Here is a 103,563-nt window from a genome sequence, read left to right as displayed (position 1 = left end):
AGCCTCCCACGCAAACGTTCTTTGAGCTCTACCAGCGCCTCGGCGTGGGAGACGCGCGTTAGGCTGCTAACAAACAAACATTCCATCAGCGTGTCTAAACCGTTTAAGGGTGTTTTTAGTGTGTAGACTACATACAGCTTCCATTTCATCTCTGAATGACTATTGAAGGTGCTTTCATTATCGAAGCTTTGTTTTGACGCATTAATTTTAAAACCTCTCAACACTTAATGATCGAAAATTCTTTACAGTCAAGAGTATCAGTCATCGCTTGATTTTGTAATCAATTGTTTTGAGTCAGTGAAGTAACTGTACCCTACAAATGCTCTCGTTCAAACATCTGCGATCATACCCTAAGACAAAAACAAAAAAACCGCCTCAACGCATGTTACGAAAGGTGCCAATGAATGCCCAGATACACATCTCACTATTTCCCAGTCTTCTTCCGGAGAAAAAGAGAGCAGAGCAACGTATGCTCAAAAATGTCATGCAATTCGCAGACTGCAAACAATTTGAATTTTCTGGCAGTTGCTTCTTCACAAGTGGCCCAAGCTTAGTATATGATTACGCTGTTATTGATTGATCGTGATTAGGTAATTACGTAACGATTTTTAACCGTTGAAAAATGTGTATGAGAATGCACGAAAATTGTCCTAGATACAAGAATTGAGACAAAATGGTTTTTATTAATAACTTATGTTGGCTTGTGTCATTTTAATATATCTGTGTTTATTACTTCCTGACTGGTCCAGTTTAAAGCCATGTTTTTAAAGAAAAGAGCAAACTGCCAAACATTCCTCTTAAATGGTATGACTTTGTAATTAGTAAATGAATGACAACCCACTCTTCGGCTTTTCTTTGTTTATATAGGCAAACCAGAAATAGCCTGCGTTGAAGCCGGACGTGTCATAAAATCCTCGATATAGATCACTATGCCGGCGGTTTAGACTGTCTGAGACGCAGGCTAACCAGAAATGGAACCGAGTGAAATGGTATGAAACCCCTGATCAACCACAAACATTCTCGTCGACTGAAAATATACTTATTTTCAAGGAGAAAGGAAATTATTTTTGAATACCGGAAAAAACGAAAAAAAACACGAACGACTTACTTTAATTTTAAGATGAAAACACTTTTCAGATGACAGCTTTCCACAAAGAGTGTTACGATAGCTTTCTGTTACAGTATGTTTTCCTTCGAACAGTTCGTGATCAATCCAAGTTTGTTGGGAACGTTTGCTTCCTTCGCCATTTTTTTTAAAGGATTATAATATAACCTTTCTGATTTTCAGCTACCTTAGCTTATAAAAATATTGTTTGGACGCTGTTCCTAACTGGATAACCTCGCTTGGAATATAATACTAGAATTCATCGGATGCCATAATGAGCGTTGACGATCATGTCGCTAAACAGATCAATCTATTTTGTTTTTATCGACCTGATTTTCAGCTTGGAAAAATTTTGTTTTGACGCCGTCTCATTCGAAATGATAACTGGATATCCTCGCTTGGAATATATAACACTGGAATTGATGTCATAATGAGCGTTGACGACCGCGTCGCTAAAGAGGTCAAGCCATTTTCAAAATTTTTCAATCTATTTACAATTTACACCATTTTTCACTGCTTTTGGTAAATTGTCTTCTAGTTTCTCTCCTGGTATATAGAATCTCTTCCCCACAGAGGCTTCCTACGTGCAGGCATGGGAAGAAGGAAAAGAAAGCGTGAGGTGCCCCCCCCCCCCCCCCCACCTCCTCCTCCTGGCTTCGCACCCTTCTACGGTACCTCTGAGAAAGAGAGACGTATAAAGGAATAAAGGCTAGTTTAACGACAGGTTGAATTGAATGCGCCATTTACGTATTATGCACCATCTTAATTTTGGGAAATTCCGTCTGCCATGACATTTATCAGTCAATTCTGTTATTTGTCTTATATGTATAGCGAAGCCCTATGATGAGAGACAACGATCGGAATTCCAAAATTTGCCGTTTGTCATCGATCATGACAAAACTTCACGTTTTCGTTAAGAAGGTCATATACATGAAGTGTTAGTAGTCACTGAGCAAAAGCGATAATTTGGAAAACAAATATTGAACACGTTTCTAACGCCCTGACTAACCGCCTTGGCCTTATTCTCTCTGGTGGGTTAGCCAATAAAAAGCTTGGCGGGAATTTGAGCTAAGTGATTTTAACAATGCACTTGATACTTCAGGAGCCCTTAGTAAAAAAGATCGTTTGATACAACTTTCCATGTCCAAAGTTGAGATTTGTTTCGTAAGAAAAGATGATGTTTAGCCAGGGTTTGTATGGTTTTCGCATAACGTACACGCTCGCTGAATTTTTTATAGAAACAAAAATACCGGAGGAATGTAGATTCGATGAATTTCTGTTAAACCTGTAAAACGTGAAACTATGTTTTGCAGTTATTTTTGTCATCCAGGCAGCAACACTCGGAAATTCAGTTATGCCCCCAATTTGTTGTCACTTGTGCAGGTGAAAGGTTATATGTTCTGGAGATCTTTGGAATCATCGGATATGGATATGGCCGGAGACCAAATTAAAAAATGTTGAAAACGTTTTATTTTGCCAAGTGCCCGTCAGGTTTTTACGCCCTTAAGTCACTTAAGTTCCAAAACATCAGCCTACTTTTAATCCCATGATGGCAAGTCCGCACTTTTAGCGCATCAATAATAGTGACAAATGCAACAGACCGGTAAAGTTACAAGGACGCCAAAGTCTCGACTTAGCCGCTGAAAACAGACCAAATAACGTTTGTTGATTACAAAACGTTTTAGTCGCATCGGAGTAGCACTGATAACGTGAGCTCGAAAAATGTATACCAAAGAAAAAAACGCTAAATTTGGAAGGAAATGGATAAGCTATCCAAACATTACCGACCCTCTTCCATGCGATTAAAATGTTATGAATGTAAGGCGTTGAGATTTATCGCATTACCAATTATCCTCCTTTAGCTCAGAACGTGCCTATATTTTAAGAATTGTGCGTGTTGTTTGTATCGTGATCTTACCAAGGATTCTCTTTTCCATTCCTAGTGCCTTCCTCAACCAAGAGACTAGTAGGCCATGGTCTTTTTGCTTCAATGTTACGTCTAATGATTGACAGTTATGACGCTATGACGTCCAGACGGTAGCCGACGGTACAAACTGACATGATTTTAACATGTTCGCTTTGGTATTTTTGTTTCCTCTTTTGGCATTAAGAGCAATTCACTAGCTCATTCATTCAGTCATTCATTCATTCATTCATTCATTTATTCATTCATTCATTTAGTTATTCACTCACTGAGTCGTTCATCCGTTTATTCATTCATTCGTTTGTTTGTTTGTTCAATCTTCATTCATACATCATCGAAGTCATCATAAATGGGAATAAGCTAGTAGAGTGGTCGACATCGTGTGTCGATAGGGCGGAATTGTTTTGTTACTCTTGTACATCAGAAAGTTCGTGTCCCTGGACTTACCAGCCTCCTGCGCAGGGTGAATAAACGGCCCTAACGTTCTTCGGCAAACTGTTCGGAAATTATCTTCGGCTATCTTAGAAAGACTTCGGGCAAACTTCGACCGCCTTTAAGATAATACCCACGCTGCCCTGCCGATCAGCATCGAGTTATTTCAGTTCATGTATATTATTAGTGCATCATGGTACATATTAATCAGTTTCAATCTAGGGCTTACAAAATTGCAGTTGCCCGCCGACGTTCTTACAGTCCTTTAGGCCGAGTACTTAATTGATTACTAAGGCAGCAGGCAGTCTAGTGCTTTTGGTCTACCAACTGCCTACGGAAATTTTCGACTTAGATAATGTTGAAAAATCCGACTTTCGAAATGTTGGAGTGATGGTCGGCAACCTTTGGGTAATTGCTCGACATACACTGCTTGCAATTGCATTCGATCGTTTCTCTTAACCTGACGACGAAAGTTTATCACCGTGAACGTAAACCTAGATCGAAAGGTGACCATGATGGACGAGAACGGGATCGTCCAAATCCTAACTCGTCTTATGATAAACCCTCGCCTGATTTATAACTGAGAACCCTTGACTCATGAGTGAAAAACAACATATAGGCATTCCGGATAGTTGACAAAATCCTTCTTCTCTAACCGACTGTACTCGGATACCAAGACCTCAGATGACCGAACAGTACAAGTGATTAAGCAGTTGTGAAATTAAAGCCTGAAAAAAAATGCAGGCCTGAACGGGATTCGAACCCATGACCTCTGCGATACCGGTGCAGTGCTCTACCAACTGACAAGTGGCAAGTGAGAACTTTTCAAAGAATACGGATAAAACTCACTGTAAGTACTTATTCGATCTGTGTATTGAAAGTTGCTCACAGGTTTCTTCAAGTCAAAAGTTAAACTGGTTTGTGAGTGAAGGGTACAAAATCATCATCAGAGGGGTAGAGGTTGAATCAATTTGTTATTTATTAGTAGGTATCAAGATATAAGAAAAGTGTAAGAAACCAACTGCTGCGCTACTGCCCAAGCTTGCCCACGATTTGCAGCTTCTTAACGTGACCTGTTTGCAGAAGTATTTACTGGTGGCTGGTGACAGAATAAAGCAGTTTCTTTCCCTAAACGCTTTAATGAGTTATTACCATTTCAGTTACCAGTTGAGGCTACATTATTGGCCGGGAGACCCAAAGAATGCGTTATTTGCTTGATGAAGCACGGTTAACAAATAAAGCGACTGTATAACCTGCCAGAACACCGTCAATTTTGGCCTAAGTGCTTTTTAATTACAAGTGCTCGCGGAAAATAATTTTTTAAGAGCCATCATAAAATTTGAAAATTTAAGGTGGTTCTAACCACCCATTGGTGGATTCGTTGTAATCAGTATTGTAATTTTTTCTTTAGCAAGATTGAGTACAAATAAAGAAAGATTGAAGATTAAATTCAAACCACCATTTTCATGGGTTCCGGTCCTCTAATTGAAATGCAAATTAAGAGTGGTAACCATATTGCCGAAAAATGGTAAGACGCCATGGTTACTATCTCTGGCTTTAGCGCCTCTCATTGAATTTGCTTTCTACTACCATGTACTTGCTTTGAATTTAAAGTCATACCGTCAGCAACCTCCAGCCGTACGGTATTTGAATCAATACGACGATTCCTCAACAAATAAGGCAGAGCAGCCAGCCAACAACCCTCAGTTATCTTGATTACAAGTAGCTAATGTCATCGCCCCCAACCTCCCTACCCACTGAAAAGGAGGCCATTTGGATTGCTGTCTGTACTGACAAATGCATCTTTCAGTTTTTAACCTATATCTTAAGTAGCGACTGCTCAAGGCCGATCACGTTTTCCTCACATAGGACTTCTCAACACCCTGGTTTACAGAAAAAGTGGTGAGAGTGCAGGTTGCAAGGGACGGTCGAGAGTGGATTAATGCAAACTGCAGCTAAACTTTGACCAGCTCGGTTGTTCCTTGTTTATTATGTCTCCACTGAAAATACTTCTTCTCTTGCTAGTGAAGGCGACGTGGATGGCGAGAGAGGCAAACGGTGGTAGGCAGTCAAAGATTCCTTGAACTAAACGGCTTAAACAAGAGAAGATCAATTTAAGTTTCATTTGGAAATGTGCTAAGCAGTGACTTTTTATTCTATTTGTCGAGCAAAACGGCAATTAGTAAAATGACATCGTGCATAAAGACCCTCTTTGGGTGTGGACAAAACGTGGGGTAGGCCATGGCCTAGGCCATGGTGTAGGCCGTGGCCTACCCTGCGGCCTACCCTATGGCCTACCGGTGGTCAGATTTTTAAAACATAAACAAAACAACAGTTAGAGTCGAATGAGTAAGGTGGCACAAAATTATATCCCTCGTGGTTTCTTGTATCCCTCTAATAGGGCTATACGAAAAGTCACTAACACCAACACTAACAGTCACTAACGCTGTTCATTACATGTTTACACTAGCACTCCACAATATGTTGCAAACTGACAACCGGTATGGATCGTGGAGCAGCCATTTTGGACATTCTCAGCGACCACGTAATACCGGCCCTTTCCCGGGGGTGGGGAATCCCATATATAAATGACAGGGATGCTTGCCATACCTTTTATGGGTTAAAACGCAGTTTTGGTACCTCTTAGGGGTTCTTTCTAAAATTTCCGACCAGCAACCCCGTCTTTTTTATGAGAGTCCCACCCGGGCCCTTCCCTCCCTCCTAACCTGCCGTTATGGTTGATTGCTTGGCTGGGGAAGCTAGATGTCGAAGACAGCGAGAAATAGGATGTTTCAAGGCTGAGTGCTGTAAGGTTTGCATTGTTTCGTTCCCTCTGATGTTGAGAGTCATGTTAGTGGCTTTTTAGTATGCCCCTATTAGAGAGATATAATTTTATGCCAGCTAACTCGTTCGACTCTCACTGATGTTTTGTTAATGTTTTTAAAAATCTGACCACCTGTAGGCCATAGGGTAAACCACAGGGTAGGCCATGGCCTACCCCACACGAAACATTTCCCAGCCAGAACCAGTAAAGACCAGTGTATGTCATATCCTGACCTACCGAGCAGTATGATATCAACTTGATATACATCAAGAGATTCTCTCTTTTATACATGTATACCTACTCTTCGAAATGCAAGATGATAGGAATGTAAGATTACACCACACAGCAGAAGAACGATTATAAACTTAAGGAATACTGTAGTTTGAACGACCAATCGTATTGCGGCGTCTTATGTACGTAATCAAAGTGTACTTTGAAACTTCAAACCAATCTGTTTGTGAACTTTTCTCTAAAAATGCAACTTCTAGGTCATCTCCCTTTCCCAATCAATTTAATATCATTGGGTTTAAATCTGATACTGGAAGAAACACTTTACAGTAAAGAGGCACTGTGATCTGGAATTTTTCAAATAGATTAGTTAAAGTACCTGAAAATTTTTACTCTTATAAGCAGATACTAAAGAAACACGTCAAGGACATTGCTGGGTTTTCTTTCAGCAAGGAAGCGACTTTGATCACTGCAAAAAAAGATGATATTATATATTTTTGATCTGTCTAATTTCTGGCAATATTGTCTTAATTAGGTTCTAGTGAATCAAATATGTATATATGATTATTAATTTTCCTCTGTACATAGTTTTTATTATTTTGTTAATATCTTTCGTATAAGTAGTGTTTTTGAAAAACATTTCAGAATAAAAACTAGCGGTAAAAAACGACGTTTTGATCTCTCTGAGATCATTTTCAAGTTGAATAAAAAGGAATGAAATATACATATATATAAGTACAAATTACGGCGTGAGAATGTCAAACGATAAATTATGTAAATACAAGCGCTAAAATGTAAGTGTTAAAATAATAAAATACTATAAAAAAAACCTATATAAATAACTTTGCACGGATTGAATCTGACTGTTTGTTCAAGGTTGGCTCAAGGTTGTTAAAGCGCCAAAGTAAATTCGACTGCTTGATCTACGAAATACTCTTTATAAAGGGGCTTAAGCTAACCTTGAACAAACAGTCAGATTCAATCCGTGCAAAGTTATTTATATAGGTTTTTTTTATAGTATTTTATTATTTTAACACATTTTAGCGCTTGTATTTACATAATTTATCGTTTGACATTCTCACGCCCTAATTTGTACTTATATGTGTATATTTCATTCCGTTTTTTCTTCAACTTGAATATGATCTCAGAGAGACCGAAACGTCGTTTTTTACCGCTAGTTTTCATTCTGAAATATCTTTCGTGTTTGTAAAATTTTATATTTTGTGTATAGTAGGTCCACATCAGCCCTTCGGCTGCCAAATCCCCTCTACAACCTACTTATCAAATAAAGTTTACTTATTACTTACTTACTTACTACATCAGGAGAATTAACGCCGTCGCCTCAGACTTCTTCCAAACGATGAAAGCTGCTAAAGTTTCTAGTCAATTAAACAGAGATTTTAATACTGAGCCACTTGGCATGAATTGACTCTTTTGCTAGAAGTCATTGCTCAGAATAAAACGTATCGACGTAAATAGCTGAACGTTTTTATAATATCTTAATTGTCATCTTCTAGGCTTCTATTGGATTGATCCCAATGATGGTATTCCAGATGATGCAATAAGAGTCCAATGTGATCATTTCACGCAGTCGTCATGTCTGTATCCCCAAAACAAAAGTCAGGTACTAAGATGTTATGTTGTTGTAGATTTTACTGCCATAACTGAATCTTTAAAAAGCAAATCTTTGAAAAATCTCTTATCTCAAATCTTTTCTTATTTGTCTCTTCCACGTATCTTTATTTCCAGCCCTTCAGAACAGAAAGAAAAAAGTGTTATACAGGTCAAGATGGAGATCAATGGTTGGGGAAAGATTTAAACATTTTAAAAACGTAAGGAAAAGAACTACACACACACGTAGGGAATAAAGGAAAAAAGACTCGACTCTACGCGATAGACAAACTCCAACATAGACCACCATAGACCAGGTTCAGTTTAAAGGCGTACTGCTATATTCTTTGATTTCCTGCTGTTTTATAGATTGAATATGTCACTGAACCAAGTCAATTAGAATTTCTCCGTTTGCTGGGTGACCGCACCTGCCAGAGAATCAAGTGCAACTGCAAGAACTCAGTGGCCTGTGGCGATGAAGACAGCGGATTTTCTAAGTCGCTTAAGATCAAAGCTGATAATGGAGTTGAAACGCACGCTGGGTCTTCAAACAAATTGAACCCAAGCTCATTTTAGATGACTGTTCGGGGAGTAAAAGTTTGTTTTCTGCTTCTAAGGTGACGAGGCTACGTACAGAAAAAAACAAAATTTCTTGACTGGCTAATGGGTGACTAGGTCGCAATTAACAACCTAAATATACAAGGAGCGTACTTCCGCAAGTAGCTATGATACGCTATTCCAGACAGGAGTAAGCCAAAGAAAAGATCATCCGCGCCCCAAGATATCATCGTTCCATTCTAGTTTGACACATAAGTTGTAATTGCGCTAGCCGGTGTAGCCAAGTATGAGTTGCAATTGAAGGTGTCTTTCGCAGGTGGATGGAAAATGGCACCACACTGTCTTAGAAGTGGACACGCCTAAGCCTTATCGCCTTCCCATCCTTGACATAGCAGCGTATGACATCGGAGACAGCGGCGAGGAGTTTGGAATAGAAATTGAACGTTTGTGCTTCACTGAACAAAGAACGTTTGCTTGAGACAGACACCGTTTCTTTTCCCTAGTGCTTCAACTGTCCTCGAAAATAAGATATAGTGCCGCCGTTAAAATGGGAAGTCCTGCTCGGGTTATTTTAGGAAAGACTATATAATAGAAAATATGGTTATTAAAGTATTGTGAAAACTGTAAATGTGTTTTAACAGAACATACCCCCGCCCAGTTTCCCCCTTCGCATGTTCTCTACATCTCATGTCATGTTAAACAGTTTTCTTCCATTATGATAATGATAACGATAACGATAATGATAATAATCGTATCTACAACAAAATTCTCGATCTTGATTGGTTCTACGCGCGCCTATTTGTCACGTAATCGGTAGGCGATCACGTGGGTGTCTAATTACTGATATCCAATAACAACATTTTGCACACCTGTAACTGGATACCTACGAAATTCGCACATCAAATTGTGCGTGCTTTAATGGTTTTGATCGTAATTTCAAATCGACAACGCGCTTCGCGCTCTTCCAATTTTGCAATTACTCCCGAGATTACTCTCTGAATTGTACTCCACCTATAGGTCCAGTTACTAAAGCTAATACTAATGGTAATAGAGCTGTTTTCAATTGAGTGTCATAGAACCAAAACCAAACCAATTACTTACCAATTAGACTCCTCAGCCAATCTCAAACCGTAGTAAAACCAAAACCAAAACCAAAGTAATTGTTTAATTACTTTCGACACTCAATTGAAAACCGCTCTAATAATACTAATGATAATGATGATGTTAATAACAATAAAAATCCACTGTACTGGAAATCTACAAATTGATACAAATTGTTGGATAAATTGCTTAAATAAACTGAAAAAGGAATCAAGTGTCTTTTAAATCAGCTATTTGGGAATAAAGTAAAGGCAGAACTGCCTTTTTTGGTTCGTGCGTCATCATTTGACTACTAAATTGTTTTGTGGCTCAACAGTCTGGAATACAGGTCGCATTGCCCTCCACAGAGCTGCCTGTTCCTCCATGCTGGGTTCAACTCTGGTTTCCATGGCAGGAAGCGGTTAGGGGTATCTACACTGTCCTAGATGGGATGGTACTCTGCCATAAAGTTACATCCCCCCCCCCTCCACCCCGAGTCCCCTCCCTTCCAAGTCTTCAGCATTTTTGTCAGGTTGCTCAAATTTGCAAGAACTAAAAAGCGTTGTGTAAGCAAGGTGCTTCCCCCAAGAACCCAAGACAATGCAGCCGGCCAACAATCAATCAGGCTGTTTGACTAGTCGAACTAAGTTAGCGTCATACATAAACCAACGTGTCTATCAAGCTTAACCCATGTAAGTGACACATGAGTAGACTATTCCAAGACACCATCTGCCCCTTTATTATACATACAAGTAAATATGATAAATTGTTTCATTGAAATCAACAGCAAGGAAACCTAATGAACTATCGGAAATTACACCTTAATCAACGGGCTGATCCAGAAAAGGTCCCAATAAACTTTGACTTGGAAATGCAACAGATCACTTTGTTACATCTCTTATATAAATCTGTTGCATCTGAACATCTGTAACAGTGGAAATGCTTAAATTCTCCCATATAGGACCTCCCTACAATCAGCCTCTCAATTCTAAGAATTACAATGTGTAGTTCCAGAAAATATCGATACTCCCCCTCCTCCCCCCTCCTCCCCCCTCCTCCCCCCTCCTCCCCCCTCCTCCCCCCTCCTCCCCCCTCCTCCCCCCTCCTCCCCCCGCCTCCCACAGAAGGGATTGGTATTTCCTGGGGGTGGGAGGTTCTGTAAGACCAAAGTCTCAATATACGCATGAAACTTAAGTGGAATTTCCAGAGGGTTGGGTGGTCTTAGAAAAAAAATCCCTTCCAAGGGAGAGGTATGGATATTTTCGGGAACTACACATTTATTTTGATAAAAGTGCAGTGGAACTCTCAAACCCTTGATTTTTGGAACCTCCCAGTAACTCAAACAAAAGGTCATTTCCCTCAGTCAAGCACTATAATTTTATCCCGATTTCTTGAACTACCCGATTTTTAGACCAGTTTTCGTTTTCCATTGGAGGTTCCAGAAATTGAGATTTCATTGTCCATCTGCATGACATGGTTCATGAACTTGGAAGGTTAAATTATGATTGTAAGAGCAAATATTGATACAATGATAGCTTTAAAAAGAACCTTTGAATGTTAAATGGCTGGCTCAATGCAGGAATGTTTCTCAAATTACATCACTGGTACATCTACAACAGAGATGGTAATGGCAATGCTAACGGTACAAGTAAAGCAACTTATCTACAGTAAAATCTAGCCTACTGCAATTATACCATACACATTCATGCTTACTTCAACTAATACGTTGATTGCTTTAAAATAAGTGCTATTTAACTTGTTAGCATAATCAGTGCAATTGAATATTCTTCCTTCATGCTTAAAAGTAAATATACATGTATGGACATGAACATCATGCACTAGTGTAGAGTAAGGCCATCTTTATCAGCCATCTACACATTTTAAGTGGCAGGTTTAGAAAGGATCAAAAGGAAGGCATCCCATTTCATGTTTAAACTAGTTGAAAAATGCCCTTTTCCTTACAATGTACTTTTTTGCACCTGTTACAGTTCAACTACTTCAGCCAAGGCTACCTGAGAAAATTATGCACAGATTTATTCATTGAAATTACCTTGATGATTTTATTAACAGTAGACTTCTGGCAAATTAGCCAGCTGAATCACACTACTGTACAAAAACAAGAAATTTGTCAACCATTTTTATAAAATATTCTTTAAATCACTCAGACACTACTGGTCCAGGTGTAGATCTACAACAAATGGCAACAAGTGCCAAAAGTCCAAGCTTCCAGAGGGCTCCCCAAGAAAATGTTTTGGATTTTAACACCCTTAAGTCCCCTCTTAAAAAATCAAAACAAAAAAATCAAACTGATTTCTGTAAAATGGTTGAAACTGGTATGGATCCACAACTGGGTCAATTCACAAAGCATTTCTTTGGTGGCCTTGGTTGGAGTAGACACACTGTAAAATTGTGTCTGCCTGCCTCACTTGTGAGATTCAACTCAAAATATCCCATATAAATGTACTGATCATGTGTGTAGAGTAAGCATAGAGAGAAATTGTTGTTAAAATGCTCAATTTTGAATTTTTGCACAGTGCAAGCAGAAACCGCTTAAAGATACTACAGGGATTCTGTATATCTGTGTCGTCAGTGTAGTTTCATTTCCCTGGTCAAATCTAATCAAGCAGGAGAAGAATTAAACTACCAGTACAATGTAGTGCAGAGATGTCTGTAAGTCCAGACTGCAAAACATGCTACCATACAACAACTCCTGCAAGGTCAAAGATCAAAGTCAAGACCACTGTACATTGCCTGGCAGAGGCTGTCCAGGCATTACCACAGTAATACCAGGTGTCATGCTTGTGGTTGCAACAACACCTGTAGTGACGGGCACGGCAGCCACAGACACACCAGGCGGCAGCATTCCTGGTAGGAGAACCTTGTCTTTAGCCCCTAGACTCAACAAGGCATTGATGGTAGGGTCTGATGATACAGCAGCGCTAACAAGTGCTTGCGAATAACCAGGTATCATTTGACCTCCTTCTGCTTGCTGGTGGACTTGTTGCACAACCTCAGTCTGCCAAACAAACAACATTGTGATGAATACATTTGTAACTAATAATTAAGGGACTACATGTATGTCAAGAATATTTTAGGTCATTTTTTCCAATCTACATGTACCATGTAATGAACCCAAAATTAACAAGAATGGTTCTTACTGAAGAACATAAAGGATTACATCAACAGACTTGAAAAACATTCATTTGGTAATTTTTTCAAGATACAATGTCAGTGACAAAGCTGACACCTACATGTATATTATTTCACATGGCACAACTTTATTGAAATGCTAAATGTACATGTACATTGTATACTAGTACAATACTTGTATATGGTGTACATGTACATGTATGTAGCCAACCATTTAAACACTATAATGTTATTGACCAAAAAAAAAAAGCATCATTTCTAACCTGCAAGTGTTGAGGCATAAATGCTGTGTAAAGTGCTCTCACTGATGATTCCTCTTCAGGGTTTAGTGCTTCCTGGCGTTGAGGCAGGTTAACTGTGACATTAGTTGATGTTGTGGGAATTCCTTCATTAGAAAAATGCAATGGAACAAACTATTTCAGTAAATTTCTTATCCAGTTATACAAGCAGATCCATTCACTTATACTAAGGTTTGGTTCAAAGAATGATAAAAACACATTTTTTTGTGTCATACAGGCAATATATTAACTTGTTTGTATGGTATGGTGTCTTTGTAGCTCTTTGATTACTGATAAATTATGTACATGTACAGGCAACAAGATACATTTTCATGTTAGTCAACATCATTTGGATCATGGGGACCAGAGAGCAGGCAGGAGTCTTGAATACAGTGATCACAGACCCCCTCCTATGTGCAGAACTACAGACATTGCTACAGTTGTTGCATGTACCTGAGGCTGGGGGTAATATCTGAGTCACTACAGCTTCAGGAACCTGCATTGTTCTGGACTGCTCAACAGTGGTGACCTGTGACTCCCCCTCCACATGCACACTTTCAGTGGGAAGACCTGGTCAAGAAAAACAAATTTAAATTCATTAATAAATTATGTTACTAGTAACTATGCAATTTTTCATTTCATTTCGTTTCAAGCACTGTTTCGTTGTCTGAACTGTGCTCAACAATTTGATTACCGCGCGTCGGTCGTAGTCGGAAGTCACTGGGAGGAGCTGCCGAACATTTGATTGTTGATAGCGAAAAACGCATTTGGCGCTCGAGCTCTGAATTTTAGAGTCCACATGTTATTGAAAGGTGCAGTAACATTTTCAGCAGGAGGGCAACTGCAATCCCCGACAAAAGTAGTTGGGACACTTGAGCTGGACCACACGCACCAGTCTCCTGTATCCTCCCTAATCAATCAATGTTGGAAAATGTCTTGTTTTTTATTTATATATATTAATTTATTTTTTTAGCAAAAAGGGAGAAAAATCACCTGATTATCAACATTGTAAATGGGGATGGGGGGAACTTGCTTGGTGTCCCAACTTTTTTGTTCGGGATTGTGGTTTTCACAAGGAGGCAAAACTTTCTGAACTGAACTTCTTTATAAGAAAACCTTTCTTTCCTCTGGATTGTCAAACCAGGCAAGCAAAATCATCCTCACAGCTGATCAATTTGCATGGTACCCAGCCCTTAAGGAAACCCCTGGTTCATGTACCTGATTAGCTACATGTACCTGAAGCTTCATCTATACCAACCTTCCTCAGAGCGGTCATCTGGTGTGAGTTCACCTTGTAATGACACATTTCCCACCATGTCCACATCATCATCATGTACACCGGTGCTCTGTGAGCCTGAGTCTTTTGTTTGTTTGTTTGTGTAATATCTTTCAGATCTACGCTGCTTCTTCTTCAGCTCTTTGTGCTCAAGCTGAAGGGACACTTGTTGACTCTGCAGTTTGCTGAGGTCGGTTTGTAGCTCATTAATCTGACACACAACAAATCACAATGTCTCTAATTACTATTTTTCTGCTCTGGACACAGTCCAGATTCATTGGTTAAAGAAACAGACCAGATTTTTATATATATTATTAGATTTTTAAAAATCTGTGTAATTGAAGAGGATGAAGACCAACTCTTGACTGTTCAGGCTTTAAAACAACAACATTTCGGCTATTCAGCCTTCTTCAGGTTAAAATAAGCTTAACAGTAAAAAAAAGTTTGAAAAATAAAGTGACAATAATGGCTTCAACATACAAAATTGTTTGTTGTCCTGCTCCATTTTTAGAAATACCAGTTTTTATATCAACTTCCTCAGTGAGAAAAAATTTAATATGCCAAAGTGAATTTTTTACTAATTGATGACTCTTTAACGAAGACACCCTACCTCTGCTGTTGCGCTTAAAGCTCGTGCTTCATCTAGTTTTTGCATTATCTGCTCTTGTAATTCCTTGTTGTTTTGTAGCAGGCCGTCAATCTCATTTAGACGTTCTTCTCGTTTGAGTTTGTTTGCTTGAGACACCTGATTCTTCTTGGCCACTGTAAAAACAGCAATTACATGTACATGTTAACCAACAGAATATGCATGTACATATAGAAATTGTGGTTCCAGAAAATATCCATACATGTACTCCACAATGGAGGGAATTGGAAATTCTGGAGAGGTGGGGGTTAAAGACCAAGACCCAGAAATTGCCCGAGGGCAGGGCAGTGGACGATTGCTTTAGTTTCCAGATATCCTTCGATTCAATATGGATTCAAGTACTGATGTAGTGGCTGTGCAAAAATCATTCCTTACAAAAAAGGGTTTTGGTGTCTAAAAATAGGAAATTCCAGGGAGTTGGGGGTTTCATTTGAAATGACCTCCATGGTGATATCAAAGAAGATTCCCTACACCATGGCTCCTTTGCTAGTCCTCCTTCACTCACAACTTAAGGTTTCGTCTCTGGTTCTCTCTCATAACAATTTCTGTTTTAGCATAGTCAAATTGACATGACTTGGGCAGATTATAATTTCCTAACTGGCATCTCCTGCATTTATTTTGAAAATGCCAGGGAAGATGTAAAACCAGAGATAATCAGATAACTGTTTTAGAAGCCATAATCAGAAAATGGATGTGGAAATGATGTAAATTATCTTGTATTCTGGTGTGAAATAATGTCAGGGTTTAAAGAACTGGGCAGCAAACTCCAATGTAGAAAATTTCTAAGGATAGTTCCACGGGGGTCCCTCACTTCCTGCACACCTGTCCCCATCCAAGTTTTTGAAGCGTTTGTGCAATTACATTTTCCTAGCACTTTTTGTAAATTACAGTACTTGTCTGACCAACTAATGGAAAATAAAGGGACCACTGCTTGCAGGCCGGTTTGTCTTTGTTTACACACCCACTGCATGGGCAAGAACTGATAAATTAATAAGCTTAATATTAAGCTTTAAGCCCAGATTTAAAAATGTCTAAGCTCCACTTTTGTTAAATCACTTTTTAAACCCACCAAAATTAATCAGCTTAGGAGTTCGACTTTTTGTCAACCAAAAGAAACAGAGTAAGTTGATTCAAACATAAGTAAGCTAAACCTAAATTTCGAGAAACTGGTAGGTCACTATCTAAGTGTCATATTTCAAACAGGGCTCCAAATAATAATTAGCTTACAAATGTACACAGTAAATTTGAGGAAGGCAAACCAAATTTCACATCACTCATACAACACTCACCGTCCAGTTCCTCGTCTGATTCGGAGACAAACTTGGACCTGGAATGCCCATGGACAAACGTAAACCCACTGTCTCGCACAACTCGCCTTGCCATGGTAAACAACTCGTCTCGCCGAACAAGAAGGGTTGGATCGCGAAGGCAAAGCTGAGCCGCGGCTTCGTTGATCATTTGTTCGTGCGAATTGAGCGTGTTCGTCTTACGTTTTTTGATGTCTCGGCCATAAATTCGCGAGTGATCACGGATCAGCTGCTGACGTTCGGGATCGAGTTTTTCCCAGTCGATTATAACTTCCATTGGAGGTAGTTTCAGTTCCACGACGCGTTTCTCCGGGCCTCCTTGAGAACAGCCGGAGCTACTTCGTCTTTTACGGCCTGAACTTGTCGCTGGCGTTGAAGTGCTTGGCGGTGGAGTTCGGTTAACTTGAGGAGACGAAGTCCACTTATCCATCCAAGACCCTGGAGCAACTCGCTCGGGAGAATGCCCTCGCTTGCTCTTCCATTCCACCAAAGCTTTCTGCAGCCGCCTTGTGTGTAGAGGCTTCGTCGACATGCCGACCAAGGCGATGATTTCTTTGAATTCATCTTCGCTCGCATCACAGAACTGCTGTACGTCGTCGCCTCCTTGTTCGAGGAAACTTGGGTAGTAGTCTAACAGGTTAGCAGCTCTGAGCACAGAGTGAAGCTCTGCCTCTCTCTCCTTCTGTCCTGGAGTTGCCATTTTCGTCGCTACTTTCCCCACCCTACAAAGCGTGAAAACGGCAGTATGGCGGCGAAGCTCGAAGCAAGCAGGGCTGTGGGCTCCCCAGAAAAATCAACTTGCTGTCTTTTGATTGGCTCGGCGTTTGATATTTTGTCCACCCTACCCGCGTGAAAAAGTTCTCATTGGACGGTACAAGGGGTGATTGACAACTGGCAGGGTGTGGGATAAAAATAACATTTCCCTTGTGTCCCCATGTTTTATAAATTTGTTTATATCTCTTCGATTCTCTGCCTGTCCGTGAGTAACACGAATTTTCGACTTTTCCTCGTGTTCTTAGGCTCTCTGAGCGTCGAATTAGACACAACGCGTAGAATATTTGCTTTACCGATCGACCATCATCAGATCTAGCCAAATGGTCTGATTTTCAAGTGGTAAAATCCCTCCAAAACAAAAACCCACAGCTTCTTATTAATATTCCGGTGACAGACATCAATTACCACCACCCAGTCAGAAAATATTGCCGGAGTTGTGAATTGCAAATGACTTACTTATTAGCATTCTTCGCGTGTCTTAGGTCGTCTTAGGCCATCAATCTGTACTTTTGCGGCTGAAAACGACACAACCTGCGCTGGTATGGCTACGCAATCGTCAGACAATCTCACAAGATTTGCCCTCAGCGGACTTTCCAACATTTGCGGAGGGGCAGGTGAGATGTCTCTATTTCGTGATTATTTCCGGGCCACATGTGTTATGATTTTGAAATCAACAATGAAGGCATGAAGCTCCTGTTTACTGGCATGAAAGCGATCTTAAAATTCAGGAAATTGTGAGTAAATGTGTTGATTTAATGAAAGGTACGTTAGATGATCATCTAAACGTTTGCGCGTAGCAAAGTCAGACAAGTCAGAGCGAAGTCAGAGAAAACCATTCATATTTGGCGACATTTCAGCACCGAAGGCCGAAGACTTCGGCGGAGTTCCGAGTGGGCGAGGAGAATGGGACGAGCAACTAAAAGGTGACTATTATGCCGGACCGACCGGTCACGTCAGAGGCCAATGGAAATACCCGAGGAAAATGGAACGACATCAAACATTTGACTTCCGACCGAAATTTCCGGAAGCTTTGGCATAATGAAGGCACCCAAAGGCGCGATCCGTGTCAAATCGATCCTTTTGAATTGTTGTGGCTCACCAACGGTTTACGGCTTCGTCACACCCTCTATTACTCAACAGAAATTCGTATTGATATGGAGAAGCGGGGGACAAAAAGTGCGTTAGTTTAGTTCAAATTGAAATGTAATAGGTAGTCTCATATCGAGGTTTTAACAACCTTCTAAGCTACTTCTGTCATCGGTTGTAGACTGAATAACGGTCCATATTTCAGATGAGTTCCTTGGGCGAAACAACGTACTCCACCTCTCGACGTCTCGAGAGAAAATAAAGAATGCCGAAGACAAACATTATTAGGCTCGATTTGCGAGCCACTGTGCGGGTAAGGGAAAAGAACCCGCTCTCCCTAGAGAGGGGCGGAAATCGAGCCCACAGTACTCCTCAAGATAAGGGTACCGTTGCGCCATGTACCACCATGATAGTGGCCTGTGAACAGACCATAGAACTGCTATAGGGGGAGAAAGAAAAAATAAGAACGGAGCTATCCGCGTGTAGTCTATTGCAAAAGGACTAGGACTAGCGGAGCGAGCCGAGAGCGCTCTGGGGAGGAAGGAATGGCACGCTCGCCTCGCTTCAGTGGCCGAATTTTTGTTTCGCGCTCATCAGCTCGCTTCACTCGCCGAATGTTTTACACCCCCGCCGCGCCGGTGCCGGGAGCCTGTTCTCAGGCTGCTGGGAAGGAAGAAGGAAAGCAGAGTCACGGGTAATTCTCTTCTTTCCGTACTCCTCAATATGTCTGGTGGCGCGCAAATTGTACCACCGGGAATTTTGAAACCTTCGCCCTATTTGTGAACTAAATCAGCCTTTGATTAACTAGTTTTTCTAAAACAAAGAGCAATTTCTTTTTCTTTATTTTCAGTTACAAATCCTATTGATGTCATAAAGATTCGCATGCAGCTTGATAATGAACTTGGTTCAAAAATCAGCACTAAGAACATTTTCAAAGACCGTTATTACAAAGGATTTATAAGAGGTGCCATCAGAATCTTCTCAGAGGAAGGCTTCAGAGGCCTTTACAAAGGGTAAGTTGAAAGTGCCAATAATTAGTAAAGTTTAAGGAATTAGAAGACAGTTGAATGAGTTATCAAGCCTCAGTAAAAACCTAATTTAGTGCGCTCGTCTCCGGATTGAGCGGTCTGGGTTCGAGCCCTTGCCGGGGACATTTGTTGTGTTCTTGGGTAAGACGAATTACTCTCATAGTGCCTCTCTCCACCTTGGTGTTTACATGTATATGCGTTTGCACGTTCGCGATTTCTTTTGCGTCACGCAGAACGCACTAAGTAAACGTGGGACTGCTTGTAGTTAGCATCAACTGCATAAGGGAATCTTTCACGCAGTGTACGTTTACACTTGTTTTTTAGTCTTGTCCCTTCAATGATGAGAGAAGGTTCGTACAGTACTATTCGCCTTGGTGCATATGAGCCCATAAAATTTCAACTTGGCGCCACTGACATTGCTCACACTCCGCTGTGGAAAAAGATTGTTGCTGGAGCGACTTCAGGAACTATAGGCAGCGCCATTGCCACACCCACGGACCTGGTCAAGGTTCGTTTTCAAGCCGTGGGCCCTGGTCACGAGTCGGAATATCGACACACTTTTCATGCGTTTTGGACAATTGCCAGAAAGGAAGGTGTAAGAGGACTGTGGACAGGCGTTGGACCTACAGTTCAACGCGCAGCCATCTTAACAGCCGCACAGATTCCATCGTATGATCACACTAAGCACACACTTTTAAATGCTCAGCTGATGGAAGAAGGGCCAGCGCTGCATGGCGTCTCGTCTGTCATAGCTGGGTTTGTGACAGCTTGCAGTACATCACCGTTTGACGTGGTGAAAACGCGCATGATGAACCAGAAAAAAGATGCCAGTGGAAAACCGTTAGTTTACAGAAATACGATACACTGTATAGAAAAAATTGTAAGACATGAAGGAATACTGGGACTTTATAAGGGATTCATACCAAACTGGATGCGAATTGGACCTCACACGATTGTTACATTTTTTGTCTTTGAAAAACTCAGATATTTAGTCGGTATGAAACCAGTATAGAACTGTTTTTTTTATTGTTGTTGGAATTTCGAAACAGTTGATTATTTACTGGCATATATTTTTGTACTCTGTATCAGAAATTTTACTGTTGTGGACTATTTACTTAAACAAAATATGCAGGCATATTTGTTTGTATACTTGTGGACCGGTATTTTTGGCTTTACAAGTTTATTCGGAATTTACTTGGTGATTCTGAAACTTTCAGTAGGCCGTTAATTTATCCCTCGCTGGACAAATCAGTCATCACTATATATATTTTTTGTTGTTGTTTAACTTATTTATAATGATTAAATATACTATATTTAATATACTAAACCTTATAAATGTATTTTGTTCATATAAGGAAGGTGCGATGTTCTACAACTTTTTCATTGTATTTAATTAAGGTGCAAATTTTTTGTTATTCTTGAAAAACAACACAATAAAAACAAATTTTAAATGTTCGGCATTTGCTGTATTCTGTAGTTGTTGTATTTTGGAATCTCTACCAATTTCCTCTCGGCGCACCTTCACGAAATTTGAACTATTAGCGACTCGATCAAGTTATTTGAACTTCGTGCGGAACTTCTTTTGGTAGCTTCAATGAACGATGCTTGTTCCGTGATACTGATGCTAGACCGGTTTATGACAACTTTATTTATAGTCAATGACTGTTGCTTTATTCAATTCCATTTCAAAATCTTTTTCATGTAATCTATCAAACATGAAAGACCGTGTTTGACTACATTTTCCAAACACCAAGGATCAGAGTTTATACGACGCGTAGCGGAGTATTTTTGACGAACTTCGAGATGTTTGGAAATTTGGTCAAACACTGTCTTGAGTGTTTGATATATCTTCTCAATGGAAACTAAAACTAAGGACAAAAGAGTGAAATAAAATCGTAACAATCTATGCTGATTAAGACCAGATATCCAAACACCGTCACGGTCATGATTCCTCTGTTTAAATTTGACGAATCATTAATGAGTTTGAGAAAGTTGTATCAAAAGCGACCCATCTTCAGAAGCAGGTTCATAAACATGATAATGGAGGAAACCACATAGGATACAGGTTTCTTAGTGCAACTTGCTCAGTACTGAATCGGAAACGATGTACAACGTAAACCACTGTTCAAACCATCAAACCCCTAGTTCAGCTAAGTTGATGAGGGTTTTAGATAGCGTGCACGGCACTACGCCGGAGAAATTTGGAAATGCAGCTTTATTTCTACGGTTAGGTGTACCGTCCACACTAATCCATCACTAAAACGGAACTTTTCGAAAACGCTCTTTAAACGGGGGGAATTTGAAAAACGCTGGCTTTTCGTTTTCGTAAGGAGGGAAACATTTTGAAAACGGAGCTTTTCGAAAACGGTGGCGTCACAATAATCACGTGATTTCCCTGACCGAGTTTTTCTCAAACATAAATCCAAAGTGACCGGTGATAGTTGCGTTTTTAAATCCTTCCGGTGTAACGTGGACGGAAAACATTTGAGTGAAAGTGAAACCTCCATTTTCAAATTCCTCCGGCGTAGTGTGGAAGGTTTCTCAGAGTTCCCTCTGCGCGCGAAACAATTTAAACGGTAAACGTACTAAATAGATTTATCCAAGCCTAAAAGCGGAGCTCCTTGGCCGGGTTGTTCAAAGTCTGATTAAGCTAGCCGAGGATAAGGGAGAATTTTGATTTGAGTTTTTTTAACTTTGCTGTGAGGTTTTCCGTTCATATTGTTTGACCTTCTGAGTTTGAATGACCTCAAACTGCACAAAACATAAGCATCAAAACATTTTTATAAAAGAAAAATTTATATTTTGGGCAACTTTTGATCCTGGGTTAGCGTTGAGCGACTTCCGAACCAAATCCAGCCCTGACGAAAAACCAGTACTTGGACAGAAGTTAACTTTGAAAAAATGTGACCTCGTTAAGCCCGCAGTCAGATCACGTGATACTGGTCAGCGGATACCTTGTTTTGACAGGTGTCAATTGGAAATAACATAGATGTCCAATATCAAAGATGAACGCTGTAAACCAAGGGTGCGTACCATTAACAAAAACCATCCGGTTGGAAATTTCAGGCTTAAACATTAAACAATTAAATGCGACGTTGCGGGAGAGGGAATCGCTATAAAGTATATCCACATCAACTAGAGAGACTTAAAAGAGCAGAACAATAGCATCACCCTAAATCACAGCCCATATTTTCTGAAGCTTCCCTAACGGAATGGCGCAAACTATTCGATTTTCCAACTGGAATTTCCGGTTTTCCCATGTAAATGATAAGTACCCCAAGTCTGCATATCTCGGTCAACCCTCTGGTCAACCTATTAGGTAGAGTATGGCCACCATGTTGCGCGACGTCGCCGTCGTCGTCGTGCGCACACGCCCACGAGTAATGCCGCTAGCCATTTTTACCACGAGAAAAGCGATTCACAGGTCCCTATGAGTATAGGACTCCGCTTGGCGGTTCGGGCCGCCAGAGCTCCGATATCAAGCGCGGAAAGCATAATCTTTAGCAATGACGCCCGGGAAAGGTCGCGCATGTCAAATCAGAACGAATTTCGCAGTAGGATTTTGCAGCTACCGTAAAAATAACTTAAAGCTGCATCTTCATGCTGTATGCAGGAATTTAGGCGGATTCGAATCAATATACTCATACAAATCCCAAAAGAGGTTACATTGGAATGGAGTATGTGACTAAGCCTTTATTTAAGCTACGAAAAAGCGAAACAATATTAGTTAACTGTTTGCCCCAAGTGAATACTATTAACTAAGTTCAGAAAATAAGTTAAAACGTATATTACACGTTCACGAATTTTGCTCGATAAACAAAAAAAGAAAAAGAAAAAAGACGAAGCATAGTATAAGAGAGAAACTAGTAAAAGCAAACAGGTCCAATTTCAAGTCCAAACTCCTCTTTTTCATCTCCGATGTCGTAAGCAGCTACATCAAGAACTGGAAGACGATTAGGTTTGGACGTGTCAACTTGGATGATTGTATAGAGCCATGTGCCATTTTTAACCTAAAAATAAACGCAGACAGTAAATAACAAGTAACTGGTGCTGCTGTAAAGGTCGTCATAAAATATGTAAAGACTTTTTATTTGTCGTTGAGTAAGATGTAAATTTTCATGTTTGAAATTTGAAGCAAAACAAAGAATGATCAAAGGAGCTCGGTCACGTTTTTTTAGTTATTTTAGCCAAATACAAAATTAACTTTAAAGTGAAGAAAACCTGAAAATAGTAGTTTACTAAGATAGAAAAACACCAAAGAAATAATAACACATCATAAAGGAACAAGGATGATTAAGGACGGAGAAGTACAAACGACGAACTTGAAAAATTTAGGCTAAACTTTTTAAGATGCACAAACCGTACCGTAGTTCCATTAATGTATGCAACATTATTCCAATTTTTGACCCAGGAAAAAAAGAATACTTGTCACAAAAAAGTGAAGAATAAAGGAAAACTTAGTGACGGAACAGATGGCAAAATAAGTTCTTGAGCTTTTTTTCTACCTGCCACGTTGGGCTTCCCAAAGATTTAACAGAGCTGTAAATTGTTGGGTGTAGCCTGGCCTGTGAGACATCCGAGTTTACGGCTCTTTTTTTAAATTTACCCGTATTTTCGACGGCCTAAGCAACCGGCTTAAATTCGTCTGCTAAGTAAAGGTCATGAAACAACAGGCTAAAACGCGTCTGAAAAGCAAAGGTCATTTCTTCTTACTCGACAATTGTCCGTGAGGACGTTGGGCTTGAACTTGTTTGACGAGCTAGAGTCAATGATCACTCCATTACTGGTCTTGATTCTTATGGACTTGGTGATGTCATTAAGCTGTTCGTCATACCAAGCGACGGAGTCTCTGCAGTGGTAAGTGATGTTCTGACGTGCGCGGTCGCTCAGCAGACGGAGGAACGAGAGCTGACTAGAAAATTTTACGTACTTAATCTGGAAAGAGCGAAATAAGAAACTATTGATTAGTTTTTGCCCTTCGAGAACACTTATTATTAGAACGAATTACGCGGCCTGAGATGGGGTGAGTGTGTACTTTAAGGAGATTTTGCGACTCCTGTAAACTTAATCCCACATTGTTATCTAAATAGGCCAATTCCGATATGCTAAAATTCTAACTTGGCTCCGAGGCTTAGGGGAATAAAACAAAAGAAATCACATCGAGGATGAGGGATGAACAATTAATTTCTTTTTTTTCCTAAGCCTCGGAGCCAAGTTAGAATTTTAATACATCGAAATTGGTCTATTCCGCTCAGAATATCTCAGATTATTTCAGAATAGCATATCGAATGAAATAATATTAAAACAAATGTATTACAGTTCTTTACGTTGAGATGAGGAACAAAGACAAGGGGAACTCTGCGTCTAATAAATTGCGGAAAGTAATCTCTTTTTCGGAGGAGCCAGTGCGCTTATTTTGTGAAGTTTGCAAATGTTGGCGTCTTCACCTTCTGAAACATTCCGAGATCTTCGCCGAACCATTTATAAACGTCTGGTCCTGAATACCACTTCTTCCTTTTGGATGCAAATGGCTGCAAAAACAAAATACAAAGAAAATATTACAAGATGAGGGAAATGCGCTTTCATTTCGTTAAATTGTTCTTTAAATTTTTGCTGAGTTCCACCCTCTCCAACTCTCTTCAAAACGTAGGGGATTGGGAACGAGGGTGAAGCAGGGAAAGATGCCCAGGTCACTCTCATTTCAATCTTTCCGTGGCTTCGTTTCCCTAGACAAGACATCTCCATTGCATCAATAACGTTTGTAAATACCTTATTTTCTTCGCTCGAGGACAAACAAGTGGCGTTGAAGGAGAAATCACAGTAAACTTTGATAGCGTCCTCCGTTATGCCCTCATTTGGATCAACCCAGAATTCACCTGTTGAAAAATTTTTTTGTCTGTCAAATGTTCATGTTGGCATAAATGTAACGCATTTGAAAAGACATGTTATTTCATTGAACCAACTTACGATGAGCCAAAAAACATTCTAGCCTCGTGACCTTTGTAAAAACAATTCATTCAGCTGTACGTTTACATGTAACAATTATTACGATTTGACTCGGGGAAATCAGACTAATTAAATCACTCCATTACATAATACACGGTGCAAAAAACAAACTTAATAAAGACATAAGGTAATTTCTGCACCCTTTTAATTGCACATATCCTAGAACTCCTCCGGTTGAACGGCGAAGGAGGCGAATAAATAAAAGACTACGAGTGGAGTAAATTACTTTGTATATACGGTATATCGCGGACTACGACATTTAACTCACCACTTTGTAGACCAGGGTAGCACATGAGAAGATCCTTACATGTTCTGGCTGGGAATTCTTTGGTCCCATTCGGTTTCTTGACAAGTTCAAGTTTGTAATGAAGCAAAGCTAAAGTGACTTTTACCTGAAGAACAACAAAACAGGAGCAGAGTTCGCAGCATAGTACAGATGTATGAGAAATGATGGGTCTACTTTGAAACAGTGGTGAATTCGAATTTCAGAGCTTTCAATCCCTCTCGAAAACAAGAACATCATGATGAAGAAAGAAAATTAGAGATCCCACTTAAAGCTGCATTCAAAGGAGCTACGCCACGGTTTGCGCATCTTGAAAAGTTTAACCTACATTTTTCAAGATCATCGTTTGTAATCCGTGTTATTATATGGCTGTGTCTCACAAGGACTGGGAACTACCGAATTCACGAATTTGATTGGCTGAAATCGATATTGACCGCGGTCTAGATTTTCCCATCTAGACCGGTATCTAGACCGGTTTCATTTTGCGTTGAAAAAGTAGCAAACTAAAATACAAAAATGTTCACCATTTTCTTTTATTTTCTTCTCAATCATTTATGGAAGTGCCAAAAAGCCTGATGACACAAAAAAAAGTAAAGAGGACGAGCAAATTTTGGCAGGTGTAAGTTAAGCTCATCGCCGTTCGCAAGCAAAATGTCAGCAAACCAGTTACATTAAAAGAATTAAAGTTTTCTTCTTTGCTATATAATAAACATCTTATTAACCGAGCAGGAGGTCTGTACTCACGACCTCGGTCAAGATTCTCCCATACAGACCTCCTGCTCGATTAATAAGAGCTAATTAATAATCTCTTTGGAGTTTTTCTATCTTAGTAAACTACTATTTTCAGATATACATTTCGTCGATAAAAGTAAAGTATAAAACTTTAAGGTAAAAAGCTGTTAAAATTGAGTCTTAACGTTTTCGATCTGTTTGATCATCATCAAGTTTTATATTTTACTACTTTCAGGTCTCCTTCAATTTAAAGGTAATTGTATACGTGGTCAAAAGAACTCAAAGTAACGTGACTGAGCTTCTTTTAGGTGTCGGTCTACAGTAACGGAGTTCATAAGTGGTTGAACGGACTTATACAGTGGACTTATGCAGTGGACAAACTTTTGATGAGTGAGTGCTTGGTATAAATATCCGTTAATAGTTTGGCTATATGCTACAAGAGCATGTGGAATGTACTTACTGGATCTACTACCGGCTTTCCACTCTGTAGAGGAAATTTAAAATGAAAATATAGTAGTTAAAGAAACAATTTTCGCCAGTTACAAAGTGCCTGAGAGACCTCTAAAATCCCTTAAGCTATTTAACGGCGTAAGCTAAGAACGGTTTTTACCTATTTCTAAGAGTCACCCTCGTGAACTAATTTTAAGATTTCTCTTGTTGCCTGACCCAACGTTTTATACTTCATAAGCTCTGGGATCACACAGAAAGGCACTATTTGAGACCATGATACTAAGTCCCGTCTCTAACATAAGATAAGACAGTTTTTCTTCGCGTGGGGAATTCGGCCAGTGGCAATGAACAGCCCCATACAATAAACCGCAAAACAGACATTCAAGGGGTGCCCAGACTCTCAGATGCTTTACACTAAATGATCACCTGATCTTTAGAGCCTCTGTACAGTCGGGCTTTCTCAGTTTGAGGGTCGTAAGAGCTATATCGTCCATTATTCCAGCGCTGGAGAAGAAAAACAGTTGAAACAACAAGTATACAATGTGATAATCGTGAAGCTCTCGTTTTTAATTACATATTCTCATTGTTCAAAATTGTTCCTATTTAAGCCTTTTTCAATCCCCGTCCACTTTCCTAATCCGCGTTTACGCTTTCTTTTGGGCTCATGGTAAATGGCGAGTGCAGTTCTACAAATTGAACTATTATTGTATAGGTTCTCCACCTTGTTGGAGCAATGTTGAAAATTCAAAAATGTTCAAATGTACTGAGTTGTTTATAGAGATCAGCGAGCTTAGCTACACCTAGCTTGTTCACAGGCATGCCACTTAAACTGAAAAAAAAAACAAAATAATCAACTTAACATAATAGGCTTAAAAATCCCAACTGGCGGAAGGCAGACCAGTTGGCCATTTACAAGCATGACCGAGGAGTTGAACTAGGGTCTATCAAGAAACAACTCCAGCTAAGTGGTCCGGGCGGGCCTTGAACCCGCGACCTCTGGGTTTTACCTCCGGCGCCCTAATCACTTGGCCACGCTGCCTCCCCCTCTTCGCATCTTTTGCACTTAGACACAGTAACAATGAGGTTTTTCGGATCCTGACAAGAGGACGTCTCATCCTCTATCATTAATTAGCATATGACGTAGAACACATCCACATTACAACACTAACACAGCATGCACTGGGAATATCTTCCACAAATCTTTTTTACCTGAGTTAAAGCGCCAAGGGCTCCAAGATCTACCTAATGAAAAGAAAATTCACAGTAAGGATATCATATCTAACCTTTAGGTAAAGACGAAATGTGCTTCTACAATACTTTCTTCCCATCGCCACTTTTTCTCCTCGCTTCCCCCCTCCCCTCACCCCCTCCCCCCCACCCCACTTAATCACTACAGTCAAAAAATAAAATACTCACCGGGGGACCCGGAGGTCCAGGCGGCCCAGGGAGACCCTGCAAGGAAAATATTTATAATTGTGAGTAATATAACTAATACCCTGTTATTCATCCATTCATTTTTTTCGCTCGTTCGTTCGTTCGTTCATTCCCGTCCTCCTTCCTTCCTCCCTTTCATCTTTCCATCCTTCTTTAATTTCTTCATCCATCCATCCATCCATCCATGCATCCATCCATCTATGCATGCATGCACCCGTCCGTCCGTACGTCCATTCTTTCGTTCCTTCATTTAATAGGACCAATCATTCATTCATACGTTCTTTCGTTCGTCTTGTAATCGATATACGAAAAAATTAAAGTTCATACCATTCCTCCTTCAGGTCCCTGTAGGCAACAACAACAAAAAACTGCGATTAGACCCAAGGTTAAGGTAGAATTATCACGGAACGGTTTTCTGATGAAGGTCAGTGATCTTCATTACTCACCCTGTGTCCTGGGTCTCCCTGATATTACAAAGAAAAAAATAGAATGAAAAGATCAGAAAGTAGTAGTTTTTGTTTGACCTTTAATTTTAGTAAGTTTTCATGAGGAGGATTTAGAATCGATTGTATTTAAAAACATAGGGCACCCAAGAATCGCGAAAACAAAAATGTCATTCAGTGTTTTGTAGTTGTCATTAAGTTAGACGGATGCAATAAATCTTATGTTTTGACACAACATTTTAACAATAGTTCATTTAATTTTTTGTTGTGCTAGAAGCCACATGAAATTCCGTTGTGAATTCCGCGGACTTCAAAAGGAGATGATCCTAAGATAATCAAAGACCAACAAACTAGTCGTTCATACCCGTTCTCCCGCAAAACCAAGCGGCCCTTCAGTGCCCTGTAATCAAGAGATAATCAAACACAGGTGATAGACTCGCTATACAGATGCGAGAACCTTCGGCGTAAAGAAAAAACTGATTGGTTTTGGTTCACATTAACTTTTAACTGTCGGGAACTGGCCTGATGGTATTGTTATCGTAACGTGCTGTATAGTGTATTTCAGTAGGTTGTTTACTTCGTCTGAGATATGTCCAGTCTTTTTGATAACTTAGTATTATGTGATTGTTGTTTCATCTGAATATGTCTCTGTAGCCAATCTGCTTTTTTTTAACTAAGGTGTGTCTTAGTTTTCTACACTCTTTTGTAGTCAGTTATAGTGACGCCTCGCTTGTGTTTTGAGCAACTCTTACTTAGCTCGAATAAAAATCTAAGTAAAAAGTGAAAATGTGGGCTTACTAGCTCGTTCTCCACATAACAAAAAAAAGAAATACACACTCACTTCTAATCCTTGAGGACCTTCTGTTCCAGGAGATCCTTGCAATCCGTCTGAGCCCTATGAGGTAAAATTCGCACGTGCAATATACACCATTGTAACACATCTAGACAACATCTGTTTGTTTTTTTAAAAATAAAAAGTGTATGTTTAGTCAAGATTTAAATGTCTTTGATCGTTTACAAACCCTTGCTCCAGCCGGCCCTACGTCTCCTCGCTTGCCAACAGCTCCTTCCGGTCCCTTTTGAAAGAAAGCAATAAGTTTACTTTATATTTAACTAAAATCTTACACTTTCTAGTGCTCGTAACTCGAACTAGCTAGTGCCGAATGTCGACTAGTGGTAAGTCTGATGAGACCGCTAATGCAAAGCAATCCCTGGGGTCATGAGGTTTCTCTCATGGCGAAATGTCTCGATGTCTTAGTGGTGCAACCTGCTTAGGTTGCCAATCAAAGTGCTCTTTGTATGTTACCTTTAGGCCTGATTCTCCAGGCGGGCCCTGCTGACCAGGTTCACCGCGGTCGCCCTTTAAAAAAAAGAAAAGATCGAAAAGATAGAATCTTGAAACCAAATTACAGACGAGTGCACTAACCATGAGGTCACTGCGCCTCAGAAGAAATAGGCAGAGTACTCCAAAAATTGTGATAACATTTTGTCGCTATAAGTCGCTATACGAATTACACTGTTGTATTTCGTCCTTACAGGAAAGGAAAACGCGGAACAATAAAGGGTTTCGTAAAAAAGAGGGGAAATATCAGTCCATAACTTCATGTGCACGATGAACAACCATGAACGAGACAGGCGAGTAAGCAACGACTGTGGGCTCAGAAATCTTCAAAGAGTACTTGTTGTACTTGCTGTATAATAGATGCCCAGTAATTTATATTCACCTTTTCTCCAACCACTCCCACTGCTCCTGCTCCTCCCGGCTCACCAGTGTCTCCCTAAATTAAAAACAAAAACGAACGATAGCACTGCTAGCTCTACTGCAGGTTACATTGCATCCCCATGCGAGAATTTAAGAATTAATTAACCTTTGAGATGAGGGAGGTTTACCCGTGGAAATCTCTTGGTTTAACGGGCATACTATGAATAATAATGATCTCAATCAGGCACAGTGCCGTTTTAAGAATTCGACAGTGATTAAATTGACGAACACGAATTTGCAACCTCGTTCCCAGGGTCTCTCATCTTACCGCCCCCTGGAGCGAGCGAAGAGGGGGGCGTTAAGATGAGAGACCCGGGGAAAGAGGTTGACGAATTTGTAGCTTCTAATTTGTCGCTTGAGCAAGCATAATTTAGACACCGGAGGTTTCTGATGGAAGACAGAAGGTTTGCAGGCGGATGGTAGACAGTAGCTCTCGGTGGTTTCTAGACGCACTCCCAGAAAGAGAGAGAGAGAGGAAAAGAGAGAGAGAGAGGGGGGGGGGGGGGGGGGGACGGGGAAATAAGTCTTCCGAGGTAAAGAGAAACTTTGTGAGTAACACGTTATACACACTCACTGTTCCTCCCATTGCTCCCCTTGGTCCACGATCACCAGTCTGACCAGGTTTTCCCTGAAAAATAAAGAAGCCAGACTTTCTTTTAATCGAGTATAATGCAGTTAACACAATAATTATAAACCTGTTGTATTATTTCTCCACACTACAGTTTGTTCTGATGTACTCACGTCTGTACCACTCGGTCCAATGCCTCCTCGCACCCCAGGGTTACCAGGTAAGCCGGGATTGCCTGGGAACCCTGTTTTGCCCTGAACTCCGTGTTGTCCTGCCTCGCCCTGTTAGAGAAACAATTTTTCTGAGGTTTCATCAAGAGGGGTCCAACAACAACTTATTTTACCTTGCAATATCAAGACATTGTCAAGCAGACGACTTTGCAGAGATGAAGAACATAATCAACGTCAAATTCTTACAACACTAAAGGAAATGTCCGGCAAAAAGTTGGGAGAATTAAGCTTTCGACCTTAGCAATGATGGCGGATCGAGCAGTTATATGTGTTTTTCCAATTAGCTGACCTTTTTCCACGGAAAAATATTTCCTTATATATATCTCTGACCATTAGCTCATGTGCTTGATAAGTAAACGACCATTTCATGGAAAACAGCCTACAAAACTATTTTGTATTGCAACCATTTGAGAAGAACAACAACTTTTTATCCCACCTTAAATCCGTCTTTTCCTGGAAATCCAATAGGTCCTGAAGGTCCAGGTCGACCCTAAAAAAGTTCCTTGTTTACGTAATGAAATATATATGACTGGATTTATGAAAAGCGTGTCAATCCCCCGTATGCACTTTGATTTCACGACTCTTAAAGGCGTTAAAATCACTCCAAGCGATGAACAAAATAGAGAGAGATGAGGAACCAAAGAAAGATAAGAAAGTTGGGGAAAAAAAAACATTCCTTTGAATTTTTATATCCTCTACTTTGGAGGCAGTCTCTTGCGAGAAAAACACTTAAGCAGGGTCCGATTTCTTCAACACTGCTTTCATGAATCCAGACATGTATACCTGGTGATAATTAACACCATTGCTTACATGAAGATAAATTTACTTGAATCACAGCTTATATCATGTCGTGGATATGTGAAAGATGTATATGTGAACTGCGGTTGAAACACGAAATGAATAAAATGATCTTAACAGTATGTAAGCATTTAGCAAATGGCTATTTTGGCCTGAAAAAGGATTAAAAGGTAAAAGGGGATTCCAACCTTATGATTGATTGATTGACTGACTGACTGACTGACTGACTGCGTTGACATTAGAGCCTACAAACTGGTAGAGCAACCCACTGGTGTCGTATAGGCCTTGGGTTTGAATCCCATTAAAGCTTAAAATATTTTTCACGCTAAAATGCAATGTACTTTGTCAAAATCAAATCAGTTACAATGTTGTTATCCCTTAAAGCCTAACGCCAAGTAACAGGGTACGTGTATTAATACAAATATTTTTCAGATATTTACTTCGTTTCCTCTGTCACCAGGAGAACCCGCTTGTCCAGGCAAACCAACCACACCCTGAAACGTCAAAAATAAATAATCCACGCGAGTTTAAAATTAACTTATCTATCTGTGACCCAGGCAAATCCAATAAAAACTCATTCGATTCCCTGCAATGCGTATCGTACTGGGAAAAATGACAAAAACAAAAAATACAGACCTCTTTCCCAGTTTCTCCATCTTTACCGCTAGCTCCGGGTGCTCCTATATAACCCTGTTTAGAGTAAAGTGCGACATCATTGGCGGACCTCTCGGTATATGAATATCAATGCATCGCAGGTGCAAGCAAAATGTATCTACCAAAACCGCAATAAAACTTTAAGTACAAATCTCCAGGTTCCTATCTTGCTATATTCTCCTCTCCTCCTACCAAAACACCACTTAAGAGACATTCAACTGGTGTACTACGTAACTGTTGCCACAACAAGGAATAAAGCTAGATTCCACGTGGCAGAGGTCTTAGGAGTGCATGGTCCTCTTTTCTTACCTTGGAGCCTTGTTCCCCGATGATACCCCTACTGCCCATCAATCCAGGAAGACCCTGATAAAGAGCAACATCAATATCATTTAAGGTACGAAAATAATCTGATAATCAAATTAGTAACTGATGTCTCTGAGTAATTACTTCGCCATTTCATGCTCACCAGTTGTCCACTTTGTCCAGTTGACCCAGGAGGTCCCGCGTTACCCCGCTGACCCTGTTCACAAAGGAGAAAGATGCTTCTTCAGTGTGTCCAGACAGGTTACAAAGGATGCTTATAGCGAACCTCATAAGTCACTTTGTGCGCATTGTAAATAACTGTTTCTGAAGCCTAACCTGCAGACCACTATCTCCCGTGCTACCAGGAACACCGTTTGGTCCAGGATAACCCTATCGCGTGACAGAGAGAAGTAACCAGTGAGCATTCCCAAAGCAAACAAGCGTCTTAACTTGTATGATTATTTTCTTACTGGTCTTCCATCTTCTCCTCTACTTCCCGGCAATCCCCGGTCACCACGTGATCCCTGAAAAAGTCAGACCAAAGCAAATCAGGAACAAACAATAACTCAGAAATCTACCACGTAACTAAAACCAACAACTAAACAATAATTTTAGCTCGCCGTCAATCACTCACCGATTCTCCAGGCTTTCCATCTGGCCCCGGTCTCCCAGCGCCACCCAATTCTCCCTAATAAGAAAGATAGAAGTATATTTTAAAGTGAAGGTTGTTCCTGCATGAGAATGCAGAGCCGTTGTAAATCTGTCCTTTGTTTTTAAAGTTCAGGAGCACTGCGAGACCACCATATGTAGGTTGTTACTACTTTAGCATTTAGATTTTATCACTGCCCCAGCATACCGATCAAACCTTTCCCTAATTTTTAAATGTATTTTCTTGAGTTCCCTTGGGAAATTGTTTTTGGTGTTATCTCAGGCAACTGTTTGTATCTTTAACTTTTAGAAAATTCAAAAAGGACTGTAATATACTTAAAGTTATTATGGTACAAGGGTTTTGTCCGTTAAAAACTGAAATTGCTCGATTTCCTATCGGATTTCGTCTTAACCTGTTTGTAAAAGATTAAGTACCAACCGAATCTCCGATTAGTCCTTGAGGCCCCATATCGCCTGGTGCTCCAGTGCCGCCCTGAAAGATGTGCAAAGATAAATTATAACCGGCTATTTAATGATGTTTTTCCTTTTAGAACGGGACGTTTCTAAGGTGCTTTCCATTATGCCAAAAATTTCGGAAAGTCAAATGGAAAGGTCCGTTTCGGTTCCATCCAACTGCAATATTCGGGAGCACCTCTGGAGGTGGTGTCTGGAGATGGTCCAGTTTTATCGTTGGGACCGGTCAGACTGAAATTTGCCGTTCCATTTTGACAAACCGGTTCATTGCCCTTCTTCTCTTCAGTAGATTTCAACTAAGTGGTGGATACGAGAAAGGAAGAGAAAATAATAAGAGCCATTCCTCTCGGTTGGCCCGGTTTGATCGGAAAATGTCGTTCCATTCTCTTTGGTTAGTCCCGCTGGTTTCTGACCGGTCGGTCTGGCATAATGGAAAGCACCTTGGTGAATATTTCTGCAAGTAACCTGTATCGCTTTTAATGAGAGGAAATGTATCTATATATAACTGTGTGTTTTAACATTTGAAGACGAAGAAGAAGGCAATAGAAATTAAGAGACCACTCTCTCGTCTGTCATCAGAGTAAAAGGACATTCGAAAAGTCACTCCTAACTGAAAATGGTTTGTAAATAAGTTTTAACTGCATTTAATGATTGCCGTTAAACCATTACGGCCCTTGCTCTGATTGTTATAAACCAATCAGAACAAGGGAACTGAGTCACATGAGTAAATCACGATTTGACACAGCAAGAAATTTTGCAGACGCCAGCAAACGCGAAACCGAAGAAAACAAATCATAAGAGAATGGTTTTCACTAGAGTAATATAGAATCAATTAAAACAAAAGTAATCACTTTTTGGCCAGTCCCAAAGGACACAGACAATTAAGTGGGTCGATCAAAACTCGAAGCAAATACGTCTGGCTAGGGCGGGCCGTGGGGAAACGTGTCCGAGCAAGTCACGATTGGTTTTGGTTGAGTTTCTGATTGGTTGAGAAAGTGTAACAATCTTTTTTAAACCAATCACAAAGCGGAGAGATACAAGACCAACGCAAACGCGAATTACTCTCGACATTCAAGTGAAATACGTCAAGCTAGAGTTACTGTACCTACCAATGGTCCCCGATCACCTCGCACGCCTTTTATGCCAAGATTTCCTGGAACACCCTGGAATTATATATATTTTATTAGATGTTTTAATGTACAGTATCGCTGCATATATTTACGAGTTGTGCCGTGTTTTCACGAGCCATAAACAACGACTACAAATATACAGCGATGCTACACATGAAAACATCTAACTAACTATGTAATATCACTGTATATTTGTACTCATCTCGCACGTTATCTGAACGATATTCGCTGCAGTTAGATGATATAGTCAGGTCGGCTAAACAATTCGTTTTAGCAACATACAACGTTAAACTGGTATAAATATTAGGTGTGTGAGGAAATATAACACGGTGGTATAGCACGGACCTGAAGTCCTCCTTCACCGGCAGGTCCGACCAATCCTTGTTCTCCTAACGATCCCTGTAACAGATAATAACAGGACTGATAAAGATCAACAAAAAGTTATATTCGCTCTCGTGGTTGAACTATCAGCCCTGGTTATTCGTCATTCTTGAGCTGTTTTCGATTGACTTTTGGAAAAAACCTGAGCTGAGATGCTGCGAGCTCTCGTTGGTCGATAGCTGTGTTTAAAAGACAATATGTAAACACGGTTGTGACGTTTTAGATTCACGCTTATTTTTGAGAAATATTACAAATGCAATAGAGTACTTTTTCCGTCTTTACATAGCCTCATATAAACAGGGCGGGGTGGGGGGGGGGAGGGTTGCGAGAATTCTCAACTGCTTGACATGTTTGCATAACTGTCTCGAATTCTCCGAATCCCGCTCGTGTTTAAGGGAGGCTATGTAACCACAGAACAAGTGCTCTCACTATCGCTTAAATCATTGGTCTGGTTCAATCAAACCCTTAGCAATACGTCCGTTGACTAATCAATGCAAAGACGGTGTAGTTTGCAACCTCTGGTAGATGCTGAACAGAATCGCGAGTTTCCCCTTTCCCTCTTGAATTTCTAATTGCAGAATTGCTGTTTGCGGCAGCATTGATTAACTATGTTACTACTTGAACACAGTTTTAGGCAATCGCTGGAAAAGAATTTTGTTATGGCGTTCTAAGCGGGCGCCAAACATTCTTTCCACTGTACCTTAATTCCCGAATTGCCCAGCGGTCCTCGGCTTCCAACAGGCCCAGAATTTCCCTGAAAAATGAGAACTTAACAAAATGACAAAACGAAATATAATATGAAATAAATACACTCAAAAGTCAGTTTCCTTGAAGCTAATTTTGTTGTTGCTCTTGTTGTTGTTGATTTTCTAGGTTGCTTTTCCTATTGTTGTATTCTGCTCACGCGTGCGTTGTTACTTCCAAGATAAGGCCTGCGCCATTGACTGACCCGACACCTCAAACCGTCAGTTTCAATACCCTCCAACAAGCAAAAACACTGGTATGAGAAGTAAACTATTACTTAGAAATTAAACTGAAAATTTATAGCTGTTCCACTAACCTCCGGTCCTTCAAATCCAATACCGCCCTGAATTCCTCTATCACCTTGAGGGCCCTGAGAAAAAGAAAACATTCACGTTTCGGCTGTTCATAGGGTGGATACTCTATCAACTAGATAAATATTTATTTAGTGGCTAAGTGTTAAGAAAGAAAACCAAAGGGCCATTTACACTTTTACACAGAAAATGTTTGGCACGGCTCGGATAAAAATGATACGCAAACCAAAAAAAGTTCCGCACGGATACACTTTGTCGTCTAAACGAATTTGCCTCATCCGTCCCGAGCCAAAATTTCACCCGTGCTTGGACTACCTAGAGAGGTAGTCCGAGCACGGGTGAAATTGGCACGCGTACCAGAAAACCTTACCCGGCTCTGATAAGTGTGCGGTGTACACGATTTACCGTGCCCAACTCAGTTTCTTGCGATGAGCCTTCATCCATTTGGTGAGTATTGGTAAGGGGTGACAGGCCACACAATCTCCACCGGTGTGAGACATTCTGTATCTTCGCCTTTTTCTATTCTTTTCGAGAGAAGACCATGACAAGGCTGTTTTTCGAATTCTCTTTTCTTCACAAGTATCGAGAAACTTCAAATACTTCTCGTTTGCATGTTTCAATGAAGTAGCGGCATGCGCACTAATGAGGAATCATTAAACAGTAAACAGCGGGTCAGTGATATTTTTTTGAGTTCGCGTTCGTTTTTATCCGAGCCATGCCAACAAATTTTAGTCGTGTAAATGAGCCTAAAGTTATCTAGTGGGTGATCATTGATATGGCGGACAGTTCGAACAACTAGAAGCTAAGTGCGACCCCGGCCGGAAAACGAAAAAAGCCGTCGCTGATAGATAACAAATAGAAAATGAACCAAAAAGCACTCGCTAACAAATAAGCAAAATCAAAATAACAAGTTTTTGTTGATTACTTACCGCATCACCGTTGCCTCCCGGCATTCCTGGAAGACCGACCTCACCAGCCATTCCCTTATAAGGAACACGGGCACAATTAGAATTATCCACCTGATTGGCTCAACACTTCAACGCCTCACAAGACAAGAAAGCTATTTCTTATTGAGATCCTTTTCTTCTGATTTCTTACCTTCTCTCCGCTGTCTCCTTTGGTTCCACGTGACCCGGGCAGGCCGTCGTTTCCCTGCAAATAACAATTTATGTTGTTTAACAAACAATGGAACAGTGGAACCCCGCCTCACGGTCATCCCGTTAACACGGTCACCTCATTATTACGGCTACTTTTTTTGTCCCGGCGAAACGTCCATACATTTTCTTATAAAGACACCCCGTTAATGTGGCCAACCCGTTAATCCCCACCTGTATAATCCTTTATAATTTTACCCCGTTTATACGGCCACTCAAACCAGTTATGGTCATCTTTCCTTTGTTAATATTGTCTGTACTGATCACAGTTTCAATTTTGTTAAATTATATCTGCATTTCAGATCTTTATTAAAACACAGTCGTTTAGAAGTGCAATTGAGATATCATGATCTGTTAAGACGTCACTCAATTTAGACCAGTCGTGAGTGTTAATACGGCCACCCCGGTGATACGGCCAAATTTTCATGGCCCGTTTGTGACCGTATTAACGGAATTTCACTGTATATATGAAAATTTTTTCGCTACCGTGATCTAAACTTTCCTGCATGAGTAAGCCGGAATAGATGACTTACTGGTTTTCCGTTAGATCCTCTCTTGCCGCGGGCCCCGTGGGCTCCCCTGACACCCTAAATAATAAACAACAACAGAGTAAGTCACGTCTTTTAGCCTATGATCTAGCCTCTTACAAACGAGTCGCCCGGCTGGTTTATCCTGGATAAGATAAACTGCGAAGCTGTCGACTGTAGTGTAATACGGTGCTGCTTCCATGCCAGGTCTCACCCAAGTGGGAAAGCCTGGTCCATATTGTTGTAGTTCAACAGAGAAAACTAAATTTTCAGCTTATAGCTGATCATATACTACAAATATTCCACCAAAACCTTTGACCACTTTACGACAGAACCATGTTTGATTTCACAATACCCAGGTTTGTGAATTTAAACTCATTTTTCGATTCTATTTCTCGACTCTTTTAAATTTCGGCACTAAAGTTTACTTACGAACTATCGCAAGTTACTGGAGATCATTTATACGGTCAATTCATCACTTCTAAATATTGACATAAATACATAATATTTTTTTTTGTCAGATCAATTTTAATCATAAAGCAACACTATTTTTATCACTATACAAGTGTATTTTAGAACTATTTGCTACCCTTGAAAGTGGGATGTCCAGGCGTCGTCATAGAAACTCCCAAGAAACTGTCGCTAACTTTACAACAAGCCAACACTCCAAACGAAAAAGGTAACTTTTTACATGGAAATTTGTAGCCACTTTATGGCAGATCTTGAACTGCCACGTGGAATTGTTGGTCACCTTTTACATGTAAGAGAGTCCTGGCTGAAAGCAAACTTTGATTTTTATCTGGTTTGTTAGTAGTCTATAATACATAATGATAACTTTACCGTTTCACCCTTAGAGCCAGCATCTCCTGACGGACCAGACAGACCTAACGAACCCTGGGAAGGAGAGAATGCAAAATAAAAATAACAGTATGCTAGAAAAACTAACTTGGAACCTCGCTGAATAGTCACGTCGCGATAAACTCATGACCACGTACGAGAAGAACACGTATGAGTTTAATGAAAGAGTGTTACAAATACCTCGAATTTCAGTGGCGGATCCGGCTTGCCCTGCCGGTTTTTCTTCCTTCTGCGTTTCTTTTTTTAACCCAAAATAAGGTAGGGGGGAGCGGGCCCCACGGGCCCCTCCCCTCGGTCCGTCACTGAATTTCCTCTGCACGTTCACGTGCACAATATAAGCGTATAAATTCACCCAATATATTAGAGTTCCGTACAAATGTTTACTGTCAGTCCAAAGCTACGAAATATTAATTGTGTCCCCTACGGCTGATCCCCTTTTAGTCCGCAGACACCATGGCTAGAAGGGTTCTCAATTGAACGTCGAAAGTAATCAGGTAATTACTTTAATTTGGTTTTACTACGGTTTGGTTTTGGTCTTACGAACACTCATTTGAATACTGCCCTAGAACCGACAAGTACAAATCAAATTGTGAAAGCAACTAGAAAACAGAGTTTGAGGTTGTTGTTTAAAAGAAGACACCAAAATACACACCAATTCTCTAGATTCAGCCGTTGGTTTGAAAAGAAAAAAATACTTATGGAAAAATACAACGCAACTACCATTCTTGTCAACAATTTTTTTACTCTCTTAGATGCAAGCAGAGTGATAACTGCTTACCACGCGCCCAATAGGACCCTGTAACCCAGGTTCCCCGACCGGGCCAGGAGCTCCCTATTAAAGAGAAAAGAAAATTAACTGAAATCTTACAATGGTTTTAGATTTGATAAGCATTTCTTAAACACAACAGAAGAATTGGGCGTTGATAGTCGGGAAGTTAAAAGAATAGCAGAAACGTAAAATTCATTGCCTTGTATATCCTTACAGTCAACTGCGCTTAGTTGTGCTGCAGAATGCGTTGCAGTTTAGCTGGACTTGATTTGAATTTCATTTGTTTTGAAAGTTTGGATTTCATCTATTAAAGGATGCAGGACCTCAAAATGTCAGGAAATTGAGCCTTATCATGTTTTGCAAAGCCTAAATTGCACCTGCGGAGTCAACGAGAGAAATGCACGTGACAGACAGGAGTGGAGGAACTTTGTAGCCGCTCTTAGAGCCGACGGGCGTACAGGGGAGTGGGCGAGGCAAGGATGTTTTGCAAGCTGTGAAAAAAGTAAACTTGAAACCTGGAACAAAAGAGACAAATGCATGTGATTGCTTTTTCATTACTTACAGCTCTTCCAGGTTTGCCCTGGTCACCGCGTTCACCAGATATCCCAGGTGCACCCTTGATAAAAACAACAGCAAGAAATAAACAAACAAAAGAATCTAAAATGCTTAATTTAAAAAAAAACAGTCCAACGAAACCTTGTGAAGGAAATGAGCAAGAAAAACACAGGCTTTGTGCAACTTACAACTGTTCCACCAACACCTTTGTCACCAAATTTTCCTACGAAACCCTGAAAGAATCAAACGAAAGAAAACTTTCAGTCCACCAAAAATAGTGCTATGATACCTCATATGCGAAAAATACCATTGGTAGTAATTTTATTTTTAAGACTTCCTTACCCGACTTCCCGGGATACCATTGAGGCCGTCGTCTCCTTTAGAACCCTGAAATGAAATTTAAAAAGGTTTCACTAATATATGAACAATTCTTTTATTTCAGCTTTTAGTCTGAGTTCTTGGTTCTGCAGTTTTGGTGCTACACTAAAATGGCGAGCTGCACCATTTCCAATGTTCTTTATTAATGGCTCAACGAAACAAGAGATTAAAACAACACAATATCGAGCGACTCTAAAACAACATATCGCGTTGATGGCTTGCCCGCCCGTTTATTAGCATTGCAGGGAGAGATTCAATGTTGCTCACGCCTGAGAATTAAGTTAAAAATAAAAGGAAAGGAATCGACGCCGTGTTCTATCCATTCTGTTTTGTTTGTATGGTTACCTTTGCCCCAGGAGTTCCATCTTGCCCGGTTGAGCCAGGAGACCCTGATAATCCCTAAATAAGAAGAAGAAATTCGGTTTGTTTGTTTTTACACATGTAAAAAGGTCAGCGGGTAGCGGAAAGACTGATGGAAGTCTTGAAACATTTATTGTGTTAGATGTTAGATGTTGAATGTTTTAAGTGGTCGATGCTCTTAGCTACAACTAGCTGGTTCTCAGGCATGCCACTTAAACTGAAAGAAAAAAAAGAAATCTTTCAAATAAACATGATAAGCTTAAAAATCCCAACTGGCGGGAGGCAGACCAGTTGGCTATTTACAAGCATGACAGAGGAGTTGAAACAAGAAACAACTCCAGTTAAGTGGTCAGAACGGGACTTGAACCCGCGATCTGCGGATTTCAAGTCCGGCACCCTAACCACTCGGCCACGCTGCATCCTCCTGCCTTGTTAGATCTGTTCTACACAGCAGATGAAAGAAAGGAGAAAGGAATAGTACAGCATTTGTATAATGGACGTTATTGTGCCGTATATATTTAGCAGCTCACCACTTCGCCTGGCACCCCCAGTTCACCAGTTTCACCGAGCTCTCCACCTGGCCCCTGCCAAACAACAGAACTAAAGCTAGTTTATTTTCTATGCCTTTATGCAACAAATTACCGTATATAACGTGAACATTTTCTATTTTAACCCATTGTCGATTCGAAATGAAATTGTGGCTTAATCTGAGTGTCCACAGCATTTTAACAAAACCATAATCATATCATGTATATTGCCAAATTGCAATTCCAAATTGCAACGAAAAACGTGATCCCGGAAGTGAGGGGCTAAAATTTCCACTCGTTTGCTCAGGCTTCGTTTACCTGCTGTCCAGGAAGTCCAGGCGCTCCGATTGTTCCAGTGGGCCCAAGACTACCCTAAAAAGAAGCAGGAGAAAACCAAAAAAGCACTCTGTTTACGATACGTACATTATTTTCTCGTCGTAAAACCTCGCCATTCTGTTCAGTCTTCGCTATGTTACCTTCTCATTCCAGTGACCTCTTTTCTTACAACTGTCCTGGGCTATGTTGCCCCAGAACAATGTGTCTAATTGTATATAATGTAAAGCTAGCGACAATTTTGCCGAAATATTTACGATAAGAAACAAGTCAGAACGCACTAAAAATGCAATTAATACCCATAGTACTTGTGATTCGGCCAAACCTGACGCAAAAATGAGGGTAAGTCTAAGAGTAGCAGGAAATTTGGGTGAACTTGAATCGTGGACCAATGACTACTCATATAGATTAAGAAAGCTCGTAAAGACAGGCAGGACAACCAATCAGAACAAAGGTAATTCCATCGTCATTTTATAAAAAATGTTTAATGCTGCTAGACAGACCTTCGGTCCCTCGAGCCCAGCTTCTCCTTGCTCGCCAATCTCACCAGCTTTTCCCTAAAATAAAATCAACATCATTTAACCATTAACATTATCATCATAAAACATCAAATCGCCATTGTCATCGGTATCGTTATCGTCATCGCTATGGCTATCGTCATCCTCGTCCTCATCCTCGTCATCATCATTATCAACAACACCATCGTCATCATCATCCTCGTCGTCGTCGTTATCGTTGTGATCTTCATCGTCATCAGGATCTTCATCATTTTCTCTTTGCCCGGACAATGTGCCGTTGTTGTTTAATCTTCGTAACTCACTAAAGTTGTTGTCAAACGTACCTGTTCTCCTTTAATTCCCATGGGGCCTTGAGTTCCTGGGCCGCCAGGGACACCCTTAAATACAGCAAGTCAATAACAATCATATCTTAGAAAAGTTTCATTTGACTACAGCGAGATTTTAACAGAGTAAATTGTTAACAATTCTTAATATTGCAAAGGCACGAAATAAATTGTTGTTGTTATACCTTTGTCACATTAAAATCATGGATTACTTTTGTGCGCACGTCTTTACATCTTATTTGTTTGTTTGTTTGTTTGTTTGTTCACTTATTTTTGTTTTTGTTTCTGTTTTCTTTTTTTCTATTTATTTAGATGCCAAAACGTGACTGTATAGTCCACGCTAATGTCTTGATGATTGGTGCTGGTGCGGTTTTTTACTTTTATTTCGTCAAATCAACAGCAATTAACACATGTAACAAACCATAAGACACACAACGACACGACGAACCGCAAATCAGGTCTCGAGGCCGATGTCAAGCGAACCGATGAAGCGCAAACCAAGGAACAAGGGCCTTTGTTTGCCTTGTATGTATGTTGCTTAAAAGAGCAAACATTAAAAAAAATTGATGGATTAACAAGCGTCCCACATGTTTTTTAGCAACTACACTACACAGCTATCCTAAGTACACACAGTCCTTGAATCTGCACAAAGAGCAAAGAGTCTACCATACCGAGAACTTCAAAACAAACTTAATAAAGTCTAGAGACCGATATTTACCGGGGGTCCATCTTTACCGGGTTTGCCAGAATCTCCTTCTTCGCCCTGTAAAGAAAAAGGTACATCAAAAAGTGGCCCCCACGAATTATATCATAACAAAAAGGAGATGACAAAATCAAACAGCACGTTCATATAAATAAGGTTTGTAAGACTTACATGTAAACCTGGCGAGCCAGATCTACCTGTCCTTCCAGTCACTCCACGCGCTCCCTATTGGACAAAAAAATATATGAAAAATAAAAACCTTTTGGAACAAAGCTCATTACGTAGAACTCAAACGATAACAGTCTTCCAAACTTATCCTAATGAAAACTTTTGCGGTATTTTTTGGATAGCTTATTTGTATTTGGACTTTCTTTGCAGGCTGGGGATGATTCTTTTAGCATTGACTTTGCATTTTAATTGTTTTACAAACACTGCCCTAGCTGTCTCTCTTGAACTTGGGCTGGATTAAGCGTAAAAGGGAAAATAAATGTTTGTTTATGTCGCTGTCGTCGCTGCTGGCAACTTACTTGTTCTCCAGGAACCCCACGAACTCCGTAATCTCCCGAGTCTCCCTATAAAGATAAAATATCATCTGGTGCTTAAAATGGCAACGTTAATGGCAAAAAAATCGATTCTTTCGTCGTCGTTATGTTTCAAGATCAGAGGTGTACGCATTTAAGGCCCCGTTCACACTACGCCGGAGAAATTTGAAAACGGAGGCTTCACTCTGAAAACGCAGCAAATGTTTTTCGTCCATACCACGCCGGAGGAACTTGAAAACGCAACAATCAGCGGTCGGACCTGGAAATCAAATGGTAACCGTGACTACATCGTTTTCGAAAAGCTCCGTTTTCAAAATAGTTTCCTTCCACACTTAATCGAAAAGCCGGCTTTTTTCAAATTTTCGTTTTCGTGACAGATAAGTGTGGACGGTAGGCCTAGCCGTAGAAATAAAGCTGCGTTTTCAAATTTCTTCGGGATAGTGTGGACGCTGCCTAGGTAGCTTTGACCATAGATTTACCAATAACAAAAGAGTGCGCGCGTGACGAAATCAAGACATCAAAAGATGAGTAGAGATATATCTTTACAATCATCTCATGTCCGTGATGCCAGACCAAGAAATAGCGCACAAATCTAAAGCTAACGTGTTTACTAGTTCAGTTATATGTCTCTAAGTATTTTTCTCTTAGAAATTGCGGTCAAAGTCGTACTCGTTGACGGATCTAGAGGTCTCTACTGTCATATCTATGCTTCGATCTTTGTCTTAAAACATTAAATTAACATTTTTATCATCATTCACTGTGAAAAGAACCTCAATTCTTTGACACTAAACATACCCTTTCACCTTGTCTTCCAGAGTGTCCCTGCGGTCCCTCCATTCCAGGCACGCCCTGGAAGAATAATTTAAACGTCAACAAAACGTCCAGAAAAGAAAATCGGAATCAATGCTCAAGTTAAAATAACATATGAAACACTTGACCGTACATTGGGAAAAAATGAGTCTGAATCAAATATCAACACTGTAAGCGATGCACCATAAATTCCAATAAAATACAAATGAAAATTAACCAAAATTACCAACCTTGATACCTCGTTCTCCAGGAGGTCCCATAGTTCCCTGCGGTCCGGGTTTGCCCTGTAAAGTGGTCGACATCTTTAGCAACTAAAAGCCTCATGAGCACAAAACTAGCATACCCTAAACTGCCGCTTATTAGCATTAGAGTTATCGGAGCACTACTCACTGAACCTCCCCCTCCCCCCCCCCCCCCAACACGCATCCTCCTCCAAAACGCCTCTGTAATCTTCAAACTAACATCATCTTAGATATCTTAGCCTAAAGAAAGTTTGCGATATTAATTGGTTAATCTAGGGCTGCGATAACCGAGATTCAGAATTTTCCGATCACTACTGTACGATCGGGACACCATTTAGAGAGGTTCCTGATCGATGCTGATAGAGTGATGCCGATAGACTAATTTAAGTGGTGTTATGTAGAATGCTACACATGCTGTTATTGAAAAAGCAACATCGAAAAAGGCATCTTAGATATACCCTTAACTGCCGTTTTTAAGCCCTGGGTTGGTACAACCTCGCCAGGAATTTTAGATGGGTTTATAAAAGGAGGGGCTTATATCCGAGGGGGATTATAACCGGAATAAAAAAACTGTTTCGTTAACGAGCTATAGCTGTACATGTTGATCGAAAAAGGCTATTCATTTACTGGTAATTAGGCCTGAAAACATCAGAATAAAACGAATACAAGACAAGGAAAACTAAAGGGGGGCTTACATCCGAGGAGGACTTAAAACCGGATGTATTTTTTGTCTACAGGTAGATGGGTCTAGCCGGGGGGGCTTATAAGCAGCAGTTTACGGTATCTTTGATACTCACCCTGGAACCAACTATTCCCATGATGCCTTGCGCGCCAAGGTCACCAGTCGCTCCCTACAAATGGTACAAGGACACGGAAAGTTGACGTTTGGAAAACTTCATATCCATGCCAGTTAATGATAACAAATAAACCACATTGTTATATAGCTGGAGTTAAGTTTAATCTAACGCGCGTTCTTACTGGTTGATTTATGGTCACGGGGTAATGGCTAAATCTAAACGTCGCCCTGGAGGACAACAATTACGCAATTGTTGGAAATATCCAGATTCAAGAGAAAACAAACCCAACTGTTTCCCAAGAGTAATCAAGTGTATTTTAAATTCGTACCCGCTTTCCTCTTTGTCCCGGCCTGCCACGTCCTCCAGGCATCCCGGTTCTCCCCTAAAATGGTAGCAAAATAGGAAAATAAAAACTTTGCTGATCTCATTGAATTAACTATAAACAGACGATATAGCAAACACTTTATACCGGTTTTCCCTTGTCACCATGTTCTCCTCTCGATCCAGGAATTCCCGGGTTGCCCTAAACAGGAACAAAAACGAGCTGGTAAACAATTTAAATCTGTTAATCATATACAAAATTGATCTCTCTTGTGGCGCAGAGGGGATTGATTTAGTGTCTCTTAGCCAGAAAAAAACAGATTCATTTTATCATCACAGTTTTTGCTTCAGTAAAAGCGTTTGCAGTCTGAAACCATTTTGGGAAATCTGAAAATCAACCCCTTTCGAATTTTGAATGCTGTTTTGAATTCCAGATGAAACCTCTAGCCTGTTTATAACTGAAAACTAAGCCAACCAAGCCACTTTGTTACACCTCCCAACTCAAATATGTTTTCCGGCTGGAAGAGAACGTGTCACGTGTCATGGGTCAAAACTCACTAACTCCCTAGGAAAAACAAAATACTAACTCCCAAGGGAGAAAAAAAAAGCTCTAACTCCCTAGGGAAACAACAACTTTCGACTCGCACGTGATCGTGATCTTGGGGAAACTCACTGTTTCCCGTGGGGCCGGTCATTAAATACCATGCATACGTTATCGCGCCATGTAATACCATTCATGTACGTACCGGGGATCCCTGATATCCTCGGGATCCAACATTACCAGGACGACCCTAAAACAGGTAAAGTAAGTATGGGCCATGAGATAATGTTACCAATAAACTACCGTATTACGCTAACGTCTGGCAAGGTAAAAATCCTAATTTATGGTTAACTTCGTGATAAATTGTATGAGTTCACAATGAGAAAAGTCTACCGAATCCCAGGTCATTTAAGAGTTACTTTGATATAGGGCTAAGCTCGTCATATTTTAAAGTTCAAGTCTGCATATTAGCCATCAGCCCGGCGCTTATCTCGGTTCCTGTAACATGACGCAATTAGGAATATTCCCCCTGGATGGAATGATAGTCCATCGAAGGGTTACTCCCAGCATTAAGTTGACCGGTACCCATTTGTACACCTGGGTGGAGAGAGGCACTGTGAGAGTAAAGTGTCTTGCCCAAGAACACAACACAATGTCCCCAGCCAGGGCTGGAACCCGGACCGTTCGATTCCGGAGTCGAGGGCACTAACCATGAGGCTACCGCTCCTCTACTAAGCTCGTCCTAAACTGTCACGTGATTGTTCCGATTATACATAGGAGCTACACGTCACGGAAATCACATCTGGAGAAAAATTAATCAATTTTCGTTGTTACACAGCTCTATTAGTAAAGTGTCTAGACTTACCGCTTTACCGCCTGACCCTTGTCCGCCAATTTCTCCTGCAGGACCAGTATCACCCTAAACATGGAAATCAGAACGGTCAGACGTCAGTTCTGTGAGTACTTGTATCCGCAAAACACGTGGTTTTAATCTTTTCAATTTTTCAAAAGAACTAAGTTATTTACGGCAATTTATGACCCTGTGAAGAATTTCTAATACTTTACAAACTGTATGCTATACTGCGTTGTTTGAACCTTACATCATTTAACTAATTCTATTCACTCTAATCTGATGTAATTAAGCATAATTGAATTCTCGGTGCATACGATAACGAAACGCAGGAAGATTATCTTACTCACGATGGAACCCTTTCCTCCAGTCGGCCCAGTCTCCCCAGTCTCTCCATCCATTCCCGCCGATCCTTTAGGACCCATGGACCCCATGTCGCCGCTATCGCCTTGGTAACCGATGTATCCAACGTTACCAGACCTCCCGTTTAGTCCTTTCTGTCCTGGTAATCCGGGAGCTCCTGGTGATCCGGGTGGACCGGCTGGGCCCTAATTGGGATAAATATGCAACACTTTAAAAAAAATCATTTCTTTCTGGCCATTCACTGGTGAATCTAGAGGATTGTCTTAAGAGGGCCCTTCAGATATACAACTCTACACTCCCCCTTTCCCAATTTTAAGGACGTCCAAATAATTGATAGTATCTGAAACTGACGACAAAAAAATCATCATATCTCAAAACAATCTTGTTGATTTAGGGACACATGAAGTTAAAAACCAGGCGAGGCTCCCGTCCACACTAACCCGGAGAAATTCGCTAAAACTACATCCTTATGACTTGATTACGGACAGCTTTAAAGACAGTGTGATGACGCTTGTATAGTACACAGGAACATGCCTAGCTTTGATGTCCGCTTTTTTTGGTGTCGGATGGTGAAGATGGTCTACCGATCAAGCTTTCCAGAGTAAAATAAGATCGTACTCCAGAACTGGGCTTATTGCTTGGAAACGAAGTACAACGAAAACCTCAAGATACCTACCAGTGGTTTTACATGCAAATTATGTGCAAACATACCGCGTATCAGTGCACAATTGACAGACGAAATTATTGTAGTGGACATCTGGATGCACACTTGGTTGGCCATAACAGCCCACGTCATCTTCTGTTGTTTCAAAGTGTTAAAACAACAAAAGGAACAAATTTGACTCTTTAATTAACAAAATGTTGTACATCAAACATTTAAGACCACGTTTTTTGAATGTACAAACAGATTCGATCCGCGCTAAAGTCTTCGTCTAACTTAACTTCATTTATGCAAATCTACAGGTCTTGCCTCTTTTGAAGTAGTTCTCGCTTATTTATTCCTTGATAATGGCGCAATGAGGTCGCCGAAACGTCGGAACATTATATCGGTAGTTTTTACTTGCTTATGTATTTCAAAAGTATTATTCACTCTTTTTCTTTTGACAGAGGAAATTCACTTACCTGATTACCTTCCGTTCCCTCGACACCTTTAGACCCTGGAGAACCCTGAAATAAGGAGCACCTTTTGTTTGTTTTGGAGGCCCAAGACTAACAATAGTTTGAATACTGGAAGCCATGGGGGCGGAGGAAGGGGTAGAAAAGATGTGTCGGTTAAACAGTAAAGCGGTATATGGCGTACTCTTTCATATATTTATAAGCTTCCTTTCTTCGTTGGGCAGCTAAGAATTTTCTTTAGCGATAAGAGTTATTTCTCTAGCTCCGAACTCTGTCAAACTGTAAAGCGCTGTTCAACTTTGGAATATTAAAAAATATTGAAAGAAATTTCGAAAGTACAACTTAAATTAAAACGATAGGACTGTATATAGCATAATCATTATTTCCTGAAACCGTGACCTCGGAGACTCACTTTTTGTGCCCTAGACACAGCAAGAAAATTCCAAATGTGGAAAAGACAGAACAGCCTAAAAAGTGTTTGATAATTTTGTTGGTTAACGACCGCTGTTTAGAAGCTAAAAGCAGTGAACCGGGATAATTATTGTGTTTTCCTTACCGGAGTACCAGTGTTTCCCGGTTTCCCAAGGAATCCACGAGGACCACGTTTTCCCTAAGCAATAAGAACGAACAAGATCATCAATTGCCATGCACTTTATATCACGCTAACCATACAAGCCCTAACCAAGTTATCCCAGACTCTCCCTTCTCCCACCTGGGTTCAACCCTTCATAGTGCTGGAAAGAGAGAGTTCAGGGAATGGTAGGTAAAAAAAATATAAAAAGCTTAAGTCTGCATACCAGCCAAGTGGCCCATCAGGCCGGAGCTTATCCCGGTTTCTGTAGCATGAAGCGACTAGGAGTATTTCTACTCCTCCCCTGGATGAGATGCTAGTCCATCGCAGGGTTACCCCCAGCATTACCTTCGCCGGTACCCATTTATAAACCTGGGTGGAGAGAGGCACTATGAGAGTAAAGTGTCTTGCCCAAGAACACAGGACAATGACCCCGCCAAGGGCTTGAACCCCGACCGCTCGATCCGGAAACGAGCGCACTAACCATGAGGTCACCGTGCCTCCCACTTCAAGCAATGGACTATTTATTCATTTGCAAAAAGATGGAAATGAATGGCTTTTCCGCGATACAAGAAGGAAGAAAATCTCTGGGTCCAGCAGGTTAAAGCTAGTACGATTGAGTGCCAATGTTTCCTTGCATCACATCTCAATAAATTATCAGGACAAAAATTTGAAGAAACGTAAAAATAATAAGCTTCGATAGTTAATGGTTTGATCGTAGAACAGAAACGTTACAGATGGCGTCAAAGAATACCGTGTAGCCCTGGTGCCTCATCCGAGCTCACACTCCACACAGGCCGGAATATATAAATTAAAATGCTAATAATAAATGAATAAATATAATAAATAAATAAATAAATAACACAACTTTGAATCATCAAACATTGGGACCACGATCACTAGAAAAAGTAATCAACTGACCGGTTTGCCATCAATTCCTGGTGATCCATCTAATCCTTGCACGCCCTTGAGAACGGAGAAATCTAACGATTAGAACCGCGGGATTTCAATGTATGCTCTTCCTAACGATCGCGCATTTTTTAATATCTTACATCATTCGGTGGGGTAATGCTCTTTTTTCCCATTCCAAGAAACAGCACCCTATTTAGAAGGGAACACGACGTGGCGTATCTCGTTTTTTGGTCTTTCCATGCCGACAAGACAAGAAATGATTAAATAATAACTGATCCCAGGAGCGCTTATAAAAGCAAACAAACAGCCAGTATTATAACATAATTACAGCATTTGCATTGACATCCTTTTTACCAATGATTTGTAGCGAGTCAATTGCAAATCGCTGGCGTCGTACGCCAAAATTGTTAATTTGTTTATTTAGGCATGTTTTCAAAATCGAAAGGTCGAAGTACATGGGTAATAAAAAATCCTTCTAACATTCAACGCTCACCGTTTCTCCTTCCTCGCCCCGGTCTCCCATCGAACCAATTGAACCTCGATAGCCACGAGGTCCTTTTAGGCCTGGACGGCCATCTGCCCCAGAGTCACCAGACGGGCCCTAAGTACAAAGGTCAATCATTTAGCTGTGGGTACTTCTTTTCCCTCGGCAAGATTCCAATGCCTTTTCACTATATTTTGCGCTATGATTAAATTCTCTACAATATGATGGTAAAAAAAACAAAAAAACCTTGAAACTGCCCATTTATTTTAAAGTAACGTTGTCACGAAGATACCACGATGGATGGAAGCCGAGCGAAGAACTTAAAACACCATGCTAGGCTTCCAGTGCACATTGAGTCTTAGTACAGCTATCTCGGTGTCAAGTTTGTTTGTTTTCTTGTTTACTTTTTTCTGTCTGATTTTTATAAAACCGATTCTTTGGAAACACACCTTTTGTCCCTGCTTTCCGTGAGTGCCGGGATTTCCTCGTTTTCCTGGTTCCCCCTAAGAAAGTAGTAAATTGGAATTGAAATGCTAATTTGAATATAAACTACAAAACGTAAGTATAACATAAGCTTGCCATCAATTCACCTCCCAAAGGAAACTGATTTTGACAAAATTAAATTTTAAATTTTGAAAGAAAAAGAAAAGAATTGGAATATTGAAGAATTTTACATCATCAGTGAAAAAAGTTAAAACAGGTACATGTAATGAGAAGAGCCACCTAAAAAGAACCGTAACAATCCTGTTGAAAAAAGTTGTTGACAAACTAGAGGCCAACGACGAAAAGTAATACACAGACATAGACAAAGACATGATATATTTTACTTGGAAAACACAATTGGCTATGGTAACGGTGCGTCCCATAGACTTGATAAGCAGAGTCTACAGGACGCACCAGGTAGTTTATAGGTGCGCCAAGAAAACAAAATAACAAAGTAAAATTCTATGTACAAAGAAATCTTTTTGTGACAAGATTGTTTATTGCATCTCATATACTTACAACCAAACCGCGCCTGCCAGGGTGACCGGGAAGGCCTAGGAAACCAACGTTTCCCTATTAAAAAAATATATATATGAAATAAATAACGACAGGGCATTTTATAAATACCATATCAGAAATGAATCTTACTTTCTCAAACTCTTTGATAATTCATCCAATTTAAACAAAGGAAATCTAGACCATTACGGTGTTCGGATACCGATATGATCTTAATTAGCATAGATTTTTACGATTTTATTCCACCGTTTTCTCCTTAGTTTTAGTTTCAATTGAAAAGATATATCAAACACCCAAAACAGTGTTTGACCACATTTCCAAACACCTCGAAGTTCGTCAAAAATACTCCGCTGCGCGTTGTATTTTCAACTCTCATCTCGATGTTTGGAAATGTGGTCAAACGCGGTCATTCGCGTTTGATATATCACATTTGGACAACACTATGCGTTTGATATACCTATCAACTAGTCTTTTTCTTAATCATTTGAAGCGAGGCGCAATTTTCCCGTCATATTTATGAATTTCAATTAAGAATCAAGCTGTTATAGTGTTTTTTTTTTAAATAGGAAGGTATGTGACTATTCGGGGTTATTCCCTCCCTCCCCTTCTTAAACAGCTGTCTCTTTTTAAGATAACTCCCCCCACCCAACCCCTTTAAAACCTCGGAAGGTGAGTTTAAGCCCCGGGGGTAAGGAAAAGGATTCCCAGTGCTGTAATTTAGTATATAGTCTTCTCTTGTTACTTACACGAGGTCCTCTTTTCCCAACTGCGCCTCTATTGCCAGTGATTCCAGGAAAACCCTGAGAAAAAAAAACCGATAACTTGTTTACACTTACATAACGTAAAGTAAAAATGAGGACAAGTGTACAAGGGAAATTCTGAATGACACTGTTCTAATAGCTCTGATTAAAAATAGTCACTGTAAGGAAGGCACTAGAACGCCTTGGTATATGGTTCGCCGTTTTAAGGGGGTTCTTCTTAACTGGCAATATGCCAGAAGACTTCGTTCTTAACAACAGGATTGCAGTTAAGAAGCAGCAAATCGAATCACGACTTCCGAGAAAGGACAGTAGTTTCTTCTACTCCCTGTTCCTTTTGGCTGTGAGAAAGTGTTGCCTTCGTCGCTAATTATTGGTTACCAAGGTTACTAATTAAGACTTGCCCGTGGTCCTGGCGGTCCGCGCCTCCCGGGAGGTCCTGGGTCACCCTACAACATGAAGCCAAAGTCACATTGATTTAAAAACTTTAAACAAGGCAAGATTTACGTACCAAGCTAGGTTGACTAAAGCTGATCACGTCTATTGCCGAGATTAGGAATGCTTTGTGGCTTGTCCTGAAGGTTTTTTGCCGGGTGCTAAGAAAAGGAACACTGATCAAAGTGTCCCGGGTTGCTTAGCATTTATCGGAAGGAACCGGTTGAGATGAGCGTTTTTCCAAAATCAGGAAACCAACCGAATGAGCTGGCGCTTATCATTTGCGATAGCCTTTATGCGTGATGGCATCAGACAAGCAAATTTCACTACCAAGCCTCGCTTTGAAACTGCAGGTTACAAATTTTATCGTGGACAAATCCCCAAAGGAGCAAAGATGAAAAGAATACCATCATGTGAACAACTCGAAGGTATCTGATGTTTGAGAAAATCCCTCGCAAACGAGGCTTGGTGTGAATTTGAGCGTGTGACGTAATATTACGTTTACCGTTGTGGGTGTTCTCACTACCGTTATGCTTATGACTTAGTGAAAACAAAGCCTTACATTTATACAGTTCAATTCACTAAGTCGCGTTACATAGTTACATATTTTATTGTTGTGAAAATTATTCACCTGTCTGGCTTGCGCCACTCCAGTGGTAATCATCGGGGCAACAACAGGACCCTTTTCACTAGACATAATCTGCACAAAAGAAAGCACAGTGAACCCTGTTAACTAGTATTTTTTACAATTTGTAACATAGGTAAAAAAATTTAAGAATTTTTACTACATAAAAATAGCTATTTTTAAAAAATAAATTTCTTGCTGCAATTGGTTTCATTTTGCTTTAAAAATTTGAAAAACGGATCCTTGCCAAAACTTGGAAACGTTAATTAAGTTCACCAACGCTGTTATCCACTCCCCATAATCTCTCCAATTTAACAGTAGTAGAAAAAAAAATAAGAAAAAAATTGTTTACTACCGATCCACTGAGTGACCAAGTGAGTGAATTATTTCTTCCCCAACTAACTGCTATATATAACCCATTCTAGCTACGCAATCGCATGGTACCTCAGTTTATTATATATCACTGAATAAAGCTATCGCATTGAGTCAAAATAGAGTAAGTTTGAAACAGTAAGCCACGAGTTTAAAGTGTGTTCATTTTATAATCTATCTTGATCCATCGTTAGACATTCTCATTTCCTAATGAGTTCCTGTAATTTGTCCACTACTGTCCTACACAATCAAACCATTACTGCTAAGTGTTCATGTTATCTAGCTATGAATTCTGTCTCTGTTTTCCAGTTTGTTCATATAGCTGTGTAATCCATTTCCAAATCCTCACCATCTTCACTTCCCAAATAGACTGTCCATCAACTCTCTATCTTGTCTTGTGTTCGTCCAGAACAAAGAAAGAAAAACGTTTGTGGACAGACTACTTCATAAGGGGTTCCTGCCAATTTTGAACTTTTCTTTTAATTAATGTCGGGTATTAGTCGTTTAATCTAGAGGTCGATGTTTTTTTAAAAAATTTTGAAACGATGCAAAGAAATCGAAACCATGAAGTGTTTTAGGTAACTGAACATCGTACCAAACAAACCTTACATTAGAAGGTCCCTTCTCCCCTGGGGGTCCGGGTGGGCCTCCAAATCCCCCTCCACCCGGAGGTCCTGGTGGTCCCGGGGCCCCGGGAGGTCCTGGATCGCCGGGTTCTCCCTGTAAACCAAAACGAGAACACGAAGGTATTTTAAAAGACTTGGACGATGATATTAGTAAAGGTGTTGAGGTAAAATGCCACATTCTAAAATGTAAGAACTCTGCAGGAAAATACCTTTCGGTAGCCAATTTACGAGAATTAGAAACTTCCTGTTAATTATTATTATTATTATTATTATCATTATTATTATTATTATTATCATTATTATTATTATTATTGTTATTATTATTATTATTATTTTATGGAGCAGTTATCAAAGCAGCCTTAATAAACAAACGGTTACTTTGATCTAAGTTGAGAATCACGTCCTTCTTACAAGTAGTAAAATTGACAGTCTTTCAATTCATCAAATATTCAAAGAACTTTTCTTTCTCCTTGACCTTAAAGGGATCTAGCGCCTGGTACTGTTCTCTTTTTTGTTTGTTTGTTTGTTTGTTTGTTTGTTTCTTTGTTTCTTTGTTTTGCTTAAGTGTCTGTTTTTATAATTTCTACTTTGCTTCTGTTGTTAATCATGATAGACTCCTTCGTCAGGAAATATCACCTTCTCAATCGCGTTTATTTCTCTTGTTTGCTATGATCGTCCTTCAACTGCCGTTAATTCAAGTCAAAACAATCATGCATTCTGGCGATAAGATACTAAGCTCGGGCACTCGGCTTTACAATGTACTACGAAATGTTATGTTGCAGACTACCCATACAAACGTGTGTGGGCTTCCTGTGGTTATTTAACATTTACCGGTTCTCCTTTTTCTCCTGGATTCCCTCTCGGTCCGGGGGGACCTTCAGAACCCTAAAAACAATTAAGCAAAAAGACTCTGTTACTTTGCGGAAGTTCTAAATAATTATTTGAAAGAAGTACCCTAAATGTTATGATACCATGCGCGCATGCAATGTTTCTGTCTGTTGGCTCCTGTAGACTGTTCACAGCCTCTCTATTTACGCACGCGAAAGAAAAAGCGAGCGGGAAGCACGTCGGGATGGGGGGTGGTGGGGTTTGCGAGCGGTCCCTACCCCCTACCCAGTCAAGTCTTCCGTTTCGCGCTGGCGTTTAGTTCTCTCGCGTTTCTGACCGCGCGTTCGATCATCGAATGAAAATACGAGAAAATAGAGGGATGTGAACAGTCTAGGCGTCTGCAGTGTTCAAATTAAATAACACTAAACAACTTGAAATAAGAGTCGCTATATCCAGAATATTAATTACCGGGGGGCCGGGTTCACCCGGATCACCAGGAGGGCCTACAATCTGAAAAATAAAACGTGAAATAGCGGGTAAATAAATTTTGGGATTATAATTTTTTGTAACTGAACGCAACTTCAGCGTGACAACTTTACCCATCATACACTGTATATCAAATTAAGATAACAGCACAAACCAGTATTCATTACAAAAGTACATAACTTTAGTAAAGGAGTTTATGATATGAAAGGCAACAAATCACATAATGACATTTTTGACATTGTGTGATATTGGATTTATTTACTTCTTGATTCCTTTAAGCATATTGCCTAGGAATCAAGAAACTAGGTGTTCAGTTGTGGTCAACCACAACAGTATCTCCAACGAACAACAATATTTTTTAAGGAACTGAAACTAATTTACCATCTCATTTCACGTACGTCGTTACTCAACCAAGACTAAAAAACTTGTGGACTACAGCAATGTATATTTATATATTTACCTGTTCGTGGTTTTGAAGATTGTCAAATGTTACGTTTTGTTACGTTATTCAACGCGGTGAGGAGCCAATGAACAGTGATTCCAAAACGGACACAAGAAATTAAACGGATTTCACACTTACCGTTGTCATTTTTTCAGCTACGAAGTAAAAACAAAAACATCAATGAGTCAAAAGTTGAAAAAAAAACGTTTAATATCTATAGTAAGAGTATTACAGGAATAAAAGTGTTTTTGATTAGCTGAAGTGAAATGAAAACCAATGAGGTTACGCAAAAACTGCCTTCGAAAGATTAATTTTCAAAGTGCTAGGTACGGAAAACGTAGTATTATATGAACTAGACCTCACCTGTTTTGGGTTTTTAGAAATATGATTGGCTAAAAAGACAGTATATCTATTCAAGATATTAGCAGATAATGCGGGCTTGTTTTTCAATTCAATATAATTCAATATAATATTGCATTATCTTTAAACGAAAGACACGGCAAATTGCAATTGACAAAAAAATACAAGTTAAAATAAAACAGTAAACATGACAGGCGCTACACCAAAAGCTTTTGGAGTTTTTTTTTTTAAAGACGACTCACTCTCCCCACCCTACCTCCTTTACACACTGTATCCGTGAGCGCTCGTAGGAGTGGTTGTAACTCCCCGGAAGAGGTTGCCATGAACACATTATTCTCAGCAGGTGGTGAGACAATCTTAACAAGGGTATCCACATCCGGGTTTTCACCGGTAGTAACAGCAAACAGATCGGTTGACTGGGCTTTTAAATTGACGGCCGCGTCTCCAACAGCGTCTGATGCCGAGAACTTCCCGGATGTTATTAGAACAACTGTCTAAGGAGAGATACCGTTTTAGCAAAGAACCTTTGATATTGTCAAACAAATATCCACTTTATGAAGGAAGAGAAATGATCTTTGTTCCAAATTCTTAATTTCCATACGATTTTGAGCGAACCTAAAGAAACGTTTATCGCGGAGGAGATCCCTAGGTTTCCACTGAAAGCGTCTAACAGCTAGAAGCATTGGTACCTTCCATTCTAGGTTACCTGAAAAGGACTGGTACCCATTTCTACAACTAGGTGCAGAAAGGCACTATGGGAGTCATAATACGAGAAAAATAAATACAAGAAAAATTGCTTTAATAAAGGAAATGGCAATATATCTGTCACCTTATTTGTACCATTCCTAGCTCCATTGCCATCCGCGTAAACCGTATTTAACACCTCCGTAAGCGCACTGCTCGTTGACACAGGACTTTCACTCCGAAAAGCGATTTCATCGATATCGTCAGTGATTGTTCTTGTGTTCAGCACAGGACCACTGTAGGAATTAAAACGCACGTGGACCACAGGACCACTTCCATAGCTCACAACAGCCACGTGAGTGCCTCCTTCACGGATATCGAATGCGGCGACGAATTGCTTCGCGAAATCTTTCGCCTCATTAAACTGTTCTTCACCGATCTGCGCTGAATTCTCCATTACTATTGTCAAGTCAAACTGTTTGTTACAAACTGAAATATAGCAAACAAAAAATGGTCATTTTAGTCTTAGCTTTCGAAAAAAAATCGCAAAACAAAAAACCAGAAGTCAAGGATTACGGTAGGGTGTGAAGGTTTGTCTTAAAAACTGGACCCCTAAATTACAAAGTAACTGACTGGAATCTGCGAAAATTGTACACCTAGTCAAATGTTAACCACTCATTTCTTGCCGAAACAGCAATCAGACAGCGCACATGCAGTTTCTACCAACAGTGTTCCAAAGTGACGCCGCTGTGGAAATAAACATTTGTCTCAAATTATGAGCTCCTCTAGTTTCAAGTCCAAAAATAGCCATTTACAATAATATGAAAGTTTTGTGCCGTGAAAAGATTTACAAACTTTGCAATTAGGATTGTGTTTTTTATTATTTGACCTCTGCGTCACAAAGAGTACGTACAATTACTGAGCAGTAACCATAACGAGAATCAAGGCCTCGACAAAACCTCAGCCACATTCTTAACATTATATTCTCGAGAACAGCAGAAACGCAAGGTGATTACCATTCTGTGGGTCGGTGCAGACTTGAAAACAGCCTGACAGCGGATCCAAACAGCACTTGGACTCCCCGGGACAGTCCCAGTCATAAGTCTCAGCGGCGCCACCTCCGTTTGCAGACAGACCACACAGAGTCGTCTCCTCAGGGTCGGGCTCTGCGGCCCGGCATAACAGTGGGTCCGGTGGCGCATCAACAGGCGGACATTTCCCAGGCTTCTCTAGAAGGAGAGTCAAGAGGTAAAATACATTACTTGCCAAAATTTTCGGACGTTAAAATTTCGGATGCCTTATCTCGGACGTTTAATCTTCTACACTTTTTAGCTCATTTCGGAAAAACTTTGGACAAAATTATCGGACACTTAGAAATATAGCTAGCGTAAATTTACGCCTACAAACATGTTTTAGACTGAAACAACATCTGTGAAAATGATATGTTTTTACTGCACCATCAAGATTTTTGCAGAAAAACCGACGAAATTTTCAGCCAGAGTTCGCTCCATAAAGGAAACTAGCCACTTTGAAACTGTTTATAGGCTTTTAAAATTTAAACTGTACTGTAAATATTTCGGACGCTGCTCGGTAAGAAGATTGGCAGAAGGCGGTGGGCTTTCATCAGAGCAGCTGAAAGTAAAAGTTATTCACCCCGGCCGTCGGAAAAAAGCGGTGAGTTAAGCGTGGTAAAATGAGATAGTTTAACACAACCTTTTCGCTCAGAAGGTGACAACAAATACAAGGAAATGTCTTTAGCCGAGCGCTGGTAAAACATGTTCCAGTTCTCATGCACGTGATGCTGTAGTATGCTTTCGTTCTCTTCATTCTTAAGTCATCTATAATACCTTCGTCGGGGGCCATTATTATTTTTTTTTAACGCCGTACTTCTTTAAGTAGCACCGTTAATGAGGTGCATATAGCCTACATGCTCTGAGCGACCGATCAAAAGGCATTTTATAAAAAATCTGCAAGAAAAAGAAAGGTCAATTCATTTTCGTGAAAGGACTTACCTGAACACATCTTTCGGGACAGATCTTTTAACACCAAGTCGCCTAGTTTACCTGGTTCTTCTGCTTTGTAGATAAAACGTCTATCGCCAGCTAGTTTTTGCATAAACTCCTCAGGGACATCACGATTGGTTCCTATGGCAACAATGGTGACGCCTAAGTCCCGTAGCTGTTTACCAGCGCCCTCGAGAACACTGAAATTGGCCGTCGACTCATCTGAGCTAACAAATAAAAGGTATCGAGGGTGTCCATGTCGCATTCCACCTTGTAAACTAAATATCTCATCTTTGATCGTTTCTAGTGCAATGTCGACCCTACGCTCAGAGTCGACGCGTTTCCCCATGTTATCTATGAGGATTTCCAGCTGGATTTGGTCGCGGTACTTGCGAAAGTCTGTAAGCACGTTGGCACTAGCACCGTATTCTAGTAAAGAAAAGCGAATCTCCGGGCTGGGAAACCGTCGGACAAGTTGCTTAAGGAAACGTTTGGTGTTGTCGAAGTCGCTGGTTGTTAGGGAGTCTGAGTTGTCAACAGCAATGGCAATATCCACTGGAACAAAGCAGTCTGTTGAAAGGAAAAATTTTTTTTTTTTTAAAGGGTCATGCACAGAAAAATCACGAAAGTTGTCACTTCATCATGATATGATCAGGTGCTTAGCAACTTGGAGACGAACTGGGGGTCAGTCCAGTCTCAGAGACCGGTTTCGCCATCAACTGGTTATTGTTCCCAAGATCGATTTAACAAATGCTTTGACATGCACATAGTCTCACTTACGTGAATATTAATACAGAACATTTTTATTTAGATAGCAAAAACCTGACAGATCGGATGGTCAGTTGCTTGATGAGGCATTTAAAAGTTAAAAGTTATTCGACGTTTCGACGCATCGAGCATCATTATCAAGAATGAAAATTCGTTAAATGTCAAAGGTAAGTTTTGAATATCATTTAGACGGCATTCCTGGGTACGTGATCATGCCAAAATGTTAATAGATATAGCTTCGCGCGAACCGTCATCATCATCATCATAACTTATTGGGAAGTAAATGACTTACTACTGATTCGACCGAAACACGTTCGCCCGCCACAGTTGTCTACACAACACAATGGCGTTTGTCCACCATCAAGCATACAATCGGCATCCACGTCACATTCGTTCTCAGAACGTTCTGGACAGCTCAGCGGAGGAGGAGGAAGAAGCGGGCACTTGCCAACTTTACCTACAAGGACCAAAACGTGCTTAACAGTATGCGACCCTAAGGCAGCTTTATAATTCTTATTCTTAGTTAAGTTTGATCTAGTTCAAGGTTTTTTTAATAGTTTCGTGAATTTGCGGTTCCTTACGTCCATCAACTGTTGATGTTCACTTTTTTATCTTCCTTTAAGGCTTGCTTGTTTGCTCGCTTTTTTTAGCTCGTTTCATTGCTTATTTGCTTATACGTTTTGTTTCCTTATCTGTTTGTTTGTTTGTTTTCTTGATTTTCTTTTTTTTTGTTTGTATATTTGTTTGTTTGCGTGCTTGTTTACTTGTTCCCTTCTTTGTTTGTTTGTTTGTTTGTTTGTCTGTTTTGTTTTATTGCTTGTTTGCCTGTTTGTTTGAGTTATGATATATCAGTTCCACAGCAAACATGTTGCTTCTGCTTAACTTTGCGGCAACGGAACGTTTCGTTGAACAAAAGATCTTGCGATCTGTTCTATCATTTCAACAGCGATATTTCTCATTTCTTACAGAAGAAACTAAAAATCATTCAAGCAAAAATAAAGAAGGTAAAATTCGATCCCCTCTCTACTCCTCAAATGGTTTAACTTATGGTTTTTTACCGTTGTCGAAAATTACCACTAAAAAAACTAGTTCACGACAAAAATGAAAAGTATTCTTTACCACACAAATTACCTTTACAAATCACCTCTGCAACGTCTCTACTCTTTGTACTAAGATCATTGGGATTTGGAACGTTGTAAAAGAACTTTGACGGCGGTTGTGTTGAGGCGAGCTCGTAAAGGTTCTGATTAATACTTCCACCAACTCCAACAGTAAGCAGCCTCACTCCCAGGCTCTTCAGTCTGGCTGCGGCAGATAGCACCTTCTGTTGACTGCTTACAGAGCCTTCTGGGACGATAAGTATAAATGCTTTGGGTTTGGACTGCCGTACACCGCCATAGATGCTGAAGGTGAAGCGAAAAGCTTCATCCAATGCAGAAACCACATTAACTTCCCTGCCTTGCTGTGTCAACTTATTTGTGAAGTCTTCCAGAACATCTTTTGAACTCAGCTGATCAATCTTCAGAGTTGTCGATGCAGATCCACTATAAGTGACGAAACCCACGTGTACCTTCATGGGACTCACATCGAATGATTCGATAACCTGGCTCACAAAACTTTTGATGCTCTCAAACTGATTGGGTCGAATGGTCTGCGAAGTTGGAATTCCAAATACGACATCAACAGGTTCAGAGCAAGCTAAAAGAAATTGCATTTTGTTTTAGGTACAGTGGAACCCCGTTAATACGGTCACCAACGGGCCATGAAAATTTGGCCCTATTAACTGACGGGATGGCTGTATTAACGGGGTGGCCGTATTAATGATTAATAATCATGACTGATCAAAACTGAGTAACGTCTTAACAGATATATAACAATTGCACTTCTAAGCAACTTTTCTTTACTGATAAGCATGAGAATGTAGATACAATTAGTAAACAAATTGAAACTTCAATCAGTACATACAATATTAACAACGGAGAAATGAACATAATTGGTTTAAGTGGCCGCATAAACGGGGTAAAATTACAAAGGATTATATAGGTTGGGATTTCAGAATGTGGCCGCCGGTCGAATTAACGGGGTGGCCGCAGTAACGGGGTTTTTCTTAAAAGAAACTGTATGGGCTTTTCGCCGGGACCAAACGAAGTGGCTGTAATAACGAGATAACCGTATTAACAAGGAGACCGTAAGGCGGGCTTCAACTGTAGTCGCAAAGCATCTAACCTCTCTCATTTCAGCGTCACCTTTGTTGTCATAACCACCATGTGAATAAGTCACAGTGATAGTGAAATTAACAAATAATGAATTGGGGTAAAGAGATTGATATTCGAGCTTAAATAAAGTTTATGTATGTATGTATGTATGTATGTATGTATGTATGTATGTATGTATGTATGTATGTATGTATGTATGTATGTATGTATGTATGTATGTATGTATGTATGTATGTATGTATGTATGTATGTATGTATGGCGTAAAGAACTAAAAACTTCGCCGTTGTGGTTCCTTTCTCTGTGACACAGAATTTGGTCATTTCACATTGATGTTAGCAAACGATTACTACGGAAATTCTAGCGCGCACTTGCAGTTAGCAATGTAGTGGACATTGCTAACTAAAGCTTTTGTCTGCAACGTTCTCGTCCCCGCTCTAATAGGGAGTTTAACTGAAAAGCGAGAAGGAGTAAGAAAAGGTTTCGTAAGCAGCGGAAGGCACTTCTTTATCAGGACATAGTTATTAGAGGGAATGATTAAGAAGCCCGGTCAACATCAAAAAAGCAAACAAACAGGCTAAGATTTATGTTGGAAGGTCCTTGACCCAGCACATCTTTTGTTTTATGCTCTTAGACTATAAAAGAATTGCATAATCGCAATGCTTCTTCTGGTTAGTTGTATGAGCACACATGACCACCAGTTGTATTTTGCCAGGTTTTGTGCAGGGTTAAGCCTCCAAAATAGCCAACAAAAACATTGAACAAAGATCTTTGCCACGTTTCAAAACCATTTTCCTCCATTAACTACGGCCAGTAGAACTAGTTGCAAGAGTGATTTCTAGCTCACCTAGGCACTCGCGCGTAGTAAGGTCTCCCACCACATCCAGTATCTGATCGAATACTTCGGCGACGTACAGATTACTTTCGTCGGAAGCTATGTTCAACAGCTGAAATGGGTTAACGTTATTTCCGATTCCAAACGCCAGGACCTCAATGCCTTTGTCGTGTAACAGTCCTGCTGCACGAATTAGATTTTCCTCTGCTTCATTTGGACTGGGCTCTGGAGTTTGAGTACCGTCTGTTAACACCAGGGCCATCTACAACGATCAAAATTTCCATGTTAGTGAAGGAGCAAAAAAAAAAACTGTACAATATTTAGAGGGAAGGCCACATCAGCCTTAGCTGGTCCTCTATCCAGGTCGAATTGGAATTTAGAGATGATGTTTTTTTTTGTGGAGGGAGGAAAACCCGCGTACCCGAAGGAAAACCCTCGGAGCAAGGCAAGAACCAACAACAAACTCCACGCCATTAGGCAAAGGAAAATCACCTCGCCATTAGGCAAAGAAGGCTCTTGTGTTACTCTGGTAGCCTGTGTACTGACAATGTATAGATTACAAGCATTTTCCCTCTTTTCATCAGAACCGCTAGAAGAACTTCCAGTGCTTTATCACTGATAAATCGAGGGTAAAATGCTTAGGACAAGACGATAGAAGGTTCTTGGGGTAACGCAGTCTAGCTAAAACACCCATGGTAAGACCAGTTGCATTTACCGTACCCAAATTCGCCAAAGAATCTGACCATATGCGTTCACTAATTTAACATCACAGGATATAAGCACAGAAAACAAGGCTTTTGATTGGCTAACTGCGAATGTAGAAACGGGAATCCTAGTAATTAGGGACTGACGAAAATATCCCTTGGAAATATGGTTCACCTGTTTGACGCCTGGCCTCATACCAGCTTCCGGGGTGAAAATTTCCTGAAACGCCAAGATTAATGCTTTGTCAATGAATGTTTGCCCTCCAGACTGAATTATTTCCTCCACTTTTCGCTTGACATTCACAGCATTGAGTTGTGCATCAGTAAAGTCGTTAAATCTGAGATACACTTTGGGTTCGCTACTGTACTCAAGCAGGGCGAAGTGGCTTCCACTAGGGGAAACATCAAAGGCGCTGATGGTTCTCTTGACAAATTCTTTGATCCGGCCCCAGTTTGTTCTGGAGATGCTTCCTGAGCCATCCAAAATGAAGGCAAAATCCACGGAAACAGGACAGGAGGCTACGAAGTTGAAACAAAAGCATGGCTTAACCCTTTGAACTGTGCATTGATAGCTTTTTGACCTACGTAAAAATGTTACAGTACAACCTTTCACATTTTCTTTTTCCTGCAAAACTAGAAGCTGCGCTCATTTGCTACTTTTAAATTTTGTCATCGTCAAATAAGAAGACAGTCAGACAACACTTAAATTATAAAATTTCTTGAATGCAGCTCCCGTCAATTACATTTCTAGAATACTTGTTGCGCAAACTTGCACCTATGCTTCAATCCCTATCTTGTTTGTTTGCTTGCTTGTTTTATTTTTGCCATTTCTAAATATATTTACAAAATATTAATCTATAAGGCAAAAGCCCAGGGAAGTTAATAACGCTTATGTAAAAGACTACCTAAAGATACCTATGGCCTATATGCGTGGATTGATGTTATATGAATTGAAGTTTCATACTTTGTGGTTCAGGTTCTATGCACAACAGTTGACAAGCCTCGTCGTCGAAAGGTGAGGGGCAACACTTGCGGCCAGCGGAACATTCCTGGTCTGACAGGCACTCATTGTCTACATCCATTGGACACTCCGCACCGTATTTGTTCACTTTAGGACACACAGTGTTCTCTGTAAAGAAAGAAACGAGGTTCACTAGATAGGTCTGCCGGTTCATTTGTTTGTTTGCTTGTTTGTTTTTTTGTGATTAACAATTAGATTATGAGCTCGAGATTTCTATGAGGTGATAGTTGATCAGGCCGAAAGCCGAATCAGCTATTACCTTGTAGCAATCGAGAGCGAATAATCTAATTGTGTTCATAGAATCCTTACTGATAAATAACGACAAATATGACAAATAACTGTTTACAATTACTTCTCGACGTATTTTTATTTAACTTTGCGCCTTAGAAAGATCGCCCGGATCATTTTTTCAATAATTTCAAGTTTGTTAAAGTCAAGAAACAGTTAATGTCCTTCGTTTAGTCTTCTCAGGAATTTAATTATCCATTTGCATCAAAACGTTCCTTCAAAACTTTGGAGAAACGAAAAAAACGTCGCCATTTCGTGGACAACCTCCAGCCACTGCACACTAATGGCTGATAGTGTACGTTCACTCTGCCAATCAAATTGCAGCATTTGCATTGGTGTTCTAATACATGATTGCAAAGAAGCTTGTTTATTAGATGGGAGATAACGAGAGCGGATTCACGGCAAAGAACCAAAGCAGTGGTGACCATTTGTCAATTTGACACTGTTTATTGTTAATGATTGAGCAGTTGTTTCTGGTTTTAAAAAGCGATGTCGTTATTAAATGTGCACAGTTTACATGTAAGGTTTGATTTCCTTGAAATAACAACGTAAAAATATACCACAACTCAGCAAGGTGCTCGTACACTGGCCATGGGATGAAAACTGAGGGTTTTCTTCTTACAGCCCTCGTTGAAGTGAGGGTCAGCTGGTATGTTCTTCTTGTATGCATAATTTATATTCCTCATAGATGAGGATCATGTTTGAAAATATAATGGTCGCTCCGTGTTAAATAATCCAGTTTTGCTCTTTAATGAGTAGTAAAGAGTGACTTAGAACTGAGGCTAACGAACTTGTAAACCTTCTACCAATTGATTGCTGTGTTTTCATAGTTGTTTGTTAATTTCTGTTTAGCAGTTGGTGGAATCTGTTTTTTCACCAAAAACAGGTGGTAAATCTGTTAAGAAGAGGCATCGAGAACTGGTTCTAAATTTCCCTTTTCCACCCTCACGGTTGGGATATTTGGGGGGGGGGGGGGGGGGAAGTAGGAAAGGATGACAACAACAAAATCACAGTCCATGGAATTAAAAGCTTGAGTCGCGTTCCACGAGTAGTAAATAGTTATGGTTACTTAACAGCTCTCAGCTGTTTAGCCCGTAACGTTACAAGAGGTGAAGATACTCCGTCTGTTTTTCGCGCCCTAGAAAATGAGTCACTCGCGGCTTGACTTTCAGTAGCGTGACATAAGCGTGACGCCGCGTCAAACAAAGCGTATTTTATTTGTTTGGTTTAAAAAAATAGCGTCTCTGGATGTCTCGCATTTGAGAACTTTAGCAGCTTAGAGCACTCATAAATGCGAAAAATTGGTCATCTGTATGAGCAAGTTGTTTATTTAATTTCTGCAACGCAGGAACGAAGACGACAATCGAGCCGTTGTTGTGTTGAGCCTGGTGTACGATCCATTGGAAATAAAACAAGACCGCAGCATGTGCGTAATGCTCCATTACTAAGACGTATGGAAAAAGGATGGTAAACTTCAATGTTGCAAGTGCTGATCGCTGAGTATTTTCCAGTGAAAGGGGAATTTCACACGCTACACATAATCTCTCACAGACGCTTTACTACAACATTACACCCGCAGATTATGAAATAATTATAATTCAAAATGCCAACAGAATTCGTACCTAGGAGCTTAAAGCCTTCGTTGTTGTGTAGAAAACTAAAATGGCCTTATTATGTCTTTTGTATGACCCCAAAATTCACAAATACTCTCGTGAGATTCAAACAGTGACATTATTTTACAGTCGTGAATATTACTACTTACGGGTGTGTAATCCTTCCATAATCAGACCAAAGATAAATACCGAGGTCAAAGCCTTCCAGAGCGTCATGTTGCTAGGATGCTTGGGGAAGGCCAAGCGATATGATCAGGGTATTTCACAAAGCATTCCTCATTCACGGCTGAACTCAAACTGGAACCACAGATTGAGACCGTGAGAGCAGAAGAGCTGTCTTTGTGACGACACATGACACCGTGACTGGCCTTATTCCGACACCTCAGGTAATCGGTTTCAAATTTCCTAATTCGTCTGGTAATGTTTCGGTTTCGTGGGCGCGTGGCGCGATAATCGTGATTGGCACGATGCCGGATGACAGGCGTGCGTGATGACGCGAGTCTTCGCACGCTAAATCACAGAAGAGTGGAACCGAATTTTACCAAATAGAAGATGGCGTTCAATTTTTTTTCTAAGAAAATTGTAATAATGCACGCTTGTGTACGCACGGGACGAACGCGAGTGCACTTAGCAGTTTTTCTACACCTTAATAGTGTATTATTTTCTTAGAAAACATGGGAACGGCATCTTGTATTTAGTTAAGACAGTTTAGACTATAGCATGAAAAATTAAATATATTTACATCTGAGATGGGGTGGTGAATGCTCTGGCATCACCACATCCGGGACGTATCATACGTGATCTATAATTTCCAGCCGTTCATCTATTTAACAATTACATTATGAGATCGAGAATGCTAACGCGTGAATATAACGCGTGAATCACGCGTAGAAATCGAAAGGGAATAGTCTAATTGTTTCGGTATAAATTTTCTTGTCACAGACACTTCGAAGACGCAAAGAAGCGGCCGCAATTTTGTAGCTATTCTGTTAACAACCGCACACTGCTAAGACTACTCATCATCTACTAAACAATTAGATTACGAGGTCGAGATTTCTATCGCGTGATAGTTAACAAGGGCGCAGCCCGAGTCAACCATCACGCATAGAAATCGAGAGCGAATAATGTAATGGTTTTAGTCAGTATAAATTTACTAGTCGTTCAAAACGTTATCTAACTTTTCTTCACAGACACTTCGAAAGCGCCAAGAACCGGCCGTCATTTTGTTAACAAGGGCACACAGCTACGCTACTCACTATCTATCACAGAATAGATAGTGAGTAACGTAGCCATTCAGAGAACGGCATTCGTGATAGAATGCTAGTAGATTTATACCAAAACAGAATAAATAGTGAGTAGCGTAGCCAATGAAAGAACTGCATTCGTGAAAGTACGCTTGCAGATTTATACTAAAAAAATAATGCGTGCTCAGCTCCAATAGCGGGTGTATAGCAGAGTTTATTTTAATTCGCTTTGTTCTTCTTGTGCTTGGGTAAACTACAAGGGACAGGTTTGGTGACAATAAAATGACCTCATTAAATTTCTAAACCTCTCATCCAAAATCGCCATCATGGGCTTTTTCAATTTTCTCCTTCAAAACTGGAAGAAAATCGCCGAAAATAGATTTTGAAAAGTCCATAAGCGATAATTTAAAACTGCTAAAACATTTCGGCCTTCGGCAGCTTAAAAAAATATCATAAGCAGCTAATAAATCTCTATTTTTAGAAAGATAACGATGTTTTTTTTATTGATTTTCTTTTTATAATTCTTAAGGCATGTCGCGATGTGACTGCCAGGGAAGTATACACGATTAACTATAATTCCACACAAAAAGAAGGCGTGAAAAAAAATAACATTACTGAAATTGACGTGATTGTTGATCCCAGTCAATAGTCTCCCGTGAGTGTGAGTTAGTGAGGCAGAATGAAGGATATCAAAACAATCTGTAGAAAAAGATTTGCGGTGAGGTCAATTTAGGAAGAGCAGCTTACAAAATAAGATTGCCATGTCACCTTGACATGCCATAGTGTTTCTCAAAATTTATTTTATAAACAAGTCTCAGTCGAAGTTTGAAATTAGTCGCTGTTATTTTGAATAGTTTTAATCGACAAGTGCGAAATCAGAAAACCATATCGTTTTGAATTATTCTGTGAGGTGACGAGTCAATCGCATGTCCGTCTTGACATGTGAATTATGATGTCAAATAAGTCAGATAACTCTTGCCGCGGTGGGTATTTTTTAATAATCAAGAGTTTTATCTTTCGAGAAACCTGACAAACAGCATCCGCTAAACAGCACCTTCTGCAAAGTATCTCTGGTCTGGATGTTTGTTGTTTTGAAAAGAGTTGTAGCAGATTTAGTTGTTGAGGATGCTTTGCTACAAATTGCTTGTTTTCTGTAGTGCGTTATTGTGGATGGAATCAAGAATTTGGGCTCAAGAAGGTGAGTTTTGGAAAGCATTTCTACCGTGGTTCTCTCATGAGCGACCGTGAGAGTTATACAGATCATACCCTCGAAGGTCAGAAATAGCATTTACTGAAAGAACACATGTGAACTATATTACGGCCAAGAACAGGAAATCGTCTTCAGCTGTGATCTGCCATATAAAATGGTTCGTAGTTTTCGTGCGTGAGTAGTCAGTTTTAGCCTATTTTTGTTTTGCTCATCAAGTCAATTCCTATCAGTATTTATTAGCAATACTGACACGCACTTTTGTTGTTGGAGGAACACGAAAATCACTGACATGCAACTATCACTCACAAGCTAAGAGCGAGTGTTCGCCCAACGTGGTCTAGTTTTCTTTACCTGCAGGGCTAGACAGAAATGCGTGGTCCATTGCTCTTATGAAATAATAATAGGACGTTTTTAACAACAATACACGTCAGTTAACAGTCTTCAGACATATCACACAGTTACTAGCTTAAATTTATATACTTTCGATTAGCTATTTTCAGTGGGATACCTCTAAGAAGCCATTTGGACTATGAGAGAGGGCAAACACTACTGGATGGGAGAAATTTATACTTTCTCCACGTTCTGGTTTTAGGAAATGCTCAGAAATTCGGAAAACAAACAAAGATTGTTTTATACATCAAACGTAGTTTTCATGCTTTGTTAGCTTTTGTTGTCAGGAAAATATAAAGCACCTTTATCTTCTTCGGTTTCTCAGTGGCAAGTCAATGTGAACTTTACTTTTCTCCTGACTCCTCTGGAATGCTAGCAGTAGATAGTTATCGCTTTTAACTTAACTGGAACGAGCGGCCTATGGCCAAAGCTAAAGAAAAGATACAATCTGACTACATGCTGCTAAATGTTGTTGTCTGCGGATCTTCGAAGACCTGGTCGAAGATTAAACGTCTATATAGTGTTTCCATGATTGCTGACATTGTCTTTGCATGATAAGAAAGATACAGTGAGGACATTTACAACGTGCTTCTTGGCGAGGTTAGGAACGCGCATGCTTACCCTATGTTAACAGGCGCATGATGCACTGTGGGAGTCGCGGCCAGTTTTGGTCATCGACGTCATCCTCCCAGTCGTTCTTTTACTTCTTTTGAAAAAAAAACAGTGCTATGCTACGAAACGAACAGATCTACATGAAGCTGGTCTATAGCACATTTTCAGTTGTCTTAGTTATTTCCAAATAACCTCTGAGTGTAACTGATCCCACCCTTCTCAATAGACGGACAAGGAGGTTAAGAATAGAGTATACTAAATTAAAATTCTTATAAAAAACGATTTCGAAAAACATTTAAGCAGAAAAATTAACGTAAGTAAAATAACATGACGTTTCGACAACTTCATGTCATCTTTGTCGAAACTTCATGTTACTTTACTTACGTTAATTTTCCTGCCTAAATTAAAATTGGAATAAAAACTAATAATGACGATCTTTTCTTTGTCTGTTTGTTTTGTTTGTTTGTTTGTTTGTTTGTTTGTTTGTTTGGTAACTCGCCTCCCACGAATGTGTCCCGGGTTCAATTCCCGGACCTGGTGTCATATGTGGGTTGAGTTTGTTGTTGGTTCTCTTCCTTGCTCCGAGGGGTTTTTCTCCGGGTACTCCTGATTTCCCCTCCCCTCAAAAACCAACATTTCCAAATTGCAATTCGATCCGGATTATTGTCAAGCATTTTATCACGAGCCTCTGGCTCGGGTGATTGCGCAAGCACTCCCTGTGTTTGACATTAAATTTCCATTTCCATTTTTTTTTTTTACTTATGTTACTTTCTTACAGAGATTCTCTGTAGCCAGCCCACAGACCTTGGTATTATCCTGGATTCTTCTGATGGCATTGGTAGCAATTGGTTCAAGGTTTGTTCTGCTCAAGGTCACTTACACACAAAACTATTACTTCCTGCTGTACTGAAAGTCATCTAGCTGTAAATGAGAGTAAATCCTAACGTTGTTCTCTTTGAGCAGTTGGTTCTTTTAGTAGCAGTTATTGGTCTTATTAAAGTAAAGTAGCTGGAATAGCCTGGAATAGCTTTACTTATTGCGGACTTGTACAATAAAGGGATTGTTGTTGTTGTTTATTATTATTGTGTTGTTGTCACTCAGGCTCACATGTATAGGCGCATTAGCCTCTTCCCAGTTCTCCGTGGCGCCTCCTGGTCTATGATCAGTTGCATAAACTACACTCTGTTCTTCAGTGTTAATTATTCCAGTCTCTGTCATCCCAGGTAGTGGACTTCGCCAAAGCTCTGGTGGCTTTTTTCAACGTAGGTCCAAAACGTAGTCGTGTCGGCATTATCACGTATGGCACTGAAGCAGAGCTAGCTTTGGACTTCAACACTTTTCAAGGTGATAATCTCTCCTCTGAAGATGTGCAAGGCTTAATTGCAAATCTGGTGCCGCGAGGAGGAGATCGCTTCATAGACAAGGCTTTATCACTGGCAAATGAACAGCTGTTCACTGTGGAGGCGGGGATGAGAGTAAATAATAATGAATCTAACAAGGTGACATGTATTTGCGTTTTGATGTTCTCTGTTTGCAAATATACATAATCGAGCCTCTGAGTCACTCTTTTACCAGTTCGTAATGTCATTATCGTTTTGCAGTGAAATAAAATTAAACAGTACATTTTAGGCTTATTCACAAAAACACGCTGAAATCACTTGAATCAAACCCAAATCAACGTAGCAGAATTTTCTTTACGTCATTGTCGAACATCAGTTAATTTAGTAGCCGAGTTTTCTGCGGCTTGGATCAGTTATATTAGACGCGACTGGAAAGTTACCAACAAAAAATCCCCGGGATGGACTCACATGAAAAAAGAAGGAGTGCTGTTCGTACCATTTAGGGTGTTCAGCCTCAAAAGCTCCACAGCGGGAGCTTAGGGTATTGAGCCGGAAAAAAATCTCACAGGAGAAATATGTTGTTTCAGAATTGGTACTTCTTAGGAGTGAAAAACATTTCAAACCACGCCCACAAAACAGAATCTTGGTACCTCTTAGGGGTTCTTTTCAAAATTTCTCACGAGCATCCCCGTCCTTTTTATTTATATGGGAGCTCTTCCCCGGGCAAAAAGGCTTGGTGATAGTTTCGTTTTTTACTCTGTCCATTACGGCTGTATTCTAACTTGAATGCAGAAGAAATGAAGAGAAGAAATCTTTTTATAATCAGCAAATAATAAATGGTCATTTAATAGTGTCGTACCTTTTCTATATATTTCGGTCGCCTTCACTATGCTGCCAACCAAAATGTGATTAAGTTATTTTCTTTTAATTATATTTCCAGGCTTTAATTCTGTTAACGACTGGAAAACAAACCAAAGACCGAGGCCGTTTCACGCCATTAAGGGAAGCATCCCAGCCTATCAGAGACAAGGGAGTCAAGATCTACGTTGTGGGACTTGGTTCTGATGACGATATTGACGTCAATGAGCTGATACAAATCGCAGGCACGCAAGAGAACGTGGTTACCGCTGATGTCTTTGGAGAACTTGTTGCGCTAGCAGAGGAAGTATCAAAAGTCGTTTGTGGTAAGGAAATACAACTAAACCTGTAACCATTGTGGCTTAGAAGGAGTAGGATCTATAGACTTTAAAAGTCTATAACGCTTTCACCTTTATATAAATACTGGAACAAAATATCGCTCCTACCTTTTGAGACCGCCGTTGTTTTATATTTTATGACAAGTGTCTTGTAAAGGAGCTACGTCACGATTTGCGGATCTTGCAAAGTTTAGCCTAAACTTTTCGAGTTAGTCGTTTGTAATCCACATCAATCTTCTCCGTCCTTAACCATTGTTGTTCCTTTATGGTTTATCAATGTCTCTTTGGTGTTTTTCTATCTTAGTGAACTACTATTTTAAGGTGTCCTTCAGTTTAACTTTGTATGTGGCCAAATACAAAATAACTCAAGGTACCATGACTGAGCTCCTTTAAAATCCAACCTTGTGTTCTGAATACTCAAGAAGCGTCTGCTTGACTTGACTATAAAGAGTGTCTATTTTGAGTATGACGGTATAGTTTTATCATTTAAAAGAATTTTATTCCTCGGTGCTTATTTCAGTTTACTTATTTCTTTCTAACAGGGATCAAGAATTTTGAGGTGAATGAAATAGTCACGACCTGTGTTGTTTATTGTTGTCTAATTTGATCGCGTGAAGTTATGATATGAAAGGCAACATATCAAAGCCAATAACACGCTGCTAATGACATGCGGGTTACTGGCCTTGACAAACACCATTCACGTCCATTTCTCAAAGAGAAATAGACGTGTCTATGGTGGTGGAACGAAAAATCAGGAAATGTTTATTCGTCTATTTGTTTGGTTGTTCGTTAACTGATTTGCCGATTGGCTGATATGTTGGATACTTGCTTGTTTGTTGTTTGTTTAAAAAATGAACGTGAAAGGAGACAGTGACAACTGCCAAGAAGACGAAGTTGAAGAACTGCAGATTTTTTTTTCGGTGAGTAAATTTAATTTCCTTTGGCTGATAACTCAGCGTTTATCGTTCGTTTGTTTGTTTGTTTGTTTGTTTGTTTGTTTGTATGTTTGTTTTTTCCCCTCAACAGCGTGATAGACTGAATACAGGAGTTCTCTTAATATCTTTTTCTTTGAACCTGCTCCCTAGGTTACACTATAAACGATTGCATGTTTTCCAGTGAAATGTTTGACCCCCCAGTTTATCATATCAACTCTGGCTTCAGATACACAAGATGGAAAATTTAGCGTTTTATGGGAATCGAAAAAAAAATGAAAACTTCAGCTTTTCGTTTTCATGTGGATGGAAAACATTTTGAAAACGGAGCTTTTCGAAAACGATGGCGACACGTTAATTATGTGGTATTCCGGACCGAGTCCTCAAACACAAATCCAAAATGGCAGGTGATTGTTGCGTTTTTAAATTTCTCCGGCGTAGTATGGACGGAAAACGTTTGATGGGTTTTCAGAGTGAAACCCCCGTTTTCAAATTTCTCCGGCGTAGTACAGTGTGGACGGGACCTTAATCTTCAAAGAGCGAGGATATTGTGTATCGCTCAACATTGTTCTCCTCAAATATTAAAATAAATTCAATTTTCGATGTCGCATCATCTGCACTGCTCTTGCAAACTGTCCCCGCCACAACATGGAAATAAACCAATATCCGCTATGTGTGCACCAGATGTCAGCACTGTCCCTTCAACGTGCGTCCTATGCGTACACACGAAGGGGTTTCTCCCCGCTTCGCGTTTTCGTAACGCGTCTGCTCCCCCGGTGTGTACCGAGCTAAAAGAAGGAGACTGGCGGAGAGCTAGCCAAATGAGCCAGTTGGGGGGAGGCTAACGAGTGGCTCGGACGGTCTGTCGGAAGGAAACTCCTCTTTTTGGTCTCTTTAGTATTTAATATATTGCGGTATTGATATTTGATAGATATCCATCAAAATCTGACAACAGATGTTTTAATCTGAGCACGTTTCCTTTGTTTTGGCATTAATCTTGCGATTATAAGACAAATTTTTATTGGTCAATTGTAAAGTTTATGACCTGTCCGTCAAATTTGTTATGGCTCGGGATATATGATTGGGCAAGATATCACCATCATCTGTAGAGTGTTGAAGCTTTTGTTCCCTACTTAAGAAAGGAAACATAGCAGAAGTTCTGACCTCCTCTGGAACGAAGACAACATGCGCTTGTTTGCAGTTACAGTGTTTCTGTCGCTTTTAGGCGCATTGGTCTGCTCCGAGAGCGAATTCGAGGATGAATCACGTAAGTAAACGAAGATGACTAGAGCAGTAGTTTGCAAAATGATCTTATCTGTGACCTTGTATACATAAGGATCATGCAAGACTTCTTTGTTACCTTGTATGCACTCGTTCCTATGTTCTGTTTTTCAGTTTAACCATAAATATATCGATTTTGCCTCTATACAATCATAGATTGCTTATGTTAAGCCAGGTTTATGTTTAAAAGTATGTATTTTGCGTTTTTGATAAATACATCGGCTGCGACAAAGCAACAAGTTCCAAGCCTCTTTATTGCCAGCCTGGCCGCCATATCAGTGAGAGATATAAGACGACAGTTTTTTTGTGGCAGAAACTAATCCGGATTATTTTTGGCATGAAAGATGTTCTCAAATGTAGACTTAAGCTTTCCAAATGTATATAGTTTCGTTGCCTGAAGGTATTACTGCGATGGGATTCTAAGATAACGGTTATATTATTAGGAGATTAGGAGGTAACTTGACAGATCCTATTACAAGTGGACAACATGAACGCTTTTCAATTGTAAAAACAGAGTTTGGCAGCCAAATGGCGTAAGATGCGTTAGTTTGTAACATAAAAGAAACAGTGTGAAATATTTGTAACGCTATATCAAGGAGTTTTAGGATAACGTGCATTCCAAGCCACATTTATGCAAGAGTAGATTTATCAAGATCATTTAAATAATTTATCAAGATCATTTCCAAATGAAGGGCTTTGAAAAATGTTATGCTTTACAGCTTTTTTTAGGAGCGTTCCCTCCAACTTGGGTTTTATACATTTCTCAGGAAATGACCCTGTGCATTCCACTGTTCTATTTTTTTTTACTGAGAGAATGATTTTAACCGTGTCATCAATGTGTATGTAGATAAGCGTTATTATTAATAATGTTTTTCACACATTTGATGCGTTGGTACATAGAGAGCAAATTCTCCAAATTCTCCAAAAATCGGACTGTCTGGTTATATTTCAACACAAAATAACTAAGATCTGCGTCTAATCTTGATAGCAAATTTATTTTTAGAAATTTAGTGAACGAGAATAGATGCTATAAGTCAAAAACATTGAACAATACTCGAACCGTATTTTTTGTCTCTAAATGGTCAAAACGCGAATGAAGTTACCTTAATTCAACGCGATTAGATTGCAAATGGCGGTTTGGAAAGATCTCGTCTTGCGAAATTTGTCCAACATTTTTGTGTTTTTCTTTCGTAATCTGCATTAATAGCTATTAATCTTCATCAGTCTTAGGGCCTGATTACATGGCGAATTTCAGCCCGGGCTGAAATTTCAGCTCGGCTAGAGGGGTTGAAATTTTGTTGCGATTACATAACGAATTTCAGCCCGGGCTGAAATATTAGCCCCGGCGCCAAATATAAAATTGTGTCCAGACAATCAAAATGGCACCGAGAACACGAATCGTGAAAATAGGCGCATTGCTTCTCTCGTAGTTTGACCTTTCGTTGGCGCTCAATTTTTAACTTTTTGGGATAGTAACAGCCTACAATGATGATGGAACTGAAACGAAACCTGTCTTTCAGCCAGAAAGACGTACTTTTATAGAAAGAAAATATGTCCTCAAGCTTGCCGAGTTCATGGCTTCCCTGACAGCTTCGTGCTGTTTAACCTTGTCTCGATGTTCTTATATCCCATCTAAGCTTTGAAATTAGAGAGATTCTCTATTTCATCGCCTTTATTTCACTGAGATCGCTTCTACTTCGTAGCGGCAGCCATCTTATTTCCTGCTTTTCAGCCCGGGCTGAAATTCCGTTTCGAATACATGGGATTTTTTCAGACTTTTCAGTCCGTTTGCCCGGGCTGAATCCTTCTTCATGTAATCGCCAATTTGATTTCATGAGAATTTGTTTCAGAAGCCGGGCTGAAATTTCAGCCCGGCTAACCTGGCTGAAATTTCAGCCCGGGCTGAAATTCGCCATGTAATCAGGCCCTTAGCTGAACTTTTATCCTTTTGGTTTAACATTGCCTCTCTGTCGTTTGTCTCCTTAAGGAAACTGTTTTGACTCAATTGACGTAGCGAAAACTTTCTGTAAGTTGGAAAAAATGACTTAGGATTGCATGAATTATATAAAGAATACTGTGGGTTAGTTGACACTTATGGCTTGACCTTTAAGAAGAATTCCGATAGGAAATCGTTTTTAATGGACAAAAACCTTGTACCAGAATAACTTTCACTATATTACAGTCCTTTTTGCATTTTCTAAAAGCTAAAGATATCAGCAGTTGCCTGAGATAACACCAAAAACTATTTCCCATGAGAACTCAAGAAAACTGTAGTTCAGAGAACTTGTGCAATCACAGGTAAAATTACATCATCAGTGTCATGTCACCAGCACGTTCAAGTGTTTCATATGAACTTCAAAATTTGTTTTCGACATTTGGTGTTGCTAGAAATGATTTCTTTTGAGAAAATTGAGTCGAACAGAAGTTTGCAATACAATGTACATAATCTCGGTACGAAGTTTTTCTTCGCTTGTTACTCAAACTTGTGGTGGATTCTTTCTTAACATGTTTAGCCCTTACAGTCGGCTTAAAAATCGATAACTTAAAAGTTTTCTCTGTCTAAACGTCTTGCTTTTCTACCACTATTCAATGTTTCATTGTTTTTTTGTTTTTTTGGGTTTTTTTTTTTATTTTTCATCTAGTGCAAAATACCGGTGAATGTCCTCCAATGACGCGGTATACACGCTGCTCGATACCAGTCACCCATCAGTGCACGGTGGATGTAGACTGCGACAAGAACGAGGAATCTGAGTACAAGTGCTGTTACAATGGTTGCTACATGACATGCCAAGCTGCTATTGAACCAAAATCTGGCAAGCCTCGACACAAAAAGAGAAGTAAAGCTACTTGACGTTTTTGTGGACGAACGGACGAACGAACGAACGAACGAACGAACGAACGAACGAGAGAACAAAAGAAAAGAATAAAGGATGGACGGACGTAAAAACCAACATTTCCAAATTCCAATTCGACCGGCCAAATTCGATCAGGATAGAGTACCCCCATGAAAACCAGCCAAGGCTGATGTGGCTTCCTCTCTAAATATTATAATTTATGCTCCAGCCCTAAGAACAAAAGAGGTGCAGATTACCAAGAAGGAATCAAAATAAAGGTTTTAAAGAGGTGTAGGTCAACTGGATAAAAAAGAACAGACGGAAGTATGGATTTAGCTTTATAAACCCCTTGACACCTTTAAATTCGTATTGATTTAACGTGCTTGTCACTGAAAGATGTCAGAAATTGCCACTCTTACCTGTTTTTTAAAACGTTTGTTTCCCCTCGCTGGCAAAAAAATTGTGTGCTTCTGTAGGTATCATCTTTGTTTTTCTTGGTAATACACTTTCTCTGCTGTAGGACAAATGGTTATACACACCAATCACATCCACCGACTTAAGAGTACTGACATAATAGCACACTACACCATACCAAATTAAAGAAACGCGCGATAGCTTTTTATTTACAGAGGCACACAATAGAGTTAATTCGCAGACTTCATGAACTTGTAACCGAGGTTAGGCGCCGTGGTAGAAGTTTACAGTGTTCCTTCCACATCCAACCTTTTAGAAAGAGAACTGTAGCATCATACAGTATTGAGCACTTAATAGCTGGCCCCACGGGAAACAAAACGCACTGTTTCCCGTGGGGTCAGTCATTCATTCTTCTGTTATACATCCCAACTCAGAAATGGACCAAAAAAATGGAATACACTGCCAAAAAATTATTTCCTTGACGAGGGGTGGCAGACAAATTTGCGGCGGTTTCAAGATGCCCGACCTGATCACGTGAGAGTCGAGAGTTCAAGTTGTTGTTTCACTAGGGAGTTAGTGAGTTCTGTTCGCCCTCGTGAGTCAGTGAGTTTTGAGCCATAATACGTGACATGTTCTCCTCCAATCGGAAAGAGTATTTGAGTTGGGAGATATAACAAACTTATTTATTTCTACGTAGTGTGTGAAAAACCCATGGACCTGGTATTCATGATCGATTCATCAGAGAGTGTTGGCCTTGAGAACTTTAACAAAATAAAAAAGATGGTGGACAAGACTCTGACGCTTTTCACCATCTCCGAGAAGAAAACCCACGTCGGCGTCATCGTGATTGACAGTGTGCCTCACATCGAGCTGAATTTGAACACCCTCACGGGAAACAACTTCACCCAAGATCACGTGATGAAAGTTGTTGATAGTCTCCAGTTCATCAGCGGACAGACACGTATCGATCTCGCTTTGCGCATGGCACGAAAAGAGGTCTTTTCCAAATCGGAGAGGAAGGATGCTGGAAAGGTAAGAATATAAAAACTGATATCTCACCTTTTACGCTCTAGTTAATTTATAGAAAAATATGGTACACAGTTTCGATAATTATTATTTCGAGCTTTTGTAAAAAATAATGGTTCGACTGCGTAACATCAGAGCTAAACAAAAACAACATTTATTTAACTTATTTTCAAATTTCGCGGTAATAAAACAATGATAAGAGAGAATAATTTTAATAATTAATTCATTTGGAACAAATACAGATATCTAGAGTACTGGCAGTTTTCCTAGGCCTGTTCTACAGATATATTTACATCCGTTATCACCCGTTAATCATTCATGGTGTGAACATGTAATTTGAAAGAGAAGTGAGGTCTTAACGGGAAATTCTCATACCGATACTTTGCGTACTGACCGAGCGATGGCGAGGTCAATGCGGCCAGGTTTGAGATTTTCCCGTGAAGACCAAACGTTCGAGGTTAATAAATCGTTTATCATATGGCTTTTTATGTTGCTTTTGCAGGCCCGCAATCGGCCGGTGGGCATTACGCGAGAATAATACCCTAGAATTAGCCAATTAGAGGGTGCGTTATATCAGTTACCAACACAAGCAATGTAATAAATGACAGCTAATTCGCTCTATCTTCTTCTTTAGCTTCTTCTTGCTTTTACCGACGGAGGACAAACGTGGGATCGCACCATGCTCAACCTTCAGAAAGAGGCCCAAAGTCTGATAAAGACTGGGGTCGAGATTTTTCCTGTGGCAGTCTGGTCTGAGATGCTGAATTTGAAGACTCTAGTTGACATAACACACGACTCTCGTAACGTATTCAACACCCAGTTTTTTCCTTATCTTCTGGATCTACTCAAGAAAATGTCAAAACGACCCTGTCCCGGTAAGCTGATTTATAATCTCGCCATTTTAGCTAATCACAAAGATATTTCCTATGGAAAATGATCGTGTATCTTTGCAACTTGAACTGCTTAAATGTCCAATCTCCTGAGAACTGTACCCGAAATCATTAATCTTACTTTGGTAACAAAATGTTTATTCCTTGCAGGTTCTCTGAAAAAGAAGTTGTTGAGGAATATAACCAGGAAGGAATAAACAACACAACTTATGTTGTTTTCAGAACGGTTTTCAACTGAGTGTCGTAAAACCAGATACCAAAGTTATCACTTCAGCCAATCAGAAAGGACGCTAGCAATCCAGTGAACCAGTCAAAACTCAAAGTAATTACATATAGCTGATGCGAAGCGCGGGAAAACGTGTGCGAGCGAGTCTTGACTAGTCTCATTGGATGAAAAAGTGGCGCTAATTTTTTTTAAGCCACTCGTGTGGCGTAGTGATGGAAAACCAATTACTTCTCGACACTCAAATGAAAACTGCTCTATTGTTTTAGAAATAACGAGTTATTGAGAAAAAAATAGACAACAAGCAATCTCTCAATAGTTAACTTTAAGTTAAAAATTGTTCCATTTCCTGGTTACATTTTAAAGCAAGGCTAGTTCCACGTTGTTATTGCTTTTTAGCATTTGAAAATCCTACTTGGTCAAAAAAAATTAAATTTACCGAGTAAATCAAACTTGCTTCTGAGAGATTTTCTTGACAGCTTGAGCGAGTCATACAAAATCCCATACACCAGGATACTAGATTCGAAAATGTCTCCTATCTCGGATTGCTATGGTGCTTCAGTTTATAAATCATATTTTACGACTGAAATCCTGTCGTTTTATTCTGTTAAGAACAAGTTCGGACCTTATGCACTTGAGGACAAACTTATTTGGGAAAGCGTAGTCAAAAACCGTTCTCTACCGGCTGTGCATCCCTGCATAGATTTTATATGGACAGTTCTTCACCCCTGCTCCCTTCTAAATGGACCCTGAGAAAAACAAAGTTCAACTGATGTCATGGACTCGATCTTGACCTGAACAGTTTGAGCTGATTCACAGGTTTGGATTCAGGTGAGATGCTGAGACGAGCATCTCATCCAAGGAAGGCAAAAATACGCTTGGTACATGAACACTGTACTTGTGTTCATGATCTTCAGCGGAAGCAAGAAAACATCTTCATTCTCTGATCAATGCGTGAATTTCTTTATTTGCTTTATATTGTGTACAACTACAAGATGTCATCCGTGCCACATGCATACTTCCCAGTCTAAGAACTGAAACTAACGTATTAAAAGTTCTTCGAGTAAATACATTTAATATTACGGCAGCAGTTCGTCCTGCGTTTGGACACTACCAAATGAAAACCCGATACTGATATCTAGGACGATATAGTTTTGGTTGTATTAGCAACAAGTTTTAAAAGAACACGTTTTTCGCTCTAATTTATCGAACTGTTTTCCGTTTAATTAAATTTGCCAAATCGCAACCTTAACGAACGAGAAGATCGAAGTTTTCATACGAGCTTTCAGCTAAGTGCATGTATGAAGAATGTGAGAAGCGAATTTCTGTTAGTGGCTATATAAATTCGAGAGTTTAATAAAGTTGATGATGATGATGATGATGATGATGATGGCGACGACAATGACGATGACGATGATGATATAATCCCAGACCCTAAGTAGGATAAGAGAAACCGTTTATACTGCTTGAAATGTTACAATTTTGAAAGGCCCACTGTTTGCGATGAATGATTGATGTCGCCTGGTTGTTTCTCCAGCTCCTTAAGCATCCACAACAACTCGTGGTCAACACCGGGCCAGACGTAATAATCACTCGTAGCGATTTCCACCAAGTGCATTAAGCTCATTTCCATGGTAACGCCAATAGTGTGTACCAGGACTCCAGATTTCCTCAGCGACTCGGAAGTGGCTAAAGCGTGTTTGTTTTCGTTGGGACTCATATTTGCGTCACTGATGACAAGAAGAACCTGAGAAAGACAATAATGAAACCTGCTTCAGCCACGAGCTCAAATTGTAAATTTGCCCATATGACTGGAATTGAGAATGCAGTGATATATCAGTAACCTTTCTCAGATGTTGTAATCCCTGTCTGCTTTACAGGAGGCTCTCAAAGAGCAGGTCTACGGACTCAGCTCTCGAAAAGAGACCAATCATGGTCTCTTCCTCTGGAGGTCCGTGGATCGCAGGGGTCCTTTGACCAGCCCCTCTCCCACCCCCTCACCGCTACCCCTTCTTCACTTCCCAGTTCGCATCCACTTGAAACAGACAGCTGAACAGCTTATTTGCTAGTTGCTCAAATCTACAAACCGTTCAACGTTCTCCTCTGTCCGAAATAAATGCCCTGAGTCTAATCTTAATGAATGAAAATACTCCAATTTTTAATCCTTTAGAACTAAATTAACACTATAACATTTGATTCTATTCAAAAGAGATTACTTTTCAAATACATGGCCAGTGAATGAAAACGCTGTTTTTTTGTAAATTTACTCTTAACTTCATCTCTTTACCTTGATTGCGTCTTTTCTAGCGCCGTTAGATTCTTTAAACATTTCCTTTGCCTTCTTCAGAGCTTTACTAAGTTTTCCAGCCCTCATTAGTGGTTCAATCCCGTCAATGATACTCAAGACTTTGTCACGGCTTATCTCGCTATCATTGAGTTGATTAAACCTCAACAGCGTCTGACTGGGCAGAGCTGTCGTTACCAAGGCAATATGCGTGACATCCTTTGATACTGTCGTCGCGTTTATGATTTCTTTGGTCATGTTCTTCACTTTCTCCCAAGTATTTTCGTTCGCGTCAAGCACGATACCGAGATCGACCGGAGCATCGGTCCCTGAAAACATCAACAAACGAACATCAAAAGTCAATTTCTCCTCAAAAGTCAACGCAAATTTAAGGCAGGCAGTAAAAGTCTCATGTATGAAACAGAAAGGAGAATTTACAGTTTAAATCTCGTCGGACCTGTACAAATAAACAGGTCTAGGTGAAGTTTACCAACATAGAGTTTCAAGGGATGTATACAAGGTTTCACTTTTCTGTTAGTGGAAAATTTCTGTTTTCTAACCTTCTCTAAACTGACACTGGCTTGAACCCTTAACGGTATATCATTCAGTTGAATTCAGTTGCATAGTTCCGTGTCGGTAAGATAGACTGTTTTCATAATGTCTGTGATTATTTAACGATTAGATTCATATATATATCAAGAGCAGTTGTAGAATTCTAACTACATATAATGCGTAAAAAATAATTGAAAAAAGTTACTTGAAGGAAATTAAGCAAGAATGCTTATTATATGGCTAACTCTGTGAGCGGGCAAGATAAACTATATCCTGCCCTGTGATTGGCCACCCGAGAGGCCAACATGGAGCTATCTTCAAGAAATATTTCCTCAAAAGCCATAGACTCCGTCTCGGTCCATAAACACGCAAAACAAGAACTTGGCCAAAATCCAGCCATCTTGACCTCAATCTTGGTCAATAAACCATATTTCTAAAACATTTAGAAATCTCGAGTTCTTAATCTAATTGTAAATTGAAAGAAAAAAGCAACTTTTAACGATAAGACTTTATCTGATGAACACTTCAGTTTCGGCAAAAATCTAAGGTACAACATTACATATCAGCTACAACTATTTTTTTATTATTATCTTCGAAGCCTGCACTGATTGCTTACATAACAAGAGAAAACTTACATAACACTAATTACTTATATAACAAGTGTACCCGAGGAAGACCCACCTACAATTTAGGGGCAGATGGGGGTGAACAAGACCTCACCTGTAAGATAAACTCCATGAACAAAATTTCCTTTTCTTAGAATGAGACATAACAATTCTGCTTGTATGAAGCTTTTATTACTAGTATCACAGAGAGGTTTGAATCCAGGTTTACTCTTTGTCGAGTGAGCGCTTAGGCGCAATGAAGACATCGCCTTTAAAAAGGTGAGTCAAGGGGTAGTGAAAATATTACCACCTTTCTGTATTACAGTAACCCATCTGACTAAAAAAAGCTTTGACTGTATTCCAAAAGAGTATTTTTTTCAACTGAAAAACGTTTGTTAAAGGTAACTATTTTTTATAAAAAGAATGCTGCCACGAGGCTTTTCAAAACTCTTATTAACGAGGAGAACTATGGATATCAAAACTATAATCATAACTGTTAAAAGTACTGATAGAATTCTAATTTAAATATATATGTTCAAGAATGATTTACATGTACCTACAAAGCTATACAAAGAGGTCGATCGAGGAGACTTACATGTGGAATAATGAACAGGCTGGACACATTTTTTGCCACAACCCTTCATGCAGCATTTCATGGGCGACGAGCACTCGCTGTCATCGTAACAGTCTGATTCATCTTCACTGGAGAAAAGTAGCCCCTGCTCACAGTAGGATTTTGGTCTCTGGTAGGGACAGTCATCATTGTTGATATGGCGAACTAGTCCTGCGAATTTCAACAAAGAAAATTGAAGTTTATGAAATGTTTTCTTTCAACGCTGTCCTTCGTAATATTTGTGCTGGTTACCAAGGCATCGTTGTCTTGAGAAAAGCTGAAAAATGATTGAAAACTAGTCCTCTGAATTTCAGCAAAGAAGATTTAAGTTTATAAAATGTTTTCTTTCAACGTTGTCCTCCGCAAGATTTGCGATGGTTACGGTACCAAGGCATCATTGACTTGAAAAAAGGCTGAAAAAAAATTGACTAAGCTTGAATCTGTTGTAAGCTGTTAAGAGAAGGAGATCGTTGCCAAGTCAGTTGATAGAGTTACACTGATTTGCGATGTCCAATTGCAGCTACCTTAAATCCTCGATGTTGTTCAGATCTGCTTTCATAACAATGTGCCGTGCAGTCAAAACAAAACTAATGACCACACAGAAAGAGCTGACTGATTTCTTGGTGTTTTAGGTCACCGATGACGCAAAAGGAAAGTCGACAGTAATTAAACTATACCCATTCCAAAACACATTTTCGAACCAACAATGGTGAAAGGGACAGTACTAAGTGAGTTGCAAGGCCTAATATGAAGTGTTTTGAAGGAGAGGGTTTATATTCTTCCCACGCGATACCCAGTATGGCAACTCTTACAAAAAAAGCCGAATTAACATTTTCTTTAAGTTAAAACTTGGATAGATAAAGAACAGCCCTTTGACGCAAAAGATGAAACCCTACCTCAGTCCAAATAATTAAAAAACAAACACTGACTGACCCATTCTGCGGCATAACGATAATCGACTTTGGATTGTTTTAATTAAGTCCATTCTTTCATTGCCGTTAACGATATAACTATCAAATATAGCTTATCGTTTCCTACAATGTATGACCTGTGGTAATTGATCACTCTTGAAGAAAACCCTGACGATCCTTGTTATGTCTTTCCCTACCAGGTTTTTAGAATTGTACGTTAATTGGATTATTTGTAACCTGTACATTCCTGTACTTTAGATAAAGCGAGTAAACATCTTTTCGTTTCACATGAACTACGCCCGATCTGCCAGAATTATCCTGCTTTAACAAAGCGTCGATAACAATGCTTTAGAGAGCTGAAGCAAACCACGACGGCTACGGAAACGAAAACGCTTCAAAACAAAAGGAGTAGAACAACGGCTGTGCACGTGCGCTATAGATCTTTGTATATTTCTTTGCCGTCCTCTGCAAAACAACAACGTGAAATGACCAAGTTCTGCGTGGTCTGACGCGAACGACGATGGCTAATATTTCGCATTTCTATTTGGAATTGAACGCTGTCGTAACATATTTAATCTTAAACACACTTTAAGAGCCATAGGCGTCTGAGTGGATCTATACAATTGCGAAATTCGTAAAATATTAATTCAATTTTATTAGGCGTTATCCCTGGCGTCGCCGTTGTCGTTGCTTAAGCTCCCTAATAAAAATGTCCGGTCGATCCCAATTTGGTCTCATCTAGAGAGCAGATGCTTGCTTACAGAAAGTTGTATTTTTCGCACTCAATCTTTGTCGTATCAAACTTGATCCCTGATAGACTAGAGTTCATTTTGTCCTCTCTCAAAATGTTCGCTTTCATTTTTCTGGTTTGTGTGCTCTTGTTGTTTGGGAGGCTGCTCTCAAGATACTCAGATTACCGAAAAAGTAGATAGCGTTTTTTTTTTTATTTTAAGTTGAAATAAATGACAGTTGTCAGTTTTTGTCGACAAACCACTCTAATAAAGTTAAGAAGTCACGAAATAAACAGAGTAAAACAATTTTGATGGGATTTGCAATTCTGATAAGATTTGATTTCGTTCCAGAAAAACACAAATCTTTAGGTACTTGTGTTTTTTCCATCCTGAAAGAACGCTATGAGATCGTCAAGAACATAGCTGCTGTAATATGAGGCCTGCCTCTGCCGGCGAAGTTATCGCAACCATTTCTCCGAAAGCATACTTTGAATTTACAGTATTAATGTTAGACACGCGATACTCGAGTGGTAAATCTACTCATGAGGTAAACCCAAGAAAATATCTGATCTCGTTTTTTGAGGTTCACCAAAGTTATGTTTATCCGATTCGTAGCTCATGTCGGCGTCAAACCGACTTGTTGAATTGTCCTAACATGTTAATAGCTGGTTTAATTACAAGTAAATTCAGACCTTCATGCATGTGGTACGTTTCGGCATCAAAGTTATACCTCATTGAAGAAGACGGCTGAGCTAATTTCAGCTGAACGAGCCCACATTCCGATTTTAGACTGGAAAGGAAGAACAGAACATACCTAGGCCTCTCAAAGATTCGCCTGCGCCACACTGGACAGCCAGCACAGCTAAAAATACCACTCCAGTCGTGATCATCATTAGTCTTGGTCAGGTCTTCAGTTAGTTGGTCTCTCAAACTTTGATCAGCTGGTATTCTTCTTGCGTGGCTCCTTCAGCGATTGAGTTCTGCAGAAAAACGTAATTTCTTTTATAGCCTTTTCCCAGACGACCGGACATGTAAACAAGGACAAGTGTCAAGTGTTATTGGCAATGACTTATCAATACGTCGACATTTAATGACTCTTACTACTGATCAATCAAGCCGCGACAATCGTCAAACCCAGACACGAGACACTTTTTTTTTCATGTGTTCCGCACGTTCTAAACAGTGTTTCTTCCTCTTGTACCGACTTTTTAGATTTAACGTCCTTCAAAATAACCGGGGGTATGTAAGTATGTGAGTGTTCTTGAGGATGAGGAAAGTCAGGTACAAAGTGTTGACGAACTTCGTTAACAAAGCCCCAAAAGTCTCTCTGTTATAAACATTACAGAGCCTTTTACACGGTGACAAAATTTCAACGCGTCCATTCAAAACTTCCGTCATAACCAGATATCGGAAGAAGGTAATGTTTAAAAGAGGTTTTACTCCGGGCCCTCTTTTCTGATATGTGATGGTAAGACAGGTTCCCTACCCTAGTACGCGGGAAAAGGACCTTCCGAGTTCCACCAAATGGGTCATACGCAAATAATTTTCATTACCTTGGCCGCTTTATTTGTCAAACTTAGCGCGATCAGGTATCATTCCACAACGTTCTTTGCAATCTGTTATGCACGTTTCTTACCCCTTGTTGTTAATATTCAAGTGTTGTCTGCAGGGTTGTAGTGTTTAAGTCAAGAGGGTGTCTGAAGTGATTAGTCCGTGTTCCTTCCAAGGGGATTGTTCGGTGGCAAGAACAGTTAATTTAGACGGACATCAGATAAACTTAATCGGCTCATTGGTCATCTTGCCTTTTGGCCCAAGGTCAACCAACTTTTTCCTATTTCGAAAAAACCAACCTCGCCAATGGGCATAACTTCGTTCCTGAAATAAAAACAGAGCTTAAAATGCATATCAGTTACAAGTGTAAACACAAGGTTTCCAGCACCTTCTAAAAGATCTCTTTCTTGTCCATCTGGTTTTCCCCGGGAGGATTGACCTTGTTGCGGTTTTCCTGTGTTAATAGTGTCAATGCAACTACACAAAAGCCCAAAAGAGTTGAGATTCGGTTTTTGTGGTATACTTATGGTTCAGAATTAGCCCCATCCGAGGCACGTTTTTACATTTTCTTACGTAAATGACATGAAAAGGTCTTTCTGTGGTTTTTTAAACTAGTATTAAGGGTTCAATCTTGTTATTAAGCAGTTATTTTTCCTGTTTGGTCATGGCATTCCTTCTCTTTCGTTCATGATCAAAACCACGACACGGATGCGATTTCGAAGAATAACCGAGATAAGTATATACCACACAAGTGAATAGCGCTATCCGCGCATTCTGATTGGCTAGCTCGAAGGTGAATAGCAAGTACTATTCACCTCTGAGCAAACGGAGAAAAACAAAATGGCTCCCCGTTTCGCTTCGGTTACCGAAGAGCAAATTTTATCGGCTGATTATTCAACTTGTGTGGCATATACTAAAACATTCACTCACCTCAGTGTTGGTGAAAGTGCGGATATCCACCGCTTTTCACCTACACTTCAGTGGATAATTGCTAAATATAGTTGTTCTGTTTCGTGATTTTGGTGGCTGTTTCCTGTCGTGATTCGGAAGCGGAAATGAGACTTCAATAGCAAGTTCAATTTTCAAGTTTATTGACCTCGCCTGCGGCTCAATGCACTTTATAATCTTCACGCCACTTATAAGCTTATCTAATGTTACACTTTTACTGATACGTGAATAGGCCCACTGAATTCTTCATTTTGTTTCTGCTATGCAATTAATATAGGAGAGCGTTTCACGAGCCTGACAGTTACAGTTGTTTCAGTTAAAGACCGTGCTGTTAGTCAGTCCCCGGCTCACATTGCAATCTGCTTGGCTTTGTGGTATGCAATATTTCCTCGCATTAAATAACAACGTTTACCATGCACAAGGTTACTCTCAACGATAGCCAATAGTCTGCATGGAAGTTAATTTAATTAGCTAAGATGTTAAATCGCAGCTGAGAAATCAGACGATGTTCTGCTGATGTTCTGCAATATTTACGGATAACCTCAGAAATAGCCCGAAATTTCAGCCGATAGCTGAGAACACGGCACCCCCATCCCGACGCTAATAGTTGCGCGTGTGGCTCGCGCCGCCCTGCTGAGTATCGTCTCTCGACAACTCAAGGAGGAAATTTAATCAAAGTCTTCTGCCTTTTGCATTAGCGACGTGACGATTTGTCCAGGTCTATCGTTACCCGTTTGTTCATGCAGTGATCATGCAGTCATCATGCAGTCATCATTCTAGAAAGTTGTAGCAAGCGAAAGGTTAAGAGAGACCAGATCACCAGGCTCGTGCTCTAAGTTGCTTTGTTTTTGCAAGACACCAGTCACTATGTTTTTCTACAGACATCGTGATGGTGAAAAAAAATAGAGGCTGCCCATTGAGCCATTGCATTTTTGAAGGTGGGAAACTCGACAAACAAATCTCGAACTGTAAAAAACAGAATGGTCGTTCACAATACACTGACAATAGATGTGGTCTCGTTTTCAGCACCGCTGTGGCTGGCATTGATCACATCGGTTAAAAGAATCTTCTTCGAAAAGTGGTGGCATTTTTGGAACTCTTGGACACATTCTTGTTTGAAGTGGTCGTTAGTTCAGTTTAGGTGCTGTTGTTTTTGTCCAAATGATACATTCTAAATTGTCCTCAGAAATTTCATCGGAAAAAGTGACGCATAAAAACTACAAGAAAATAGATTCATTTTCCAGAAAAAGGAGAAATCGAATAAAAGATGGATTAAGAGCGAGGGGACATTTTGAAATCGATAAATTTGAAGAGTTGAGTTGAGTTGAGTTGAGTTGATAACTTTATTTATACACGGTAAAAATTCCTTCAGCACAATTTAAATGTATAATATCTAAGTCTGCCTAACAAACTAACCGTACAATTAATATAGTATTATAAGAATAAAAACCTAGTATATTACTAAAGCTGCTTTTCAAGGATGCCGTGAACCCTGCATTGAGCAACGTGTTTTTACATCTGAGAACTTCTCTCATACTTGGCTCAGTATGTTTGCACGTCCTTAACTTGATGATGTAAATAAATAAACGGCACGCAATGCATGCAGAAGCGATGACATTTAACTGCCATTTCTTAACTTCTGTCTAGAAAATTGGAAAATAAACAAACAAACGGATGCTTAAATGTAACTAGAAGACAATGGATAAAATACAACAATCACGGCCAGTCCCGATACCTGCGTTTAACAACTGGAAATCCAACCAACACTTTGTCGATGCTACAAGCCGCCGAAAAAACTATTTCACTCGATCCCGAAAATCAAGATGGCGGCTTGCAAGGAAACGGGTTTAGTTCCCTGTTCTCCTCGCTTCGATTTAGGATAAATCGTGAGCGCTACATCATTTATCCAAAGGAATGTCGTATGCCAGCATTAAGCGATGACGTCATAAGTCATCGTGTTATCTGTTTTGACCAATGCATCTCGAGGACTGTTGTTTTATTAGTCATTTTAAACAGGACAGGGCAGACCATTAATATTCTGTGCATCAATCATCACAACGACGCAGAGCTCATCAAGACTGCTTGTAGCCTTGGGCACAGTCACGAAGACAAAAAGCTATTTTATCAAGACCTGAGAACTTTGAAAGCGTAACCATAAGTACTAGTAACAACTAAAGGTCAGGCTGTGCAGGCGAGATGGATGAAACTTAAAAAATTAACAATTTTGACCCGAAAGCCTCGGAGCCATGTTAGAATATTGATATATCGAACGTGACATATTAGTACAATAGTCTTACACTGAGGCAGTTAAAACAGTACCCTGCAATCTTCCCAGAAACATCGGAAAGAGGAAGGAGACTCGGCGAGCGGCTTCGACATTCTTTGATTCACCGCTCATCCGAGAAAATGGATGAGTCAGTCCAGTTTCGAGCTGGTCAAACCGGTTTTCACTGGTGGGCATGATCACTCGCAGGCTCTGGCTATTTCCGCGCCATCGTTGTTGTTTACATTCGATCGACAATGGCGACTGCTTCGTTTTCGTGCAAAGTCTTTGACAAATCCGCGAAATCTGCCCTCAAAAACATTTCAAGCCTCGCGCAACCACAAAAAAGAACTCTGTTTGGCCTTTGATTGCAAAAGAATATGCCGACCGTGAAAAACAGTTCCAAGCTGAACCAATGCTATTTGTTGTCTGTTTTCTTTCAGGTTAAATAAGTATTAGTTAACAGCACATTGCAACAGATCTTGTCAAATTACTTTATTTTCTTCGGCCGGTTTCGTCTGATAACAGAGACTTCGCCAGGGAGTTTGAACAAGATGGCTTTTGGGACACACGGATTTAACGTTAAATCCGTGAGCCCCAAGATTAAACTTTGTTCGTTACGCAGGGTGGTGGAAGAAAAGCACGTGGTGGAAGAAAGCTCTTGATTACACTGATGAGCCCCATTTGGTAGCTTCTAGACTGAACAAGACACCCAAAGCCAAGCATACCTTTAGGAACCTTGCAGATGAAGACCCGCATTCCTTTAGCTTTGCGATTTCAAACTGCTAGCACTGTATTTTGCGCCACAGTAGCACCAGTTTGAAAATAGCGCTTCAGTAACTGCCAATACGTAGTTGATTATCGAATTAAATTGGAAACTGACGCCCGTTTCGAGCTCTAGCTCCTTTTACATGTGATACACATGTAAAAGGTTTTCATTTTGTAATTGAAATGGCTTGTTTACGGCTCACTGGTATATAAATGTGATCCCGTATTTTTAAATCAAGATGATAATCATGATGAATCGACAAAGGGCCAATGCTGAAAATGCCATCTTTCAAAATTCGGCTTACTTCAGCTCTCCGGTTTACTTCAGTGCTTCAGCGGCTTCAGTAGATGAATCGCCGCTCCGAATATGTCTCTGTCTCCTCGCCCACAAGAGGCTTTTGTAACAGGGCATTGTTTAGCACCATCCAATCAGTGTGGAGCAAACAGCGTGACGGCTGCTCCTTGGCACACGAAATTCCGGCTGCGGATGCTGGTCGCTTCGAAAGCTGCATTTCTCGAAAATTACTCGGCGGCGCTTGGATTTTGAATGAATCTTCGATTGAATGCCACGAGAAGAAGCGTCAACCTTTCAGTTTATCTGGTGTTCGATTTGGAAGCCGGGCTATTCTAATTTCTGGGTGAAAATCGGCTTGGCGCTGGAGCGGTCGAAAATTTCCACCCTTGTTCTCCTCTTATAACTTATAGTAACAGTCAACGCAAAACCCGCGCCATTTTGGGCCGCAGAAACGACAATACACAACAACTGAGATTAACATAGACATTACTCGATATAAGTTTACGATATTAACTCTTCAATATTCCCATATATTTCTTTATATTTCGAACATACAAACAGGCGAGCCGCTTGTATGGGTCCCCTGTGGTGCTTCGCGGAGCAAATAACGGCTTTTGTCCTTCGACTACTTTGGCCAGCTATTTTACACTCGAGCTTCCCCTGTAAGTGATTCTTTGTCGTGAAGCAGGGAGCCCTAACTGATGACTTCTCAGCAATGAATGTGCTTCTAAACGTTTTTTCCAGCTTTCTGACGTCGCACGCTACATCACTACAACATTTTTTATACTTGCAGAAATCCTTCTCAACTTTTACAACCCCAAAATCTTAAATAGGCGCACGCAAGTTGTAGCAACCAAAGAAAAGAAAAGAAACCTGTTGGATAAGGATTTTAAAACTGCATAAGTACTGAACAGAACTAGTTACTTAATGAAAGAATTCTTGTTCTTTCCAGACGGCTTTTTATCCCGCCCGTTGCGTCGCTGTTCGGGCCTCTTAAATACACGAATCAAGCGCAAAAGGGGGCTTTCTGATGTGCAGAATGATGGACACCTTGCGGAAGGTTGGTATTTGGACAGGTCGATGGACTCGAAGAGGGCCGGTTTGGCTGAAGTAGTTGGCCGATGAATCTAGTCCACCAGAAGCTACCAGATATTTATTGAGATCCGCGCTGGGTTACGTAGTAACAACCACTCTGTTTGCTGACTTAAGTCTCAATTTATGATCTTCTAGAAAATGAGCTCCATCCTCTCCTTGAGACCTGTCGCTGTCCTCTTTCATTAGTTAAATGCAGAGGTAAATTAAGAACCAGGACAGCACACAATTTTCAGTAAAGAAAAGGACTATTTGTCTCCCATCGTAAAGAGAGTGTCGTGATTTTCTACCCTTCAATTTTAACTTCTTCATAACTTACTCACTACTCAGCCGTTCTGGTGTATTTCCAGCTGGTGTCGATTTTCTTCTTAGCAGCTCAGACGAAGGTTGATGTTTACTTACAAGTAATGAGGTAAAGTTGTTGGAGTTTCTATATATAATTTCGACTTGAATTGCATAATTTACTTGTATACAAAAACAACAAAGTTACTCTGTTATGATTGGTCCCGAGCGGTACAGTTAATCCAATATCAGCAGTAAACGTAAGCCTTGCCTACACGAGCAATTTTTATATGACATTTTTTATGTGACACATGTATTTGATTGTGTAGATGGCACAGATCGAAAACGTTTTTCAGACAGTTCAAAGTTTAGTGCGCCATTAATGGCTTTGGACAGCAGAGATACGCAGAAACAAAGCGGAGCTGCACCGAAAAGTATAGCACTTTAAGGTGGCTGAACACAGTTTTTGATACCTGTGTTTCATTCACCTTTTTCTCTAAAACCCTTGATCTCTCGGTCGCCAAAAATGGCAGCAATCAAGTTAACAACACAAACTTTGGTTTTTTGATGGTTAAGCTGACGTATGTGCCGTTGCCATGGCAGCATGAAAAAAAATAAACAGGCCCTTAAAATCGGTTAGCCTGGTAAATGAGACACACAACGGATAATAATTTTATTACTTACTTACTTACTTATGCCTAGTGCCCCTCCTGGGGCATAGGCCACCAACAAGAGTTCTCCAGCTATCTCTGTCCTGGCTTTCCTTTCTAGCTGACTCCAGGTCAGCCCAATCTCTTGATCTCTGCTTCCAAGTCTCGTCTCCACGAGTTCCTAGGCCGTCCCCTTTTCCTCTTTCCCTGGGGATTCCAAAACAGGGCTTGTCTTGTGATGTTGGTAGAAGGTTTTCGAAGAGTGTGGCCTATCCATCTCCAACGTCTCATCATGATCTCAGCATCTGCAGGCCTCTGGTTGGTTTTTTGCCATAGGTCTTCGTTGTTGATGGTGATTGACCAACGTATCCGCAAGATTCTTCGTAGACATGAGTTGATAAAAGTCTGCACCTTCTTTGTAGTTGCCACTGTTGTTCTCCAGGTCTCTGAGCCATATAATAGAACAGGTTTGACGTTGCTGTTAAAGATCCTGATCTTAGTCTGAAGTGTCAGGTCTTTGGAGCTCCAGACGTTCTTTCACTGCAGAAAAACTGCTCTTGCTTTGCCAATTCTGGCTTTATAATAATTTTATTGCCAGAACCAATTTTCACTTGAATTACGTAGTTATCCGCTGAAATCAGTCATTTCAACTTCTAAGATCACTTAAAATCCGAGAGTTATTTTTCTTTAGGTCGGAATAAATTTGACGGCAAAACTATGAACAATTTTGTAGGCGAATATTTTAGCGACAGTAGCGACAAACACTACATTATTGCCAAAATATCGTCCCAAAAAAAAAAAACAGTTAGCAAAAAGCAAAACTAAAACAAATTGTGAATTAACACGATCCTTCTAAAGTCACAATTCGTTTGTTTTGCCGGTGTTTTGTATCATATTTTGATTTTGGAGCCCTAATAAAGTTGTCCTGGGTAGGCGAGTTTACCTTAGCAGAGGGTTTACCAGGTAGGTATGTTTACTCGCCTGGCGCTACGGTAACCCTAGTGCTCAGCTAGGGTTACCCTAGCCATACCTGCCTTGTTAACACGTCTATGAAAAGAATGGGAAATGTGGCAGTTTTGATTTCAAATTAGGACAGGATTTGGGAACCGGTCGGGAGTTGCCAGCCCCCAACTAAAAAGTCGGAGGAGCACTCTCCTCTGCACCCCGCTCCGGGTTTTTGTTATGCTAGAACCGGCACGGCTGAGTTGGCACCAATTGCGATACATTTCATCCATCATTCATCAAATAATAGCCTCGGAATAATAACAAGCGACACGGCTAGAGGTTTATTGAATAGCCCTGTACCCGAGACTGTGATAATCACAGCACAAAAGCACTGCTCACAATACAACGCTAACACTACTGACAACGCTATTCTGATTTCATCAAAGTTTTGCCGCTGGTCAGCCATTAAGACTGAAATTCCAGGATTTTGTCTTAACCAAGGATCATCCACTCCCAACGATCTACTGAGAAAAGTTAAGACAATATGGGCATCATGTATGTTCCGAGAAGGACCACATTTTTTTCAACCCACTTTTAAGGGTTGCAAATGTGAATATTTGGTCTTTGACAGCAGGAGACTGGAGCCAAGAGTATTGTCATGACAACGGCACAACGGGTGTCATTTTGTTTCTTTTGTGATGTACATTTCTCATGCCAAGTCTGAAGAACACTGCTTTAATATTTCTAAAGATATTCTCAATTCAGTATTTTACTGTTTTAGTGGAACAATTTATGGCATCATCACATTTCTCATTTGCATAACGCAAAAACGTAAATACCTCTAATAAGCAGCAATTATTTCTTATTTCATAAGCACTTTAAAAGACAACACGCTTTTCAAATACGAACATGCAGTGTGTAAAAGAATGCGTTGGACTAAGCATCTATCGAATTTACCATCTTAATAACTCTGGATTTGCTCTTGTCTGGCCAAAGTTAATAGAGAGGAATGATCAAAAAGCCGACAAAGTTCTTTAGCCTCGCATAAAACAAAATACATTTATTTTATTTCTGACTAAGGATCTAACCAACAGAAACGGTTCTGTTACGTTACCATGCATAGAGCATGAGTCACAAAACAAAAGATTGTGGACGGTCGGTCTTGTCATCTTTGTTTCCTTCACAGAAGTTTGCTCCGCTTCATAAATATCGTAATTATCTGAATTGACCACTCCCCCAATGGGGCTTTTCAGGGCCACTGAAACCAAATGATGAAACGAAAAAAAAAAAAAATTAACATAACATGGTTGAAAACCCAACTGGTGGGAGGCAGACCAGTTGGCTATTTACAAGCACGACCGAGGAGTTGAACTAGGCCCTACCGAGAAACAACTCCAGCTAAGTGGTCAGAGCGCGAGGTACTTGAACCCGCGACCTCCGGATTTCAAGTTAGGAGCCCTAACCACTCGGCCACGCTGCCTCCTCGGTCACCATTCTCCTCTCTAACTATGGTCTGGCCTGGCAACTCAGTCAGTATAACAAGCTGGTGATAAGGTCATAAATTCGCATTCCGCCTTGTATGGTCCCCAGGCTAACAGAAGGAATAATGAGTTCTTCAATTAGTGTTTTGTTCTATTTAATTCAAAGCCGCTGTGACGCTGTCTCCACTGTGAAGTTGTCGCAGTGGATTGGCTGCTGAAATCTTGGAAACCTGTTCTTCTACACTTGAGAAAAGACACGAGTGCTTCTCTGAAATCATTCTTTAAGAAGGTATACAGCAGTGGATTGATGAGTGACACACCAACTCTGAGGAAATCAAATATCACCATGGATACCTCAGGGAAAAATTGCACGTTGGCGTATATTTGCAGTATACTGATATACCACGTGATCCAAGATCCTGCAAAAAGTCCAAGCATGATAGTGAAGGTTACGAGAGCTCGTAGCTGCCTGTAAGATGAACGAAAGTTGGAAGAGGATGTCGCGAAGTCCAGAACCACGCTTTGCCTTCTGATCTTCTGAACCTGCCTGTGAATTGTGATAAACATTCTGGTGTAGAAGACGACCATTCCCAAAAACGGTATTGCAAAACAGACCACTAATCCGACGCAGTTGTAAGCCAAGGACGCAGTGAATTTTATTTCGTTGTCTGAGAAATAACCAAAAGGTAAAACCCAGGACAGTTGAATTAGGGCGACAAAAAGCGATATCGCCCAGATGCATGCTATAACTCGCAGTATTCTCTTGCCTGTGACGATATTGATATATTGCATGGGGTGTAACACGCAAAAATATCGTTCTGCTGTAATGGCAAGGATGTGGAACATTGTCGAGACTGCAATAAATCGAAATACGACCCCTTGGACGATACAGACGTCTCCGTTGAGAAAGGCCTTACAGGCAATAAAAAACGGTACTCCAAACAGTCCCATGAGAAGATCAGACGTGGCCAAACTAACAAGTAAAGTGTTTGTTTTTGTTCGTAATTGTCTTCTTTTGCTGTACAACACCAATACCAACGTATTGACACAAATAATGGCGACGCACAGGACTATTAAACTGCTATCATAAGCAGGCACGAAATAACTGCTGGCCCAGCCATCTTGTTCGTCAGCCTTGGATTGGTTGAGAAAGTAAGAAGAATTCTTTGGCATCTCGTCGCGTTACTCGGCTTCCACGCTTTAGGAGTGACTATCAGTCTGGCGAGAAAAAGATCGTGTTTATCATAAAGGATGTTTTAATGACGGTAATGCAATACTCATCACTATCAACACCACTACACTGACTCAACACTATAACTCGATGGCTGTTGTATCATTCAACTCTCGGCCAAACAGAGGTCATTGGGGCGATTATCTTATTTTTACATTCGCCTTTTTTGATTCGGCGGAAACGTTTTAAGATGCGACATAACTTAATCCTAATACGGTTTAGACGACAACCAAAAACTCCGTTTGAAATATCGAAGTCAGTATTTATTTCTTTTTCGCGATCGGAGTGAATTTCTCTGCATAGGGGTGTAAACTACTTTGATTAAAGGGGCTAGCACAGAGTATTTTCAGTATTTTTGTTTATTTTTGCCGGCTATAAGTTCTAACTTCTAAACTTCAAATTGACTTATATATACAAAATCTCGGCCGCAAATCAAAGAAGGATGTTTTCCGAGCATTAAAAATGACGCCTTTATACAGATTGATATTAACCTGAAAAACGTCGACGGGCAGATATTTTTCAAGTTTACCCTACCTCAAAATGTCTTAATCTTCTCCAGTTTTCTCCGTCTATGCCTATTTTTGACTTTCTTGTGTCTCTTTTAGTCTAGTTTACAGTTCTAAGCCGTTATTGACATTTTTCGGTTAACTAGTTCTGTGGCCATTTCAGTGGTAAGATCTGAAATTGCCTAAATCTGGGTGACCTACCTAGCCCTCTAAGAACCACTGTAGACCGCGTTAAGCACTTATCAACGGCTGATGCATACGTGAGTAAATACATCATCTCTGTTTTCTGCGGCTTGACAGAGTCCATCAGCTAATGAGTCTCCAACCCCTCACCCCCAAACCCAACATTTCGTCACGTTTTCCACAACAATTCATAAAAATCCATTTACTCTCCTGGGTGGAGAGAGTCGAAGAGAGGCGCTGTGTGTAATAGTAAAGTATCTTGCCAAAAACAGAACTCAACGACAGCTCTCAAAACTGAATTACTGAAGCGAACATACATCGCACTAACAACCAGGCCGCAGCTAATGACATTATGACGATATTATCGATATGGAATCGTCCACGTCATTGAGAAACAAAGCATTCAAGAGATGTTGTGTGTAAGTTGTAAATAAAAGTGACATTCTGTCGGATACGGAAAGAGAGAGAAGTCAAATAAGGAAGTAACAGAAGAAGAAACAAAGAGAAGAGATTTGAGTGCAATAAAAGCGAACAAAATCTTTACTCAAAATACGTCCATGTTTTAATCAATGTTATTTGAAAACAACCTATAGACGCCTATAGACGTACTCCTACAACTCGATAGTGAAACGAGCACGGCGGAACTGTTGACGTAAAGAAAACGCAAAAGGAATTTACGTTTTCTAAAATCACAACAGAGTCATGCCTTTTTCTTTTCTGGCAAAAATAGAGTAGTCATTTAATCTTTTTTTCTTGCAGTGTTTTTTAAAAGAAAGAGAAAATGTTAAGTTCTCTTTTTGCTTTATCGAGTCATATAGAAACACTCGCCAAAGTTTTGGAGAACTCAACCCAACATTTCTCGTTTCCTCCAACTGACTTCACGCGTGTTTCTTTAAGTCGACAGCAATAAGGAAAATGCTTTCTTAAATTCAATTAACAACGCTTTTCGACATTTTGGCCTGAAAATGACAAATTCACGTAAATTTTGAATCACCAATTTGTTCAATTTCAAGCCAGAGCCAACTTTGTCTTCACCTAGTGGCAAGGTCCACGTGTACAAGTTTAATGTGTATTTCCTTGTTTCAAAAATTGCACGAATATTTGAGAACATATTTACAGGCTTAAATCGTGCCACACTCAAGAAAAAGTTCAACCATCCAAAAAGTTGATGTTTTTCATTGCTAAACTACAAAGTCTGTTGAACAGTAATTTGAAATAAAAATCTCTCACAATAACTACACGTATGCTATAATTAAATAAAACAAATGAGTTCTGCGGAGGCCTGCCAAAATCAATGTTACACTCGTAAACAAATTAGAAAACCAGATGCATCAACCGCGAATTAAATGCCTGGATAACCTGATTTCGCAGACATAGAAGCGCAAAAGAAACATTGAAATTTAAGGAAAATAATTTTCGTTTCAGAAGAAAAGGAGTACCGGAGAGACCACACATGGAAACAATATTACAAGTGGCTTTGAGAAGCTTTAAGAGCACGGAAACATCACAGAGATCAATTAATACATCGGCAAAGCTGAAATAAATGACTTAAAAATCATCAACATAGGCAAACCTTGGTACGTTGCTGTTATCTTGGAGAACAAAATGAGCGGGCTGGCTTCTTGAACTCGCCCGGACTCCGTCTTTTCGCGTTCGAACGAAGCACTAAATTCGAGAAATACGGACACCTTTAATTGTTGTACGTGCTCTTTAATTAAGCTTAAGCCTTCAAAATAAAAGCTTATAGCATCGCCGATAGCCAATCAGACTGAAGAAAGTCTTAAAATAATTACAAGATCTTGATGGATGGTAGGATTTCAGGGTTAAAGAGAGTGGATACTGAATATCATGATAAAAAATTAATTTTAGTACAAACGTTTGTGATAAAAAGATAAAATTGTGGTTAAAGGCCTTAGGCACCGGCTTGCTTTTCTACTCTAGAATGTAAAAAGATGAGAAAGCTTTCTAACATCTATAAATGCTTGAATTTCTTTAAAGGACAATTAAATAAAAAGAGCCGTAAAAGTGACGGAAAGCCAATGATAATGAGCTCAATAAACTCGTTAAGTCGGGCGACAAAGAAACATTCAAAATAAACAGGATGAAAACAAATCAGATTCTAGTCATATCGATCAGGTCAAATGCGTCAGCAGCACAGAAACTATTCACTGGGGACGAAATTACGAGCCATCGATGAAGCAATATAGATATGCTGTCTTGCTGAAAACAGTTTGTGAATCAGTCGAAAAAAGAGCGCAAAATGGCGATATTCTTACTAAGGATAAACCGACAGTGTTAGTCAGATGCATAGACAGGTGTTATTAACAAAAAGTGTCAACATTTTGACATTGCCAAATTATCTGAACACTCTTCTTCAAAATAGTAATTGGCGAAGCAAAATTTTTTCAATTACCCAGCGACTTTTCTTGATATTGCGGAATGAATTTTTCTTTTATTTCAGACTTCAATGGTCTCAATGGAACAAAGGCAGATTAAGATCGATTAAGTCGCTAATATCCATCAGTACTTTTATTTCGAGTTTTTGCAGCCACGGACAATTGTTTAAAACAGAGCATAGAAAAATATAAAGTAAAAATTAAAATTGTTTTTTAACACTATCGCTTCCTTTCCTCATGAAACTATCAAATCAAGTCAAAGAGCGAACTAAAAATAAGAGTTGTGACCAAAGAAAAAGTGTTTGTGTCTGTTGTGACCAAAGAAAAAGATATTCGATATCCTCAAAAAGCTAAGTGAATAAAAAATATTTTAAATTGGGTTTGATTGTACGATACCACGATACTCCTCACTGGTTTCCTTTACGTGTACGACAACAGTAGTGCTAGCTTCTCTTCACAGAATGGTAAACAAAAGAAATTCAGAAAAGTGATTTTTGCATAACTCCATCAGCAAAAGCTACTAAAGTCGCTGGTGCGACCATTAAAGTTGTACAGTTTAAATCAATACTACACACAGATCTGCGGTACCGAATTCAATTATCAACTTTGTAGGAACAATTTTGCCGGATATGTCAAGGTTGTAAACGCATCGTTTGAATCACCTAAGTCGGCAGATTTCGTTTGGCGCACACTATTTTGCGTCGTGCCAAATCATGTACAACTTTCATCAAAACATCATCTGAAGTTCCTAGCGTCGTAGGGTTTCGTGTCGAACGCGACAATTATAAAGATCTTAACTTGAGTTACCCAGCACAATCCGTGCCATAGACTTGTCGTATTAAAAGCTTGTCGCCTGCGCCAAAGTTATCATGCCATCTAAATCATTCGTAAATCGACTTGTTTTGTTTTCATTATAGAATAGTTGCCGGTGTCTGTTTGAAGCTTAGAATGGAAAATCTTGCAAAGTGGAGAAAGATCTAGGGTTGCCGAAACCACCGCGAAGGAAACCGACTCCAACTTGACGTAAATTGATTGAAAACCTTAACTTTTTTTCTCTAGACGCCACGATCCGTGCAACTATACGAAGATTAAGGTGTACATTGACATATAGGTCTGATAATATTGGCAGGAATATTTCTTTTATGCAAAGTTGCAATCAGCGGCAATTTAAGACTCGACAACAGAGGAACAACAGCAGGAAATTCTATCTACATCGACAAAAAAAAAAAATGTGCCCAAACTAGCCGATGACCAATGGCGTTTAAGAAGCTCTCTCTGTAAAAAAAACAAGCACTCAATTTCGCATCAAAAATAATTTTCCCTAAACCTCTGGCAACTGAAAGGCTTTCCCAAGGTTAGAATAAAACAGATTTGGCTTGCTTCGAGATGATTTTCGAATTGCGTTAGTAGCCATTTAATATTTCGCCTCGTCAGGGCCCGTTTCGCCATCTCTAAAAACACAGAATTGGCATTTTTAGTGGCGCCGTATCTTCAACATCTGATCATGATTCTTATGTCAATTTACTCATAAACCTTTTTCATTTTCCAAGCCGGAGACTAACAAATTAAATTTTCTCTTAATGGCAAGATGAACTTCAAGCGTATTACTGAAAACTGTTAATCGCTATTGAAAGATTGCTGGAAATGGCCATCATTTTATTGAAGCTAATTTTTAAAACTTGCAACCCAGTTGAAACTTCTTACTAAAGTTTTAATTAAGAATATCTTTTCAAGATTCTCACTGATACCAGACTTGAATAATTTTTTTTTTATCTGATTCTTGAAGGAACCCAGCTCTGAGACGACGTCTCGATAGGGTATTAAGCCTAAAATTTGGCCATTGCCAGTCATCGTTCGATAGCCATTAATATTGTTCAGTAATATGCTAAATTTCGTCTTGGCAATTAAATTAAGAGAGAATTTGTTAGTCTCTTGGAAAACGGAAATGGTCATGAGCAAATTGGTATACGATTCATCCCAGATGTTGCGAATGAAAAATTTTACAGCGCGAAGAAAAATGCCAATTTTATGCTTTTAGAGACGGCGAAACGGGCCCTGACGAAGCGAAATATTAAACGGCTCTTAGCGCGAATTTTCAAACCAAATCTGATTTTGTTCTAACCTTTTTTGAAGTCAGTTTCAGTTACCAGAGTTTGGCTTTTACAGAGACGGCCTCTTCATGTCTGTATGAAAAAGGACCCATGAACTCGGCGATTTATGAAAAATAGACTATTCCTAGAGACTCGGAAATGCCATTTCCTACGTTTTCCAGCATCAAAACATGAAAGAACGATGCGGAGTACTTAGTAATTTATGCTTTGGGATAATTGATACAGTAGTAGGTTTAATAGATGAGACTGGAGACTTTCAAACCAGCCAATAAAGTGATTAAAGACACCTTTCGCCGATTA

The 103,563-nt window shown here is 40.0% G+C and overlaps 8 protein-coding genes and 1 long non-coding RNA gene across 11 annotated transcripts; 5 read left to right on the top strand and 4 right to left on the bottom strand.

The window, feature by feature from the left end:
- The first annotated feature begins 6,195 nt into the window (after positions 1 to 6,195).
- Positions 6,196 to 9,160, top strand: LOC149114640 (collagen alpha-2(I) chain-like). Its single transcript, XM_089283932.1, has 4 exons — positions 6,196 to 6,268; positions 8,031 to 8,137; positions 8,494 to 8,649; positions 8,999 to 9,160. Exons 1-4 carry the CDS (start codon positions 6,196 to 6,198, stop codon positions 9,158 to 9,160), a joined length of 498 nt encoding a protein of 165 aa, XP_089140058.1.
- A 1,317-nt stretch (positions 9,161 to 10,477) lies between these two features.
- On the bottom strand, positions 10,478 to 17,188 carry LOC110069259 (uncharacterized). Its single transcript, XM_089284085.1, has 7 exons — positions 16,402 to 17,188; positions 15,077 to 15,228; positions 14,449 to 14,677; positions 13,644 to 13,760; positions 13,176 to 13,297; positions 10,885 to 12,778; positions 10,478 to 10,814 (listed from the first exon to the last, which is right to left on the bottom strand). Exons 1-6 carry the CDS (start codon positions 17,117 to 17,119, stop codon positions 12,494 to 12,496), a joined length of 1,623 nt encoding a protein of 540 aa, XP_089140211.1. The 5' UTR covers positions 17,120 to 17,188; the 3' UTR covers positions 10,478 to 10,814; positions 10,885 to 12,493.
- Positions 17,189 to 17,241: 53 nt separating this feature from the next.
- LOC110069260 (mitochondrial substrate carrier family protein ucpB-like) lies at positions 17,242 to 20,767 on the top strand. Of its 2 annotated transcripts, none has more exons than XM_020776754.2 (3): positions 17,242 to 17,807; positions 19,130 to 19,292; positions 19,632 to 20,767. In XM_020776754.2, exons 1-3 carry the CDS (start codon positions 17,735 to 17,737, stop codon positions 20,317 to 20,319), a joined length of 924 nt encoding a protein of 307 aa, XP_020632413.2. In that variant the 5' UTR covers positions 17,242 to 17,734; the 3' UTR covers positions 20,320 to 20,767. The 2 variants fall into 2 exon arrangements, with proteins under 2 accessions (XP_020632413.2, XP_089140213.1); XM_089284087.1 differs by having other exon boundaries at positions 17,242 to 18,973.
- Positions 20,768 to 22,982: 2,215 nt separating this feature from the next.
- Positions 22,983 to 67,644, bottom strand: LOC110069273 (uncharacterized). Of its 2 annotated transcripts, XM_089284082.1 has the most exons (78): positions 67,423 to 67,639; positions 65,316 to 65,480; positions 64,527 to 64,870; positions 63,660 to 63,909; positions 61,730 to 62,296; positions 60,891 to 61,055; positions 59,840 to 60,400; positions 58,844 to 59,056; positions 57,973 to 58,316; positions 57,400 to 57,637; positions 56,922 to 56,938; positions 56,324 to 56,365; positions 55,859 to 55,912; positions 55,011 to 55,121; positions 54,036 to 54,104; positions 53,374 to 53,418; positions 52,958 to 53,011; positions 52,215 to 52,268; positions 51,662 to 51,715; positions 51,222 to 51,329; positions 50,738 to 50,782; positions 49,802 to 49,855; positions 49,252 to 49,296; positions 48,117 to 48,314; positions 47,782 to 47,835; positions 47,122 to 47,166; positions 46,524 to 46,577; positions 46,383 to 46,436; positions 46,055 to 46,108; positions 45,246 to 45,299; positions 45,001 to 45,054; positions 44,191 to 44,235; positions 43,835 to 43,888; positions 43,679 to 43,723; positions 42,961 to 43,014; positions 42,623 to 42,676; positions 42,105 to 42,158; positions 41,790 to 41,843; positions 41,245 to 41,298; positions 40,864 to 40,908; positions 40,710 to 40,754; positions 40,529 to 40,582; positions 39,976 to 40,029; positions 39,180 to 39,233; positions 38,346 to 38,399; positions 37,757 to 37,810; positions 37,588 to 37,641; positions 36,664 to 36,717; positions 36,304 to 36,357; positions 35,568 to 35,621; positions 35,202 to 35,255; positions 34,058 to 34,111; positions 33,605 to 33,658; positions 33,441 to 33,494; positions 33,307 to 33,360; positions 33,134 to 33,187; positions 32,977 to 33,030; positions 32,650 to 32,703; positions 32,454 to 32,507; positions 31,652 to 31,705; positions 31,159 to 31,266; positions 30,992 to 31,045; positions 30,380 to 30,433; positions 29,962 to 30,015; positions 29,678 to 29,731; positions 29,497 to 29,550; positions 29,020 to 29,055; positions 28,659 to 28,676; positions 28,540 to 28,557; positions 28,195 to 28,230; positions 27,988 to 28,020; positions 27,205 to 27,282; positions 26,789 to 26,812; positions 25,582 to 25,705; positions 25,077 to 25,183; positions 24,755 to 24,838; positions 24,021 to 24,242; positions 22,983 to 23,317 (listed from the first exon to the last, which is right to left on the bottom strand). In XM_089284082.1, the coding sequence occupies exons 1-78, from the start codon at positions 67,487 to 67,489 to the stop codon at positions 23,171 to 23,173; spliced, it is 7,068 nt and encodes a 2,355-aa protein (XP_089140208.1). In that variant the 5' UTR covers positions 67,490 to 67,639; the 3' UTR covers positions 22,983 to 23,170. The 2 variants fall into 2 exon arrangements, 1 of the variants encoding a protein (XP_089140208.1); XR_016205845.1 differs by lacking the exons at positions 22,983 to 23,317; positions 24,021 to 24,242; positions 24,755 to 24,838; positions 25,077 to 25,183 and having other exon boundaries at positions 25,684 to 25,705; positions 27,988 to 28,016; positions 67,423 to 67,644.
- Positions 67,645 to 69,423: 1,779 nt separating this feature from the next.
- Positions 69,424 to 74,479, top strand: LOC110069248 (von Willebrand factor A domain-containing protein 2-like). The gene is made up of 6 exons (XM_089284089.1): positions 69,424 to 69,715; positions 71,508 to 71,584; positions 71,953 to 72,228; positions 73,010 to 73,253; positions 73,808 to 73,824; positions 74,130 to 74,479. The coding sequence occupies exons 1-6, from the start codon at positions 69,643 to 69,645 to the stop codon at positions 74,187 to 74,189; spliced, it is 747 nt and encodes a 248-aa protein (XP_089140215.1). The 5' UTR covers positions 69,424 to 69,642; the 3' UTR covers positions 74,190 to 74,479.
- Positions 74,480 to 75,176: 697 nt separating this feature from the next.
- LOC110069244 (collagen alpha-1(XIV) chain-like) lies at positions 75,177 to 81,317 on the top strand. The gene is made up of 5 exons (XM_020776738.2): positions 75,177 to 75,464; positions 78,121 to 78,315; positions 79,424 to 79,758; positions 80,387 to 80,627; positions 80,793 to 81,317. Exons 1-5 carry the CDS (start codon positions 75,383 to 75,385, stop codon positions 80,837 to 80,839), a joined length of 900 nt encoding a protein of 299 aa, XP_020632397.1. The 5' UTR covers positions 75,177 to 75,382; the 3' UTR covers positions 80,840 to 81,317.
- LOC149114639 (uncharacterized) lies at positions 78,322 to 78,917 on the top strand. Its single transcript, XR_016205846.1, has 2 exons — positions 78,322 to 78,590; positions 78,649 to 78,917. It is a non-coding gene; the product is annotated as an uncharacterized LOC149114639 (long non-coding RNA).
- Positions 81,318 to 81,804: 487 nt separating the features above from the next.
- LOC110069246 (uncharacterized) lies at positions 81,805 to 88,213 on the bottom strand. The gene is made up of 5 exons (XM_020776739.2): positions 88,198 to 88,213; positions 87,376 to 87,541; positions 84,902 to 85,090; positions 83,153 to 83,478; positions 81,805 to 82,612 (listed from the first exon to the last, which is right to left on the bottom strand). Exons 2-5 carry the CDS (start codon positions 87,452 to 87,454, stop codon positions 82,340 to 82,342), a joined length of 867 nt encoding a protein of 288 aa, XP_020632398.1. The 5' UTR covers positions 87,455 to 87,541; positions 88,198 to 88,213; the 3' UTR covers positions 81,805 to 82,339.
- Positions 88,214 to 96,074: 7,861 nt separating this feature from the next.
- LOC110069284 (beta-2 adrenergic receptor-like) lies at positions 96,075 to 100,450 on the bottom strand. The gene is made up of 2 exons (XM_020776789.2): positions 100,330 to 100,450; positions 96,075 to 98,054 (listed from the first exon to the last, which is right to left on the bottom strand). The coding sequence occupies exon 2, from the start codon at positions 98,007 to 98,009 to the stop codon at positions 96,975 to 96,977; it is 1,035 nt and encodes a 344-aa protein (XP_020632448.1). The 5' UTR covers positions 98,010 to 98,054; positions 100,330 to 100,450; the 3' UTR covers positions 96,075 to 96,974.
- Between the last annotated feature and the right edge of the window lie 3,113 nt (positions 100,451 to 103,563).

Source organism: Orbicella faveolata, unplaced genomic scaffold (genome assembly GCF_042242905.1).
Source record: "Orbicella faveolata isolate gen_17 unplaced genomic scaffold, um_ofav_v1 contig_13, whole genome shotgun sequence".
Classification (NCBI taxonomy): domain Eukaryota; kingdom Metazoa; phylum Cnidaria; class Anthozoa; order Scleractinia; family Merulinidae; genus Orbicella; species Orbicella faveolata.
Note: the sequence above shows the minus strand (reverse complement) of the source record. Positions and strands in the feature narration are given on the sequence as shown.

Coding starts and splice junctions, on each gene's coding strand:
- LOC110069273 (XM_089284082.1), bottom strand. CDS start 67,489: ATGACGCTCTGGAAGGCTTTGACCTCGGTATTTATCTTTGGTCTGATT. Junction 43,724..43,834: donor CTGGCTCGCCAGGTTTACAT/GTAAGTCTTACA, acceptor TTTTCTTTACAG/GGCGAAGAAGGAGATTCTGG. Junction 29,732..29,961: donor CTGGAGAATCAGGCCTAAAG/GTAACATACAAA, acceptor TTCTTTCAAAAG/GGACCGGAAGGAGCTGTTGG.
- LOC110069244 (XM_020776738.2), top strand. CDS start 75,383: ATGCGCTTGTTTGCAGTTACAGTGTTTCTGTCGCTTTTAGGCGCATTG. Junction 75,465..78,120: donor CGAATTCGAGGATGAATCAC/GTAAGTAAACGA, acceptor TTTTTCATCTAG/TGCAAAATACCGGTGAATGT. Junction 80,628..80,792: donor GTCAAAACGACCCTGTCCCG/GTAAGCTGATTT, acceptor TATTCCTTGCAG/GTTCTCTGAAAAAGAAGTTG.
- LOC149114640 (XM_089283932.1), top strand. CDS start 6,196: ATGGTTGATTGCTTGGCTGGGGAAGCTAGATGTCGAAGACAGCGAGAA. Junction 8,138..8,493: donor ATCCCCAAAACAAAAGTCAG/GTACTAAGATGT, acceptor GCTGTTTTATAG/ATTGAATATGTCACTGAACC. Junction 8,650..8,998: donor AGATCAAAGCTGATAATGGA/GTTGAAACGCAC, acceptor TGTCTTTCGCAG/GTGGATGGAAAATGGCACCA.
- LOC110069248 (XM_089284089.1), top strand. CDS start 69,643: ATGCTTTGCTACAAATTGCTTGTTTTCTGTAGTGCGTTATTGTGGATG. Junction 69,716..71,507: donor AAGAATTTGGGCTCAAGAAG/GTGAGTTTTGGA, acceptor ACTTTCTTACAG/AGATTCTCTGTAGCCAGCCC. Junction 71,585..71,952: donor TTGGTAGCAATTGGTTCAAG/GTTTGTTCTGCT, acceptor CTGTCATCCCAG/GTAGTGGACTTCGCCAAAGC.
- LOC110069260 (XM_020776754.2), top strand. CDS start 17,735: ATGGCTACGCAATCGTCAGACAATCTCACAAGATTTGCCCTCAGCGGA. Junction 17,808..19,129: donor CAACATTTGCGGAGGGGCAG/GTGAGATGTCTC, acceptor CTTTATTTTCAG/TTACAAATCCTATTGATGTC. Junction 19,293..19,631: donor TTCAGAGGCCTTTACAAAGG/GTAAGTTGAAAG, acceptor CTTGTTTTTTAG/TCTTGTCCCTTCAATGATGA.
- LOC110069284 (XM_020776789.2), bottom strand. CDS start 98,009: ATGCCAAAGAATTCTTCTTACTTTCTCAACCAATCCAAGGCTGACGAA.
- LOC110069246 (XM_020776739.2), bottom strand. CDS start 87,454: ATGATGATCACGACTGGAGTGGTATTTTTAGCTGTGCTGGCTGTCCAG. Junction 85,091..87,375: donor CGAATCTTTGAGAGGCCTAG/GTATGTTCTGTT, acceptor TGAAATTCGCAG/GACTAGTTCGCCATATCAAC. Junction 82,613..83,152: donor CTAGAAAAGACGCAATCAAG/GTAAAGAGATGA, acceptor TGTCTTTCTCAG/GTTCTTCTTGTCATCAGTGA.
- LOC110069259 (XM_089284085.1), bottom strand. CDS start 17,119: ATGGCAACTCCAGGACAGAAGGAGAGAGAGGCAGAGCTTCACTCTGTG. Junction 15,229..16,401: donor ATCAGACGAGGAACTGGACG/GTGAGTGTTGTA, acceptor CTGTTTTTACAG/TGGCCAAGAAGAATCAGGTG. Junction 14,678..15,076: donor CTTTAAGCGCAACAGCAGAG/GTAGGGTGTCTT, acceptor GTTGTGTGTCAG/ATTAATGAGCTACAAACCGA.